Raw genomic sequence first — 144,179 nt, 5'->3', positions numbered from 1 at the left:
GATCCCGCTGGCTTTCTCTGGGCCTATTGGAGAAGTGACCTCGTGAACTGGAATCCATCAAGCACTGGCTCCTTGGCCAAAAGCAGTCCACATGCTCTGAAGGCCTAGCTGATGTAATAATGGTAGTACGGACACTGCTGTAACTTGGTATTGTTAAACAAAATCTTGCAACTCTCATGATATTGGTCCTCAAGGTTTCCTCTATCCCAGTTCCATCATCGAGTCTTGCTGGGTCAAGCTTGATTGGTAGCTCAATGACTGAATGAAAGCGAGGAATATTCCTTCCTAAGAGGCTGTACCCATCAGCTACCCGTTTGGTGGGATTAGAACAGGGTGAAGTAAGGCGCTCCTTCTTATCCATTTGACAGAGGCAACACTTAGCCCAGTCAGTGTGCCAAGATTTTCTATTTGAAGCCATTGTCATGTGCAGTGTCGAGGGTTGATCCTTTTACCACCCTGTAATATAGTATGGGCACTTTCTTCTATGGGATACGACTAGGTTCATGTATTCATGCCCTACACCTAGCCCAATCGTTCGTCCAGTGTCATTCAAGTCCCGTGTGATCTGTACACCATCCGGATAAGAAACCCCATTATCCTTGGCTCAGCTCTCCCGCGCTGGCACATCCTGTCAATTCAGATGCGGCTGCTTAATAACTGTTCTGGGGTTGGTTAAGCAGCATTTGGGACACTAAGTATGATGATAATCCTCCTCCTTAGCTGACACTGAACCCCATGCTGGGTATCACAGAAGTAACTGTCACCAGTGTGCCCTGGTAGTGCCCGACAATCACTCCTTTCAGACAATGGCTCTGTACATCAGGTAGGTCTGGTTTGTTGACTTCGTGCACTTCGAAAGTTGGAGCTAGACTTACTCCATCACACACAGAGACTCTCTGTGTGCTACCCTCACCTAGTTTAGCCCTTGAGCCAACACGGGGTACCGGGGTGTGGCCATCACAGCCATAGGTGAGAGTTAGGACAGCAGTGAGGACCAGTGTCAGTAGTCCATCGACTGCTAAAACAAAGGTGCTACCTCTACTACTTGACCCTACACCCCATGCATTAGTAGCTACGTGTACTATACTAGTGTTAAGCCATGCGGCTAGCAGAAACTCAAGAAAGGTTTGTCAATAAATCAGTTTGAAAACTTAATGAAATTCTAATCAATTAGCCCAAAACTGAATCAAACATTTATTTGAGATTGTTTAGAATCGAAAAATTTAATTTGTCAGCCCAGAAAACATAGAAATCGACACCAAGATCATCCAAATTGAGCAAGTACAAGTATTTCTATGAGAAAAAACATTTTCGGTGAGGCAATATGGCGGCAATCTTGAAAAATGGCCACCATCTTGGATTTTCAAGTGGGCAATCGGGCAGATTTGTTAAGTGTGCCCATGGGAATCAGCACACCAAATTTGGTGCTTGTATCACAATTTGCACAATTCCACTACAAAATTGATGTTATCTTCCTCCACTAAAAGCACGAGGATGTTATATATCTCATCTGGCCTCAGAATGCACTGGGCTCCCAAGGAGTAGCTGGAGAATGTGGGTGGGAAGAGTTAAGTCTGGACCACTTTACTTATCCTGCTGTCACCACGCCCCCACCCTCGATACAGTGGAAAATTGATGGATGGATGCATGGAAGGATGAATGGATGGATGGATTACCCATTTATTACTCTTTTTCTTTCTCTGGCTTTCCAAACCAACATTGGGGCATAATATACTCAAATGACAAATAATCATAAAATAATCATTTTAGCATGGTTTCCATATTTCCACAATGTTAGCAGCATGCTCAGTTTGACGTGCAGTTTTGCGTAACACTTCATTTTTTAAGCATTGCGAAATATTGTGTACTTTAACGCATATTTTATTTGAGGGGAAAAGGATGTTTGCGAAAGTAATTAAAGTCTCTATGTGGGTGCTACCTGAAAGCAACATGTGCTTTTACTATTTATGCAGTGAAACTTCCTTCTTCCTGACATGTCCCTCTGATACTCTGACTTCTTACTCTTGCTTGCCTCTACTGGTGGTTGGCTCTCACTGCGGTATTGTATCACTTCCTGTTCCGGAGCACAGCGGTGTTTTTCTGTATCTGTTAGCTGTTTAATCTGCGCAGTTAGATTGATCTAGTTATCTAGATTACGATTTGTTTCCCAGTGTAATCTTTACGTGCCTTAACTAAAGCACTCCCTCTGCTGAATCACCTCTAAATCATTTACACATTATTCACTTTGCGTGTTTTTAGGAATCTGCTAGCTTAGCGTAGCTACTAGCTCTTAGCCGATTTAGCATGGCGGCTTCTCCTGTCTCTCCTGCACTTTTCTGCTCTGGGTGTGAAATGTTTAGTTATTCCTCGGCCTCCTTTAGCAGTAACGGTACTTGTAATAAGTGTAGCTTATTCGTAGCTTTGGAGGCCAGGCTGGGCGAATTGGAGACTCGGCTCCGCACCGTGGAAAATTCTACAGTTAGCCAGGCCCCTGTAGTTGGTGCGGACCAAGGTAGCTTAGCCGCCGTTAGTTCCCCCCTGGCAGATCCCGAGCAGCCGGGAAAGCAGGCTGACTGGGTGACTGTGAGGAGGAAGCGTAGCCCTAAACAGAAGCCCCGTGTACACCGCCAACCCGTTCACATCTCTAACCATTTTTCCCCACTCGACGACACACCCGCCGAGGATCAAACTCTGGTTATTGGCGACTCTGTTTCGAGAAATGTGAAGTTAGCGACACCAGCAACCATAGTCAATTGTCTTCCGGGGGCCAGAGCAGGTGACATTGAAGGAAATTTGAAACTGCTGGCTAAGGCTAAGCGTAAATTTGGTAAGATTGTAATTCACGTCGGCAGTAATGACACCCGGTTACGCCAATCGGAGGTCACTAAAATTAACATTAAATCGGTGTGTAACTTTGCAAAAACAATGTCGGACTCTGTAGTTTTCTCTGGGCCCCTCCCCAATCGGACCGGGAGTGACATGTTTAGCCGCATGTTCTCCTTGAATTGCTGGCTGTCTGAGTGGTGTCCAAAAAATGAGGTGGGCTTCATAGATAATTGTCAAAGCTTCTGGGGAAAACCTGGTCTTGTTAGGAGAGACGGCATCCATCCCACTTTGGATGGAGCAGCTCTCATTTCTAGAAATCTGGCCAATTTTCTTAAATCCTCCAAACCGTGACTATCCAGGGTTGGGACCAGGAAGCAGAGTTGTAGTCTTACACACCTCTCTGCAGCTTCTCTCCCCCTGCCATCCCCTCATTACCCCATCCCCGTAGAGACGGTGCCTGCTCCCAGACTACCAATAACCAGCAAAAATCTATTTAAGCATAAAAATTCAAAAAGAAAAAATAATATAGCACCTTCAACTGCACCACAGACTAAAACAGTTAAATGTGGTCTATTAAACATTAGGTCTCTCTCTTCTAAGTCCCTGTTGGTAAATGATATAATAATCGATCAACATATTGATTTATTCTGCCTAACAGAAACCTGGTTACAGCAGGATGAATATGTTAGTTTAAATGAGTCAACACCCCCGAGTCACACTAACTGTCAGAATGCTCGTAGCACGGGCCGGGGCGGAGGATTAGCAGCAATCTTCCATTCCAGCTTATTAATTAATCAAAAACCCAGACAGAGCTTTAATTCATTTGAAAGCTTGTCTCTTAGTCTTGTCCATCCAAATTGGAAGTCCCAAAAACCAGTTTTATTTGTTATTATCTATCGTCCACCTGGTCGTTACTGTGAGTTTCTCTGTGAATTTTCAGACCTTTTGTCTGACTTAGTGCTTAGCTCAGATAAGATAATTATAGTGGGCGATTTTAACATCCACGCAGATGCTGAGAATGACAGCCTCAACACTGCATTTAATCTATTATTAGACTCTATTGGCTTTGCTCAAAAAGTAAATGAGTCCACCCACCACTTTAATCATATCTTAGATCTTGTTCTGACTTATGGTATGGAAATAGAAGACTTAACAGTATTCCCTGAAAACTCCCTTCTGTCTGATCATTTCTTAATAACATTTACATTTACTCTGATGGACTACCCAGCAGTAGGGAATAAGTTTCATTACACTAGAAGTCTTTCAGAAAGCGCTGTAACTAGGTTTAAGGATATGATTCCTTCTTTATGTTCTCTAATGCCATATAACAACACAGTGCAGAGTAGCTACCTAAACTCTGTAAGGGAGATAGAGTATCTCGTCAATAGTTTTACATCCTCATTGAAGACAACTTTGGATGCTGTAGCTCCTCTGAAAAAGAGAGCTTTAAATCAGAAGTGTCTGACTCCGTGGTATAACTCACAAACTCGTAGCTTAAAGCAGATAACCCGTAAGTTGGAGAGGAAATGGCGTCTCACTAATTTAGAAGATCTTCACTTAGCCTGGAAAAAGAGTCTGTTGCTCTATAAAAAAAAAGCCCTCCGTAAAGCTAGGACATCTTTCTACTCATCACTAATTGAAGAAAATAAGAACAACCCCAGGTTTCTTTTCAGCACTGTAGCCAGGCTGACAAAGAGTCAGAGCTCTATTGAGCTGAGTATTCCATTAACTTTAACTAGTAATGACTTCATGACTTTCTTTGCTAACAAAATTTTAACTATTAGAGAAAAAATTACTCATAACCATCCCAAAGACGTATCGTTATCTTTGGCTGCTTTCAGTGATGCCGGTATTTGGTTAGACTCTTTCTCTCCGATTGTTCTGTCTGAGTTATTTTCATTAGTTACTTCATCCAAACCATCAACATGTTTATTAGACCCCATTCCTACCAGGCTGCTCAAGGAAGCCCTACCATTATTTAATGCTTCGATCTTAAATATGATCAATCTATCTTTGTTAGTTGGCTATGTACCACAGGCTTTTAAGGTGGCAGTAATTAAACCATTACTTAAAAAGCCATCACTTGACCCAGCTATCTTAGCTAATTATAGGCCAATCTCCAACCTTCCTTTTCTCTCAAAAATTCTTGAAAGGGTAGTTGTAAAACAGCTAACTGATCATCTGCAGAGGAATGGTCTATTTGAAGAGTTTCAGTCAGGTTTTAGAATTCATCATAGTACAGAAACAGCATTAGTGAAGGTTACAAATGATCTTCTTATGGCCTCGGACAGTGGACTCATCTCTGTGCTTGTTCTGTTAGACCTCAGTGCTGCTTTTGATACTGTTGACCATAAAATTTTATTACAGAGATTAGAGCATGCCATAGGTATTAAAGGCACTGCGCTGCGGTGGTTTGAATCATATTTGTCTAATAGATTACAATTTGTTCATGTAAATGGGGAATCTTCTTCACAGACTAAAGTTAATTATGGAGTTCCACAAGGTTCTGTGCTAGGACCAATTTTATTCACTTTATATATGCTTCCCTTAGGCAGTATTATTAGACGGTATTGCTTAAATTTTCATTGTTACGCAGATGATACCCAGCTTTATCTATCCATGAAGCCAGAGGACACACACCAATTAGCTAAACTGCAGGATTGTCTTACAGACATAAAGACATGGATGACCTCTAATTTCCTGCTTTTAAACTCAGATAAAACTGAAGTTATTGTACTTGGCCCCACAAATCTTAGAAACATGGTGTCTAACCAGATCCTTACTCTGGATGGCATTACCCTGACCTCTAGTAATACTGTGAGAAATCTTGGAGTCATTTTTGATCAGGATATGTCATTCAAAGCGCATATTAAACAAATATGTAGGACTGCTTTTTTGCATTTACGCAATATCTCTAAAATTAGAAAGGTCTTGTCTCAGAGTGATGCTGAAAAACTAATTCATGCATTTATTTCCTCTAGGCTGGACTATTGTAATTCATTATTATCAGGTTGTCCTAAAAGTTCCCTAAAAAGCCTTCAGTTAATTCAAAATGCTGCAGCTAGAGTACTGACGGGGACTGGAAGGAGAGAGCATATCTCACCCATATTGGCCTCTCTTCATTGGCTTCCTGTTAATTCTAGAATAGAATTTAAAATTCTTCTTCTTACTTATAAGGTTTTGAATAATCAGGTCCCATCTTATCTTAGGGACCTCGTAGTACCATATCACCCCAATAGAGCGCTTCGCTCTCAGACTGCAGGCTTACTTGTAGTTCCTAGGGTTTGTAAGAGTAGAATGGGAGGCAGAGCCTTCAGCTTTCAGGCTCCTCTCCTGTGGAACCAGCTCCCAATTCAGATCAGGGAGACAGACACCCTCTCTACTTTTAAGATTAGGCTTAAAACTTTCCTTTTTGCTAAAGCTTATAGTTAGGGCTGGATCAGGTGACCCTGAACCATCCCTTAGTTATGCTGCTATAGACGTAGACTGCTGGGGGGTTCCCATGATGCACTGTTTCTTTCTCTTTTTGCTCTGTATGCACCACTCTGCATTTAATCATTAGTGATCGATCTCTGCTCCCCTCCACAGCATGTCTTTTTCCTGGTTCTCTCCCTCAGCCCCAACCAGTCCCAGCAGAGGACTGCCCCTCCCTGAGCCTGGTTCTGCTGGAGGTTTCTTCCTGTTAAAAGGGAGTTTTTCCTTCCCACTGTAGCCAAGTGCTTGCTCACAGGGGGTCGGTTTGACCGTTGGGGTTTTACATAATTATTGTATGGCCTTGCCTTACAATATAAAGCGCCTTGGGGCAACTGTTTGTTGTGATTTGGCGCTATATAAAAAAAATTGATTGATTGATTGATTGACAGTACAGATATAAGTTCTTAAAACTGTATTAACTCAGTCTTGTGTATTTTGATTTATATGGAGGCCTTTTTATTTTTAGCTTTAATTTATTTAGGGTGTTCTGAAATCATCACAGGGTTGAAATTATGCATACACAGACAAAAATCTTTATTTAATACAGCTAATAGTAAGTCCCTTTGGTTGCTCCCTTGTTTTTACGTGGGGTCACCACAGCAGATCCGAGGTGGATATGCATATTGATTTGGCACAAATTTTACACCGGATACTCTTCTTGATGCAACTTCACAATCCATGGAGAAATGTGGCAGGGGTGGGGTTTGAACAGGGAACCTTCCACACTGACACCAAGCACACTAACTACTTGTCCACCAGCCCTGCTTGTTTAGCTGAATTTCCCTTATCAAGCTTCACCTTGACCAGCTGCTTGTGGTAACCATCATCACGTTTCTGTCAGAATTCTAGGTGGATATTGATCACTTTTATTGTCAAAATTGATAGAGTTCAGTTAAATTTGTTGCTTTCCTGGTGCAGAACATACTTTTAGGTATAGTCCAGATATTCTCAAAATGCTTGAGGTCTAGCCTTTTGAAGGGTTATTCCAAATGCTTAATGCTATCCTACTTAATCCATTTCACAACCAGCTTTGGTCCAGATTGAACACTCAACTGTGTCCAAGTTTTAGTCATCAAGCTGATGGTTTGAGGTTTTGCTGAAGAAGTCTGAAGTAGTCCCACTTTTTGAATATTCCATCGACTTTGTCCAATGCACCGGTTCCACTAGGAAGAAAATAGAGCAAGATGCTAACACCACCATGCTTAACATTGGGTACAGTAATGTTGGGGTTGAATGCATCACTTTTACTCCTTCAGACAAACCTCTGGTCATTGTGGTTGCTCAATTTTTGTCTTGTGATCATGAAATGTTATTACAGAAGGTTTTTATTTTGTTCAAATACAAACTATAGTTGAGCTTGAATGTCTCAATTTTAGAACGGGGGCTTCTATCTTGGGCAGCAGTGTCTTTCTCCATGATGATGTAAAACTTGTTTGACTGTAGCTTGTGACAATGGCGTTCCAGCAGTTTCTATTTCATTGCATTCTTGACCTTCTAAATTAAATGTGGATGACAGTTTTGGTTTTCTTCCAGACACTGGAAAAGTTGCTTTACCTCCCAATAAGTTATGAACAGTTGTTTGAATACATAATCTTGGAATGTGCGGTAATTTAGAAATGGCTCCAGGAGAGCCTTGTGCCTTGTATAACTGTAATCCCTTTTCTCAGATCTGTTCCTTGGATTTTCATAATGCACTGTGTTGGGCAATTAAGCAAGTGCTGTCAAAGAAACACTGTTTTATGTTGGCACACAGGAGCTACAGCTATCGTCAGTCATGATCAATAAAAAGAAGTTAAAGGTAAACTCAGGACATAAACAGTTTTAACTGGTACAGTACTGACTTAGAATGCAAAGATCATCACAGGCTAAACAGCCATACAATGTAAGGCTATGGAGGCAAGCTAAAAACCTGATGGTAATCTGCATCTTGTCACCATTGATTAGGTGAAAATGTCATTAGAAATGTCTGGTAGCTTGTGTCTTACCTTAGCCCTATACCTTAGCCTATTTCTCTTTTTGAGACGCCAATCTGCAATAAGTAATCGCAAGTCAATTTACGAACAACAATTTGCCCCTTATTGAGAATCAATCCTTGTCTCTATGGACCTGGTGCTCGGGAACTGTTCTTGTATTGCAATGATCAGACCCTTTGTGGTCTTTTTCAGTCTTGTCTTTTCTAGCCATTGGTTGGACTAAGCTACCCACTTTGCTGATGGTATGTACCATGGAAGGATTAGGTCTTCCATGATGTCTCTTCTTCTTCTAACCCACACTCAGTCTTCTGTTGTCTGAGGCACCTGCTCCCCATCCCCCAAAAAAACCCTCAAAATAATCTGTGTCTTTTCACCACTGAATTGACGGAAAACACCAGAACACTAAAAACTTGGACCATTGTTCTCTTGCAAAGACACCAGCATCGACAAACACCTCTGTCCAGCAACTTCATGACTCCATAAACCCATGCCAGTCATTTTCAAATCTCAGAGGCTAATGACTCAAAGACATGAACGTCACTTCGGAGGTAAGTGGATGATTCCACAAAGATGACAGCATCATCCGTGAAGTCAAGGTCAGTAAAACTTTCCTCACCAATAAAGGCATCTCAGCCCCTGGTTTCCACAACCCTACCCAACATCCAGTTCATGCAAGCCTTGGACAGTGTAGCAGCCAGAACATATCCATGAGGAACACTAGCATTCACCGGGAAAAATTCAGAGAGTATGCCCCTACTTCTCACAGCACTAACCTGTACCTGTGTGTAGGCCGGCTCTGATTTTTATACCATGGGTGTGAAATCAGGTTTAGCCAAGAGGTTTGCATAATTGTTTGCGAGCAAGTGATTAAGCTTCACTGTAGATTAGTAACACAACAGTGTAGCGTTTGAATGTATGGTTTCTGAATTCCTCTTGGTTCAATAATTAGAAATGTGCTAAAACTTTTCAAGGTCATCAGGTTTTGCTTTAGTCCCAGCTCCTGTTATGTGCCCAGAATTAAAATTATAACAGTTGCAGTCTGCAGTTAAATCTGAATATAGTCAAATCAACACTATTTTTTTATACACAAGATTAATGTAATTTTGACAACCACGACAATGCCATAAAATACGGCCTCAAAAATTTACAATCTATTTTAATCGTTTCACTTCTGGCATTTTGGCAACAAAAACTTCACAGTGCTGGATTACTGAAGCCACAAAAGCTGTATTCATAAATGAACAGTACGATTGTACACAGAGAGCACGAAACAGCACACAAATTAGTTACAGTCATGCTGTGTGCTTTTGAATAGACTCTTTTGAAGGAGTGCACCCACGATGGACTCCAATATGGGCTTCATTTATCAACAGTGGAGAAGTAGGACAGTTCTCAAACAGCCAATGAAATTCATCACAGTGATGTACGTCCTGAACACTTTGCTCATTTTATAATCGTTCTTTATGGGTAACATGGACATGTTTGGCGCAGGGGACCAGGGTTCAAATTCGGGTCAGTGAAACTATTTCAACTTAAACTACTTACGCTCCAGTACTCTAGGGGGGAGACTCGGGATAATATTTGACAATCTATGACACACTGTTTAAATTGCACAGCACAAATTCATTTGAGGAGTGTCCAAGTCCACTGTGCTATTTACTTATAATCTAAGCCCATCATTTTGTGAGCTTGTCAATTTTTTAAAATGTGACTGTGAGGTCGGACCTTGAGTATCAAGTTTCTCTGAGCCTGAAACTGAACCCTAAACATGCCTAAATTGAGGGGCATTGACTCCAAAGAAGAAACAAGATTATCACCTCATATATGCACTCTACATATAAGCTCTGACAAAAAACAACCACAGTAAATGTGATCATGAGCATTGGTCTGTACGGACAGTAGAGCTGTCAGGCAGTTCCATAGTTATTAGTCATATTAATAAATGAGTCATTATTAATATCATCATTAATAGAAACAGTAATGTATATGGTTTATATGGTTGCTTTGAGTGACAATTAGTATGTGCTGGGTTCAAGTGGCCACACGCTAGCAGTGACCAGTGTTGTGACAGTAACTTTCAAAAGTTACTTTATTAGTTACTTTATACAGTTACTTCATTAGCAGCTAAGGACAACTTGTCAGCAGCCAAGGGCGCAATTTAGAACTAGAAATTGGAGGGGACAAAGCCAACGGTTTCTAGATAAGCTCAGATATATTCTGAGCATCCAAAACAGTAATTTTAATGTTTTGAGAAAACAAAGTGAACACCATTTGACTTATGCAATTTGAAACTGTGGATATAAGTACTTTATTCTGAGAATAGCCAGCATTGATTTTATTAACATCCTGGTGTAAATAAGGTATCACCACATGTGTAGAACTCAAAAAGAATGATGGGTTGAGTTTTCATTTAAAAAACAACTGCAATGTGGTAAAATTATTCATAAATATGAAAGAACAGGCTCTTAATAATTATTAACTATCGTATACTGTATTTTTTTTCTCAAGATTTGTTTTTGCATAAGTTTGAAAAAACAACAGATCATAAGTTTAGGATAAATTACTTATCATGAATTTAATTTTCGAAATGGCACTGACAACACTCATACTGAACATATAGTAATTTTGCTTGCATAGACTGATTTTGGAGATCTAGCAATAATTGCAGATGGGCTTTCTGAGGTCCCAGATAGCTTTTCTGATTTCCTTTTCTAACTTTCAGAATTTAGTAAATTAGCATATGGTCCATTGATACTTATGTGTAGACACTAGTCCCTAGAGGCAACTATTTTTGGTTTCAAATCTGGGCAAATGCAGTCCCAGAAAATTCCGAAGGTGACAAACAAGAAACAGGTGCTGTAAACAAGTCAATGCTGCTAAAAATACAAACTTGCAGAAACAAAGATACTATTCTGACATGGTTTTGAACATAAGACTGACATGGTTTGCACATAAGACTGGCATAGCATGTTTCAAGTACACGCATATATGTCAGAAGGTGGGGGGGGGCATACCATATTCTATCCCTCATGGTTGAAAAGGTGGGGGAGACATGCTCCCCTATCCCCCACCAAATTGCACCCATGTCAGTAGCTGCTGAATGTAACTGACAAAGTAACTAGCAATCTTAAGCGTAACCAAGATTACCAGTTACCTTATTAGTTACATTACTTATTCGTTATAAGTTGTCAGCAGATGCTAATAAAGTAACTGCATAAAGCTGCTAATGAAGTAACTGTATAAAGTAACTAATAAAGTAACTTGTCAAAGTAACTGTGGCAACACTGGCAGTGACTGTGAACAAGCCAAACAGAACATGTTTCTGAGCATTTTACATAAATGCTGAGTGACACAACACAGCAACTGGCAATCAATCCAAGTGAAAACAGAGTGATGACAATGTGATGTACATTGGTTGGTTGCTCAAACAAAATAATCCAAGATGGTGCTATACGCTCCCTGTCAGCTGTATTTCTGTATAAATATAATATGTTTGGCATTTTTACTCTTATATTTTGTAAATGTCAGTGAGTAATAAATACTTTTGAATCTAAAAACCCTGTTTCTGTAACCAGATAAGACCTCTGAGGTGATTTGCAAGACATCTTAAAGAGACATTATCAAGCTAACTAGCTGCACAAGAGCTTCACGGTGACACACATTGTACTGAAACAAATCAGTCAATCTTTGGTTCTACCAAGCAGTCAAGCATGGAGGAAAACATAGTAACAGTTTCAGGTTTCCCCATCCTTTATAACCCATCATTAAATATTCTCTACAAGCGACAGCAACAAGCATTTGGCTTCATCGCTTGATGGGCGTTCCCAGGGCGTGCCCACTACATCTCCAAACGATGTCTTGTAAATCACTTCAGAGATGTTATCTGGTTACAAATACGTTTTTAGATTTAGAAGTGTTTATTTCTCACTAACTTTGATAAAACATATGAGAAATATATTGGATTTATATGGAAACACAGCTGTTTCAGAGCATTTTATTCCATTTTGGCTTATTTTGTTTGAGTGAACAACCAGTTGATGTTACGCTGTTGCCTGTTCACTCTGATTAGCTGTCACCGTGTCATGTCACTCCGTAATTGCATAAAATAGACTTCAGGTCTATTTTGGCCCCGCCTAGCTGACGCAGAGTGACCACTGTATCTTGCCACTGTAAACGCTCGTTCTGATTGAAAATAAAAGTCGTCACGTTGCCTCTGTCGCTTGCTGATCGCTTGTAGCTAATGTGACCGTGACTTAACACCCATCAAGTGACAAACGGCGACTGTAATCTGACCATAGGGTTAGAATAGCTATTTTTAAAATCTCTGCATTGGTTTTACTTGCTGACACTATACAAAATATATATATATATATAAAATAATGACAAAAGAGAAAAATATGGGGCAGCACAGTGGCTTAGTGGTTAGCACTGTTGCCTCACAGCAAAAAAGGTCATGGGTTCAATTCCCGCTTGTGGCCTTTCTGTGTGGAGTTTGCATGTTCTCCCGTGTTTGCGTGGGTTTCCTCCGGGTGCTCAGGTTTCCTCCCACATCCAAATACATGCGGGTTAGGTGGATTGGAATCTTTAAATTGTCCATAGGTGTGCGAGTGGGTGTGAATGTGTTTGTTTGTCTGTTTGTGGCCCTGTGACAGACTGGCTCAGATAGGCTCCAGACCCCCACGACCCTTGATTGGAAGTGGTTGAAGACCCTTGATTGGAAGTGGTTGAAGACCCTTGATTGGAAGTGGTTGAAGATGTGTATGTGAGAGAGAGAGAGAGAGAGAGAGAGAGAGAGAGAGAGAGAGAGAGAGAGAGAGAGAGAGAGAGAGAAATATATTGTTTCTTTGTTCTTTGAGTAGTAAACATCACACAAGTGTTAGATCAACATCATGAAAGATGTGGCTGAATCTGTTGATTTTTTTTTTTTTTTTTTTGGTATAAACACAGAAAATGTCGCAGTAAACTGGCATCCTACACACAGTTTAGTGCAAGAAACACTTGCTATTTATTTTGCTGTTGGAAGTCAAAAAAGATTCCTTTGGAATTGTTAGGAAATACTCCTAAATAAATATAATAATCATCAAGTCTGATTTTTGCACAGTAACCATTTGGACGGCTCAGTTTCTTTTGTTCTCCTCAGTCAAATGTGACATCATTCCCCTTTCACCCACTTCTCTGCAGTCTGCAGCACGAGGTTACTAGCGGTCAAACTGTGATGCGTTCAGCTTTTTCACAGACTCGTGCATATGAGTGTAAATGTGAAAGTTGTTGGATGCCTTGTGCTACTGTAGGTCAATGTTAATTAAAACCCCGACAATACGGATTTGTCATTGTTTGTTATTTTATAACAGATATAAAATGTCATACGGGGAGGCGTGTGAGATATGTCAGCTCGAAAATAATGTTTTCAAGCAACCTCCTTTAAATTTAAATAAAAAATACCTGCCACTCAAAGTCAAATCATTAAAACGCAGACTGTTCTTGGGCTCTTACGTCGATTTTGGTGTCATAAAATCTTAATGCGTCATTTAGTTAAATTCATTCGCACGAGGTGCGTTTCTGTATTCTGTTTTTTCCGACATGACTCGAAGGCAACATAGCTGCGTTTCGAAAAGGAAGACCAACTGAAAGCGGTGATTTGCTCACAAATCTGTTCATTTAAAACACCATCTTTACATTTGTGACAGAATACATTTGTTACGTTTTCATGAACTCAGTGAATGGCTTTAAAAAAATAAGAATTATTTTTTTAAGAAATCCTACTAGACGCATGCTAACGCTGCAAAAAAAAAAAAAAAAATTATGTATAAATAAGATATGATTTTTTTTTTCAAGATAATCGGTTATTTTTCGAAATCCATAATGATGTGACACATTTTTGCAGTACGGAGTTATTCTGCTCTCCATCCCGCTGCTTTCCTCTCGGGGTTACTATCGGACAAACGGCCCCGCCTCCTTCCCTCTGTGCGCAGGGGTTACTATCGGACAAACTGACATCCTTCTCCTCCTCCTCCTCCCCATCTTGTCCTGCTTGTCTGCTCTGTAATCACACACACGCGATTTAGCTTTAACACGGTATGCTTTTTTATGAGCAGTACAGTGGACATCACACGGTTGAAACATTTCAGTTTGTGTTGCTGATGGAGTGCGCACAGGCTGAGGTTACTGTCGGTCAACCAGGAAAAGGTCCTCCTTTTTATACAAAAAAGGAAACAGTAGCAGATCTGATCAGCAGAGTAAAAAGCTTCGACTATATGTGTCAATTTTCAGTGGCTCACCCATTTATAAAAACGTATAATAAATAACAGCATGAAAGATGACACAAGATTCCAGAAATTGATAGAATCACTTGATGGCTGGGTGTATAACCTCCTAAACCATTCTGAATGATTAACTGGAATAATTAGGGGTTACTAGGGAAACCTCTTAGGGAAAGGAGGGGTTTGGGGTTGGGAGTGGGGATGGGGATGGGAAGGGAAGGAGAAACAGCATACAAAGGGTGAACTGGGGTTAAGGTTGAAAAGGAGTTAGGGTGGGTTGGAGATGTGGAAGGGGGAAGTCAAATCTGGGAGCATATGCTGGTACCACGTGTCTCTTCATCCACCCCAGCATGGAACCACCCTCATTCCTCAGTGGCAATGACCCAGACACACAACCAATTCATTCTCACCTCAGAGACCACAATATACAGTGTATCTAAAAAGGGGAAGTATTAACCTTAAAGCAGCTTTTACATCTGGTGGTGTCATTCCAGACTGCCAAATTCCAGTTAGACAAATTAGTATTTTTACTGTTCCATTCCAGATCGATAAATTCCAGGTAACCATGAATTCCCTTGTACTGCTGGTCTCCCTTATACTGTTACTTTTGACTTACATTGTGTCTTACTTTTTCCTATACTTTCTTTCATACAGTCCAGTTTAAGACACAGAAATGGAAAAAAAAAAGCTTTTGTTCTAAAGGTTCAACAGAACCCCAGGATCATAACCAAGGAAGTTTATACGGCACACACATACTTAACAAAAAATCTCATAAAACAAAAAACCCCTAAAGAATTTTACAGTTTTGTGAGGCCAAAAGGTTGTAGGCAGAAGCTGAATTAAAGGCATCAGATAGCACTCCATCACCATGACCTAAAAGGCTGGCAATCACAGAAGAACCCATTAATCCAAACCTAACAGAAAAAAAAACGCTGAAACTACAGCAGAAGGCTAGAGACACATGACTGCGTCACTGTGCCTCACTTTTGCAGCCATTGTAGCTGCAATGTCCGTAGCTGCTGCAACAATCGGTCTGCAGAACCGAAGAATTTCTGCACAAACTGTCAGAAACAGTCTCAGGAAAGCTCATCTGCATGGTGGATTAGTGGTTACCACTGTTGCCTCACAGCAAGAAGGTTATGGGTTCGATTCCCACCTGTGACCTTTCTGTGAGGTTTGCATATTTTCCCCATGTTTGCGTGGGTGCTCCGGCTTCCTCCCACATCTGAAGACACGCAGGTTAGGTGGATTGGAAACTTTAAAATTGTCCGTGCATGTGGGTGTGAATGTGTTTGTTTTTTCTGTACGTGGCCCTGCGACAGACTGGCGCCCTGTCCAGGGTGTACCCCGCCTCACGCCCTATGACTGCTGGAATAGGCTCCAGCCCCCATGACCCTTAATTGGAGTAAGCGGTTGAAGATGAGCAAGTGAGAGGTTTTTTTTTTGTGTATATGGAAAATGTTTTAGGTCTTTGAATTCAGCTGATGAAAAATGGGAGCAAAAACAAAAGTGTTGTGTTTATATTTTTGTTCAGTGTATATGACTTCATATTAGTGTACAGAATAGCTGTTCTCCATGAGTTTGACCTTTCAAGGTTACCCAAGGTCATGTGATGAATAGAAAAGTGATGCAATAAGTGATAAAACTGTTTAAAGGTTACCACGTGTGGCTTTAATAGTTCATCGATCATAAATATTGTCTGTATATCAGCACTGTGCTAAAAAAATGTGACTTAGGCTTGTCTTGGTTGAATCAAAATCATTCTTCTACGTTTGATCCAAATCAGATCAAAACTCTTATTAATTATTTAATTTATTTATTTACACAGACAGACAGACAATCTACCTTGTAACTATTATTTTAAAACAACTATATAATGAAATATAGTCGACGCTATAATTGATTTAACACATGTATAACCACATGCATGTGATTAAGCGTTGGGCTTGAGACGAGAAGATCCTCGGTTCATATCCCAGCCTGACCGGAAAATCACTAAGGGCCCTTGGGCAAGGTCCTTAATCCCCTAGTTGCTCCCAGTGTGTATTGAGTACCTTGTGTGGAAGCACCCTCACATTGGGGTGAATGTGAGGCATTATTGTAAAGCACTTTGAATGTCTGATGCAGATGGAAAAGCGCTATATAAATGCAGTCCATCCATCCATCCATTTTCTTCAGCTAATCCTAGGTCGGGTCGCGGGGGCAGCAGCTCAAGCAAAGCCGCCCAGACCTCCCGATCCACACACACCTCCCCCAGCTCCTCCGGGGGAACCCCGAGGCGTTCCCAAGCCAGCTGAGAGACGTACTCCCTCCAGCGTGATCTGGGTCTTTCTCGGGGCCTCCTTCCGATGGGACGTGCCCGGAACACCTCTCCAGTGAGGCGTCCAGGGGGCATCCGGAAAAGATGCCCGAGCCACCTCAGCTGGCTCCTTTCGATGTGGAGGAGCAGCAGCTCGACTCCGAGCTCCTCCCGAGTGACAGAGCTCCTTACCCTATCTCTAAGGGAGTACCCAGCCACCCTGCAGCGGAAACTCATCTCGGCCGCTTGTATTCACAATCTTGTTCTTTCGGTCATGAGCCAAATCTCATGACCATAGGTGAGGGTCGGAACGTAGATCGATTGGTAAATCAAGAGCTTTGCCCCCCTGCTCAGCTCTCTCTTCACCATGACGGTCCGATACAGTGACCGCATCACTGCAGATGCTGCACCGATCCGTCTATCGATCTCACACTCCATCCACCCCTCACTCATGAACAAGACCCCGAGATACTTAAACTCCTCCACCTGAGGCAAAGACACTCCACCAACCTGAAGAGGGCAAGGCACCTTTTTCCGGTCGAGAACCATGGCCTCGGATTTGGAGGTGCTGATTTTCATCCCGGACGCTTCACACTCGGCTGCAAACTGCCCAGTGCACGTTGAAGGTCCTGGTTTGATGAAGCCAACAGGACCACATCATCCGCAAACAGCAGAGATGAGATTCTGTGGTTCCCAAACCGGACCCCCTCTACACCCTGGATGCGCCTAGAAATTCTGTCCATAAAGGTAATGAACAGAACTCGTGACAAAGGGCAGCCCTGGCAGAGGCCAACGTGCACTGGAAACAGGTTTGACTTACTACTGGCAATGCGAACCAAGCTCCTGCTGTGGTCGTACAGGGACCGGATAGACCTTAGCAACGGACCCCATACTCCCGGAGCACCCCCCACAGGGAGCCTCGAGGGACACAGTCAAACGCCTTCTTCAGATCCACAAAGCACATGTGGACTGGTTGGGCGAACTCCCATGAACCCTCGAGCACCCGATGGAGGGTGTAGAGCAGGTCCAGTGTGCTGCGACCAGGACGAAAACCACACTGCTCCTCCTGAATCTGAGGTTTGCCTATCAGTTGAATTCTCCTCTCCAGCACCCTGGAAAAGACCTTACCGGGGAGGCTGAGGAGTGTGATCCCCCTGTAGTTGGAACACACCCTCCGGGCCCCGTCCTTAAACAGGGACCACCACCCCGGTCTGCCAATCCAGGGGTACTGTCCCTGATCGCCATGCGATGTTGCAGAGACGTGTCAACCAGGACAGTCCCACAACAGCCAGAGACTTAAGGTACTCAGGACGGATTTCGTCCACCCCAGGAGCCTTGCCACCAAGGAGCTTTCTGACCACCTCGGTGACTTCGGCTTGGGTGATGGACAAGTCCGCCTCTGAGTCCCCAGTCTCTGCTTCCTCTTCAGAAGACGTGACAATGGGATTGAGGAGATCCTCGAAGTATTCCTTCCACCGCCCAACAACATCCCCAGTCAGGGTCAACAGCTCCCCACCCGCACTATAGACAGTGTTGGGGGAGAGCTGCTTCCTCCTCCTGAGGCGTCTGACGGTTGGCCAGAATTTCTTCAAAGCTGACCAATAATCCTCCTCCATGGCCTCTCCGAACTCCTCCCAGATCCGAGTTTTTGCTTCTGCGACCGCACAGGCTGCAGCACGATTGGCCTGCCGGTACCTGTCAGCTGCCTCCGGGGTCCCACCTACCAACAGAGACAAGTAGGACTCCTTCTTCAGCTTGACGGCATCCCTTACTTCTGGCGTCCACCACCGGTTTCGGGGATTGCCGCCACGACAGGCACCAGAGACCTTGCGACCACAGCTGCAGGGGGTTCGCATCGACAATGGAGGTGGAGAACATGGTGCACTCGGACTCCATGTCTCCAACCTCCCCCGGGATCTGGGAGAAGCTCTCCCGGAGGTGGGAGTTGAAGACCTCGCTGACAGAGGGTTGCTCCAGTCATTCCCAGCAGACCCTCACGATACATTTGGGCCTGCCAGGTCTGACCGGCTTCCTCCCCTCCCAGTGGATCCAATTCACCACCAGGTAGAGATCAGTCGACAGCTCAGCCCCTCTCTTTACCCGAGTGTCCAAGACACATGGCCGAAGGTCAGATGATGCAACTACAAAGTCAATCATCAACCTCCGGCTCAGGGTGTCCTGGTGCCACGTGCACTTATGGACACCCCTGTGCTCAAATATGGTGTTCATGATGGACAAACTGACTAGCACAGAAGTCCAACAACTGAACACCACTCAGGTTCAGATCGGGTAGGCCGTGCTTCCCAATCACGCCGCTCCAGGTCTCACTGTCACCACCCACGTAGGTGTTGAAGTCCCACAGGAGAACAATGGAGTCCCCGGTCGGAGCACTATCTAGTACCCCTCCAAGAGACTCCAAGAAGGTTGGGTACTCTGCACTGCTGCTCGGCCCATAGGCCAAGACAACAGTGAGAGACCTGTCCCCAACCCAAAGGCGTAGGGACACGACCCTCTGAGTCACCAGAGTGAACTCCAACACATGGCAACTGAGCTGGGGAGCAATAAGCAATGCTACCCCAGCTCACCGCTTCTCCCTGTGAGCAACACCAGAAAAGTGGAGCATCCAGCCCCTCTCCAGGAGTTGGGTACCAGAGCCCAAGCTGTGCATGGAGGTGAGCCCGACTATCTCTAGTCGGTACCTCTCAACCTCCCGCACAAGCTCAGGCTCCTTCCCCCCCAGCGAGGTGACGTTTCATGTCCCAAGAGCCAGAGGCTGTGAGCGCGGACCGTGCTGCCGGGCCACCCACCCTCGACTACCACCCAGTCCTCTCTGCACCTGACCCACCTGGCCCCCTCTGTAGGTGGTGAACCCACAGGAGGGCAGGCCCACATCGCTCTTTCGGGCTGAACCCAACCACCAGGCACTGGCGTGCGAGGTCCAACCCCAGGCCTGGCTCCAGGGTGGGGCCCCGGCTCTGCCATACCGGTCGATGTCTCGGTCCTTGATTTCATGTCGGTCATGGGAGCTTTTGAACTGCCCTTAGTCTGGCCCATCACCTAGGACCTGTTTGCCATGGGAGACCCTACCAGGGGCACAAAGCCCCCGACAACGTAGCTCCTAGGATCATCCGGGAACGCAAACTCCCCCACCACGATAAGGTGGCAGTTCGAGGGGGAGTAAATGCAGTCCATTTACCATTTTTACCATTTGCTGTGAGACAACAGTGCTAACCACTAAGTCACCTTGCTGCCCAACCACTCATACAGCAGAGAGTTATTTCAGGGCTTGTGCTCGGCTCAGAAGTTTCTCTCATTCCGGCTTCGACACATTAACTCTCGTTCTTGCATGTACACATAAGAACTCCAAGAACTCCCACACAGTACAGAAAACAGGAACAAGTGTTGCAAAAAGTGTCCTCATCTGACTTCATTCCTGGATAAATGCATGAGAACAGGATGCACAGGAAGTGACACATGACTGAAGTGATGATCAGTCACTGAATGCTGTGCTGCAGCCACCGTTTTAAGATGATTGCAGCTTAAAAGTCTGTGCACGGTTAAACTTTGTGCAGTATACAAGAAGAAAAGCCTCATTTTGTACTTTTTACATTTTATGCGGCACAAATTCTCAGCAGCTGAAAGTGAAAACACAGTGACAGACTGTTGTCACATCTTGTGAGGGTTACAGTCTGGTGGTGATTCCATCAGTCTGTAAGCTGCCTCACACTGTGCCAGCCATAACAAACTACTGTTCTGCAGCCATTAGAAATAACTGCACCGGACAGCTCATAGCAACATGTCCACAGTAAATGTGAAAGAATAAACCACCTGAAAAAAAAAATACAGGTGATTGGCATGGTGGTGGTGGGGGGGATGTACAGTAAAAGAGGTCCTTCCTTCATTCCTGAAGTGGGTCATCGTTGTCGATGAATCCCCACTACGGACGTGCTTTAATGTTACTGGATAAACTGCCACCCACAGATGGTGCATAATAGATGGTGGCATCCTCAGTGATGACAGAACACTTCCTGCAATAACTTTTCTCACTGGTGGTTTGAAGCCGCTTCTGCCCGAAGGTGCTGATGACTGTAAACATCAATGTTGAGTGCCAGAGAGGTCGGTTCATGGCTGAGGTCTCCAAGATCCCAACATCAATGTTATTGGTCTTGGGGTTGGCCTTGAGGATGTCCTTGTAGCACTTCTGCTGACTGGTTTGATGTCGAGTGTCAGCTTGCAGTTTCCCAGGATGGCCCAGGAAGGACTCAGTGCACCCAGTGCCACATCTCTCAAGTACAGTACCTCAATGTTGGGCACCCAGTCCTGCCAGCTGATATTAGCGAATTTGTGCAGCAGACACCATAGATGGAACTGATCAAGGAAATGTATGTGCCACTGATATGGTGTCCATGTTTCACAGCTATATAAGAGACTAGTGAGCACCATCGCCTTATAGACAAAGACTTTGGTATGGAACCTGCTGTCATGTTTGCTCCACAGTCTGTCCTGTAGGGACCTAAAAGCATGATTGGCCTTGCCAGTTCTGGCGGATACTTCCTGATCGATGGTAGCATTCTGAGCCAGTCTGCTGCCAAGATAGCAAAACTCATTGTGGAATGTGATGGGAGTGCCCAGGTCACAATTGGTGAAAGCAAAGAGACACAGTGGGGACTCCAGAAACCCCAAAAACAGTGATCAGCAGACAAGGCTCCAGCCTGACACCAAGAAACATGAGAGATAACATCAACATATTAAATCCAATATGACTGAAATTTGGGGCAAAGAAAAAACATTCTAACAGACACCAAGATGTATCAAGATCTTTTAACCTATAAATGTATTTTTGAATTTTAGCCGCTCAATAATAATACATCAGATTCAGCAAAGGCAGACCTCCACTGAGCCGACATTTTTGTAGTAATGATTTACAAATCCTGTGAGTTTTATCTCCCCATATAAATGAGGAAATGGTTTGATTGATGGATTTTAAAAAGGTTTTGGGTAAGAACAAAGGAATCCATTGAACAAGGTATAAAAGCTTGGGGAAAACATTCATTTTCACTATATTAATCCTACCTAAAAGAGATACTGGTAAATTAGCTCATCTTTGAAAAGCCTTATATTGGACAATAAAGGAGTAGAATTGGCAGCCCACAGAGCCTGAGGTGAACCTCAGGCTCATTCACTCTCAAATACTTAAGACCAGAATGAGTCAGATGGAATGGAAGAACAGTTTGTCTGAGTCGCGGTGCAGCTACATCTATAGGCAAGCATTCCCTTTTTTGTACGTTAAGCCTATATCCAGAAAAAGAGCCATACTTTTGGAGTACTGCCATAATAGTTGTTGAATGAATAGTTGAATTTGTGACATTTAAAAGTAAATTATGTTCATACAGGGAAACCCTATGTTCTGTACACCTACGAGTCGTGCCCTGGAACAAGGAAGAGGTTCTGAGATGGTGTTCTCTCTATTGCTCAAGCAAACAGCAAAAGGGAGAGGGGACAACTTTGATATGTACTACATGACAGAGTAAAATAGTCGGATTTTACATTATTAGTACAGACAGAAGCTACGGGGAGGTATACAAGAGATGAATCCAAGAAATAAATCTATCGGCAAAACCACATTTCTTCAGGACTACAAGGTGCGCTCATTCCACTCTATCAAATGCTTTTTCGGCATCCAATGAAATTACCACTTCAGGTTTGGAGTACAGTATACTGAAAAGGGTGCATATATGAAAAAAGGAATGCCTTCCTTTGATAAAAAAAACAATCTGCTCATTTGATACACTAGCAGGGAGGATTCCGTCTATACAGGATGCTAACACTTTTGGCCAAAATTTTCACATCACACATTTTCACAACAGTTAAATAGACTGCTGTAGAAGTTGTCTTTTGGCGAAAAGACGAGCTGAAACTTTTCACATTAAGACTCTTTGAGTCGCGTTTATTAACAGACTACAAACATGGTGCCGTGCGCCAACAGAAAGCCGGAAACAGAACACGTCACCCGAACTCTTAAAGGGACCGCTGCTATTACATGAATCACAACATAGCACATAACAGAACACTTATAAGAAAGTGAATTATGCCGTCAGTGTTGAGAGCACTACACATGCCCCCCCAGAATTCACTTTAACAGGACACCTGGAAAAAAAGAAAAAAAAATGTATCAACGGCGTGGGGGGCGAATCAAACGTCCAGTGCGGCTCCGCCGTATGGGAGAAGGCGGAACCGCCCCCTCAGTGGCTGTCTGCAGGGCTCCCCTGCGGCATGGTCAAGGGGCAGGAGGAACAGGAAAAGGGGGCCTAGTCAGAGGCCGTCCTCGTTTTGGGGGTTGCGCCAACTCAGCTGGAGTGGCCAGATCTAGGTGAGCTGGCTTAAGGTGGTCCACAGATATACACTCCGGTTTGCCCCCAATGTCTACCATAAAGTGCTTGTCCCCAGTTTCCACAACATGGAAAGGGCCCTCGTAAGGCGGACAGAGAGGTCCGTGGTGACCATCTGCTCGAATCAATCAATCAATCAATCAATTTTTTTATATAGCGCCAAATTACAACAAACAGTTGCCCCAAGGCGCTTTATATTGTAAGGCAAGGCCATACAATAATTATGTAAAACCCCAACGGTCAAAACGACCCCCTGTGAGCAAGCACTTGGCTACAGTGGGAAGGAAAAACTCCCTTTTAACAGGAAGAAACCTCCAGCAGAACCAGGCTCAGGGAGGGGCAGTCTTCTGCTGGGACTGGTTGGGGCTGAGGGAGAGAACCAGGAAAAAGACATGCTGTGGAGGGGAGCAGAGATCGATCACTAATGATTAAATGCAGAGTGGTGCATACAGAGCAAAAAGAGAAAGAAACAGTGCATCATGGGAACCCCCCAGCAGTCTACGTCTATAGCAGCATAACTAAGGGATGGTTCAGGGTCACCTGATCCAGCCCTAACTATAAGCTTTAGCAAAAAGGAAAGTTTTAAGCCTAATCTTAAAAGTAGAGAGGGTGTCTGTCTCCCTGATCTGAATTGGGAGCTGGTTCCACAGGAGAGGAGCCTGAAAGCTGAAGGCTCTGCCTCCCATTCTACTCTTACAAACCCTAGGAACTACAAGTAAGCCTGCAGTCTGAGAGCGAAGCGCTCTATTGGGGTGATATGGTACTACGAGGTCCCTAAGATAAGATGGGACCTGATTATTCAAAACCTTATAAGTAAGAAGAAGAATTTTAAATTCTATTCTAGAATTAACAGGTAGCCAATGAAGAGAGGCCAATATGGGTGAGATATGCTGTCTCCTTCTAGTCCCCGTCAGTACTCTAGCTGCAGCATTTTGAATTAACTGAAGGCTTTTTAGGGAACTTTTAGGACAACCTGATAATAATGAATTACAATAGTCCAGCCTAGAGGAAATAAATGCATGAATTAGTTTTTCAGCATCACTCTGAGACAAGACCTTTCTGATTTTAGAGATATTGCGTAAATGCAAAAAAGCAGTCCTACATATTTGTTTAATATGCGCTTTGAATGACATATCCTGATCAAAAATGACTCCAAGATTTCTCACAGTATTACTAGAGGTCAGGGTAATGCCATCCAGAGTAAGGATCTGGTTAGACACCATGTTTCTAAGATTTGTGGGGCAAAGTACAATAACTTCAGTTTTATCTGAGTTTAAAAGCAGGAAATTAGAGGTCATCCATGTCTTTATGTCTGTAAGACAATCCTGCAGTTTAGCTAATTGGTGTGTGTCCTCTGGCTTCATGGATAGATAAAGCTGGGTATCATCTGCGTAACAATGAAAATTTAAGCAATACCGTCTAATAATACTGCCTAAGGGAAGCATGTATAAAGTGAATAAAATTGGTCCTAGCACAGAACCTTGTGGAACTCCATAATTAACTTTAGTCTGTGAAGAAGATTCCCCATTTACATGAACAAATTGTAATCTATTAGACAAATATGATTCAAACCACCGCAGCGCAGTGCCTTTAATACCTATGGCATGCTCTAATCTCTGTAATAAAATTTTATGGTCAACAGTATCAAAAGCAGCACTGAGGTCCAACAGAACAAGCACAGAGACGAGTCCACTGTCCGAGGCCATAAGAAGATCATTTGTAACCTTCACTAATGCTGTTTCTGTACTATGATGAATTCTAAAACCTGACTGAAACTCTTCAAATAGACCATTCCTCTGCAGATGATCAGTTAGCTGTTTTACAACTACCCTTTCAAGAATTTTTGAGAGAAAAGGAAGGTTGGAGATTGGCCTATAATTAGCTAAGATAGCTGGGTCAAGTGATGGCTTTTTAAGTAATGGTTTAATTACTGCCACCTTAAAGCCTGTGGTACATAGCCAACTAACAAAGATAGATTGATCATATTTAAGATCGAAGCATTAAATAATGGTAGGGCTTCCTTGAGCAGCCTGGTAGGAATGGGGTCTAATAAACATGTTGATGGTTTGGATGAAGTAACTAATGAAAATAACTCAGACAGAACAATCAGAGAGAAAGAGTCTAACCAAATACCGGCATCACTGAAAGCAGACAAAGATAACGATACATCTTTGGGATGGTTATGAGTAATTTTTCTCTAATAGTTAAAATTTTGTTAGCAAAGAAAGTCATTAAGTCATTACTAGTTAAAGTTAATGGAATACTCAGCTCAATAGAGCTCTGACTCTTTGTCAGCCTGGCTACAGTGCTGAAAAGAAACCTGGGGTTGTTCTTATTTTCTTCAATTAGTGATGAGTAGAAAGATGTCCTAGCTTTACGGAGGGCTTTTTTATAGAGCAACAGACTCTTTTTCCAGGCTAAGTGAAGATCTTCTAAATTAGTGAGACGCCATTTCCTCTCCAACTTACGGGTTATCTGCTTTAAGCTGCGAGTTTGTGAGTTATACCACGGAGTCAGGCACTTCTGATTTAAAGCTCTCTTTTTCAGAGGAGCTACAGCATCCAAAGTTGTCTTCAATGAGGATGTAAAACTACTGACGAGATACTCTATCTCCCTTACAGAGTTTAGGTAGCTACTCTGCACTGTGTTGGTATATGGCATTAGAGAACATAAAGAAGGAATCATATCCTTAAACCTAGTTACAGCGCTTTCTGAAAGACTTCTAGTGTAATGAAACTTATTCCCCACTGCTGGGTAGTCCATCAGAGTAAATGTAAATGTTATTAAGAAATGATCAGACAGAAGGGAGTTTTCAGGGAATACTGTTAAGTCTTCTATTTCCATACCATAAGTCAGAACAAGATCTAAGATATGATTAAAGTGGTGGGTGGACTCATTTACTTTTTGAGCAAAGCCAATAGAGTCTAATAATAGATTAAATGCAGTGTTGAGGCTGTCATTCTCAGCATCTGTGTGGATGTTAAAATCGCCCACTATAATTATCTTATCTGAGCTAAGCACTAAGTCAGACAAAAGGTCTGAAAATTCACAGAGAAACTCACAGTAACGACCAGGTGGACGATAGATAATAACAAATAAAACTGGTTTTTGGGACTTCCAATTTGGATGGACAAGACTAAGAGACAAGCCTTCAAATGAATTAAAGCTCTGTCTGGGTTTTTGATTAATTAATAAGTTGGAATGGAAGATTGCTGCTAATCCTCCTCCTCGGCCCGTGCTACGAGCATTCTGACAGTTAGTGTGACTCGGGGGTGTTGACTCATTTAAACTAACATATTCATCCTGCTGTAACCAGGTTTCTGTTAGGCAGAATAAATCAATATGTTGATCAATTATTATATCATTTACCAACAGGGACTTAGAAGAGAGAGACCTAATGTTTAATAGACCACATTTAACTGTTTTAGTCTGTGGTGTAGTTGAAGGTGCTATATTATTTTTTCTTTTTGAATTTTTATGCTTAAATAGATTTTTGCTGGTTGTTGGTGGTCTGGGAGCAGGCACCGTCTCTACGGGGATGGGGTAATGAGGGGATGGCAGGGGGAGAGAAGCTGCAGAGAGGTGTGAGAGGACTGGGGACGTGAGAGTTCGGCAAACCGTGACAGGAAGTAGGAAGTGGAGCAAACAGCCTGGCATTATCCAACAGGCTGGAGCGCTGGAATGTGGCTGACCAAGGGGTCGTGGCGTTAGGGACGAAATCCCCGGGGACCCGTAGTGGCTGACCATAGACCAGCTCTGCGGAGGAGGCCTGAAGGTCTTCCTTCGGTGCTGTCCTGATGCCCAGCATGACCCATGGGAGCTTGTCAGCCCAGGAACTGTCCTTCAGGCGAGCACGCAGGGAGGCTTTCATTGACCTGTGAAAACATTCGCAGAGGCCATTACTCTGGGGGTGGTAGGCCGTGGTGCGGTGGAGTTTAACTCCCAAGCTTCCTGCGACAGCGTTCCAAAGTTCAGAGGTAAACTGAACGCCCCGGTCCGAGGAAATGTCTGATGGGGTGCCAAAACGGGACACCCAGGTGCCAATAAATGCCCGTGCCACATCAGCCGATGTTATAGATGACAGTGGAACAGCCTCTGCCCACCGTGTGGTCCTGTCGACCATAGTGAGCACATGAGTGTAACCCTGCGAGGGTGGAAGTGGGCCAACTAGGTCGATGTTGACGTGGTCGAAACGTCATTCTGGCACTTGAAACTGTTCCAGTGGCGCTTTGGTGTGGCGATGTACTTTGGCACGTTGGCACTCCACACAAGTGTTCACCCAGTCCCTCACGTCCTTTTTAAGACCGTGCCACACAGACTTGGCTGCCACCAGCCATTGTGAGGCCTTGGTTCCAGGGTGTGAGAGGCCATGGATGGTGTCAAAAACAGGTCGCCTCCACTTCACAGGCACAACAGGCCTAGGAGAGCCCATGGAGACGTCACAAAGCAGAGTGGTGCCAGCGTCGCCGAATGCCACATCCTGCAGCTACAGCCCAGTAACGGATGAATGGCAAGCCTGCACGTCCGGGTCTGTGGCCTGCTCTGCTGCCATGCTGTCGTAGTCCAGGCCGAGGTGGACCGCCCCCGCAACAGCGCTGGAGAGGCAATCTGCGACATGGTTGTGCTTTCCAGAAAGGTGTGCAATGTCCGTCATGAACTCCAAAATGTAAGTCAGCTGCCGCTGTTGCCTGCCAGACCATGGCTGAGTGACCTTGGACATGGCGAAAGTCAGAGGCTTGTGGTCCACAAAAACGGTGAACTGGCATCCCTCCAGCAGTGAACGAAAGTGTCGGATGGCGAGGTACACCCCAAGAAGGTGCTATACTTCCGTTCACTGGGACGCAACTGCCTGCTGAAAAAGGCGAGATGCTGCCAGGCATTACCCACCCACTGCTCGTAAACTGCACTGACCGCGTAGTCTGAGGTGTCCGTGGTAAGTGCGATTGGGACGGAGGAGGCAGGATGGGCCAACATGGCGGCCTTAGCCAGGGCTGTCTTAGCATCCGCAAAAGCCTTGTCTCTTTCCGGGCTCCAGCCCACAGTGTGCGTAGGCTTGCCGCCTTTCAGAGCCTCGTACAAGGGTCGCATGATTTGGGCGGCCCTGGGGAGAAAACGGTGGTAGAAGTTAACCATGCCTAGGAACTCCTGTAAGGCTTTGACAGTGACTGGGTGTGGGAAAGTGGTGATGGCCTCCACTTTTGACGGAAGAGGAACGACCCCGTCCTTTGTGACTCTGTGCCCCAGAAAGTCTATGGTGGACAGGCCGAACTCGCACTTGGCTGAATTGATGATGAGCCCGTGCTCGGTAAGTCGCTCGAACAGAGTGCGAAGGTGCGAAAGGTGCTCTGAAGGTGATGAACTGGCCACCAGGATGTCGTCAAGGTACACAAACACGAAAGGCAGATCCCGTAACACAGAGTCCATGAGCCGCTGGAAAGTTTGAGCAGCATTCTTGAGCCCAAACGGGGTGCGCAGGAACTCAAACAAACCAAACGGCGTGATTACAGCTGTTTTTGGGATGTCGAGAGGGTGTACGGGCACTTGATGGTATCCTCTGATCAGGTCCACCTTTGAAAAAATGACCTTACCAGCCAGGTGCGCTGAAAAATCCTGGATGTGCGGCACTGGGTAGCAGTCAGGTGTTGTTGCATCGTTGAGCCGTCGGTAGTCCCCTCAAGGATGCCAGCCCCCCGGGTCGGGGACGAGGTGTAGGGGGGAGGCCCAAGGACAGTTGGAGCGACGAACAATCCCCAGGCTCTCCATGGACTCAAACTCTGTCTTGGCCACGGCAAGCTTGTTCAGCTCGAGGCGTTGAGCGCGGGCGTATACAGGCAGGCCAGTGATGTCAATGTGATGCTCGACACCGTGCTTGGCTGTGGAAGAGGAGAAGGTGGGCTGCGTGAGTGCTGCAAACTCGGCGAGCAGACACTGGAAACTGTCCGTGACAGAGAGCAGGCTGGAGAGGTGCAGTGCATCAGAGTCGCTGAGGGCGCATGCATACGAACAGAAAGTGACGGCGTCGATCAAGCGCTGATTTTTAACGTCCACCAACAGTCCATATGCACACAAAAAATCTGACCCTAAGAGGGGAACGGCTACTTTGGCAGTCACAAAGTCCCAGCCAAAGTGTTGGCCCCCAAAACACAGTTCAACATGCCTTGTGCTGTACGTACGGATGGGGCTACCATTGGAGGCTTCCATGGGGGGGCCGTGGGTGTCAGCTACCACGTCCACCTGTGAAGCAGGCAGTAGACTCCGCTGTGTGCCTGTGTCGTAGAGGAAGCGTCGGCCGGAGACGGAGTCGTGGATGAAGAGCAGCCTGCCGGCATGGCCGACGCTCACGGCCACTGGTGAGCGCCGGCCTTGGCGTTTCCCACTCCACTGAAGCTGCATGGAGAGCGGCATCATTTGGCCTTGGGGCCAAACCTGGCATGGTAGAAGCACACACCTGAAGACTGCTGCTGACACGGGGCTGCTGCTGCGATGAGCATATGATCATCCGGTACCTCTGATACAGCACCAGCAGGGAGAAGGGCGGCTGCGCAGGGCTGCTGACTCGCCAGGAAACACTTGTCAGTCTCAGCAGCCAGTGCTCTGCAATCAGTGCTGGCAGTGTTGGCCAAAGCAGCTCTCACATGAGCAGGCAGTTGGTGTAGGAAAAGGTGGAGGAAAAGGAAATCTGGCTTGTTGTCGCCAAGCAGGTCGAGCATTCTGTCCATTAGCTCTGAGGGCTTGCTGTCACCGAGCCCTTGAAGAGAGAAAAGCCTATTGGCCCTCTCAGCGTCAGACAGTTCGAATGTTTGAAGTAAGTATTCCTTCAGAGTTTCATACTTTTCCGTCAGAGGAGGACATTTAAGAAGGCTCACCACTCTCGATGCCGTAGAACTTCCGAGGGCAGATACCACGTAGTAGTATTTAGTTTCGTCAGCGGTGATCTGACGCAAGGCAAACTGTGCCTCAGTCTGAGCGAACCAGGCTGAAGCAGAAGATTCCCAGAATTCGGGGAGCTTGAGAGACAGCGTTGGCGGTCATGGCGATCTGGATACGTCCAGTAAACAAACGTCGGGGTCACCAGTGTAGAAGTTGTCTTTTGGCGAAAAGACGAGCCGAAACTTTTCACATTAAGACTCTTTGAGTCGCGTTTATTAACAGACTACAAACATTGCGCCGCGCATTTTTTAACGGACTACAAACATGGCGCCGCGCGCAAACAGAAAAGCCGGAAACAGAACACGTCACCCGAACTCTTAAAGGGACCGCTACTATTACATGAATCACAGCATAGCACATAACAGAACACTTATAAGAAAGTGAATTATGCCGTCAGTGTTGAGAGCACTACACTGCATTTATATAGTGCTTTTCTATCTGAATCGGAACATCAAAGCACCTTACATTGATGCCTCACATATGCTTATAGCAATATCAGCGTGCTGCCATGCTAGGTACTCAACTGCACACCTGGAGCAACATGGGGATTAAGGACTTTGCCCAAGGCCCCTTAGTAAGTTTCTAGTCTGGCTGGGGTTTGAAGCAAAGGTCCTCTGGTCTCAAGCCCAACGCTTGACTACTAGACTCTCACCTCCTGATAATTTTAAGACACTTCATCTGCATTGCCTTGGTCCACCCAGTTGTAAATTGATGCTGGCCATGGCAGGGGAAGCAACCTGTGTCAGACTGGCATCATGTCCAGTTGTAGACTATCCGCTTCAAGCTGTGGAGTCTGGACATAAGCACCATTAGTAGCAATATCTATCTATCTATCTATCTATCTATCTATCTATCTATCTATCTATCTATCTATCTATCTATCTATCTATCTATCTATCTATCTATCTATCTATCTATCTATCTATCTATCTATCTATCTATCTATCTGTCTGTCTATCTGTCTATCTGTCTGTCTGTCTGTCTGTCTGTCTGTCTGTTTGTCCATTGCAGCTTGTGTCACTTTTGGATGATCTCTTAAGTGTTGTGCAATTTCAAGAAAGCTTAACTGTGCACCTATTAAAGCACAATGGGCCTCGTGTATCAACGTTGTGCACTTGTGTAAATTTACGGTGTAAATTTGAAGTACACCAAAGTTGCCGTGACATGTATCAAGCAGTGCGCACCTGCCCATTTCCGGCGTACGCCCGACGTGACCTTGATAAATGCGGCGGGTGAAAACAATCGTAATTATAATGAACACACCCATAAATATTCAGACTCTGCTTCAGACACACCCTCATTTTACGACATGGAAGCCAGGAAGACGGCAAAGAAAAAGAACTCCACCAATCACAACGTGTGCCAATAGAGCGTCAAAAGCGGCCGTCGTATTAATTGTTTTGTAGTATAATCAAAAAAGTTAAAGTTAAAGTGTTAAAGTAAAAAGTGTTAAAGTTTATCGCGGGAGTTACATTCTAAAAATAGCCTGCAATAAGCCAAGTCCGCGAAGTAGTCAGCATTATTTTTTACAATTATTATAGACGTTTTAAAGCTGTAAAACCCCTGTAAAACCACTTTATACACTTTTCTCAATCAGGCATGAACATTTTCTCACTTTTGTCTCATGTGTAAACACTCTCAAAGTTCAAACCTTAGTAGAAAAATAAGACCAACCTGTTTTCAGGCCCAAACATTTGTTTGAGAAATAAAAATAGAACGTTTTCCTATAAATAATTATGATGGCTTTTAGAACTAACGAATTTAATTTTAACGATCAACGTACGAGGTTGGACACATAAGAAATTATTAATAGTGACTGATCAGTATTTCACAGTTCCTCTGATTGCGCCTCTTCGTCCTGACGCCTCGCCTTTTTCCACTGAGTCAAACCTCGCTGCAGGTGTCTTTTTCCGAGTGACAAACACAGTTATGAGTAGTTGTTGGCGCTTTTTCTTCTGGGCGAGAAGATTCTTATAAACAGACACGCAGACCACAATGCACTGTAAAAAAAAAAAAAGCATGCAAAATTGGACTAAAAGAATCCGCGAAACTGCGAGGCCGTGAAAGGTGAACCGCGTTATAGCGAGGGACCACTGTATTCTCTTTTCACATGTCAATAATTCTTGACATGTGGATATTTGCTCGCTCAATTAATAAGACACGCCTAATTTTTCAGATTTCTTTATTTTTAAAATGTATTTCTTTATTTATTTTATTGTAACAAATGAATGGAGAAGACAAAATCTGATTGCAGCACAGGTGAAGGGAATGACAACACTACAGTTGTAATAATCAATTCCAATGTCTACAATGATCACACCACATAAAGTTAAGCTCAGCGCTGCTCTGGCTCCAGGCTCGAAGTCTGGAGAAAAAGGCGAGCAACGCTTTCTTTGCGGTCAGCGCTGTGGCCACGGATCGTGCTCGAGACCAACAATCCCGCAAAAGCGGGATTTGTATTCATTATTATGTAGTATAATCAAGAAAGTGTTATTTATTTAACATACGTATGCATTGATTTGTATGATGGCACTGTTTATCATGTTGAACATTTTCATTTTTATGTGGATTCCAGCGCTGGTTCATTTTGGTGTATAATTTACACCACCTCTCGACCTGGTGTATATTTTCAGCGCAGCGTACGTCAACGACCACATTGATAAATGCCAAGTAGCGCAGCCATTTTGGCGTACACCCCTTATATGCTCAAATATCGCCGTACGCAACGTTGATACATGAGGCCCAATGTGTTAAGAGTATGGAAAAAGTTGACATTATGTTGAATAGTCTGTTTTTAGTATCTTTTGTAGTCAAAATACTGCATATTTCAATCAACATTGATCTAAATTTTGTAGTTAACTGTTAACTGTAACAGAGTGTCTAAATATCTACAAAAGTAGCCGTCATACAGAATTTTGTTGGTGTCACATTAACAGAGAAGCTTTCATGATTTTTGGATGAAGTGGTGGCTGAATGAATTTTGTATCTAAGCAATGCAAAAAACCCACAGTTCAGTTCACATGCTGACACAGTGGATGCCTTTATATTATAGTCTTTTGAAAAAGTGGACAAAGCATTGAGACAAGTGTAAAAAAAAAAAAGTCGGCAAATCTACTTTCCTGAGTTACTTGTTCAGTTTAAAATGAAAGAACAAACTTTCTTTGTGTTGTTTTTAATAATTTCCTGAGGAAAAGAGAACAGAGTAAAGAAGAGTAGAGGCAGACCAGACCAGACCACGTAATCTCCTGATATGTATCACTCTACATTTTCTTTCATACGTGAACAGGAACTTTATTAAACACAATAAAAGTGACTGATTGCTAAAAACGTTACTGTTGCCCTATTTATGGTATGTTGTAAGAAAACCTGTGTGTGTGTGTGTGTGTGTGTGTGTGTGTGTGTGTGTGTGTGTGTGTGTGTGTGTGTGTGTGTGTGTGTGTGTGTGTGTGTGTGTGTGTGTGTGTGTGTAATCTATAATACAACTTAAAGCTAGAGTGTGTAGTATTTATGGGTATTTATTACCAGAAACAGAATATGGCATTCATAACCATCTATTCATTGACGTATAATTGCCTACAACAAGTCAATATGTTTTCATCAACTTAGAATGAGCACTTCATATCATGACAGTGGGCCCCCTCATGGAGGGTGCCATGTTCCACTGCCAAGGTGATACAGTAGCCCAAAACAAGCTGCGCGTGTGCGTGTGTGTGCATTTGGGCCCTGGCAAAGGCCCTGACGCCCTTTCTGAGACAATGACATAGTTGCATAATCAAGAAATCAAATCAACAATCATTTCAAAGAACTTTGCCAGAGAACAATATTAATGTTAATGTACCAGATCAATGTTAGATGCAAGATATATACATTGATATATATATAATATATATATTGATATTGATATATACAACATTTCTGACAGCTTCCGGGTTACAGCTGTTACCTAGCTGCTAACAGTTGATTGTGAGGTTTGTCAACAAATGTGTTTTTTATTGCTGTACGTGTCAAAATGCCATCAAAAAAAGGCCCGTCACCGGAGGAGTTTGAGGATATAAAAGTTTCCCTTGATTTCCTCACTGGGGAAATGACAACTGTCAGAGAACAGCAAACTCAGCTTCTGTCCCTACTGGAACAGATGAAAGTACTTCGCATCCGGTGTGCAGAAAAGGATCGGAGTATTGAGGATTTTGGATTTGCAGTGAGTGGACGAGTTGGAACAACATACTCACATGAATGATCTGATCGTCACTGGGATTAAAATCAAGCCACACTCATGCACGAGCAGTGGCTGCCGACACGGTCAGTGGGCTGCCCAGTCAGGAGGAGACGCGGTCGGTGGAGCTACAGGTAGTATCCTACCTCCAAGAGAAGGGGATAGAGATGGACCTGGAGCACATCACCCGCTGCCCTCTAGAAACAACGAAAAATCAGCTGTCATCCTGAGGTTTTACTTTTGGTGAGATTTTCAGATTATCATTGGCGGTGTGCCAATTGAAAATGTATCTGAGAATAAATTTTTAGGTATTATTATGGACAGTAAATTATCCTGGAAAGCCCACATCAGGCATACAAAAACTAAAATAGCTAAGAGCCTCTCAATTATAAATAAAGTGAAACAATATCTTGATTATAATGCACTTTGTACATATTGTGTTGAAGTATTGGGAAATAAATGTTCAACAAACCCATTATTTTTACTACAAAAAAAAGGGCAGTGCGGATCATTTACAAAGTTGGCCTGTTAAATCATACTCATGATCTTTTCATTCAGTCCAAATTCTAAAAATTTCATGACTTGGTAAAATATTATACAGTAATCATATATTCAAAGCGTTTAATAATCAATTACCTAAAAACATGCAATTTTTTTTTAATCATAAGGAAAACATTTATGATTTGTGAGGGTATGGAAATTTTATGTTACCTAATGTTCAAACTATTCATAAAAGTTTGTGTGTGACAATATATATGGGGTTAAAATGTGGAATGCTCTGGATTTACAGCAGAATTTATGCCAAAATATTCACAAATTTAAGTTCTTATATAAACATGCGGTTAGGTCTGAATATAGATGAGAAGAGTTTAAATATATTATTGTTTTGCCCCTTTTGGTATTAGTTTTGTGTTTGGTACTTGATGATTTTGGTACGTACATTTTGATACGTGTTATGTTTCACCATTGTGTGGTAATCTCTACAAGTGTCAGTGATTTATATTTTGAATGAGAATGGAATTGTTCCTTGTTTTTGCCTTTTGTTTTGCCTTTCAATTGAACTGATAAGGAAGTTGAAATAAGAATTTTGGTTATGTTATAGTGGAAGATGGGGTGGGATTTAATAAGTTTTCTTCTTCCCACTCCTTTTCAAGCTAAAAGAGTGTATTGACTGTACATATGTATTGGATACATGCATTTATTTTCCTCTTGTGAGGATTTGCTCGGAATTAATAAATAAAATGAAAAATGAAATGAATTGATACATTTTTACAGCGGAGCGGGTGAAATGACCCATAATGCATTTTTAATACTGTACATATGTATTGGATACATGTATCTGTTTTCCTGTTGTGATTATTTGCTCGGAAAGAATAAAGATATGAAATGAAAAATGAAATGAGTTGATACATTTTTACAGAGGGGAGGGTGAAATGACCCATATTATAATGCATTTTTAATACTCAGGAGCCATAGCTATAGACTTTTGCAACCCCACAACTGAAAGATAATTGTTTACTGTGTAGAAGGGTAGGAACTTTGCCATTGCACTATAGATAGCCCAAACAATGTTTAATGCAACATAAATACATACAATGATACATTTGTACAGAGCGAATGGTGGCAAGATGACCAATAGTGTAATGCTTAATACTCAGAAGCAATAATAGATACAGCCTTTTGCAACCCCTCATCTGAAAGATAATCATTTATGTGTGTGTGTGTGTGTATATATATATATACGTATATATATATATATATGAAGCAGCCGGACCTTCGTGGCCGGGACGACGGTGGGGGATCGAACCCACGCGGCTCGCACCAAAAGACCATTCCTCTACCAGGTCAGCCAAAGGGGAACTCCCTGTTAGCCAAGCTAGCAGGAACGTCTTTTCAATTCCGCTACACATCTCCCCACCATTGTGTAGCAGGATGAAAGCGATGAATGGTTTATGAAATAAATCCGCTTACTGTGACATATTAGTGATATCATTCCCTTCACTTGTCTACAAAAAGCACAATCTGCTTATTTGATCCTATACCAACAAAACTGTTAAAGGACCTGTGGCCCACTCTTGGGCCGACTGTGCTGGAAATTATTAATCTCTCATTAACTTCTGGATCTCTTCCTAAACGTTTCAAATCTGCAGTGATTAAACCATTACTTAAGAAATCTAATCTTAACCCAAGTGTATTGAAAAACTATAGGCTGATATCAAATCTATCATTCTGGAAAAGGTGGTTTCAACGCAGCTCGTGGACTAGCTTACTGAGAATAATGTTTTTGAGCCACTGCAGTCTGCTTTTAGAAAATATCATTCCACAGGGACAGGTCTCACTAAAGTAGTGAATGATCTTCTGCTTGCAATGGATTTGGACACCACTACGGTTCTGGTGCTGTTAGATCTTAGTGCTGCGTTTGATACCGTGGCTCACCATATTATATTCGATAGGCTGGAGAATCATTTTGGGATTACTGGAAGTGCCCTTGCATGGCTGACGTCATACCTGGCCAGTCGTTCTCACTGTGTTTGTACAATAACACTACCTCTAAACTTAGTGACATGAAATTTGGGTTCCACAGGGGTCCGTCATAGGCCCCCTGCTTTTCTCCCTTTATATAACACCCCTTGGGCACATATTGCAGCGTTTTGAGATTAACTTTCATTGGTATGCTGATGATACTCAGTTATACATGCTGATAACTGCTGTTAATCTCATCCACATAAAATCCTTAGAGGATTGCCTTGCATTAGTGAAAAGCTGGATGTCTGGCAACTTCCTACTTTTAAACTCTGAAAGACTGAAATGATGGTTCTTGGTCCATTGAGACATCTGCATCAATTTGACGAGCTAACGCTTTGCTTAGGTTTGTGTGTCATACATCACATTGACAAAGTGAGGAACCTTGGGGTAATTTTTGATCCTACATCGTCCTTTGACCTCCACATTAGAGAAATTACAAGGACTGCTTTCTTCCACCTGCGAAATATAGCGAAGAGCCGTCCCATCCTATCTATGGCTGATGCTGAGACCCTGATTCATGCATTTGTCTCTTCTAGATTGGACTACTGCAATGTTCTATTTTCTGTTTTACCGCAGTCCAGCATTAGGAGTCTCCAGTTGGTTCAACATGCTGCTGCCAGACTTTTGACATGAAGCAGAAAGTTTGACCATATTACACCCATTTTGGCATCTCTTGACTGGCTTCCTGTCCCAGTAAGATCAGATTTTAAGGTTCTGCTACTAGTCTATAAAATTGTTCACTGACTAACACCTCCTTACTTAGATGACCTAATTAAACCCTATGTACCGGCCCGAGCTTTGCGTTCTCAGGGTGCAGGACTACGTAGTGTCCCTTGGGTGAATAAAAAGTCTGCAGGTCACAGAGCTTTCTATTATCATGCCCCTGTTCTGTGGAATGACCTCCCTGCATCAATAAAACAGTCAGATTCTGTAGAGACTTTCAAGTTCAGACTTAAGACACACTTAGTTTCTCTTTCGTATGGCTAGCATACTGACATACTATGTTACTATGCTTTTTGCACTTTTAAATTCATTTTATTAGGAAACAGAACCGGTTGCGGCGATCACCTTAGTATTTCTTCTGTTTTTCTTGTTGCTTAATGCTGACAAATGATACTGTATTTGTTGTCTTTCCAGTGGATTCCGTTTGTTCTCTCTGTTTGAGGTGCGGCTCCATCCAGAGATGGGTGTGGTGTCTGTTTCTGCAACCCTCCTGCCCTGTGGACCAGCAAAGTTTCCTGTTTGTTATGTAAATTGTGTCTGTAGCATAGCCCAAGCAGAAGGTCGCCCCTTTGAATCTGGTCTGTTTGAGGTTTCTTCCTGAAATCATCAGAGGGAGTTTTTACTTGCCACTGTTGCCTGTGTGCTTGCTCTGGGGGATGGTAAGGTTAGACCTTAGTTGTGTGAAGTGCCTTGAGGCAACTTTATTGTGATTTGACGCCATATAAATGAAAATAAATTGAAATTGAACTGGTGACAGCGACACTCTTACAGCACATGACTTGGACATCAAAATGTAGATGAGTGAGTGAGTTACTCCATTCTATCCAGCTTTTGAAGACAATAACTTAAAAATTATTATCGCTATTATCTTGTAACTCATCAAATCAAAAGGATATAGCAGTATAATGATGATGAAGACGGTGCAGTGGCTTAGTTAGCATTGTTGCCTCACAGCAAGAAAGTCCTGGGATCGCATCCCATCTGGTTCTTTCTGTGTTGAGTTTGCTTTTTTAACCTTTATTTAAACAGGTTAGTCCCATTGAGATCAAGATCTCTTTTGCATGGGAGACCTGGACACTTGTAAAGGTTCCAATTCACTTAACCAGCATGGGAGGAAACCAGAGCACCTGGAGGAAACCCACGCAAACACTGGGAGAACATGCAAACTCGACACAGAAAGGCCACAGGTGGGAATCGAACCCATGACCTTCTTGCTGTAAGGAAACAGTGCTAACCACTAATCCACCGTGCTGCCACTGTGTTGCATGTTCTTCCTCTTTTTTGTGGGTTCCTTCTGGGTGGTCCGGTTTCCTCCAACTTTCAAAACATGCAGGTTAAGTGATTTGGTCAATCTTACTTGACCGTGTGTGAACGTGTACATCTGTCCTGTCCAGAGTGTATCCCGCTTCTCCTGCTGTAACTGCTGGGATAGGCTTTAGCTCCCATGTGACCCTTAATTGGAATAAGTGGCTACAGAAATTAATTAATGTTGTCAAAACCCACATGTAGACTGTCTGCCTTCTGAACACTGGGCATGTCATACGCTGATCACTGCAGTCTGACAAGATCACAACTGCAAGGAGAAACATGATGCATAGATGAGACAAAATATACAGCATAAAGCAAAACCAAAATTAAAGAATGGAGGGAATGGGTGGGTTATTCCTATTTTATTGCATGCTCTGTGCATTGTCATTTATACACCTTAAAATGGCAACCTCCTGTGTTTATGACCTACAGTCTGATTAACTCCTGCATGTCATCAGTGACGTCACTGTAGACAACCAACTCTGTGTATAGTCACACTGGGTGACTATGGCGGGTCAAAGCAAAGCTCGTAAAAAATAAAACGCAGGATAACGTAACAGTGATGGTAGTGGTCATTCAGCGACTCGGGTTACGATGAAGTGAAAAATAGATGGATGAATAGATCGATAGATCATGCAATGTGGTGTCGCGGCCCCTTTAAGATATGTTTTGACTCCGCACGTGCGTGCCATATATGGCGCCGCATCAAACCGTGACCGCGAGTTACCTCAGCTGCAGCTGCCCGAGCGGCGCTATAAAAGCTTTAAGCTGGGCAGAAAAAAAGCGCTTCACCGAGAGAACAGCTGAAAACCTTCGTCACCGTGAAGGAATAACATTTATTCATTTTCATTTCTTTTCTTCTAACACTTCAGTTAATGAGAAGAAAAACAGGTGGCACGCGCACTGATCTGGATCAAGGTCGGTAAATTTTGACATTTTTCATTTTTATTTTTTTTTGCCAGTTTTTTTAATTAACATTGGTGCCTTCATATAACAGATGAAAATTGTTATATGTCACTTTATTATAGACATGTTATCATCTTATTGCTGAACTAAAGTAAGCTCAATCAAGTTTGGATGTTTAGTTTAACGTGGCTCATGTGAGAATGACAACATATTGAATGTAAATGACGTGTTTAATGTGGTATTTTTGCCTTAGCAAAATGGCAAGTTTATGTTTTTTGCGGGTTTTTTTGTTTGTTTTTTGGTGCGCTTTGTTTTATTCGACCATCTGCTGTGCGCTGTGGTTATCCGTCAATTTACCTATAAGGTGGTGCAGCGCTTCCTGTCTGGCGTTTTGCAAAGCAAAAGTATTATGTTATGCCAGAGAGGAGAAAAATAAACAAATAGTATAAAATAGATGTACGGTACCTGTAGGCGTTTTGGTGTTGTTTCGTGCTCTTCAAATATGATTTTTAAAAGCCGCAGAAAGACAATTCAAGACATGTTTCCGGTTTTTGGTACGTGATGTTGGACGAGTTTTGGCTAGCTTGACAGGTCTGCGTGCGAAGCGAGAAACTGAATGACCGACAGTAACCCCAACCTGATGGAACAAAGAAACAGAAACGCACAACTCTTTTAGGCGATTAATTTCCTCAGCATGTCATATTATTGACAGTGGAAGTCCCTTAATGTGTTATGTAGCCAATTTTGACTGTTTTTTGCATTTCACTGTTTTTCCCTCGACACATGATGCTTTGCTTTGCTGTTTCGGAGGATATTATTTTTAGTTTATGTCTGTGTACGATGATGGTGTTTTTATTCGCTGTTTATATCAGGAAATGGTCTATTTGTGAATGGTTGTCAAATTACTGACGATCTTTCTTACTGATGAAAATAAAATGTTTTTGATGGATCTTCTGTCTGAGTAATCCGCAAAAATCGGTGCCACTCGGAATAAAAATGGAAAAAAGTAATTTGTTTAAATATATAACACGTGAGTAAGAATTGATGATAAACATGAAGGGAAAAGAGTTGTTTTGGATGTCTACCACTAGGGGCGCCGTCGCTCTGCACCAATTTGTGCTGCACTGCATCTCCAATTTGTACCTCAGTTTACCACAATCACACAGTAAATACTGGCTGTATACACACACACACACACACACACACACACACACACACACACACACACACACACACACACACACACACACACACACACACACAAAAGCCAGCACACTGATGACGCGCTTGTGATCATGTGAGCACAGTAAATATTAGTTAAATCAAACTGACATTCAAATCTGATTTTCTCATGGGGAATGTAACATGTAATCATACTTGACTTGAGTGAGGGGTTGAAAATAAAGACCAGAATTAAGAGAACAAAGAGAGAAATAAAACAGATTAATGACATTCTCCCCTGTCTCTTTCTTGAACAATGCTCTGTGTGGGCACATGAAACATGAAAGTTGAGCTCTTTGGGAATGCAGTGAGTCAGTTTGTTTGCAGGTGATGAAATGAAACCCGTAAGTAAATATCTTACCTAGGGTAAAATATGGTGCACATTATGTCACCCTGAGGCTGTTCTCTGCTTCTGGTACTTGACCTGTTAAATGTATCAAAGGCAAGATTAAATGTGAAGATTACGAGGCATTTATATTGTCCAGGGTTTGAACGGAAGGTCTTCAGGTCTTTCAGCAGGAAGACCTAAAGCAAATCTAACAACACAAAATAATGGTTGAAAAGGAAAAGCTGGGGTGTTTTAAATTGTCCAGCAATGACCCCTCACCCACATCCCACCAAAAACCTTTAGATAGAGCTGAACTCTGCTACTGCAAAAAGAGCTCTTCCAAATTTCTGACAGCAAAACAGGATGTCGTTGTTTGTATTATTTCTCAGGTCTTCTCTTCTTTCTCAAGATTTAATCACCTTTGCAATTTTATTAATTGTTCAAATTATGCAAAATTGTTTCATTTTGCAGACAGTCATCAGAGGGATTATTTTGATGCTTTTGTGTGCTTCTTACCCTGTGTGTTGCTATACAATGCTGCTGGAACCTCAGTTTCCCTGAGGGAGTCTTCCCAAGGGATTAATAAAATTCTGTCTAATCTAATCTATTTTCCCTCTGTGCAGTCACTAGTGTGCCCTATCTAGTCTGCATTTATTTTAGAAAGTTTGCAAGGATGATTGGACGTATATATTTATCAGCAAAATATTTGTGAATAAATATGAATGACTTCATTATCCAAAGTCACACAGAAGTCATATGATGAGGTCATACATTGTCAAAAACACCATGACAGAGATATGTATATTTACTTATTTATATTGTGACAATTGTGCAGTTGCATGGTGGTATAGTGGTTAGCATAGCTGCCTTCTAAGCAGCTGATCCGGTGTCGCTGACTGAACGGTCTGCCCCTAAAAATTGGTCCGCACTCTGCATGCATCATTTCGGAGCCCAGCCGCTTGTCTGAGATGAAGTCTCTTCACCCAAAGCGATAAAATGGGTTAATGGGATTATTAAGTATCAGGTGACAAGGTAAAACCTCTTAAATCATTCTAAAGTCAGTTTTAAGCAGAAAGGAGGTGATACTCTGTCACGCTTTGAAATGACTGACGCGCAGTGAATGCATCAGCTAGCACCTCGTGCTGCTGTGGTGCTCTGATCGCCTCCTCTGTCTTTTATGATTAAATAATATTGAATTTATGTGGAAATGATTGTTGTACAAAAGCTTCAGATTTCTGTCACTGAGACAGCTGATGAGTGGAGTGCAGTTTTAAACAGAAACAAGGTGATAATTGGTGAACTGCTGCTAACGACACGTGCAGTGAAGGCAGGGTGGACCGATTTTTAGGGGGGACCGTTCGGTCAGCGACATCGGCCATGTCACATGAATTTTGCCCATGCACCACCCCTTACGGTTTAGGTGGGAGTTAGGCAGAGTGAGGCACTGCCAATGTTGCAGCTGCTTTGCATTGTGTTGTGATTGACTTCTTCCACTCGCGCTCCTCGGGATACAAACTCATGATCTCCGCCATGGGAGGTGGACACCAGGTTCAATTCCCGGCCAATGCAAAGTGTTTTCTTGCAACATGGTAGCTTAGTGGTTAGCACTGTTGCCTCACAGCAAGAAGGTTATGGGTTCAGTTCCCACCTGTGGCCTTTCTGTGTGGAGTTTGCGTGTTCTCCCCATGTTTGAGTGGGTTTTTTTTCCCACATTTAAAGACATGCAGGTTAGGTGAATTGGAAACTTTATAATTGCCCAGGTGTCCCTTGCAAAATTTTTTTAACCTGGTTAAATGAAGATTAAGTTAAATTAAAATATCGCTAATTTCTCCAAAAACATTAGTCCTGTCAACTTTCCATTTTCACATTGTTCATCCTTGACCCAAAATACCAAGTGGCAAATGTCGACTCTCCCCAGTTTCTCCATGATTGAAGCCATGCATGCTCGCACACACACAGAGGCCACTTGGCTATTATAACATAGATGTGTAGAGTGTGCAGCATATGCATCAGCCCCCAATGCCTTTCATTTTAAGTGTGTCATATCATTGTATATGCATCAACATTTTTGTTATTTCACCTGAAATGCTCAAATTTGTTCCGTGAGTCATGCCATTAAACTGAGTGATTCACTCTGCTCTAGAAAACTGCTGTACTAGCACAACCGATATACAGTAAATGGTTAATTTTGTTATTTGTACATCAGAACTTGCGGTTTGATTTTACTGGAACATGAAATGTGTTCCGTTGGTATTACTTAATATGCTCTTAACTTTTTAATATGATGCAACTATGGAAAATGTGTGGACTAAGAATGTGATGTTACAAAGATGAGAAGAAAGGAGCAGTCTGGAAGAAAGTCTGGTGTAAATAATTATCCTGTCTATAATTTGCATTTTAGCACTGTTAGTTTGCCAAATCTCAACATCATCTTCTGTTATTGTATTGCCTGTCACTATTTACTGCCCTGTTAATTACACCACTGTCAAACATCTTAATTACTGATGTTTGCTTGATATACTGGTCTTTTGTACAAATATAATGATTAATATGCGGTCATAAACAGCACTGTGCAAAAATATTGAGCACCATAAAATTTTGATTAAAATATGCTCTGTCATGTTTTGTCTTCACCACAGATTTGACAGAAACTCAAATTTGTAACATCCAAAATTCACATTCCTTTTTATATGCAGATTTTCTTTTCTTTTTTTAAGTTTCAGCCACATTCAAACTTTCAGATGGTAACGTACACTGACATCACCATATGTGTCAAGTAAATGATTTTAATGTCGAAGGAAACATTGGTGTACAAAAATCCACTGCAATATTTCTTAAATTGGCTCACTACTCTGAAAGTTCAAATTCTTCTGAGAAAATGAAACTGATTGCAGTTTTTGAAATCCTAATGAATTGTTTCAGAGACACTCAGACTGACAGATCATAAATATATAAATACACACATATATATATATATCAAATCAAATCAATTTTATTTATATAGCGCCAAATCACAACAAACAGTTGCCCCAAGGCGCTTTATATTGTAAGGCAAGGCCATACAATAATTACGGAAAAACCCCAACGGTCAAAACAACCCCCTGTGAGCAAGCACTTGGCAACAGTGGGAAGGAAAAACTCCCTTTTAACAGGAAGAAACCTCCATCAGAACCAGGCTCAGGGAGGGGCAGTCTTCTGCTGGGACATGCTGGACTCCAAAAAATGATGCCCACCTCTTCCACCATTCGGAAAATTCAGATGGCTTTCAGTGGCTTTTCAGTTGTGTGACTGAAAAATTGTGGAAGAGGTGAGCATGTCACAACATGTCCTGTAAGGCTTCAACACGAAGGCGCTTTTGCTCCACCATCAGCTTCATGCCGAAGCCATCGGCATGAATTTCACTGCAACTCTTTTCATGGCCAAATCTTCTGTCACAGTGGAATGTGCCGAAAAAGTGCTGATGTCCACCTCTTCCGCAATTTCTCGGTTAGTCACACGACGGTCCCGCATCACCACAGCGTTCACTTTGGAAATGATCTGGTCATTTCAGCATGTTGATGGCCGACCGGAGCGTGGCTCGCTCTCTACCGTTGTGCGGCTGTCTTTAAACCGGTTGTACCGCTCCTTAATCTGTGTGATGCCGAAAGGATCGTCACCGAAAGCCGTCTGAATAATCCGAATGGTTTCCACCTGGCTGTCGCCCAGTTTCTGGCAAAATTTGATGCAGTCGCGCTGCTCCAGTTGTTCCGTCTTTTTCCTTGGAATGAAAAAACGTCGAGAGCATGACACACACCTCACACAAAGGCTGCTTACCAGGAAATGACTCAATCGACAGGCGTGAAAAAATTCACACATGCGCACGAAGGTTCAAGGTTTGCTCATTCAAGCACACGTGATTCAAATCCATCAGGTTTTTGAAAAAATAAAAAGGTCGGATACTTTTCTAACAGACCTCGTATGTATGTGTGTGTATGTATGTATGTGTATGTATATATATATATATATATATATATATATATATATATATGTGTGTGTGTGTATGCATACATACATATACACATATATATATATATGTGTGTGTGTGTGTATGCATACATACATATACACATATATATATATATGTGTGTGTGTGTGTATGTATGCATACATACATATATATATACATACATATATATATATATATATATATATATATATATATGTATGTATGCATACATACATACATACATATACACACATATATATATACTCGTATATGTATGTATGCATACAAGATCACTGAGAGTGAAACAAACATCAGCCCCCCATTTTTTGGAGAAAGTTGGTTAAACGCCCACCTGAAATTAAATTTAATTATATGGAATACATTTGATGAATCAGAAAAGGTAAAAATGGACACAGGTGAGTTATTTGACATTCCACTGTATATGATATTTGCCACGCTTGTGCATTGGCCCACCCCCTCTTCAGGCAGAATTTCCCATGGAGAGCCTTGGGCCCTCTGATTCTTGTGGCTATAAAGACACAGAAAACTGAAAATCACACATCTACGTATAAGAGCATTTTGGTTATTTCGGTCATGTTCCAGGTAAGGCAGTCTGATGAATGCCTGCTACATCAGACCGATCTGGGCACAAACCCAAAGACTGTTGATCTCCAAACTTAGACATTTTTACATGATAACTGAAGCAGAACAGAAAAACTGTCAAAGTTACCACATTTTTCTCAGGGTGATCCCACTAACACTTTTAAATTACTGGATCTTTCATTCCAACAAAGATGTTTGATGTTTTCTTTTAATAAAACATTTGCATCGAATATAGTCTTTGTTTATTGCAGAAGAGATTCAAAATGCTTAATATCAACTTTCACCACAGTCTGATACCCCCTACGTGATGTCTCGTTTTGTGACTTGACCTTTGTACTGCCAAATCCACGTGGTCTTCAGTGTAGTCTGTAAAGTTTGTCTGTATTAAACTTGATCCACAGTGTCATGTTGTGCTCGCTTTGGTTGCATTTTATAGGAGAACAGTTATATTCAGGTGAAACTGTAGTGACTCTGCTTTTTGTTCTGCTGATATATTTTACTGCTGATTTGTTGGTTGTTTTTAAGTTTCCTCTTTTTATAATTAAATTAACTTCTGCGCTTGCTATGTTTGTGTGTTTGCAATAATCTTCAAGAGTATAGCTCTTAGCCTGTTGAGACACAATGAAACTACACTTTGGTACAATTAATTACAGTTTGGTGACTTGTTTTGTTTCCACACCATTGAGATGCTTTAACGTATTTGAGTTAGATGTTGTTGAAAATCTGAGTGGTTTCTACAGGGATAAATCTGGAGTTACAGGGTTACATCAAGGTTTCTGTTGATGCTCACAGTGATGCAAGTGTTAATTCGGGAGGTTTGGCTTCATATCATGGGCCGTGACCCTGTCTGTGTCACTTTACAGTGAGGAGCAGCGGTGTGCTCAGTGTCACTGGGAAGACAGGAACATGGCAGTCTTCACTCAGCTGGGTCTGCTACTTTGGAAGAACTTCACCTATCGACGGAGACAAACCGTAAGTCTTTACAGTTACTGACCTATTGGTAAAATTAATAGGATGACATGTTGAGTTTGCATTTTAGCATAGATACAACTGTTTATTATTGTTGTTTGTTTGTTTTTTGCATGTACTGCACAATGCAAAAACTTTAGCCACATTTATTATATCTACATTGAATGAAATGCCATAATGAAAAGCTGCCAAATGCGTGATATTTAAAAATAAATGTAAATAACTAAATCCTATAAACATTTTCACTTCCTTATGCAGCTTATCAAACAATCAGGTTTCATGCTGTCATTTTTTTTTTTTTTTAGGAATTTGTCATTGACAACTAATAACTTTGTCAGTTTAGTACAACAGGTAGTGATTTGATAATTGTTTAGTTACATTGATAAATGGAGGGAATAGATATATTAAGACATTTGAAATTTTGTTGCTGTTGTTGATATACTGATAAAGAAAAAACACACTTAACATTTTATATTAAAATAACAGAATTAGGAGTTGCATAAATGTTTTGCATAGTACTGTATCTATCTGTCTGTCCATCTGTCTGACTATCTGCCTGAATAAAATGCTGGAATAAAGACAATTTGGATTTCAAGTAAACTCTTGATATGACCCCAAAAGTCAGTTACTGTAAGTTTGGAATTAATATATAGTATAGTGTACTTTGTCAGCATACAAAGCACACATTAGAAGCAAATACAGGGTGACCCAAACAACAAACAAACAAACAAACAAAAAACAGAACTGGACTTAAACTTCAGCCTGTGTACGATCATTCCCAAAAGTTTCAGTTGTCTTGGTCGCTTTGCTAAAAATCGTTTATTTTTGTTGTTGTTTTTTTTTTTCAAAATTATGCTCCAAATGGTATGATTTGTTGGTGAAATAGGCCTCAAGGCAAAATGTATTTTCCTTTGACCAAGACATTTTTGCAAAGACTATTGTTCCAATCATCTCCCCCAATTTCAAGAAATTTCCTGGACCTTTGTAAGATTTATTACAATTTTTATGGGTTCATGGTTTTTGTTGGGTCACCCTGTATTTGCTAAGCAGAGGGGATTCATGTGGCTGTGCTGACCATTTTTATCTTCTTGTTTCTAACTTTTGTGTGGTATTTTTTATTGATGTGGATCAGTTCTTTGTGTACTAACAAAAAGTAATTAAGAATAAACAGGGGTCAAATATGCTGTTCCATGATTTTCCATTTGGTTTCTCTCAGCACATCTGTGTGTTCCTCTGTGACTCAGAAATGAGTTTCTCACAACCACAGTGAAGAGTCATAAGTTTGTTACAAAGGCTTGTACTTATTTATGTTTATTACTTATTAATATGCAAAGGCTATGCAGCTCACAACAATACAAATCGTTTTTTCTTCTCCTCCAGGCCAAATGAATTGAAAGGCATTCTACTTTAGCGAGTGCCACGAGTCACTGAAACACATATCAGATGCATTTTCATTACCATCACATGGTATCTTATCATGGTTCTTTATGTTTCAAGAGTCACATCTGCATACAGTTGGACCATTTGGTCTGGCGTCTTGTCATAGTCATGCCTGTGGATTGATTTGACTTTCAGGTGTATTTTTACAGTCTGTTGAGTGTTACCTACCTGCTATGATCTTAACAGCTGAAACAGTGGAGACATAAATGGATGAACAGTCTCTAAAACCTACAAAGCTCTCACACCCTGTTGTAATGATGTTACCAAGACTCACCATGTGCTAAATGAAACCAAAGACAAGACAGTTTTTATTTCACAGCTAGTTCAACTGAATATATACACAAAAATAATTAAATAAAAGTCACAGTTTAAAACTTCAGTCATTTTACAACCCCAATTCCAATGAAGTTGGGACGTTGTGTAAAATGTAAATAAAAACAGAATACAATGATTTGCAAATCCTCTTCAACCTATATTCAATTGAATACACCACAAAGACAAGATATTTAATGTTCAAACTAATAAACTTTATTATTTTTGTGCAAATATTTGCTCATTTTGAAATGGATGCCTGCATCACATTTCAAAAAAATTGGGATGGAGCAACAAAACATTGGGAAAGTTGATGAATGCTCAAAGAAAACCTAATTGGAAACAGGTGAGTGTCATGATTGGGTATAAAAGGAGCATCCCCAAAAGCCTCAGCCATTCACAAGCAAAGATGGGGCGAGGATCACCACTTTGTGAACAACTGCATGAAAAAATAGCCCAACAGTTTCAGAACAATGTTTCTCAACGTTCAATTCAAGGAATTTAGGAATTCCATCATCTACAATCCATAATATAATAAGAAGATTCAGAGAACCTGGAGAACCTTCTACACGTAAGCGGCAAGGCTGAAAGCTAACACTGAATGCCCGTGACCTTCGATCCCTCAGGCGGCACTGCATTAAAAACCAACATCATTGTGTAAAGGATCTTACCGCGTGGACTCAGGAACACTTCAGAAAACCATTGTCAGTTAACACAGTTTGTTGCTACATCTGCAAGTGCAAGTTAAAACTCTGCCATGCAAAGCGAAAGCCATACATCAACAACATCCAGAAACAGTGCCGCCTTCTCTAGGCCTGAGCTCATTTGAAATGGACAGACACAGAGTGGAAAAGTGTGCTGTGGTCTGATGAGTCCACATTTCAAATTGTTTTTGGAAATCATGGGCAACACATGCTGCCATTCAAGCAACGTCTTTTTCAGGGACATCCCTGCTTATTTCAGCAAGACAATGCCAAGCCACATTCTGCACGTGTTACAACAGCGTGGCTTCATAGTAAAAGAATTCCACCTACAAAGCTTCAACAATTAGTGTCCTCAGTTCCCAAACACTTAATTGAGTGTTGTTAGAAGGAAAGGTGATGTAACACAGTGGTAAACATACCACTGTCCCAGCTTTTTTGAAAGGTGTTGCAGGCATCCATTTCAAAATGAGCAAATATTTGCACAAAAACAAAGTTTTTGGATAGGTGCATTCAGAGTTCAACTTACACTTTCAATAGTGAGAAACATTAATTCTTCAACAATGTTAACATTCTCACAAAGTGTACTTTCATTATTAGAGTACTTTAACCTTGTTCAAACATGTAATTGTTTGGGAATTTGCCTGTCTGCCTCCAGTTGAGTTTAAACCCACAACCTTCTGGTTGTGAGGTAATACTACTGTTAAAGCACTGCTGCATGGATCACAAGAACTTTTCTCATTTCTCTCTCATGGAGTTTCATTGTACGGGTACTTGTAATGAGTTGAATCATCTCAGAGAAACATCTCCATCACTATGCAGGATTTTAACAAAAAGACTGTTAAAATAATACTTTGGGAATTAAAATCAACTCTGAAATATTTAAATCTGAACTGTTAACACTTTACAGTTTTTACTGTGCCTTTAACCTTCTTGCAGTAGCTTGATTATCTTTATTTATTTGTTCTCTTTCCTGTTTTAGATCCAGTTGCTGATCGAGATTGTCTGGCCCTTGTTTATCTTCTTCATCCTGATTTCAGTCCGAATGTACTACCCACCCTTCGAGCAACATGAATGTAAGACAAAAACAGTGGGAGGACAGGCGGGTATTTCACTAAACTAGTTAAGTGATTTATCCTGAAAATTACTTAAATGATTAATTAATTGTAGTGCTTCATTGTTCACTGTGTAATCTGTGCTGCCTTGAAATGGTCTTGCAGAAGCTTACATTTGTCAATGCGCTTCACTCAGAATTTAACAACCTCTAGTTTGTCTACTCTAGTTATTACAACTCAAATCAGCTGTTCTGGAACCAGTAACTCAAGTTAATTGATCGGAGGGTATTTTAACTGTTCAAGTTAGACTGGAATCAGTTCAGCTTTGTGAAATACCCCTCAGGTGGTTGAATATCAAAATCTGTTACTTTTACTTAATTTACATCTAGCAAAAGAAATAATTGAATTACTTGTGGTCCTTTCAGATATTCATCATCAAGGCATTTTATCAAGGTTTAGAGGAAATAATTTTACACATTTAAGATTTTGCTAATTTTATTTAATGGCAACATTTACCATATTTCCTTGATTAAATGCCTGGTCTTGAATAGGGGCCTGTCTCATTTAATGCCAGGTCAAAACTTTGTCTGAAAAAAATTAAACACCTGCCTTAAATAAGAGCCGGGCCTGATTTATACTTGTACATCTCCGTAGCTCTGTGGCCACGTAATGACAGTGGCTTGGGCGTGACCCTTTCGAAGTTCTCTGTTGCGTTGGTGGGTGTCTGTAACGCAATTTACCACTGGAATAGAATAGAACAAGGCAGGACTTTCTTTCCTCCTGCAACACCACTGTTCCTGGTATGCATGCAGGTTATGCTTTCTGGTCATTTTTTTTTTTTTTCTGGATCATTTTGTCCCTTAATGAGCTCCACTTCTTATACAATCTTCAGCCTCCAAACCAACATTATGTGCAATTTCCCTCCATGAATTGCGGGTCATTTGAGCATCTTTGGTCATGTTTGCAGACTTTTCTGCCAAACATTCTTTTATTTGATCCATTTGTGTGCACTGCAAAACCTTTTAAAATGTGATGGGAAAGGAAGGAGTGAAAATGGAAAATTAACTAATCACAGCCCTTGCAGTTTCTGTTGTTACCTGTAGTTTAAATTTTTTGGAGGTGCACGTCAGGCTACGGAGAGGGGCTCAGAGAGGATACACAGCAGCGTAGAGGGCTCTGACCTAAAGTGGTTATCTTTCGTTTGCTGGATCCAGGGATATGTGTGAAACTTAACATCATATTGCAGTGCAGGCAGTAAACAGCATTTTGTTAATATTCACCAGCCTTGAATAAAGGCCTGCCTCATTTTAGGCACCAGGTCTGAGCACGGTCTGAAAAAAAATAAACACTCGGGCGTTTAATGAAGGAAATACAGTAATACATTTAGCCTGTGTTTTTGTTTGTTTGTTTTGTTGTTTTATGAACACATCTGCATTGATGCATCAAATTGTCCACTGTGAACAAATGAACCATAAAACAGTTTGTACTCACTCAAGCAAAGTCATCTATTATTTTATGACCATCAGCACCATCCTATCAGGATAAGAACTTAAAAGTAAGCCACATATTCTATCTGCCGACCAGACATACTGTGGCCTCAGGCCCTATCATAACAGAATCACTGAATATAATCCAGAACAACAAAGAAGCTATTTTGGGAGGAAAAATTATCTGTTTTATAAGACTGCTGAGATATGAGTGATGATAAAGTATAAGTAAATAAAGTACCAATGAAGAAATCTTAGTGTGCAAAGACAAAAATGCATCTGAATAAAGATATTTAGGCCATTTATACTGTTGAGATTGCAATTTTTAATTAGTTTTTTAAAAACATTTATTACCAAATATTGAAATTCTTATTAAGCATGTAAAAAGATGCTCTGAATTGGTACAAATGGTTATATGTAATATTTCAGTGGGTTATAAAAATGGTGCAAAATTAATACAGTGATGAAAGTGTTGACAGACGCAAGTCTGAGGGTATGGTCTGAAAATGTAGGTGGAAAAACAAAAGTTTCCATTAATAAGAGAAGATGTACATGTCATTGAAGCTGAAATGTATTCCCAACTGTATTTCTCGTTTCTTGAATGTCACAGGGGTTTGTTGTTTTATATTGTGTAGTCTTACACACCTCTCTGCAGCTTCTCTCCCCCTGCCATCCCCTCATTACCCCATCCCCGTAGAGACGGTGCCTGCTCCCAGACTACCAATAACCAGCAAAAATCTATTTAAGCATAAAAATTCAAAAAGAAAAAATAATATAGCACCTTCAACTGCACCACAGACTAAAACAGTTAAATGTGGTCTATTAAACATTAGGTCTCTCTCTTCTAAGTCCCTGTTGGTAAATGATATAATAATTGATCAACATATTGATTTATTCTGCCTAACAGAAACCTGGTTACAGCAGGATGAATATGTTAGTTTAAATGAGTCAACACCCCCGAGTCACACTAACTGTCAGAATGCTCGTAGCACGGGCCGGGGTGGAGGATTAGCAGCAATCTTCCATTCCAGCTTATTAATTAATCCAAAACCCAGACAGAGCTTTAATTCATTTGAAAGCTTGTCTCTTAGTCTTGTCCATCCAAATTGGAAGTCCCAAAAACCAGTTTTATTTGTTATTATCTATCGTCCACCTGGTCGTTACTGTGAGTTTCTCTGTGAATTTTCAGACCTTTTGTCTGACTTAGTGCTTAGCTCAGATAAGATAATTATAGTGGGCGATTTTAACATCCACACAGATGCTGAGAATGACAGCCTCAACACTGCATTTAATCTATTATTAGACTCTATTGGCTTTGCTCAAAAAGTAAATGAGTCCACCCACCACTTTAATCATATCTTAGATCTTGTTCTGACTTATGGTATGGAAATAGAAGACTTAACAGTATTCCCTGATAACTCCCTTCTGTCTGATCATTTCTTAATAACATTTACATTTACTCTGATGGACTACCCAGCAGTGGGGAATAAGTTTCATTACACTAGAAGTCTTTCAGAAAGCGCTGTAACTAGGTTTAAGGATATGATTCCTTCTTTATGTTCTCTAATGCCATATACCAACACAGTGCAGAGTAGCTACCTAAACTCTGTAAGGGAGATAGAGTATCTCGTCAATAGTTTTACATCCTCATTGAAGACAACTTTGGATGCTGTAGCTCCTCTGAAAAAGAGAGCTTTAAATCAGAAGTGTCTGACTCCGTGGTATAACTCACAAACTCGTAGCTTAAAGCAGATAACCCGTAAGTTGGAGAGGAAATGGCGTCTCACTAATTTAGAAGATCTTCACTTAGCCTGGAAAAAGAGTCTGTTGCTCTATAAAAAAGCCCTTCGTAAAGCTAGGACATCTTTCTACTCATCACTAATTGAAGAAAATAAGAACAACCCCAGGTTTCTTTTCAGCACTGTAGCCAGGCTGACAAAGAGTCAGAGCTCTATTGAGCTGAGTATTCCATTAACTTTAACTAGTAATGACTTCATGACTTTCTTTGCTAACAAAATTTTAACTATTAGAGAAAAAATTACTCATAACCATCCCAAAGACGTATCGTTATCTTTGGCTGCTTTCAGTGATGCCGGTATTTGGTTAGACTCTTTCTCTCCGATTGTTCTGTCTGAGTTATTCTCATTAGTTACTTCATCCAAACCATCAACATGTTTATTAGACCCCATTCCTACCAGGCTGCTCAAGGAAGCCCTACCATTATTTAATGCTTCGATCTTAAATATGATCAATCTATCTTTGTTAGTTGGCTATGTACCACAGGCTTTTAAGGTGGCAGTAATTAAACCATTACTTAAAAAGCCATCACTTGACCCAGCTATCTTAGCTAATTATAGGCCAATCTCCAACCTTCCTTTTCTCTCAAAAATTCTTGAAAGGGTAGTTGTAAAACAGCTAACTGATCATCTGCAGAGGAATGGTCTATTTGAAGAGTTTCAGTCAGGTTTTAGAATTCATCATAGTACAGAAACAGCATTAGTGAAGGTTACAAATGATCTTCTTATGGCCTCGGACAGTGGACTCATCTCTGTGCTTGTTCTGTTAGATCTCAGTGCTGCTTTTGATACTGTTGACCATAAAATTTTATTACAGAGATTAGAGCATGCCATAGGTATTAAAGGCACTGCGCTGCGGTGGTTTGAATCATATTTGTCTAATAGATTACAATTTGTTCATGTAAATGGGGAATCTTCTTCACAGACTAAAGTTAATTATGGAGTTCCACAAGGTTCTGTGCTAGGACCAATTTTATTCACTTTATACATGCTTCCCTTAGGCAGTATTATTAGACGGTATTGCTTAAATTTTCATTGTTACGCAGATGATACCCAGCTTTATCTATCCATGAAGCCAGAGGACACACACCAATTAGCTAAACTGCAGGATTGTCTTACAGACATAAAGACATGGATGACCTCTAATTTCCTGCTTTTAAACTCAGATAAAACTGAAGTTATTGTACTTGGCCCCACAAATCTTAGAAACATGGTGTCTAACCAGATCCTTACTCTGGATGGCATTACCCTGACCTCTAGTAATACTGTGAGAAATCTTGGAGTCATTTTGATCAGGATATGTCATTCAAAGTGCATATTAAACAAATATGTAGGACTGCTTTTTTGCATTTACGCAATATCTCTAAAATCAGAAAGGTCTTGTCTCAGAGTGATGCTGAAAAACTAATTCATGCATTTATTTCCTCTAGGCTGGACTATTGTAATTCATTATTATCAGGTTGTCCTAAAAGTTCCCTAAAAAGCCTTCAGTTAATTCAAAATGCTGCAGCTAGAGTACTGACGGGGACTAGAAGGAGAGAGCATATCTCACCCATATTGGCCTCTCTTCATTGGCTTCCTGTTAATTCTAGAATAGAATTTAAAATTCTTCTTCTTACTTATAAGGTTTTGAATAATCAGGTCCCATCTTATCTTAGGGACCTCGTAGTACCATATTACCCCAATAGAGCGCTTCGCTCTCAGACTGCAGGCTTACTTGTAGTTCCTAGGGTTTGTAAGAGTAGAATGGGAGGCAGAGCCTTCAGCTTTCAGGCTCCTCTCCTGTGGAACCAGCTCCCAATTCAGATCAGGGAGACAGACACCCTCTCTACTTTTAAGATTAGGCTTAAAACTTTCCTTTTTGCTAAAGCTTATAGTTAGGGCTGGATCAGGTGACCCTGAACCATCCCTTAGTTATGCTGCTATAGACGTAGACTGCTGGGGGGTTCCCATGATGCACTGTTTCTTTTTCTTTTTGCTCTGTATGCACCACTCTGCATTTAATCATTAGTGATCGATCTCTGCTCCCCTCCACAGCATGTCTTTTTCCTGGTTCTCTCCCTCAGCCCCAACCAGTCCCAGCAGAAGACTGCCCCTCCCTGAGCCTGGTTCTGCTGGAGGTTTCTTCCTGTTAAAAGGGAGTTTTTCCTTCCCACTGTAGCCAAGTGCTTGCTCACAGGGGGTCGTTTTGACCGTTGGGGTTTTACATAATTATTGTATGGCCTTGCCTTACAATATAAAGCGCCTTGGGGCAACTGTTTGTTGTGATTTGGCGCTATATAAAAAAAAATTGATTGATTGATTGATATTGCCTTACATTTGCCTCGAGCTGCGTCTTGATGAGATCACCTTGCGTGTTTCAATGTATTCACATATGTGTGTCACAGAAGGATGTGTTGGATTTGTCAATATTTGTTGGCACTGTGTGAACAAATACAACAGGATGTTCAGCTCCAGGTAAAGGTAATTATTGTATTATCAACAAGGTGAGCTAGTTTCACAAGCTGAAAGCTCAAACAATGCAATTAGTTGTGGTATTGGGGTCTAACTGCATCAAACCTGTAATACTTAGGGTTGTGATGACTGATCATTTTTAATTATGGTGATTGAAGATTGTGCAGTGTATCTTGATCTGAAATAGATTTCACCAGGTGGCTTTAACTGCATATCTTCAAACTAAATTAGGAAATGCTGGTATTGGTTAGTTATGGTCACATACACATAGCAAGCGCTGCAGGCGTGAGTAAGGGGGACCGGGGCATTCTTCCCCAGAAGATTTTTTAATTTATAATCCTCTGAAACACTATTGCCTGCATTTTGAGGACCTGATTTTGTGACATAAAGCCATAGTTTTTTAAATCTTAGTTACAGCCTTGTTTTAAAGCTAAAAGAAACGAGGCATCAGGCGAAAAACACAGGAGTGTAGAAATAGCCATCAATATTAACCACCATTACTTCATTAATTTGCTGTCAAATGTCAGTATAATACTAGTATTAATATGTTGCATAACTAGACAATCATGTAACAGCTCAAAAAACGGTTTTAATAACACTAACCCAAATCGATATTGGATGGGATGAAATCGAATAAAATCAAAATAATCCATTCTGAATCTTAAGAATCGGAATCAAATTGATTCTTGAAATTTGAATGGATACACAGCCCTAGGACTTTATTTAACATTATGTGATCAGGCCCAAAGTGGAGGTGCTAATTCAAATTTTCTGGATTATAAGTTTGAGAGGTCCTGCAACTTATACTTCAGAAAATACGGTACTATTGCTTTATTATTGGTTGTGTGTGCATGTGCACATGGGTGCATGTGAGTACCATCTACCATTTCCTGGAATATGGAATTGACCAAATGCAATTTAAAAAAATAGATTATTTTAAAACAGTTCAGTCTCGGTAACCCTGTGAACTCTGAAGAAGTGGCCCAAACTCCTGACCTCCCAATCGTCCTCAGTACTTATTGCTTCAGTGCAGTAACGTTAGCTAATATCAATAACTTCACTAGCAGTAACATTGGCTGATAAGAGAGAAAACAATTGTACTGATAAGAATAGATACGTTTTGTTACAGAAAGAACACAGATCTTGCTTGTGTCTAACCAGAAACACATTGAGGTCTCTGAAACCAGCTATTATAATTCTGCATGAGTGAAATACTTTAGATAGGTCAGAAGGGAAGCATAGTGGCGAACATTACACAAATGCCACAGGGAATACACTTGCATTGAAAATATTTACATTTCTGATGATGAAGAATGAGGAATTTGATTGTCCCGTTTACACAGTATGGACCGTGTTTTCTCTCTCTTTCCAGGCCACTTTCCTAACAAGGCCATGCCCTCAGCAGGTACCCTGCCCTGGGTACAAGGTATCATTTGTAACGCCAACAACCCCTGCTTCCGCTACCCCACCCACGGAGAGAGTCCCGGGGCTGTGGAAAACTTCAACGATTCCATGTGAGTAACCTGGACATATGGACAATTTCGTAGACTGAACATTTTTAGTTCAGACAAACAATGTCGGACTCTGTAGTTTTCTCTGGGCCCAGGAGTGACATGTTTAGCCGCATGTTCTCCCTGAATTGCTGGCTGTCTGAGTGGTGTCCAAAAAATGAGGTGGGCTTCATAGATAATTGGCAAAGCTTCTGGGGAAAACCTGGTCTTGTTAGGAGAGACGGCATCCATCCCACTTTGGATGGAGCAGCTCTCATTTCTAGAAATCTGGCCAATTTTCTTAAATCCTCCAAACCGTGACTATCCAGGGTTGGGACCAGGAAGCAGAGTTGTAGTCTTACACACCTCTCTGCAGCTTCTCTCCCCCTGCCATCCCCTCATTACCCCATCCCCGTGGAGACGGTGCCTGCTCCTAGACCACCAATAACCAGCAAAAATCTATTTAAGCATAAAAATTCAAAAAGAAAAAATAATATAGCACCTTCAACTGCACCACAGACTAAAACAGTTAAATGTGGTCTATTAAACATTAGGTCTCTCTCTTCTAAGTCCCTGTTAGTAAATGATATAATAATTGATCAACATATTGATTTATTCTGCCTTACAGAAACCTGGTTATAGCAGGATGTTAGTTTAAATGAGTCAACACCCCCGAGTCACACTAACTGCCAGAACGCTCGTAGCACGGGCCAAGGCGGAGGATTAGCAGCAATCTTCCACTCCAGCTTATTAATTAATCAAAAACCCAGACAGAGCTTTAATTCATTTGAAAGCTTGTCTCTTAGTCTTGTCCATCCAAATTGGAAGTCCCAAAAACCAGTTTTATTTGTTGTTATCTATCGTCCACCTGGTTGTTACTGTGAGTTTCTCTGTGAATTTTCGGACCTTTTGTCTGACTTAGTGCTTAGCTCAGATAAGATAATTATAGTGGGCGATTTTAACATCCACACAGATGCTGAGAATGACAGCCTCAACACTGCATTTAATCTATTGTTAGACTCGACTGGCTTTGCTCAAAACGTAAATGTGTCCACCCACCACTTTAATCATACCTTAGATCTTGTTCTGACTTATGGTATGGAAATTGAAGATTTAACAATATTCTCTGAAAACCCCCTTCTGTCTGATCATTTCTTAATAACATTTACATTTACTCTGATGGACTATCCAGCAGTGGGGAATAAGTTTCATTACAGTAGAAGTCTTTCAGAAAGCGCTGTAACTAGGTTTAAGGATATGATTCCTTCTTTATGTTCTCCAATGCCATATACCAACACAGGGCAGAGTAGCTACCTAAACTCTGTGAGTGAGATAGATTATCTCGTCAGTAGTTTTATATCCTCATTGAGGACAACTTTGGATGCTGTAGCTCCTCTCAAAAAGAGAGCCTTAAATCAGAAGTGCCTGACTCCGTGGTATAACTCATAAACTCGCAGCTTAAAGCAGATAACCCGTAAGTTGGAGAGGAAATGGCGTCTCACTAATTTAGAAGATCTTCACTTAGCCTGGAAAAAGAGTCTGTTGCTCTATAAAAAAGCCCTCCGTAAAGCTAGGACATCTTACTACTCATCACTAATTGAAGAAAATAAGAACAACCCCAGGTTTCTTTTCAGCACTGTAGCCAGGCTGACAGAGTCAGGGCTCTATTGAGCCGAGTATTCCTTTAACTTTAACTAGTAATGACTTCATGACTTTCTTTGCTAATAAAATTTTAACTATTAGAGAAAAAATTACTCATAACCATCCCAAAGACATATCGTTCTCTTTGGCTGCTTTCAGTGATGCCGGTATTTGGTTAGACTCTTTCGCTCCGATTGTTCTGTCTGAGTTATTTTCGTTAGTTACTTCCTCCAAACCATCAACATGTCTATTAGACCCCATTCCTACCAGGCTGCTCAAGGAAGCCCTACCATTAATTAATGCTTCGATCTTAAATATGATCAATCTGTCTTTATTAGTTGGCTATGTACCACAGGCTTTTAAGGTGGCAGTAATTAAACCATTACTTAAAAAGCCATCACTTGACCCAGCTATCTTAGCTAATTATAGGCCAATCTCCAACCTTCCTTTTCTCTCAAAAATTCTTGAAAGGGTAGTTGTAAAACAGCTAACTGATCATCTGCAGAGGAATGGTCTATTTGAAGAGTTTCAGTCAGGGTTTAGAATTCATCATAGTACAGAAACAGCATTAGTGAAGGTTACAAATGATCTTCTTATGGCCTCAGACAATTTGTTCATGTAAATGGGGAATCTTCTTCACAGACTAAGGTTAATTATGGAGTTCCACAAGGTTCTGTGCTAGGACCAATTTTATTCACTTTATACATGCTTCCCTTAGGCAGTATTATTAGACAGCATTGCTTAAATTTTCATTGTTACGCAGATGATACCCAGCTTTATCTATCCATGAAGCCAGAGGACACACACTAATTAGCTAAACTGCAGGATTGTCTTACAGACATAAAGACATGGATGACCTCTAATTTCCTGCTTTTAAACTCAGATAAAACCAAAGTTATTGTACTTGGCCCCACAAATCTTAGAAACATGGTGTCTAACCAGATCCTTACTCTGGATGGCATTACCCTGACCTCTAGTAATACTGTGAGAAATCTTGGAGTCACTTTTGATCAGGATATGTCATTCAGTGCGCATATTAAACAAATATGTAGGACTGCTTTTTTGCATTTGCGCAATATCTCTAAAATTAGAAAGGTCTTGTCTCAGAGTGATGCTGAAAAACTAATTCATGCATTTATTTCCTCTAGGCTGGACTATTGTAATTCATTATTATCAGGTTGTCCTAAAAGTTCCCTGAAAAGCCTTCAGTTAATTCAAAATGCTGCAGCTAGAGTACTGACGGGGACTAGAAGGAGAGAGCATATCTCACCCATATTGGCCTCTCTTCATTGGCTTCCTGTTAATTCTAGAATAGAATTTAAAATTCTTCTTCTTACTTATAAGGTTTTGAATAATCAGGTCCCATCTTATCTTAGGGACCTCATAGTACCATATCACCCCAATAGAGCGCTTCGCTCTCAGACTGCAGGCTTGCTTGTAGTTCCTAGGGTTTGTAAGAGTAGAATGGGAGGCAGAGCCTTCAGCTTTCAGGCTCCTCTCCTCTGGAACCAGCTCCCAATTCGGATCAGGGAGACAGACACCCTCTCTACTTTTAAGATTAGGCTTAAAACTTTCCTTTTTGCTAAAGCTTATAGTTAGGGCTGGATCAGGTGACCCTGAACCATCCCTTAGTTATGCTGCTATAGACTTAGACTGCGGGGGGTTCCCATGATGCACTGAGTGTTTCCTTCTCTTTTTGCTCTGTATGCACCACTCTGCATTTAATCATTGGTGATTGATCTCTGCTCCCCTCCACAGCATATCTTTTTCCTGGTTCTCTCCTTCAGCCCCAGCCAGTCCCAGCAGAAGACTGCCCCTCCCTGAGCCTGGTTCTGCTGGAGGTTTCTTCCTGTTAAAAGGGAGTTTTTCCTTCCCACTGTCGCCAAGTGCTTGCTCACAGGGGGTCGTTTTGACCGTTGGGGTTTTTCCGTAATTATTGTATGGCCTTGCCTTACAATATAAAGCGCCTTGGGGCAACTGTTTGTTGTGATTTGGCGCTATATAAATAAAATTGATTTGATTTGATTTTTAGTGGAAAAAACCTACTTTAGATTATGATTTAGTCTTATTCATATTTTATTATTTCATCATTTTGCTGATGTTTTTGTTGGCTTCAGTGATGAATCTTATAATTGGCAAAATATTTATTATTCAGCCCAAAAAAACATGTTTTCTTAATAAAACTGTGACTAGCAGTGCTGCCAGTGTGCGAGCTGTCCACACACTGTAAACAGGATGTCTAATGTGTGTCTGTGGTGTCTTCATCAGAATCTCCCGACTGTTCACTGATGCTAAGAAGATCCTGTTGTACAGTCAGAATGATAAGAGCTACGAGGGCTACAATGGACTGCTGAGGGCCCTCAGGGAGCTGCAGACGAACACACCCCGTAAGTACACACCTTTGATTGCTTGTTTTTAGGCCGCAGATCATACATTTGTTACTGAAGGACCCATTCAGTGCGTCACCCATGGAATTGCGTGATGGGTTGCATATGCACAGACATGGTAGACATGTGTCAGCATTGAACTGTACCGTGTGTAGTACTGTATATTCACACACACACACACACACAGAGTAAATATTACTACTTCACGTAAATGCATGAGCCACTGAGAAAGAAGGGACCAGTAAAATCTAATGGATATAAAAAAAAATGAATAATATAACTAATTCATTTTATTTGTCAATCTTTGAACTCCGTGAATGTCAGGAGACCAATATTAAACTACAGCTGTGCAGGGGATGACTGTGCAGACAAATAATGTGATATAGGTTTCAGTGTGGTTGGAGCATTTTTAAATTTTGACCTCTGTGTAATTCTTCATTGACCCCTACCTGGCTACAGCTACCACCCTGGGATGGCTATCATACATTTTTGTGTAGATTGTGGTACACTGAGGCTGGATTCTCAGTGTCGTTTAGTCACCTTAAGTGGTACCGAAAACCTGCTTGGCCCATGAACTAAAGTATTCCGTGGTTTTATTTGTAATTATTTTCAAGCAAACATTAGTATAGCAATTAACAGAAACTTTAGCAAATTTTACAGTTAATTGTACTTATTGCATCTGCGCTTTTGTTACCATTAGGATTCGAACTGACAAGTCAGAGGGAGGCTTTAATCATGCAGCATTTGCAGGAGATGTTGATTTCTACGTCTTCGGTGTTCAGGGTGTAACCCGTGTCTTTCTTATCACTGACTGCCACTGCTGGTGGCCTATCTCCCAGAATCCAGTGGGTGCAGCTCCTCTCTGTCTGTAAAGTAGTGTTTTATCACACTCAGCACTCGAAGGCCCAGAAAAGCTTCTTCCATGTTCGTCTGTCATGATGCATCACAACCACTGGCTTCCTGTCCGTTTTAGGATTGATTTTAAACTCTTAATATTTGTTTTTAAAGCTATACACGGACTTGCACCTTCTTATCTTTGTGAACTGTTAACTGCATATACACCCACCAGAACTTTGCAATCTGCTGGTCAGCATCAGCTGGAGGTCCCTAGGACCAAAAGCAGGCAGTGGGGTGACCGCTCTTTTGTTGTGGCTGGGTCTAGACTTTGGAATTCTTTGCCCCCTGAGTTGCGCTTGTTCTGTACCTTGTCTCTGTTCAAAGTTAAGCTAAAAACGTATTTTTTCAGAATTGCTTTTCGCATATAAAGTCTTATTATGATGGTTGTTTTGTTGTTTTATTGTTTTTGATTTTATGTATTCATGTAAAGCACTTTGGTTCAGTGGTTACTGTTGTAAAGTGCTATACAAATAAAGTTTGTTTTGATTTGATCACAACACAGATCTAGTAGTAAATTCAGAAATGTTGGGACAATTAAATTCAGACATGTACATTGCATATTTTCAGACAACTGACTAAAATGTTGATTTTTTTTTTCTTTAATCTGTCACCCAGCTGTATGTTTTAGTCTGCAGTCCCATCCCTCAGTTTGTTGTGCATATTTATTATTATTTTTTTTACAATCATTTTCACACTTGTCTCAATACCACCCCTTACCAAAAAGTAGTATATGCAAGTATGTTTCAAGTATACTTCTAGTTTACTTTTTATATACTTATCAGTACTATTTTTTGGTAAGGGACATCTATTTTCAAAACACTTCTGACATTCACCAAAACATTGGACAGTGTAAATTAAACTGTGGATATTTTTGCAATTGTTGATACAAGACTTCATGCTAAACTCATGAAAATTTATCTCAGCTCATTTTTCACCAGCAGCGAAATTTTGTTCACATCCAGCTAATTTTGTAGGCAGTTTGATCCTCTGTTCAAAACAGTTAACTTTTTGGTCAAAACCTACAAAATGCAATCACTAAAGAATGAAATACTCTGTATTTTGACAGACAAATTAAACAAAAAAAAAGAAAAACAGAAAGTTGAGACTGTTTTTGTTTTGTTTGCCATCTTGTTACCATCTCTACAAAAGTGGTCTCATTAGCAGTGAAATGTTGATTGATTTCGGTAAAATATAGATGTAGCTGTTGTTGATGATTGATGATTTTTACATTACAGATGTGTTGTACTTGTAAGTCATGCTAACCTACCTCTGTGTTGTACTTGTAAGTCATGCCAACCTACCATTTGTGTTGTACTTGTAAGTAAGTCAACCTACCATCCCTGGTTCTCAAGATCAGGCACCTAAGTGGCTCTACTCTACTCTTTTCTACTCTTCTATTTTACCCTTCCTTTTTAGATATTTAGATATACCTTAGTATACTAGCATAGTTCCACCTTAGAATTGGAATATAATATATAAGATATACCTCACTGAATTTTCATGGTCTATCTGTGGTTAAAACTGACAAAGGAATGCAACTACAGTGGAACCTCAGTTTGAGAACAGCTCTCTTTACGAACAAATCGGTTCACAAACATATTTTTTGAACGAAAAATTCCTCACTTTTTGAACAAAATCTTGGTGCACGGACACCTCCGCCGCAGTAGGTGGCAGTAATGCACCATGTTGGGTTGAAATCCGCCAATAAACTTGAAAGTAGAAAGGTTATTTTTGCTTTGTGTTTAATAAATCATATTTTGGGGGACTGCGTGGTGGTTCTCCTATCGGGTTGCTTTATGTGGACATTAAAAGTTATGAGCTGCGTATTTTTTTTCAGTAATCGTACATTAAGTGGAGCTAGTAGCAGGTAAAGCTGCTGACAACTGCTAAAAGCATACAACAGTAAATCCGACAGGAGTTTCACTGCAACAGAGGCATCTGATTGGTTAGGAAGCTTGTGCTCTACAAGTATTTTATGACAAACGCTTGGAATAATCTACCTTGTTGTGTGGTGAAACGTCCTAACAGACACACTCTAAAACATTGCAGCCTTGTTTAGTTATATCCACTTGAATTCAACTTTACAATTCAACTCAACTTGTAAAGTTGAGTTCAACATCCAAAACTTGGAAGAGCTCTTTATTTTAAAGAGTAGCAAGTGGACATAACTAAATGAGGCTGCAATGTTTTAGAGTGCTGTAACATTCAGCCCCTTCACCATCCCTGTACGCCATCGAGTCTCTTCTGTACAGGTAAGGTGAAATTAAATTGTCTATTTTATCATAATTACTGTCCATTATTTTGAATAAGTTACTATGCATATTCTTTGTATTTTGTCTGCCTTTTATGCATGAAATGCTGTTTTAAAAAGTAAAAACACAGTGTTCTTTTTGGGGCCAGGAACAGATTAATCCATTTTACATTGTTTCTTAAGGGAAAATTTATTTAAGAACAACATTTAGGAACCAATTAAGTTCTAAAACCAATGTTCCACTGTACATGAAATTTACCAAATGCAGTTGCAGTATCTACAATATTGTAACAGAGAAAATGAAGAGGACCCCATGGTTCAGCATTACTTAGGGCTCCAACAGCTTTGCATGTGTTTTTGTTCAGTTTTGTTTTTTCATTCTTCATATTTGAATGTGCCATTGTAGTATAAAGTCATGTGGAAACCTATCAGTGATTTGGTATGAATGGCCCTTGACTGCAACACAAAGTCATCTATGTAAAAACAGATGACATGGCAACACAAAGTGCCGGAATATACACTTCTCTTTAAGCTCAAAAGGCAGCATACAGTGAAATCCATCAAATTACATGACGAGTCAAAGTTGGGGCACTCTTTCTCATTCAACTGAAAAGAATACATATTTGTTAATTCATCATATATTCTTTTTTTGATTTCTGATACAGTAAAACATTCATTTATTTTCACTCCACAGAACTAGATATTTGCTATATTTATTTGACATATTAACTTTGATTGTGAGAGGCAAACCAACTGCTCAAACTATACTTCAGCTGCATAGCATGAAATATTTTTGGAAATACTTAAATCTGCATTCTTTGTAGACTCTAAACAGCTTTTTGAAATGCAACACTACAGTTATCGCCATCAAAGTGGAGGATGCAGGATCACATTACATATACATGTACATATGAAATTTGTAATGCTTTTAAGTTGTTTGTATTTTTTCGTACACTGAATGCCACAGTAGTCCTGGTGGATGTGTTCAGGGTTTGTAAAAAAAGTGGGCACGGTATTGACACTAGTGTGAAATTTATAGTAAAATACCGTAATGTATGTAAATGTTTCCAATTTAATTCACCTGTTCTATGGAAGTGTTGTTTTACTGTTCAAGTTTGTGGAACAAAATTTTGAAAAGGATAGAGTGCAAGAGAAGCTGAGAGAGCAGCACCATCGTGACCTTGGCTGGTGTGGCCGTGAGAAAGGTTATCTTTCTAAAATAGGACCCTGTTGATTACTGCACCGTGCTGACTAGGCCAAAGCAACGTGAAAATAATGAGTCGTGTTTGCTGTTATGCTGCTTCACTTGGAATCAAGTAGAAATCACACAAACACTTCAATTTTGCAGAAAACAAAATTGCATGCATACATACATACATACATACATACATACCTTAATACCCGCATGGTCTTGGGCGTTTCCTTTCCACTTCAGTATCATATCAGTTTTATTTATTTATTTATTTTTTGTCATAGCAGCAACCTCATCATGATTCTTACAACCAAAATCAAAAGAAAAATGTGGGATGTGAGAAAATTTTTATTTCTTTTTTGTTATTTTTTAATAGAGCCATAATCTAACAAAAAAGAGCAGACTGCCCCACCAGGGAGAAACATGATTACTGACTTTATTGCTGTAGGAAAAAATTCTGAGTACAGTATGATCCAGTTTCCAGAGTCTAGTACCAGAATCATGAATAGATCCTGTTTGTTTTTACAAGGCAAAAAAGACCCTGATGTTTCCATAAATATATGTAGGCGTGACACTGATGCTTTAGCTTTGTTTTGTTCTCTCCTGTTGTGGATTATCACATTTAATGTCAGTGCAATTGAGCTGACAGATTTTTAATCATTCAATCTTCACTTTGCACAATATTTTAATGTTAAAGTTGTTAAAAAGCATCTCTCAGTCAAATGACACAGACACCTTCTAACTGTCACACACTAGTGTGTAGGGCACCGTAATAAAATGTATGGCAGCCACTTATGAATACTACTTAAATCATCTATCACATATGCAGAAAATACTGGAGTAACCAAACATTCACAACAAACATAACCCACTGGTTGGACCTGTGATGAGACTAGTTGGTCACTAAGGTGTTAACCTGCTCCACCAGCAGCATGTTCAGACGTGTACCAAGAATTGTTGGGCTTGTCCATGTAGCCAGGAGGCTGCATGACAAACATACAAGAGAGCGCACATACCGCTGACAAACCGCCGTCAACCAAATTAACCGAACACATATACCAACCCCTCTTTCCTATAAACTACCCATAATCATTTGCTTTTATCTCATTTTCGCTGGATCTGCAGTGTTGTAGATGTATGTAGACCTGCATGAAACTGCATGTTTATATTATCTAAAAATGTGTTCTAAATCTGCACAGAAAGGTTTCTTATTTTCTAAAAACTATATGTTGAGTAGTTTTGCTGACAGAAATGAAAACACAACCTCCATGGTGGCGGTTAGAAATGGTGAAACTTCAAATAACACTCTGTTCCTGATTGCTAGGGAGATCTGAACTACAAACAGAGGCACACAGTACACAAATAACATACAAACATGTGACAAAGTACATGTTACCAGACTGTCTAATATGTCTATATTTAAGGGGTTTTAGCAGCAAAGAATCGTGGAAGCTGCCATTTTCAGAAGCAGCACTGATTATACTTTATTAAATTAAAGCTCCCGTGTTTTTCACCCCCGTGAGAGCTCATGTCCCACATCTTACATATTACTTTACACGAGAGAGAGCGAGTGCACATGTACTACTCACACACAGACAAACACTTCCTCCCAAAGGATGTCGACTTTAACTGCAGCAAGATTTCCCATTTATGTGTCTTATCAGTTAGTGAGGACAGAGAAAAGATAACTGTTTCCTGTTAAAGCAGGGGAAAGAAGTCAGAGAGCATAAATATGAAAATATCTGAATATAAAGCCCCTTTCACGCCATCCATTAAAATGCACATCAGAAAACATGGTTGCATTCTTTCAATTCATAAAATGGATTTCTTTCGAAATCCAGAGAACACAAACAGCAGGTCTCAAAAAAAAAAAAAGAGCAGACAGAGAGACAACATGCTCTCTCTCTCTTGATAAGCAGGACAAACACTAATTACTAGGGTTGAGCCGGATATTCCGGTATGGATAAAGCATTTTGGACAAGCACGAGCATGATCCGAATAAAACTCAATATCTGTGCTCGTGCTGAAGAAAAATTCTCATTGGCTAACTGACTGTCTTCACGCTCTGTGACTGGCCAGTCACACACAGCGCCCGCCCCTCCCTACACAGACATGTCTCACTGCGGCTTCTCACACACACACAGACAGGATCTCTCTCTGTGCTTGTCTGGATTCTGCCTCATGTTGCTCTGTCAGTACTCTTGCCCAGCTTAAGTTTTCTTCAGCTCGCCTCTTTTTCAGTTTGTCTGATAGTAAGTCCCTTCGGCTGCTCCCTTGTTTGCACTCGGGGTCGCCACAGCAAATCCAAGGTGGATCTGCATGTTGAATTGGCGCAAGTTGAATACGCCGGATGCCCTTCCTGACGCAACTCCACATTACATGGAGAAATGTGGCAGGGGTGGGATTTGAACCCGGAACCTTCTGAACTGAAACCAAGCGCATTAACCACTTGGTCACCACCCCTGCTACTAAAGTTATTTGGTGAACTTGTTTTGTGTCATACGCAGTGCTTTTAACAAGACAGAGCTAAAAACGGCTCCTGCCGTGGCGGTCATAGCCTCCAGTCAGGTTTTTATTAATTTATTTCTTTATTTTTTAACCGTTTGTTTGCTCTTCCTCTTGTTGGTGATATAAAGTCAGTTGGAAAACTTTGCTCCTACTCAACACGGGGCTTTTGAGAAGAGTACAGTGAACAAGGCTGACATATTTCCCTGTTTGCATGAATCACCAAGTTCACACAGATCATTAAAAAATAAACAGTCTTACAGACCACTTACACACATACACACATATAGCTGAACACACAAAGTAGTCTGTATTAATATTTTTATTGAACATGGCTGCATGCAGTATCTGACACTTTCTCAATGCAATTCATAAAAATAAATTGGTCAGTCAAACAACCTCTCTCTCCCTCAGTCACACACACACATGCACACACAGACAGACAGTCATACACACACACACTTTAATCAGTATTGTTTAACTTTGTGTGGAAAAAAATGCCAAGAACGTTAGGTAGTAAAAATAAATAAATAATTGGAAAAAAATCACAGTTTGATCATAAAATTTAAAAACGAAAGTAGTGTTAAGTATGACAACTCTTGTTTATGCATACTTAGTAGTTCATAGTTTCCTACTACATTGAATGTCAATTCTGAGGCTGTTCTGTTATTCATTCATACACTTAAGAATATTCATGGTCTGAGTTTATTTAAAAAAAGCTTGTTCTATAAATAGTTCCTTTACTATTGTGATCAAAAACATTGAATCTCGATTCTGAGGCTGTTCTGTACATATGCATTCATACACTTAAGAATATTCATGTTCAAAAACATTGATTTGAATCTCGATTCTGAGGCTGTTCTGTACATATACATTCATACACTTAAGAATATTCATGTTCAAAAACATTGATTTGAATCTCGATTCTGAGGCTGTTCTGTACATATACATTCATACACTTAAGAATATTCATGTTCAAAAACATTGATTTGAATCTCGATTCTGAGGCTGTTCTGTACATATACATTCATACACTTAAGAATATTCATGTTCAAAAACATTGATTTGAATCTCGATTCTGAGGCTGTTCTGTACATATACATTCATACACTTAAGAATATTCATGTTCAAAAACATTGATTTGAATCTCGATTCTGAGGCTGTTCTGTACATATACATTCATACACTTAAGAATATTCATGTTCAAAAACATTGATTTGAATCTCGATTCTGAGGCTGTTCTGTACATATACATTCATACACTTAAGAATATTCATGTTCAAAAACATTGATTTGAATCTCGATTCTGAGGCTGTTCTGTAAATAGTTTTCAAACAAACAATAAATATAGCAACTTCTGATCAATCCATATCAGTTTCAGATTTAAAATGATGTACTGATTTAAGCCCCAGCCATTTCTGGTTAAACCACGCCCACTTTCTGTTTAGGCCCCACCCACTACAAGTACAGATACAGATAATTTAGTTGGTTCAACAGATACAGATAGTGGTGTACTCGCTCATCCCTACTGAGTATGCGCGCATTTCAGGCATATTCTAAATGCTACAAAATGCTACTCTACATTTGTGCCGGTGTGAATGGGGCTTCAAGCCCCTTCTACAGTGTACAACTGTGTAGATTTGCATGCAGTAACTCAGTGTAGTGCAGACTTGCATGCAGAAGCACAGACTTGCTTAAAACGGCATGCTTTAATTGTCCAGTGCTCTATGCAGAAAAAATTAAACATTAATTTTTTGCTTTTACTGCTGCATTGGGCTACGCTGAGCTGCGCAGAGCTGCGTAACTCAATGTAGTAGATGTGCCACAATGCGCAACTCTACGTACATTTGTGCCAGTGTGAAATAGGCTAAATAAGCAATCTAAATTCAATTTGACAACAGCAAAAAAACAAACAAAAAACAACAACAAAAACACAATGTTCGTTAAAAACAAAATAAATGAATGTAAAATATCACAAACCACGAACAAAGTCTTGGAAAATTGGAAAAATCCCTATCCTTTAACATTGAACAAAGTTTCAAGAATTCATAACTCTGATAAAAAAAAAGATTGTATCCTTTATTGACTGACATAGTTTGATCTGGATCTGATCTGGATTACAGATTTTGTGGCCATTCAAATTTAACTTTGAAAACCCCTTTTAATGTATATTTTACATTATATCTTAATCCAGTCACTCTCAAATTTGAAAGTGAGGTGCAGACTATCACTCACTGTCACCTGACAAAGGTTGATCCGGATCTGATCAGGACTGTGGATTTTGTGGAGATTTGAATTTAATGTTGAAAAGCCCATCTGGTGTACATTTTGCATTATATCTCAATCAAAAGTGCCTCAATCACTCTCATTTGTGACAATGAGGTGCAAAATGGCACTCTGAATGAATATACTAAGTTTGATCTGCATCTGATCCATATTGCAGATTTAGCGGATATTTGATTTTAACATTGAAAAGCCCTTTTGAACTATATTTTGTATGATATTTTAACTTATGAAAAGCCACTTCTAACACCTACAAAGCTTCAACAATTGGTGTCCTCAGTTCCCAGACACTTATTGAGTGTTGTTAGAAGGAAAGGTGATGTAACACAGTGGTAAACATACCACTGTCCCAGCTTTTTTGAAACGTGTTGCAGGCATCCATTTCAAAATAAGCAAATATTTGCACAAAAACAATAAAGTTTATCAGTTTGAACATTAAATATCTTGTCTTCATGGTGTATTCAGTTGAATATAGGTTGAAGAGGATTTGCAAATTATTGTTTTCTGTTTTTATTTACATTTTACACAACGTCACAACTTCATTGGAATTGGGGTTGTAATTGAACAGGATAAACTGCAGTGGTTTGAACACTCGCCTCTGTGCTGGGCTCCAGCAGCTCTTTCTGTTCTCTCTTCGTGATTCCTCTCAAATTGTTTCACTGCCACAAACTGTGAGGACACGATGTTCACTAGTGTGTCGACAGAGAACAGAAAAGCACAGAAAAGTGGCTCAGGGGTGAAGGATGGAACAGATTCATACTCAAAGAGGACAACCGGCTGTGCAGTATCTGGGTTAAAGTGGAATAACCTGTAGTAACCCGTTAGCATGTGCGTGTTGGTGCACACTGCTCACAAAGCTGACTCAGACTGGTTTCAGGAACAAGTTGACATCTGCGGAATGCAGCAAAAGTACAATAAGTTCTAAGAGAGCCGAGTGGATGTTATGGTTTCTGGGAACATAACAGGACATCATTTGCAGTTTATGTCATGTGACCACTGCTTCAGCGATTTTCAGTCCAAAGTTGCGGAATTTGTTATTGTGTTGGGCCGACTGCATGACTGTTTCTGTTTCCAAAAAACTGGTCCCAGCCTCCTTATTTGCGTCAAAGAGCATTTTGTCCGTCTGTGTTCCTTGACTTGTTGTTTGTGTGTTTGTGTTGTAGGTTTCAAACTGAAGGACTTTTTGAGAGACAATGAGACACTTTCCCACTTCCTGCACCACAATGCCTCACTTCCTCGTCACGCTCTGCGGCAGATTGTGGAGGCTGATGTCAACCTTGAGAAGGTAAAATCAGTTACCAAGAAGTTCTCACGAAACAGTTCAGTTTTTAATTTTTTTTTTTTTCCCGCTGTAGTGTTTTGGTTTTTTGGCAGTGTGACATGCTGTTGTTGAACCCATATATCACTTCTTCCACATTATCCTGTCATCTTGTCTTATTTCTCAGTGTGAACTGTCACTAAAACACATCTCCACAGGAGAGTCGTTTACAAGCCTCCAGGAGAACCACGTGATCAGTGTGATTCATTTCACCTATGAGATGGTGATTTGTTTTTTTCCCTGACAGCAGTGCGTGTGCATAAATACAGTGACCTTGGCTTGATGGTGTCCGCTGGCCCACGGGATTCTGCACAGTTAAGCCTTTAATACCCTCCATGTGGGTGGGCTTGTGTTTTCTGTTGTGCATCCAAAAAGCTCCCCATCTCTCTAAATGTTTTTGTTTATCCCACAGACAAAAGAAAAAAAAAAGCTTGTCATTTTAATTTCATTTTTGTGTTCTGTCATCAGTTCTTATTTTCATCCCTGTGTTTCAAAGCACAGACATACAAACAGCTTCTTTTCCTTAATTTAAAGTAGATTTATTATTAAAACCAAAACCGTGTCATCATCTTGGTTTGGTGTTTGTAGGCCCACCTCAGGCCCAGACCACATCTCACCCTGCAGTCACATGACCATGCCTCATCCGTTCTTCCTTTTCTCACACTTCTGCTCACGTGCAAACTGAGGCTCAATGATGAGTTCACGTTCCAGCTTCTGACTCTGTTCTGTTCTTTTTTTTTTTTCTCCCAAATGTATTAACCCTCAAGCGACCAAGCTATTTTAGCGACTAATATGGCATCATGGGGTTATTTATGACCCCATTGACTTTATATTGGAAGACTTCTATATAAACGATTGTTTTAGAGTTCTTCATATTTATTTAACTCTCCAGTATATTTGTCCATCATCCTTTTCACCCTCACTCTGGGCATCAAGAATCTAGGTCTGTTACCTTCTAGGTCTGTTTGGCCATGCTTCCCTGCAAAACAGTACAATATATAGATTAGAGTTGGAAAATTACAATACCATCTGAAGCTATAATGTCGAAAATCTCATAGATCTTCTTGGGGTCATAAATTACCCCGCAGAAGTTTGGATTATAGTTGCCACATGGAAATTATTATTTTGGGATCATTCGTGGAAAATAAATCTTTCAAAGCACAAATCCGTTTTCCATTTTTTTCATCAGATGATTAGAGTGGCTCCAAATCCCAAAACGTCACTGCCATGAGAGCTGATGTTTTTCCCAGTGGAAAGATTACCAGATGTGGCTGCCAGTCATGCCAGGGCTGTATAAGATTTGTACCAGTTCAAAGATCTGCTTTTATGTAATTTTAGAGGACATGTCCAAAACATGGGAGGAAAAAGGTTCAGTCAGTAGGATGAATTTTCCTGTTGAAATGTCAAATCTGTGGTGTTGTTGTGTAAATGATCAGGAAATCTAACCAGCTTCATGTGAAAAGTAGATTGATTGGCGTTATGTGCATGGACTGTCTCACCTCAGCTAATGAGGTGGTTACCATGGTAACCCTCATACTGGGCACAGTTTATCTGCTATGTGGTGTACGTGCACTTATCCCGGGTTGAGATGAGACTACTTAAAGTCAGCGCTAATGTCGTGCTGTGAGCATTGTTGTGTGCGCTGTAACTCCCCTTCTAAAGTCAGGTACCCTTCCTGACACAACTCCACATTACATGGAGAAATGTGGCAGGGGTGGGATTTGAACCAGAACCTTCGGCACTGAAACCAAGTACATTAACCACTTGGCCACCACCCCTTTGCACGACGCAAAGTACTTAGCTCAAAGAAATGATCGCATTACCCGATGGGTCTGTTGGATGTTATTTGGACTGAGCTGCCAAGTATTTGGAGTTTTAACATTTTGTCACCTTGTGGGAGTCCAGACGTGTTCTTCAGTAAACATCGGTGTTCTTTATGTCCAGGCTTTAAGAATGTGCGGCTCGCACTGTTTTTGTTGCGTCCTGATGAGTTATATTGTTATTGTACAGCTCCAACACTAACAATAGAATTTATATTTTATTAATCCAGTTTTATTACATTCAAATGTACATCAGTTCTATTTACCATTTGAAAAAAGTACTCTTCTCGCACAGTTTTTCTTTCCTTTTTCTGTCCTCATATAAAACAGAAACATGAAATTCTCTGTCATTTTACATCTGTTTCTGAGGCCTTGTTCCACTTTGGTCTGTCTGTCCAGGTCCTGACCAAAGGTTTTGGTTTCCATCTCAGAGACCTCTGTAACACCACACCCCTGGAGGAGTTTGTTCACATTTCTGACCACAGTGTTTCTCATCTGACACAAGAAATCATCTGTAATTCCTCCACTGACTGGTTGAACCAAGCCCAGAGCCACTTCCTCTCCAACCTCGACTTCCTCAAACCCATTCGAGTGAGTCGATATGAGACACATTCACGACTGTTGAATGGTCTGACAGCAGGATGTATATAGACTTGGTGTGATTTCTATCTCTGTGTATGAGGTGAAGTTATCAATGTATTTTGTAGCTGCAAACAAAAACTCTGGTGGCTAAATCAAAGTTAATTATTTTTTTCCTCGCACGTCATTCAGAGAATGCTCTTCCTTGTACGATCCTCATGAACTCATGCGCTTGCATGAATAAATACAACACACACACTATCGAAATTTGAGACATTGAACGCAACATGAAATCAATGTTTGACTGATATTTCTGTTAGTACCAACAAGATCTGATCTGTTCTGATCTGATTTTTGATCAACACAAAAGATCACATAACCCACTCCTTATCAAACTCCATTGGCTACCCAATGCCACCCACATTCAGGTCATTAATGCCTGCCTATGTAATAACTACTGGGTTTGAACTCATCTACTAAATGTTCTCCTAAAGGCTTATGCTCTCCTTCACCTGCCGTGCTCCTCCAATGAGCTGCGTCTGGCACTGCCATCCCCACATACAAGGCAAAACCTACGTATTCTCATTTGTGATGGAATGAGATACCAATGCTGTCAGGGCAAGGACATTGATGGCCTACTTCCAAGAAGCTCTTGAAAACCCAACTTATTCAATGGCACTTCCTCTTCTAACATCCGTAACATGACTAACCAGTACTTACCATGAACTTCTTTCATCGCTCTACCTTTCATTGCCTTCTCAGATTTCACTATGTGGTATCAAGTTACATTTTGGCAGTATTATTCAGTGGTTTGTGTGTGTATGTAAAGATGGTATTTATCATGATGATGTTGAATCTACAGTACCAGGCAGGTATTGTAGAATCTACAGTACCAGGCAGGTATTGTAGTTTTTCTTCTCATGAGAAAAGACGGTTAGAAACAGAAGTCACTGTCAAGTCATTCTCAAGTCACCAATCTGCAAGTCTCAAGTAAAGTCTCAAGTCAGCTTGCAAACAATTGGTGGTCATTATGACTTGAGACTTGACTTGAGACTTGCTGATTCATGACTTGAGAGTGACTTGATGGTGACTTAGTCACACCTCTGATTAGAAAAAAAAAGTCACTGGCCAATTTTGTTTTTGTGTTGCTCATTTCTTTCTCTGTTCATCACACAATATAAAGCGCCTTGGGGCAACTGTTTGTTGTGATTTGGCACTATATAAATAAAATTGATTGATTGATTGACAATAGAATATACAGAGATTCTATACAGAGTAAAACCACAGGAAAAAAAAAATGATGGAAGTAGGTACGCCTGCTGGCTGATGACGAAAGACACTAATATTTACTTTTTTCTGCTTTGCTTATGTTTTCATGCTGTTGAGGATGGTAGCATCAGATAAGAGGAGAAACAGGAGGCCATAGAGGACCTTTCCAGATGTGTTGAGGGAGGACATGTCGGTTAGTGTGACAGAAGAAGATGCAGAGGACAGGGGGAGATGGAGACATATTATCTGCTGTGGTGACCTCTAACATTAACAGCTGAAAGACGAAGGAGAAGAAGAAGCATCTGCAGGAAAATTTTACTCATTGGAGTGCCTGTGTGAAATGGGCAAACTTTTACCAATCCTCAGCTCTTTTCTTTTCGAATTCTGTCTCTCTCCAGTACCGCGATTTCCTGCAGCACCTCTCCACCGCTATTCATCCACCCTCCAAGCCCCCCCCCCCACACCATCACCCCTCCCCTGCCTGTTCCTCCCTGCTTCCCTTTAAACATGTGACCTGAATTAGACACAATGGTGAAGGATGTTGAGAGGTGAGCACTGTTCTGCTCTACTGATCTTCAGGAAGAAAAACAGACAAGGGGAAGGGCGAGCAGTCAAAGTGCACCAATAGAGAATAACAAATAAGTAACAGGCAAAAACTAACAGACTGTCTTCAGAAGAAAGTTGTTTGCTTTTCAGGTGCTCTTGTTTTGTTCAGGGTCACCACAGTAGATTCAGCACAACTTGGAATTGGGATTTGGCACAAATTGCACAAGATGCACTTCCTGACCACAGAGCTCTGTGTTTCTGATGCAGCTCCTGTTTTACCTGGAGAAATACACACAGCCCCCAAAAAAATCCCCATTCCAAGTACTAACCAGGACCCATTCTGCTTAGATTCTGAGATCTGACAGGGTCAGACTCACACAAGCTGACTGCTCTCTGTTGAGAAGAAAGGAATTATTGGAAAATACCAAGGGAATGGATGAATGCATGTGTATGGTTTTATGTCACAGTCGGTTAGGACTTGGATTTAATGAGAGTAAAGAATAACCACCAAATGAAATCATAATACAGCTGTTATGTTCATATTACAACAATATTCCTTTATGATCAATAATTGGAACTCCAAAATCAGAAAAGAGAAATAATTTAAAATTACATAAAATTGAATAAAACAAAAATCTCAAACCTGAAAATGTGAAAAAAATGAACTCAGAACTCAAGTCTAAAGGCACCCAGTTTTATTCCTACATTCCAGTACTAGTCCCTTTGGGTTAGGCTTTCCTTATCCCTTTTTTTTTCTTCCCTTCCTGCAGATAAAGTCTGTTTCTGACTTTTATGGCTCTGATCCATCCTGCAGCACATTTTGTTCTTTATCAATGTCTGCTGTCACATTCTTACTCAAGAAGGAAAATTCCTTTGTAAAATAAATAACTGTAAAAACAGTAGAGCAAAAACTCTTGCATAACTCTTTTGGCCTTTGGTTTGTGTGTGCATATGAGGAAATAAAATGGTTTGGAAAAGAGAACAGAAGAAAACCAAAGATTAGGAGAACATTGAGAAGATACTTAAGAAAGATAGTGCAGTGTCTCTGTTCTTTATTTGAAGACACAAGTTTAGCAAATGTGAGACCTTCCTGCAGCTGACGGCTTTCGTGTGACAGAGGAGACCATAGACAGGAACACAGGCGGTCAAAGATACACTGACCTCTTCTTCCTCTCCGTCTCCCTTCTATCCTCACATTGGCCTAATTTGTGCTCCTCCCTTTCTCCCATTTCTCCCTTCTCAACTCTTGTTGTGATTCAAAATGCACCACAATGCTGTGTAGTAATCTGAGTCAAACCCTGGGCTATAACTAAAGTTTATCATCATCTTCAAACAACATTTTCATTATTTTAAGGAGTAATTGATAAAGTGTTTAGTCTATGAATTGATAGTATACAAATGATGAATGTTTATAAGTTCAATGGTACGAATATTTCAATTTGCCTCGTTGAATGGTATGATCCAGCTTTCATTGAATTAAATATTCTTTCCATTGAATGTAAAAATATGCATTATTTGTTTTATATAACGGCTAAAATAGATCCTTGTCATTTGATATTATATTAATTTATAAACAACAGAAAAGGGACTTATATTTTGGTGTTCCACTGCTGCTAAAGTCCAACACGAACTTTAAATAGGAGTCCAAATTGTGATGGTGATGCTGTGCACTGAGTTCATACTTCCAACAAAAAAAAAAGACTTTGTGTAATTCCGCAGTCCAGCGAAGAGTCACGTCAGCTTTTCATCCGAACAGCTCTTCATGCCTCCAGACGGCTTATGCTGCGTTTACACATAACGACGACAAGTCACGAATGCCACGAAGTGCACATTCTTGGCCGCTGATCACGAATGTGATGATTTAGGGCAGAGGCGTCAGGTGTCCTCAGGAACTGCTGCAACCTGTTACCACACGTTACGATTAATGGCACGTGTTGCTGGAGAATTATCAGGAACCATTACGCACGTCAAGAATAGTGTTCCGTGTTGTTGCGTGCTATTGCGCATAGCAGCGCATCGTTACGTTCTGTCACGTTGTGAACGAGGTGAATTGTCTCCACACACACACCCATATTCATCCAACCGAATTCAGATCGCTCCAGTTTTTCAGAAGAACTTTGTGACTGCATCCGTAGCTGGGCTCTGTGCCATGGAGTGGTGCAGAGAGGAGGAGGAGGAGACGGACAGAGCCAGATGTGTGGCTTCATGCGGCTCTCGTCTCGTGCATTTTCCCAAACATCAGGCACATGCAGCAGGTGGGACACCTGCAGGAGCGCGCTAAAGAGCACTGAAATTAGACTTTTAGCCGACTTGGTGTCAGCAGTCAAACTGAATGCGATGCAGCAGGGTTTAATTGTGCGCACACTTCTTCCTCCACCGGACTGGAGGAGGTGCAGAGATGTCTGGCTGCACGTGAGTCTCCTCTCGCTCCTCTGGTTGCTCAGACTCATTCTCCCGCTCATCAGTTACAACAACAGGTGGAACACCTGCAGGAGCATCCTGAGGAGCTTCAACAGGAACTGTGGAATGACATTTGGGGCCAAGTTTAATTGTGCGCATGTGACAGAAAACCGATTTGTCATGGCGCGCAGTGAAATGTGATGCCGCGTTACAAGTTGTGTCAAAACTTGACAGTTTCTGTGGCACTTCGTAATAACACGTGACAGTTTGGGCTCCAAGAACCATCACAAGAACCACTACGAACGTTGTCACGTTCTATTAAGGATCAATACTCATCAAGACGGATTAATACGCTCAGTTGTGACCTCCACAACATGAGACGAAATGAGGGTGGTGTGTGACATTCGTGGAAGATTTTTTGACCGGCAAAAACATGCTCCACGAATATCAAGAATATCACTCACCAACACGCACTATTAAGAAACATATTCAGATGCTTTAAGTCACATTAAGAATGTCAGGAATGTGTCACGAATGACAGAAAAATGACATTCGTAATGCGTCTTGGTTATGTGTAAACGCACCTTTACAGTGGAGTGAATTTTGTGTGTGTGTGTGTGTGTGTGTGTGTGTGTGTGTGTGTGTGTGTGTGTGTGTGTGTGTGTGTGTGTGTGTGTGTCAGAAGAACTAGCACAGTCAATTAGCTTTTTCAAATAGCAGGACAGCGCTGGCGGTGGTGGAAGCGTGCTCTTCTTTTCTTCTTTTTTTTTCAGCTGTTCCCGTTCGGAACCACCATAGCATCCAATGGTACCAAATGTATGGAACCAAATTGTACTCTAAATGCAACAATGGGAAGAATAATCCATGTCGCGTGACATGCAAAGCACCAATCAAATGACAAGGATTCACCCAGCCGTTAAATAATAAAGAATATTTAATCTCCAGTAATAAAATGGAAGAGAGAAGTAAGTCCAGTCAAGACCCTGAGGCCTGTTGGCCCTTATCCACAGAGTCTGTCCCCCTGAATGGGACACCAGTTAGATGCAGGTTACACCAGGCAAGGCTGGTACCCACCTAGCTGGGTGGACTACAATGGAGATTCAAGTGTCTTGGACAGTCAGGCAATATGACCAGAAATTGAATCCACTGTTTCTCCCACTTTTGTTTTTGTTTTGTTTTTTAAACATAAAACACAGGTTTTATTGTAGGTAATGTTGTATATATGAAGTGTAATATTTAACAACATAATAATGATCCTCTGTCTTTCAACAGCGAGATGTGAAGTCGTCTCCAAAAGCTGTTCAGGAAGTCTCGGCTGCAACTGACAGTCTTCTGCAAAGCCTGGGAAACCTGGCTGTGGAGGTAGATACACCACACAGAGTTAACAACTTTACATGGAATAACAAACACACAACACTCAGTACATGTTTCTGAAGATCACACTGTACATCTATTCCTTTCTTTCTAACAATCATCCTGTAATGGAATGATTGCACAAATGCACACATGCGGTGTTGTAGACATGTGCAGGAGTCAACAAGCTACAAGTCCAAATTTGAGTCTTACACTCCCATCACACTTAGTACAAATGAGCATCAGCAAAGCCAAATCAGGCAGAATGTCAAAAAAAAAACAGGATTTGTGTCACATCTGGAGGGGAATAGGAATTCCAGAGGACAGTCATTCGAATACCCAGACTACGTTCCGACCCGCCCCGACTAATTCATGCATGTGCCGTGTGCATGAGCCTCTGAACGCGGTACAAATGTAAGTGCAACACAGTAATAGTACCTGGAAAGCTGCCAGATTGCAGTAAGAACAATAAGAATGCACTTACAAGCCGTACAATTGCGGTTTGGCAGGATATAATCCAGCAACACTCAAGGTGCTCTTGTGGTGCGTTCAGGCACATTCGGGACATTCAGCCATGGCAGAAACATGACGAATGTTCCCCCAAACGCGATCAGAATGTCATGAATGCCGTTTTTACGCCGTCTGATTGTTTAGAATGCAGTCAGACTGCGGCCAGGCAGCACCTCGATTGCCGTTCAGTAGTTTTTCGACTTCCACAATTCGGCCATGAATGTTTTGAACATGTGCAAAACATTCAAAGCGCCCGCACGACTGTGCCCGCCTGTTTAGACTGTGCTCAGAATGCTGTCTGACGGTCACGCCTCAACAGCTCCCGAATGTGGGTTTCATTCGGGTGGGAATCGGATGTGATGTGGTATTAGACTTCAAGACACTCAGGACTCTTTAGATTCTATGGCACTATACAAGAGCATAAGCTGACACGTTCTCATCATTGTGATCCATTTTTCATTGTTGTTGTCTCATGTGCATCTGTAGAAGAAAAACTCGTGTCTGGCTGCAGCCGCACACCTGGCCAGTGTCAGGCTGTCATGGACAGACAAGTTCAAATTTTGTCAAGCCTTCCCCCGTCCCTTTCCATCATTACCTCAGTTTTATACAATTGATAATTTACCCATGCTCCAAGTATGGTTTGGTGTAAAAATGTCTACTGTAAATAAGCTGATTGAGGTTAAAATTTGTCGCTGTGCTTTATCAGATCACAGTGGTAACTAGCCTGCTGTCTTTGCACACTGTGCATGTGCAAAGTTTTGACTGTTCACCTCTGAAATGTATTAGAGAAGCATTTTTTTAAAGCACTTACTGACATGGATAGTTCCTCTGTCATCTCAGTGTGGTCACTACTGAGTTTTATTTTGTTTGTTTGTTTGTGTAATAATCTACCACACTGACACAGATGTTTGAGGTTTGATTTTCTGGGGAACCGACTGTACTTGTTGTCTTGGCACAGTGTCACTCACATAAAACCACATTCTGCTGAAATTGTTTTCTTAATATGGTTTATTAAAAACTCTGAAATCATCAAAAAATTTTACAACATATTTTCTTATCTGTTGTGGTCCAAAAACAACAAACATACTGTGTGAAATGTTGACGTTCGTTTAGCTGACACATGGTGAGTGAGACTAACATGACCCAGTCGGAGCTATGGGAATGTAGTGAAAGGAGAGATGTACCAGCCAGTAGCACGAGTACACAAATGTACACAACATGACGCAGGTGTCTGCAGAGCTGCCAACATGAAGACCTTCAGCTGTATGTGTGCGTGACGGCACGTCCTGTCTAAACAGCTGTACCATCAGCCGCATACACTTACAAACTTGTATTCTCACTTGATACTGTGTGAAAGACACATGGCCCACAAAAACACTCATGAAAACATAAAAAGTACCTGGAATTATTGTTGCAAACTTATTTTTAACTTATAAACATATGTACATGCGAGTCCATGTGCAGACCCAGTGCTGTTTGTAGCCTTTAAATAAAAAATAAGAGATAAAAAAAAAATAAAAATAAGAATAAACATTGACATTAAGGCCCATTAGTACCGTTGTTTCTGCTGAGTGAAGCAAATACGAGTGTACGACTGCCCCTTTTATTGCTTCTCTGATTCTGTAATTTCTTATTCTGTTTATCTTTATAACTCTACACATCCATCTCAGCATTCTCATGGTCAATTGGGCACCATGGTCTTGTTTGAGGGTGGGCGATAAAACGGTTAAATGAAAGAGTATATGACACAAGAATTGTACTTCCAGGGACAACCCCATTATCATTATTCATATTAAACCTCGCTAAAACCTATCGACACGACCTCTCCCATTTTTTCTCATCTTCCCTTCTCCACTGGGACCCAAAAACGGCAGTTTTCCTGATTGCTTCTGTGATTGCAGCTGAAAACAAAACAGTGTGAAGTGATGCTGTGTTTGTGTTGTACACTGGCAGGCTGCCCCCGGACGTGGTCAAATCCCACGATATCATGCAGGGGGTCAAAGGAGACTGTGCTTCCCCATAGGAAGCCGTTTCTGAATGGTTACCTACTTTAATTCCTTGCAGTATTTCCTTGAACCTTTCTGTCTCTTCATAAGCAGATTATGTTGTTTTGTGTTTGCGGCTGGCAGTGGGGAGACTTGAACTTTAATAATCTGGATTTCTGATTATTCACATGGTATTACAACATTACATTATGCAAATGCCTTTATTGTGTTTTACGGTAAAAAGAAGAAAACGAAAATAAATGCCCTACTCTACCAAACCTGACAAGTAGGTATGTCTTGAATACAGGAGCAATTCTAATTTTGTTTGATATCTTCCTTAAAAACATTAGTCACAATGTTTCTGTCTTATTGTTTGCCTCAGGCTTGAGACACAGTTGCTTAGCAAAATCTGAGGGTGTGAACTCTTTAAAAAACAGATAACTGTTATCATCTGTATATCTCTAATCTGTTTATCTTGAACACGTTTGTAAATTGTTTTTGTCATAAGGGAAAGATTTGTCAGTTTTAATGTATTCAGATTTTAAGGTTGCTCACAAATGTAAGTCTTTAAAAAAAAAAAAAGCAGGTATTGGTTAAATAGAGAGCTTAAGGGCTGGTATAACAGAAAGTGAAATGACAGCCTGGTGAACATGTTCTTAAATATAACATGTTATAAAGTCTTTTTATTTGGCACTGTGCTGCTGCAACTGCTGCTGCCGCGCTTTAACACTTTAACACTCTTTCACACGCTGCGAGGAGGTTACTCCAGGACGTTCCTGTGCTGCCACCCGTCTGCATGCGTGTGTTTGTTTTACTCACTTGGTCAGTAACGTTAATATGAACATCTTCCCTTGAGGGATATGACAATTATTTCCACTCACGCAGCGTGATGAAAATGAGTCCTTTCACACGCACGCACACACACACCCACCCACACATACACATACATACATCTACTTTGACATTTCCAGCACACATAAATGGCAAGCAGAAAAGCAAAAGAAGATAGCGACTTGTAACATACACCCGCTATCTTCTTCTTTTGCTTTTGCACATTTAAGATCAGAAAATAGTTTTTTTTTTGTGTCTCATATTTGCATAAATTCTGAAACCTCTTTGATGCATAACTGCACTTGGCAGCAAAACATCAACATAAAGACTGAAATATGCAGCCGCTTTAACTTCACAATTTTTAATGCGAAGCATGTTACACTTGTAGCTGCAGGCTGAGAGCACGCAGAATGAGCTCATGGAGTTTGTGTGTTTGTGTGTTTCTGTGATCTGAGATGCTCCAGTTCCCTCAGTGTCACTTTCACTTGGTTGGAAAACAGCACTAACTATCTTGATGTTCTGAGTGAGGCTGTCAGAAAATATCAATTCATGCCATATATTATTTGTTGTAAAAGATGTGTGCACTTGTGGCAGATTTTCATATACGCTTGCTGTTTTGTATTTGTGTGCTTTCAGGCAGGTTTTGTGCTTGCTGGCGGTTTTTGTGCTCTCTGCTTGTGGAGTCTGCAGCAGTTTGCCTGTTAGGAAATGACCGAGAGTAACCTCTCTTTGTTCTCTTCGCCCGGTGCCTCCTGCTCTCCTCTTTTCCTGCCACCTCACATTCAGATGAGCAACATACGTGTTCTAGATTTTCCCCTTTTTTTCATGATTTCCACAGATCCTGAGCTCAGTATCGGCAAAGTAACCGATCTGATTCATGACGAAGAAACAAAAGAGCCCTCTTCCTACACAGTTCCATTCATTTATTTGAAAGAAAAGAGGAAGCCTTCTTACCATTCCTTGTCTATTACAAGTCGGTGATAGGTCTGCGTGTCAGCTTGACCAGCTGAGAGATAATAATGTGGAGCTGGTGGTGAGTTGTCTGTTAACCTGCAGTAACCCCTGTGTTAGTCAGAATGAACCGCCTGCTCCTTCAGCCTGATGTAACATTTGACGTGGCTCTTGATGGCTAGTTATGGACAATGTCTCCAGAGACGCAAACAATAGCTGATTTGTTTTTGGAGTTATGACAAAGAACAATGTTGTTTAATGTTTGCATTTCAACATGAAAGGCAAGTTTAACACATGACAACCTTTTCCATAATTGTCACTTTTATCAATATTAAACATGCTCTTGAATTAAAGGAGACCTGCATTGAAAAAAATGCAGTCAGATTTTTTGAACAAAAAATGACTTACATTTACACATAAGATCCTTCTGAATGTAGTAAAGTAAATCTGCAAGCCCAGATCTGTCATTCAACGGAGAAATCTTCATTTGAAAATGACAAATTTACAGCTAACATTTAGCCCTCCGCAAATTGTCTCTCTCATCATGGACGCTGCCGAGACGTCACGGACAAGACCCTCTCCCAGCATGCATTGCGCCAATTGTAATTTATGGATTTACGTCAGTTTGCATCTGCACCTTTTTCTTGTCTTATACGGAAGGATCTACTTTTTTTAAAACTTCATATTGTCTTGCGGCACGTTTGGTGAGTACACATTTCTTTTATTTGTGCTTGAAAATTATTTTGAGGGACTTTTTCATACGCCCGTTTGATTGAGTGGTGTCACAATGAAAATCTACTGTCTTTCGCCTCCGGTACCATCGCGGGATATGGAGGCAAGACCCGCAAAGAATCCCAGTCATTAAAAATATATAAACCTCTCTCAGCGTCCATGGAGCTCTGGGGCTCCGATTGCCGAGACGTGCAGTGCTGTGGATTTTGCCGCAAGAAGTCTGTCCTTGCAGCAACAGGTGTACCGGCGGCTTCACATTAAAACAGCGAGCGTAATCTCAGGACTTGTGCCAAGTGTGCTGCAGCTCCATTCAGTAGACAGAGAGGTGATGCCGGTGTTGTGCGCTGAATCTGGTTCAACACCGGCTGCAAAGCAGACACGGGCGGTGTGAGTGGCCCGCATCAGCGGTTAACGAGCTCGTTAACGAGCCCGCAGACTTAATAAGCGCAGCGGAGGCAGAGAGTGGGAGAGGAAGAACGGCGCACACTGTCGATGTCGTTGCTGATCTGAGCACACAGATCTGTATCTCACATTCATTGCAGCTTACTTTTGGATGTTGAAACCAGGACGTGTATAAATAACATTACTAACAGATAAAATCAATTTCAATGCGGGATCGGACTGAAGGCGGGAGCGCGTTGTCTTGTCCCTGACGTCATGGAAATGATACGGCTGTACAAACTGTTTTCACAGAGGGCTAAATTTTAGCTGCAAATTTGTCATTTTTAAACGAAGATTTCTCCACTGAATTACAAATTTGGGCTTACAGATTTACTTTACTGCATTCACAAGGGTCTTATAAATACATATCAGCTATTTCTTTATGAAATCTGACCACATTTATTTCAATGCAGGTCTACTTTAAAGGTTACGAATTTCTTAGGTTTCATATATATATATATATAGAGAGAGAGAGAGAGAGAGAGAGAGAGAGAGAGAAATGGGTGTGTGAAAGAGTGACAGGAAACAAGAGAAAGATCAGGGTCACATTTCAGCCTACAGTGTAGTTTGTTCAGTCTCAAAAATTAACAAACTACACCGCAGAATTACTGTTTTTTTGTTTGTTTACAATCTGCATTTCATGTTTTCCATAAATTTGTTTAGGAAGGAATGAATGATCATGAAAAGGACTGATCTTAGAGCTACAAACAAATTCATGCCATGTTTTTCTGAACCTCTTAATTGCTTAGTGTTTTTACTATGTTTGAACATTTTATGACATTTTATGATGTGCCACATCAGCAGTGAAGAAACTACCTCAGCTAACATGATGAATGATGCAGGATCATTAAAAACCAGTATAATAGAAAAAAAAAACACTTCCCACGATTACAAAGCAGGTTGCTTGCATTATTCCATTGCTAAAATGAGGATATAGTGGATTTGAATAACCCCATAGATGGCTTTCTCATTCACTCACATTTTTCAACAAATCAACAATTTTTTTGAAAACAAGATTTGTCACATACAAAGAAATCGTCAAATGTGACTAAAGCACTCAGAGACTTGATTGCACACTATTTTAAGGTGATTAAGTTTGCAACAAGCAAACTTGTCAGTTCAGATTATGCACATACGTATATCTTTGGGATTTGGGGAGGTGTCCAGCTGGTTACATAGTTGTGATATGTTCTGACCTTCAGCAGTCAAGTGACATTCTGTGAACTGCTAAACTTCAGCATTGACTGTTTTTGTACAAAGAACCCATTGGAGAAAGGGCCACAGGTCCACCAGTGAATAAGCAATTAAATTATACAGGGAAAACAATGATTTTAACTATGTGAAGAATGCAGTCAGGTTATTTTAGTGGAAAGTACACTGATAGCACGTATCACGCCAACGTGTGACCACGGCTCTCCTGCAGAAGGACAGAGGGTGGCGGGAACAGCTGTTAGCTTTATCTTTGTCAGGCAGACGGCGAGGTGCAAAGTATCTTCACCTTCACTGCTCAGAGTGCACATGACGGTGTGCAGATAAAAAGTAACAGGAAAAAATGAAACCATTTTTGCTAGGAAAGAGTGAATATTGCTAAAATTTAAATGATTGGATGAATGTTAGGGTTTTACAGCTCTGGTTAGCCTGAGACATTTTAGGTGGGGTTTGTCTACTACGTTCTTTCCTACAATCATAATTTTCAATTTCAATTTTAGTTTTATATAGCTCCAAATCACAACAAAGCTGCCTCAAGGCACCTCACATCAGTAAGGTTTAACCTTAACAACCCCTAGAGCAAGCACACAGGTGACAGTGGTACGGAAAAACTCCCTCTGATATTCAGGAAGAAACCTCAAGCAGACCAGACTCAAAGGGGTGACCCACTGCTTAGGCCATTCTAACCGTTCACAACTGTTAGAATGGCCTAGACTATTTGTCTAGAATGGCACAGACTATCAGTATCATAACTGGCAGTCTATATTATCTTCTAAGCTATACCTTCACAAACTCATACATGGGCCATATAATGGTGCCATTAAAAATTGGCATCATTACCACACAGATAGATTTTCATCAAGTCTTTCAGTTATATGACAAGAAGGACACAGCATATGAATATGTATGAGGAAAAAAATGTGGGTACCCTGAGCAAACTGTATCATTTATTAATTTTTAAGTCAATAGTTAAGTTAAGTCAATAGTTAAAAAAAAAATCTGTTCAAAAAATTAATTATACTCTATAGTTTCAAAAGTATATCCTTACAGCATGATTTCAGTCAAATAGATGTAAAACTCAAAATAATGATCTTAATTTTCTAAGTGAAATTTGACTTAAAGGATTACCATCTTTAAATTTTTATTTCTCTTGTTTGTCTTTGTGTTTCTGCAGCTCATCAGTATGAAGAGCTGGCAGGACATGCGTAAGGAGATTCTGTATCTAACGACCAATCCCGCAGGCTCTCCTAAACAGATGTACCAGGCCGTGTCGCGTATTGTCTGTGGGCACCCCGAGGGAGGTGGCCTCAAAATCAAGTCTCTCAACTGGTACGAAGACCACAACTACAAGGCCCTGTTTGGAAACCATGGCAACGACAGTGACAGCGAGCCTCTCTCTGTTTACGACAACTCATCCAGTAAGTGTCCAAAAGTCCTGGAGCAAGAAGTATGTTTTTTAGTGTTTAAGTTTTTTATGCTCAGCCTTGTGGGAAATACAACAGCAGGCTTTTACATTAGTTTGATTAAAATGAAGCTCATACACATTGAAGTGTGGTAAAAATCCACTTTTTTTTTTTTTTTAGGCCATCAAATATGGCCATCGGATATTGCAAAGGCTTTTCGTCCGTCCGTCTGTCTGTGCTCAGCATAAGTCCAGTCCTATTACTGCCAGAGACTTGAAATTCACAGCGAACATTCTTGGGACACAGACCTTGGACAAGTTCTAACATTGATGTATTTAAAGAGGTTAAAAAGTCACATTCTGTTTCAGTCTGATCCGTTTTGTTTTTAAGTGATGCGGGTGACAGCCAACCAGAGCAGAGCTGCACCATGACGTCAGTCGCTGTTCTCTTGAAGACTGCTTTATTTTGTGTGTTTATATACATGTTTTATGTAAAAGCTAGTGAGAAATAAATATTTCTAAAACTGAAAACTCTGTTTTTGGAACCTAATAACACCTCTGAACTTATTTACACGACATTTCGCTGAGGTTAGCATGATGATGTCACTTCCTGGTGTAGCTACCTGGTAACAGCTTCATTTCTGGTATATTATATAAAAGCTAGCGAGACAAACACTTCTAAAACTGGAAATGCTTTTCGTAACCTGATAACACCTCTGGAGTCATTTACAAGACATTTTACGGACGTTATCTTGCATGCTAACTCAAAGCTAACTTCCTATTGAGTTAAATATGTGTCATTAGTAACTGCAAATGCACTGAGGGTGATCTACAAATATTCCTTGATTTACACAACATAAACAAATGATGATTTGATTTGAACATGTACAAATTGTACGTAAGCCAATAGGATTGTAATAATTAATTAAACAACTGCAAATTATAAAGAACACAATGCTTATACGGCTGAGGGTATTTTAGCATTGCGTTATATTTCAGATTGTGGTTATATTCATCAAATTGCACAGCTCATTACTTTTTGTAAATCTTTTCAAGCGCCCTATTGCAACAACCTGATGCGCAGCTTGGAGTCCAGCCCCATTTCCAGGATGATCTGGAGAGCTCTGAAGCCACTGCTGATGGGGAAGATCCTGTACACCCCAGATACTCCAGCTACACAGAGGATCATCCACGAGGTACGTCATCCTGCTCTCGTGTCTCACTCGTCTTCCGGATCACAAAAGAAGCTCCATTAAATGGGACTGACCTTCTGCTTTTCAGGTGAATAAGACCTTCCAGGAGCTGGGTGTATTGAGGGACTTAGGAGGCATGTGGGAGGAGATGAGGATCAAAATTTGGAACTTCTTGGAGAATAGTAAAGAAATGGACCTTGTCAGGGTGAGTGGAGCACAAGTTCATCTGGTAAATGTGGACACGTGTTCTGTTAGTGAAGGGTCTGTAGATGGGAGAGTAAAAAAGCTACACAAGATGACTTTTTTTATTTAAAACATTACAGTTTTTAAGGAATTAATTTTTTTTAAGAAGTTGATCTTGCTCAGTTTACATTAAGTCAAGCACCATGGAATGACAGAAAACCCAACATCACAACTGTTAATTAACTGCTTTCCCTGTTTATCTAGTAGTTTAAAACTAATAATCTGTACGTCCCTCTTTTTAAATGATAATGTATCTGATGTGATTTCCAACAGAAAAACTCTTGTCTGTCCAGCAATATAACATCTTACTACCACTAGGAGGCACTTCAGAAAAGTAGCCTGCCACAGCCGTTTGCAAAGCAAATTTATTTGCATAGTATATGGGTCAGGTTTACCAGGCTATCACAAAACGTTAATCGTGCTGAATAAGTGAGAAGAAAGAGGAGAAAGGTGAAGAAATATCAGTTTCTTATACTGATGTGTTTTTCAGCGTAGAAATGCAAAGAGAAACAAAATGTGCTGGTAAGCAAATTCCATTGAAAAGGTCAAACATTTGTAGTGATAAACTTTAGTTGATTAAAACCAGGAATATGAATCTTGGCATTGTTGGCACTAAAAATACTTCGCCTCTCTTAAACCTTTTTTTCCCCTAACTATGGTCTCAGTCAATGTTTGAAAGTGTCATCATACACACAGTTTTTGTTTTTTGTTTGTTTCATTTTGTTAAACTGTCTCCTCAATACTGGTGGTTCTGTGTAGATTAGTGGTTACTATGTTGCCACCATCATTATTCTGTCTGTCAAGCTTGTCGAAATCATATAACCAACACCTCCCCCTAGTGGACGATGGTGACATCACCATTAATCAGTCCCTGGTAACCAGACAATCTCTGAACAAAGGAAATATCTCAGCCTTGGCAGTTGTAAAACATGATATCAACTAAACGTGCCAAATAATAAATACAATTATTCACAAAACCTTCTCATTTTAATTTTCTGCACTTTCAGTTAAACTCATTATAGAAACTTTGCATATTTTATTACCACCCTTAAAAAATGTCAGCTACCTATTTTAATAAACCCTACCCAATCTAGAACCCATGGATCCCCACGGGCAACACGCTAGTTATAAAGTATAATTTCAATGTCAGCTCTATTGGATATAAACTGAGATCGGGTTTTTCATAGTAATTAAATTCATTTTTATAAACTTCAGTCGTTGATTTCGTAGTTTAAAGTTTTTTTGTTTTGTTTTTTTATTGTCTTTTTGTAGATCCTGCTGCAAAATAATGCCAGCGCTGCTTTCCTTAATGCTCAGCTCAGTGAGACTGAGTGGCGTGTGTCAAACGTGTCAGACTTCTTATCCAAGGCCTCAGAGGACCGTAGGCCCGCAGGATCCTCCTTCACCTGGAGAGACGTCTTTAACGAGACTGACCAGGCCATACAGCTCATCTCACGCTTTATGGAGGTGAGTGTGAGATGTTTTACCAAAAAGGCAACACCCCATGTAGTTACAATTGTGTCTGGTATGCAGCTGTTATCATGTAACTGTAAAATGTGATAACACAGTTCAACCCAAACATAAAGATAAATATGCTAAACTCCAAAATTCTCAACTTCAAATCCCATTAAACATCAATGTCACTTTTACCATTTTATGTTAGACTATTAACATGCATGCACATAACTGATACTCAGTGTGCTTGTGCGTGCTAAAAATAAATGATGCGCAGCAGAAAACACAAGGGAAGAAATAGGAGGAAAGCAATGACAGACTGTAGGAAAAGTGTTTCCCTCTGTGTGCGGCCTGCTGTGCATCAATGATTTTTAGCACACACAAGCACAATGGGTACCAGTTATGTGCATCCCTGACTATTAAGAATGTCCTCACTGTATACACAGGGTGCAGGAAGTCATATTGTCATAGTTCAGGGTTTAATGTAGTAAGAGCTGAAGTAAAAAGAACGTAACGTCTTTATTTGAGTGCCATAATCTCTTTGTTTGTTTGTTTATTTTCTTGGTAACTCTCAGTGTGTGGACCTGAACAAGCTGGAGCCGGTAGCTAATGAAGAGCGACTAGTTAATAAGTCCATGGGTCTTCTTGACAGCCAGAGGTTTTGGGCAGGAATAGTCTTCCCCGATATCACACGCAGCAGCAGCACTGATCTTCCTCCCAATATCAATTATAAGATCCGTATGGACATCGACAATGTGGAGAGGACCAATAAGATTAAAGACGGGTGAGTGACTGTTCCTGCTGAGCATATTTTATTTAACAGATAATTAATATCATAGTGTTTGGAGGGTTATTGATTTTACTTTGCTGTGTAGGTACTGGGATCCAGGTCCAAGGGCAGACCCCTTTGAGGACCTGCGGTACATTTGGGGAGGCTTCTCCTACCTTCAGGATATTATCGAGCATGGAATCGTCAGAGCCATCACCGGCTCTAAGGAGCGGACCGGCATCTACATCCAGCAGATGCCTTACCCGTGCTACGTTGATGACATGTAAGTAACATCAACAAGCAAACAGGTTATCGTTTGTGTTTTAGCTTCCAGATGATCATGTTTTTTGTTTTCTCTCATTCTCCATCATCTTGCCTTTTCACAGTTTTTTGCGGGTGATGAGCCGGTCGATGCCTCTGTTCATGACGTTGGCGTGGATGTACTCTGTCGCAATCATCATCAAGGGCGTTGTATATGAGAAAGAGGCACGGCTGAAGGAGACCATGAGGATCATGGGACTGAACAACGGTATTCTGTGGCTCAGCTGGTTCATCAGCAGTTTAATTCCGCTGCTGATCAGCGCTGGGTTGTTAGTGATGTTGTTGAAGGTTAGTGTGAAATACCCATGCATGAAGATCAGTAAACAGCTGAAAATGTAGACAGTGGTCGAGGAGGTTCATGGTGTTCGTGAAAATAAGTGATGTCATTGTGCTGTCCTCCTGCTTTCTTCTCAGGTGGGCAACCTGTTGCCTTACAGTGACTCTGGTGTGGTGTTTCTGTTCTTGGGATCCTTCGGCGTCGTGACCATCATGCAGTGTTTCCTCATTAGCACCCTGTTTTCTCGTGCCAACTTGGCAGCAGCCTGTGGTGGAATCATCTACTTTACCCTCTACCTGCCCTACGTGCTGTGTGTTGCCTGGCAAGACTATGTGGGCTTTGGGGCAAAAATTGTTGTGGTATGTGAAATTAATGTGCTGACATATTGTACTGAGTCAAAAATCTTAAGCAAAAATATCCTGCAAATATCACAAAAATTTGAAGATAGTAAATCTTTGACAGTAAAGAGTTCTAAACGTTAAATTAAATTCTGTCTCCTGTCACTTCACCTTTTAAAACTGAATTTTGGGTAAACTATCCCACGCATTAAGGAAAACATCATGTTGATGAGTTCAGTATTCAGTGATTATGACCATCCTTTTGTCTTTCTCTGTTTGTTGTCTTTTTGAGATCAGACATTGTGTTGGAAGCTTACAAAATAATCATGTTTTAGGCATATGATAAGATCTGTTAGTTTGCCTGATGTGCTGCTTCCTTACATATCATAAACAGAACTCTCTGTTACATTGTTGTTGTTTGCTTTCTTGTTAGACTGTTTGTTGAAAACTAACATTTGGAACTTTCAGATTTGGTCTTTTATTGACATTCTTATGAAGGAAAACTGTCCAAAGGCCTGTGAGCCGGAGATACAGCTTTATTCATGTGAATACAGAAACACACCCTTTGTTCTGATTTGTTACCGCAAAACACTTGAAATTACTGCAAGACTATTAGAGAGAATGGCTGATAAAAAAAACATTTTTATAATGATTTTAAAATTGTCTTTACTACTTTATAAATTGTTAGTGGAGACAGATTCACCTTCTGAGCCAAAAGCCCCTTGCATTTTTTTTTTTTTTTTTTGCTGTATGCATTATGCAAAGTATCTGGCTTATTTTTACTGCTCTTACTAAATGCTGGTGTGTTTGTTCTTGTCCTCCCAGAGTCTGCTGTCTCCTGTAGCTTTTGGCTTTGGCTGTGAGTACTTTTCCCTGTTTGAGGAACAAGGTGTTGGAATCCAGTGGTCCAACTTGCTGGCCAGCCCTCTGGAGGATGACAGCTACAACCTGACAACGTCTATCTGTCTCATGCTGTTTGACGCCGTGCTCTACGGAATAATGACCTGGTACATCGAAGCCGTGTTCCCTGGTGAGTTCTCAACCACGTTTACTGCCTGTAGCACCTTTTCCAAGACAGTAATATGAACACAAATCTCTTAAATTGCTAAACCAGGTAAAGTGCAACTAAATAAGTTAGTTAAATTAATGGAAGTTATATTAAATTATTCATTGCAGGATATGTTAATTCCAAGTGTTCTGCATACACATTTCAACCTGTCAGAGGACATTTACTTGGACCATTACGGGGCTGGCAAGGATGTTAGATTTTGACATGTTAATGTCAAAATAAAGGTTTGGAAAATTAATCCCCAAAATTTTCATAATAAAGGATGCATATCATTGCGCCACGTGGAAGCCATATGCATAGCTGAGGTCAATCTAACAAACAGAGAGATATTCGAGCCACATACACATAGACATCTAACCCTAACCCTAAGGGCCCTTGGGCAAGGCCCTTAATCCCCGAGTTGCTCCTGGTGTGTAGTGAGCGCTTTGCATGGCAGCACCCTGACATCGGTGTGTGATTGTGTTTGGGTGAATGTGAGGCATAATTGTAAAGCGCTTTAAGCGTCTGATGCAGATGGAAAAGCGCTATTTAAATGCAGTCCATTTACCATTTTATTATCCACATTTATAGAATGGGAGATTATATTTGACTACATTTATCGCTGTCAAACTACAGTTTGAGGATTGCCGCAACTCACCAACAAAACTATGCATCAGACTCATGACTAAATATCCACATATCATCAGAGAGAATGGTTAACGTGATAAATGTGTATCCAGTAGCAGGTAATGAAAGATCTGTGATCGCCATCACAGCAAGGTGCCACAGACTGGAAGCTACGTTCACACCATCAGCTACCTTTGTTAGTTGTGTAATGTAACAGAGCATTCGTGACACTTGGATGAGTGGGAAAACATCATCAAGATGAAACAAGAACTCCAGTTGCTTTCGGGTTGCTTCTAAAAGTTTGCTATGCCAAAACAGACTTCACATAGTCTGTCCATCCATTTACTGCATGTCATTTTAGTGCTTGTGAATTAAAAACTAAAGAGTCACACTCCTCCAGGTCAGTATGGGATCCCCAGACCGTGGTATTTCCCTTTCACTAAGACCTACTGGTGTGGCGAGAATGAGGGCAAGAACATGTCCGCCTCCCTGTTAAAGAAAGACAATGCTGAAGGTACAACTAGTAATCAATATTTTTACTTATTTTCTATTTTAAAATGGGAAGATGTGTAAAATAAATGTTAAATATGTTTGTGTTCTTTAACTGAAGCGGTGTGTATTGAAGAGGAGCCGAGTCACATCGAGCCAGGTGTTTACATTGAGAATCTGGTGAAAGTGTACAGCCACGGCAATAAACTGGCTGTAGATGGACTCTCTCTGCGCTTCTATGAAGGACAAATCACCTCCTTCCTGGGTCACAACGGTGCTGGCAAGACCACAACTATGTAAGATAACACATACGCACATCTGCACTACTCAAACAGACCTTATACTTATAGCGAATGGTGTTATTATTGAGATTGTTTGGCTGATTTGACAATGAGGCTGACATTAAATCGCCTTTAACTGAGATAATGAAGGGTTGCTGTGGTGTTTAATAGGTCAATCTTGACGGGATTGTTCCCACCCACGTCTGGTACGGCCTACATCCTTGGCAAAGACATCCGCAGTGAGCTGAGCACCATCCGGCAGAACCTGGGTGTTTGTCCCCAGCACAACGTACTTTTCAGCATGTACGTGGACAATATTAAGAATTATATTTATTTATTACATTCATTTCATAAGAGAAAAATACACTTTCATTTTTGTCACTGTTTAGTTGGAATGTTTGGCAATACTGTTTTCTGTGTAATTATGGGGTTTTACTGTCATTCAGGCTGACCGTGGAGGAACACATTTGGTTTTATGCTCGTTTGAAAGGACTGCCGGAGGAAAAGGTTAAAGCTGAGATGGAGCAGATTGTGAGTGATGTCGGCCTGCCGCACAAACGAAAGTCACGCACCAGTACTCTGTCCGGTCAGTATTATTGCTTTCAGTTCTTATCTACTTAAATGTTTGTGTATTTTTGGGGACTTTTTGTTAAAATATGTTCTGGGTGTTTATTTTAGGAGGGATGCAGAGGAAGCTGTCAGTGGCACTTGCTTTTGTTGGAGGGTCAAAGGTTGCGATCCTGGACGAACCTACTGCTGGGGTTGATCCCTACGCACGCAGAGGCATCTGGGACCTGCTGCTGAAATACAGACAAGGTAAATATAAATATCAATGGTTTTCAAATACAGTGCCTTTTATTTAATTGTGCCGTGTTGTTAGTGTATCTGTCATCAGAAGATCTTTAAATGTAAAAGTTGAATAGTTTACAAGAACATTTACCTTCATTAACTTTTCAAATAATTTGCCCTTTGACCTGTACTTCCAGGCCGAACCATCATTCTGTCCACGCACCACATGGACGAGGCTGACATCCTGGGTGACCGCATTGCCATTATTTCTCACGGTAAACTGTGCTGTGTTGGCTCCTCGCTCTTCCTGAAGACTCAGCTGGGGACAGGCTACTACCTGACCCTTGTGAAAAGAGACTACGATGTATCGCTCCAGTCATGCAGAAATTCTGCCAGTACCGTCTCCTACACCAAGAAAACTGAGAAGGTAAGTGATGATAAGTGGTATTATTTTTACTGTTGTTGCTCTTAAGAGCAGATTTTTTTTTTCCCTACCTGTCGTTCATCAGGATGAAGGAGTAAATGTACAATTTTTTTTCTTGACTAACCTTCTAGTTTGCACGTACTTTGTTACATTTTCTCGTAATGTTCATGTTTCTGTGGTTTAGGATGACACTGTATCTGAGAGTAGTTCAGATGCAGGTCTTGGCAGTGAACCGGAGAGTGAAACTACCACCATTGGTAAGAACGGACACAAAATTAGCTGCCTTAAGAATGGCCAGATGTTTTTGCTGTAATTTAAATCAGTCTTTTCAGACTGAAATTGATGCCTAAAAGAAGCACAGCCAGTGACTGTGAGGATGTTTTATTCCATCTCTAACATCTCTTTGGTTCTTCTTCCCTACAGACGTGTCCCTCATTTCCAATGTAATCTTCAAACATGTTCCTGAGGCACGTCTAGTGGAAGATCTTGGCCATGAACTCACCTACGTCCTACCCTACCAGTCCGCTAAAGATGGCGCCTTTGTAGAGCTCTTCCATGAACTTGACGACCGACTCTCTGACCTAGGAATATCCAGCTACGGAATAGCTGACACCACTCTGGAAGAGGTAATAGCAAATACTTTGATCATGTATGTATCATTTTGGACAAAAGTTTTTGTTGGGGTGATTAAGGCCTGTATTTCATCCTTTATTTATTTTGGTGGGTGCGGTTAGGTTGATTTAGTGCATGTCCAAGAGGGTGCGTAACCTGGTCATGGCCGTGTTATGCTCATAACATAATATTAGTCAATCAGATTGTCTTCTGTCATTCCCTTTAACTGTTGCTGAGAAATTTCACTGTCAGGAAGTGTTTAAACAATGTCTCTGTAACACTGCGATGCTGATCTATTAATAGAAATATGACAAAAAGTTGACCAGGATACAGGGCTCGTCCTTAGTGCTCTAATTGTACAACCAGGATGCACTGGAATCTGGTCCATTGCTATTCAAGGATGAACACATTGTGGGTGCAAATGGTGCCCTCGTCACTTCCAGCATTACGTCCCTTCTGACATAATGCTGGAAGTGTAGTGACAGTTTAATTAAGTGCTGTGTATGGAGCCTATTCACTGAGTAGGGGAGTGTCAGCTGGCCTTTAACAGGGACCTAAATGAATTAAATTGCATGTTCTGCAGGTCCATATGGAGACCTGTCACCTGCATCACTTTTTAAGGCAAGTTAAAATCTGTGCACTCTCTCGCTAACTGGAAATTTGCTGTTGTGCACTCTGTCATGTGCTTTCTCGTGCATGCTGTTGTGCACTTTGACACAGATGGACTGAGTGAGCCTTTGTCCCCATTGAGGTTGGAGTGTGTGATTAGTGTTTTTAAAGTGTTTTTTTATTACAGCCATCAATCATGGCACCAGTTTGTTGTACATATTAAACATGTTTTATCAGCAGGATACATTTTCTTTCAACTCGCCATGTGTGATTTTTTTTTTTTTTTTTTTTGAATAATGCACTCTTTAAATACTACAAATACACAACATTGGACCAGGTTTTTGCTGGTCTGTGGTCTAAATGCTTTCTGGTACTCGGTGATACAAATTGTTCAGATCCATGTTTGACCACACCTCATATTTAGACCAACACACCCAAGACAGCACAAGAGGCCTTTAGAGGACATGGGTGATTGGCATAAAAACTGTTTCGCTTCAGGAGACAATAACACTTGCGTTGAGTTGTGCGCAACTTTGTGCCAGGTGGAAGGTAGGGCCCTAAAAGCTTATATGCATCTTTTGGCTGTAACGATTTGTTTTCAGTGCCCCATCACTACTTCTGTGAATAAATCATTAAGCAGAATTTCTGTTTTATCTTGTCTGTTGCACTTGCAGATTTTCCTTAAAGTGGCTGAGGACAGTGGAGTGGATGCTGTTGAGCTTTCAGGTGATTGAGATGATGATGTTCAAAGCCTTTTGTCATTTCAACCCAAAAAAGTTTTGAATCACCTATAGACTAGACAGAAAATGTAAACGTTACATTGTGTTAACTAATTGTCTGTTCCGCTGCAGATGGAGTGGTGCCAACTAGGACCCGTCGGAGGCACGCATTTGGAAACCACCAGAGTTGCCTGAAACCATTCACTGAGGATGACAACTTTGATTCCAACGACTCTGAAGGTGACCCAGGTACAAATCTACTGTCTTTTAACTTGAATTGTCAGATTTTATATCCATATTGTTGTATTATATTTTCATGGTGTTTCTACTCAGATGTATATAAAAACTAAACAACAACAAAAAAAGGAAATGTAAGGTACAGTTCAGTTGTCCAAATGTACTAATGTGAGAAAGAAAAAATCATGCTGTTCTTGTTTCAAGAGTCATCAGAAAACCACATTTGTGTTGTCAAACATAAAAATGTGGTAGTGTCTGATGTCATTTAGATCCTTTAACAATATTTTTTTTACAGATGTTGTGATGTTTGCTCATGTGTCTGCTTGCATCTGTGTCTAGAATCGCGGGACACAGACTGGCTTGGAGGAACTGATGGTAAAGGGTCATACAAGGTCAAAGGGTGGAGACTGAAGAGACAGCAGTTTGCTGCTTTGCTGTGGAAACGGTTCCTCTACGCTCGGCGCTCCAGAAAAGGCTTCTTTGCTCAGGTATTTGAATATTCACACATATAGCAAACATAAGATTTTTCTTCTTTTGTCGAGTGTTACTTCTCCTGTGAGCTTGTGGTAAATCTTGTGGTTTACCACACTGTTACAAGTAATGTGATGTTACTTTTTCCAGATTGTTCTTCCGGCGGTGTTTGTGTGTATTGCCCTAGTGTTCAGCCTGATCGTTCCTCCATTTGGAAAATATCCCAGTCTGGCTTTACATCCCAGCATGTACGGAGAACAGTTTACTTTCATCAGGTGAGATAGTTCTCTCTGTCTGTTTAGAACATGTTTACATTTATCTTTCTTTCTGCTAAACATACAGTGTTGTTCAAAAGGTTTGTGTACGGGGCAGATCAAGGAAGTAACACACACTCACTCATTTTCCTGGATAACACTTAATAAACTAATATTTTTCTATGTTATATTTTACAATTCAGCACAAATTAAGCAGTTGGTTGCAAATCTGCTTATTTTGGGGAACCTATTGTTTTGCTTATCATATAAACTTTCATGTCTTCCTTCATCATTCAGTAAACAGAAAATGTAATTTGAAACATCCAAATATTCAAATTACAACAAAAATTAAACACTGGAGGGGGTGGGGATTGTATCTTAAGAAAAATAAATAAATAAACATATAGATTTTAAAAATTATTTATTTTTGAAAAGTTAAACATCATCCCATATTGTCCTTGTTTTTAAATAAAAAAATATTAAACAACATTAGGTACAATTCATGCACTTGAAACATTTGCACAGTGCAGTAGTTTTGATTTTTTTACAAATTAATTATTATGACTTTTGTGACACTCCACTTCCTCTTTAACATTCACCACACCTTTACACCTTCAAAGCACAAGCACACATGCACATGATGAAATAAAAGTTGAGTTACTGCGAAACTGAAGCTGTCAGTTTCAAACTAACATTTTGTTCCGTATCCAGAGTTGTCTGAGTATAAATAAAGCTCATGTTAATGCTGATTAAAGTGTACGATCATCACTGGAATTTAATCTGATCAGTGCATACGCTGATTGTAAAAATCTAAATAAAATTCAAATGACTGTATGTATTCATGCATTTACACTTCAAATTATAAAAGTGATCTTATATGTGAGGTTATGTGATTCTTTTATTTTCAGCAACGATTTGCCCAATGACCACCACACCAACAAATTACTAGGAGCTCTGACAGAAAAACCAGGATTTGGAACACGCTGCATGGAAGGAGATCCCATACCGTGAGTGTTTTCAATCTCTCTGGGAAAGATAAGAAAACTAACTCACATTCAGGAAAAACAAAGACTATTTTAATTTATACAGTAAATCTACAACTCACAGTTTTACACTTGAGCTCACCGCAGCAAATCCGATATGGATCTGCATGTTGGTTTGGCACATTTTATGCCAGATGCCCTTCTGACATCACTCCACATTACATGGAGAACAAGCACTGGAACCTTCTGCTTTGGATGCAAGCGCACAATCCGCTTGGCCACTACACTGCTGTAGATGTATAATTGTTACAATCTCAGCAAAATACAAAAATTGCACAAAATACAAAAAAACATATGCACACAAAATTCAAATATTTTATAAACGTACATCGTGAGACAACGTCTCTGTCTGTGTGTCTCTAGTGACACTCCCTGTACAGCTGTTAAGGACAAATGGACAACCCCAGCAGTCTCTGAGAGTGTGACGGAAATGTTTGGCAAAGGTAACTGGAGCATGAAGAATCCTTCTCCTATGTGCAAGTGCAGCAGTGAAGGACGTAAACGGATGCTGCCTGAATGTCCCGCTGGTGCAGGAGGGCTTCCTCCACCCCAGGTTTGTGATACAGAAACAAAAAACTCAGGTTTAATTCAATTACAAAGACAAAAGTTAAAAAAAAAAATTAAAGGCACAATAACCTCATAACCAAGACGACTGACTCCAGTTTTTCATGTGGTCACAAATGTACATAAATGAAGAAAATGATGCATGCATTCATAAATAAACACACAGCACTTATTCAAAGCTCATTTTGTGTGTGTGTGTGTTTATCCAGGTGAAGATCACTGAGGAAGACACCCTTCAGAACTTAACTGGCAGGAATGTTTCAGACTATTTGGTTAAAACGTACGCTCAGATCATCGGCAAGAGGTAATAATCATCTCTCATTTTAACTGGGATTGTTTGTGTTGTGCAGATGGAACTCAGTAAGCGCTAACTATTTTTCTTCTGCTTCCTTTTGTAGTCTGAAGAACAAGATTTGGGTCAATGAGTTCAGGTATGATATCAGACATGATCTATATAAAGCTTATTTGTGCAACATTAATATTGACCAGGGAGCCACATAAGTAATGGTGTCATGCTTTAAAGGGGTCATGTTATACACATTTTCACAGATCATAAGTAAAGATATTAAGGTTTGGAGGCAAAAAAAAAATGCACAAAAAACATTGAGGCAAATGAAATGGCCTATTTCTGTGTCTGTCTCTTTTAAATAGAGTTTTTGCTCAAACTGCCCCCCACCCACTTTTCAGACAATGCAGAAATGTCAGAGCAAACACGGGCTCATTAGATACATCTCACAGAGCAAACAGACATACATATGTCTGTGACATATGTCACAAAACATTTCAGTCCAGAATTTTGCTTAAAGCAGAAGAGCTTCTCTGCAGAGTTGTAGAAGTATGGAACTTTCAGCACGTTTTACATTAAATTCCATTTATTTAACAGCAAGAGATAATTAATAGCTGCTTTTGCACAATATAACCACTTTGAAGTTTCTGCTGATTAGTTCATGGCTAATATTTTATGCTGTGGAGTTTACTGACAGTGAAAGAATTTCTTCAGGTATGGTGGTTTCTCATTGGGCGCCAGGCGTTCTCAGATCCTCTCCCACAGAGACAACATCGATGACGCAATCGCTCAGCTGCGGACACGCTTCCAGCTGGAGAGAGTAAGATTTTATCTTCATCACATTACATCACACAAGGAACCCTCAATAATGTGATAAAGGTACTGTGGCACATCTGATACAGGTACACATGCTGCATATTGTAGACACAACACTCTTTATTTGTGAGGTGTTTTAATGGAACTCTGCCTTCGGACAAGTAAGAAAGAACTTATCACCTGTCAGACAGAATGTTTTACCTCTGAATGGGGCTTTTGGACAAGTGTTAATGTTGAGACCAGGAATATGAGTGTTCTAAGTCCAGCTGTAGTAAAACAACACCTTAAAAACACTTGCCTGTATCTGGGACTTATACCGGGTGAAATTATTAAAAAGAAAGACACATACCTTTTCAAAATTCTGTCAACTGCTACTAAAAAGGTCTTGACAAGGAACTGGCTGAAAAATGACCCTCCAACGACAAGACAAACGCTGGATATTGTCAAGGAAATATATACTATGGAAAGATTAACTTTTTGCTTGAGAATCATAGAAGACGACTTCAAAAAAAAAATATGGCAGAAATGGACTGCCTTCAAGACTAAATTCCAGCCACAGTGAATTTGACTCTGAAATTCTCCCATAGTTTGTGTTCGTTTTTGTTTTTGTTACTTCCTGTGTTCAGATTATGTGTTAGTATTGTTTTTGAAAATTTGGTTAAATAAAAAGTATAAAAAAAGCCACTTGCCTGCATCTCTATAGGTTTATCAGTATGTGTTTAAAGCTCTGCTCTCTCTCTCTCTCTTTCTCTCTCTTTCGCTCTCGCCCTCCAGGGGACTGCAGCGGATCGTTTCTTACGCAGTCTGTCCAGTTTTATCCAGACTTTGGACACAAAGCATAATGTCAAGGTGAGGCCAAACAACAGCACTCGGTTGTCTGTTATTCTTGCTTTTCTTGCTCATTCTTTCAACAGTTTCACTGTTTCTGTTCATGGGGTTTCATTCATTTTTTGTGCCTTGTCTTGCATTTTTTTTCTGTGTCCTTTCTGAGTGGCTAGGCACGTGGGTGTGCGCGTTCTCAGTCTATGGCTACGTGTGTGTCTGCCTCCCTGCTGTGTGTCCGAGTTTCGTGTGTGTTACGTCTTATGCACCTGTCTGCCCATGTGCTGCGTGTGTGTTTCCACGTTTGTTGATCTTGGGTTTTGTGTTTATAGTCTACCGGCATCTTTGCACACAGCTAAATTCGTTCTTCATTGTTCCTCTATGATTCTGGATTTTTTTATTGTGTTTGCAACTCTGTGTTGATTGTTTGTATATTTATTTCTGTGATATATTGTCCTAATGTTGTATGTATTTACCTCCGGTGTTGTCGATTATCTCAGTGTCTCTGCAGTTTTGGTTATCGTTTGTTATTTGTTAATACTCACCTCTTGTTATCAGAGTTATTTTCCATCTTCGATTGTGGTCTGTATAGTCATCATTTCTGATTAGGTTCTGTTTATTCACATGCAGTGGTTCCCGCCTCCTTGTTTCTCACACCTGTTGTTCATCAGTTTAGTTATTTTAAGTGTCTTAGGTGTCTTCCTTCTCTGCCTGGTTCCAGTATTTTTGTTAATCGTTGACTTCGGGTTCCCTCACCTTTTGTCTTCCACTTCATGGTATATTGTATTTTTGTGTCACGTTGGAGCATTAAAACACTTTGGTTTTTGTACCCTTACTACTGAGTCCTGGCTGCCTGCATGTTGGGGTTCAAACTGACTCAGTTCCAGGTGCTACTCGAAACAGTTTAATTAATTTAAGTTTAAGTAATTTCATTGCACAGGAAATGATTTCTGCTTTACTTTGGACTAAAAGCTGCACAGCTTTAAAACTCCACTGCAAACTATTTATATCTGACTCTGACTTCACCTCCAGTTTTGTCCACTATTTTCACAAAAACCGAATGCTCATGTTTTTGTGTGTGTGTGTGTTATTTATTTGTTTGTTCTTATTTTAGATTTGGTTTAACAACAAAGGCTGGCACAGCATCAGTTCTTTCCTCAACGTGATGAACAATGGCATCCTGCGAGCGAGTCTACCAGCCGGCAAAGACCCTTCAAAGTTTGGCATCACTGCCTTCAATCACCCGCTAAACCTCACCAAGGAGCAGCTGTCACAGGTGGCACTGTGAGTGCGACAGGAACAGCGTGCACACAGTGACAGACTGTAGGTGATTTACCGCCTCCAGCTCACATCAGGTTTTCTGTGCTCCTCTCAGGATGACGACGTCAGTGGACGTGCTGGTGTCCATCTGCGTCATCTTCGCCATGTCCTTTGTCCCAGCCAGCTTTGTGGTCTTCCTCATTCAGGAGAGAGTGAACAAGGCCAAACACATGCAGTTCATCAGCGGAGTGCAGCCCTTTCTTTACTGGCTCGCTAACTTCGTCTGGGACATGGTAAGACCTCGTCCTGTCAGTTCAGCGGGACTCGGATCCTGCTGGTCTGTGCTGATGAAGTCGTCCTTCTTAAACCTCATGCTCCACCTCTCTGTCTCCTTCCTGTACAGTGTAACTACATTGTCCCGGCCACGCTGGTGATCATCATCTTTGTGTGTTTCCAACAAGAAGCCTACGTCTCTTCCACCAACCTGCCTGTGCTCGCCCTGCTGCTCTTGCTGTACGGGTGAGTTTCAGGCTTCTTTTCATTATTAATATAAAATATTAGTACACACATCATTCCTGGATCCATAATTTTGACAGGGTCTGAGTAAGATGGGGAGCTGTTTGGCTTTTATGGTGGAGGTTATAAAATCAGATGACTGGTTCTTTGTTTTATTTTTGTCTGACATGTCCTCAAGCCCACTTTGTTTTGGTCTTTCTTTACATCTCCTTCCAGGTGGTCAATAACTCCTCTGATGTATCCTGCCTCCTTCTTCTTTAAAATCCCGAGCACGGCTTATGTGGTTTTGACGAGTGTCAACATACTCATTGGAATCAACGGAAGTGTGTCCACGTTTGTCCTGGAGCTGTTTGGAAGCAACGTGAGCGATGGATCAGATATTATAGAGTTTTGTAAATAAGCAGTAAATTGTCTTTGTGATTGGCAATTTTAAAATCGTTTTAAATGTTTTGGATGCAAAACTGTACCCATTTTTATTGAAATTCTATTAAATATGTTATTGCTCATTTTAGCGAGTCAAATTATACTTGAATTTATATTTTGAATGAAAAAGCATAACTTCTCTTTCAGGAGGTTGGCGGTCTCAACGACATCCTGAAAAATCTGTTTCTCATCTTCCCTCACTTCTGTCTGGGCCGGGGACTCATTGACATGGTCAAGAACCAGGCGATGGCTGACGCTTTGGAGAGATTTGGTAACTACAGCAGAAGCACAGCTCAGTAAAACCGCTTCACAAGTTTACATAAAAGCACTTAACAGATACGATGTGTTGCAAAGTAAAACGTGTAAATGTGTTTATTGTTGGATTCTGATTGCATGTGCAGGTGAAAACCGGTTCCGTTCTCCTTTGGCATGGGACATGGTGGGAAAGAATCTGTTTGCGATGGCCATAGAGGGCGTGATCTTCTTCAGTATCACAGTCCTCATTCAGTATCGCTTCTGCATCAAGACTAGGTGAGTGGAAGCAATACTGTCCACAGGTGAGAAATTAATATTGAGCAGTAAAGAAAAAAAAAAAAGGGCAGCATGGGTTCTCTCCAGGTGCTCCAGCGTAGTCCCACATCCAAAGACATGCAGATTAGGTGGAGTGGAAACATTAAATTGTGTGAATGTGTTTGTTTGTCTATATGTCGCCCTGCGACTGCCTGGCGTCCTGTCTGGGGTGTACCCCGCCTCACACCCTTTTACTGTTGGGATAAGCTCCAGTGCCCCGTGACCCAATCTTGGGGTTGAAGATGAGTGTGTGTGAGCAAAAAAATAAAAGCGTGAGCTGGAGGAGCTAGAGTGCCTTGATTGGAGAGTGGCGTCAACTCAGAACATGGTGCCATTTTGGAACTTTAATTTGTACCTCTGTTACTCTGCATGTCCAGACTGCTCGGAGTTTTTAATGGAAATACATTGTGATCGGACAGGACATTTTATCTGATGTGAACGAAAAATCTGCTGTACAAAATCCGTTATATACGGTGTTTATTACAAGGAAAACAATACAAAATCTTTGGGACTTTTTTGTCCGGGGACTGTGAATATCTGGTTTATACGACTATGGTTTAGTTGAGTTTTACTCTACATGGGACTGAACAATAAATTTACCTACCTCGCAAAGCTTTGACGATGATGTCGGCTTCCATCCCACATGACTGACTTTATTTTCCCAAATTTTTCTTCTGTTCAGATCTGCTGTACATCTTGAAGCCCTTGCTGTGACTATTTGTGCATCCAAATGCACAGCAACCCAGCATTTTCAGCGAATAAATAAATAAAATAGCTGGATTTACATGCAGACACATTAACAGCCAACGCTATTTTTGCCCCAAGATGGCACCATGAGTCACATGACCGATTTTTTTCGACTTGTCATGTTGCCACTCTTTCTAATAAATTTTGCTTGTGTATCTGCTGTCTAAAATTTGGACATATTAAAATGACTTAGACTTACAATGATAAGTGAAAGTGGTCACTTAAAACATTTCTTTTGAAAATGGTGCAGTTTTATGATTTTATTTTGGTGACAAATATCACAAAAGCTCCTTCTGAGAATGGCCACATATGGGAGTTTACATTTTCTTACTTTTATATGGTGCCGCTATACACTGGAAAAAAGTTGAGAAAACTTAAAAACTCAAGTTGACCAGATGCGATAATATTTTGAGTTTAGTCGACTTAAAAATGAGTTAGACATTGTGTTTCTAAATGGCGTATACTGTAAAACATCTGTGTAGCCAGTTGCTTTTACGTTTTCTCAACTTTATTTTTACAGTGTCATGAAAAGAGACTGAAAATCAACAAGCATCAACATCATTAAATGTGAGCTGGTCAGCTCTTTTGTTGAAGGTGGGCGGGGGGGTCAACTGAAAAAAATGGTGCAGTATTTTCACACAGCTGAGATCAGCTATCACATCAAAACCTCCCTTTGTAAAATGCCACTCAGTAAGACACAGACGTCATGTGACCCGGCTGTAACTCGCAACACTAAGAGGACATTTAGGAAGGTGAAGGTTGTCCCAGCTTTAAACGTGACCCCAGTGTCAACTTCCAGGTCATCCACCAGTCACTTGAAGCCCATTGGAGAAGAGGACGAAGATGTAGCAAGAGAGCGTCAGAGGATCCTGAGCAGAGGAGGACAATCAGATATCCTGGAGCTCAGACAGCTCACCAAGATTTACAAACGCAAACAGAAGCCGGCTGTGGACCGTCTGTGTGTCGGCATCCCTCCTGGAGAGGTACGACACAAACGTCTTCCACCACTGGCGTGACTACACCACTAAAACAAGATACAGCTGTCTTTTAATGCAGATGAACAGATGGTTGATTCTGTTATTCTCTATTTGCAGTGTTTTGGTTTGTTAGGAGTGAATGGAGCAGGAAAAACCAGCACCTTTAAAATGCTAACTGGAGACTCTGTGGTCACCAGTGGAGAGGCCTACCTGGCTGGAAAGAGGTAAGACACTTCATACCGTCAAACACATTTCATATAATTCCAAGTCAGTGTTGGACACAACTAACCTAAATGTTAGCTTTGATAACTGCTAATTCACTGAGATAACTGCAATAACGTCAAACTACTAAAACATTTAGCTGACTATGAATTGTACTTTGACTTGTTTTTGTTGTTATTGGTTTTGTTTTGGCTCTAAAGCTTTGAAAAATGTAGCTTTTCCTATTTTTTTGCACAATTATTTGTGAATTGTTGTGATTTCTTTGTGTTTCTCCCACTCCAGTGTTACAAAGGAAATAGATGAGGTGCACCAGAACATGGGCTACTGTCCTCAGTTTGATGCCATAAACGACCTGTTAACGGGCAGAGAGCATCTGGAGTTTTATGCCATCCTGAGAGGCGTTCCTGAGAAGGAAGTCTGTGAGGTCAGGAAAACACGTACATGTGCACTCTTTCAGTTCATGACCTACTTGAAGAGCCATAACTCACAAAAACAACCTTTAACATCACCACTAGGTGGCAGACTGGGGCATACGGAAGCTTGGGTTGGTCAAATATGTGGACAAGGCAGCTGGAAGCTACAGTGGAGGAAACATGAGGAAACTGTCCACAGCCATAGCTCTCATAGGAGGACCGCCGGTTGTTTTTCTGGTCAGTAACACACTTTCAAACCGGAAAAACAGTCTTGATTATTCAGTGTGACTGAGATGTCTGAGCCTGTGTTGTTTCATGTGGACAGGATGAACCGACCACGGGCATGGACCCGAAGGCTCGTCGATTCTTGTGGAACACCATCCTGAGTATCATCAAAGAGGGACGATCTGTAGTCCTCACCTCTCACAGGTTAGACCAAATACCAAAGTCATGTCAGCTTATGTGGTTAGGATTCACTTACATGCACTTTTTTTTTGATGGAAGGTGTAAAATTAGTCCAAGAATTTGTGCCTGTAGGATCCTTGTGTCACAGTGTTGTTGTTTCTAACCTCGTATTTTTGTGTGCTTTTCTTAGCATGGAGGAGTGTGAAGCGCTCTGCACCAGAATGGCCATCATGGTCAACGGCAGGTTCCGTTGTCTAGGCAGCGTGCAGCATCTCAAGAACAGGTGGGAAATACAAACAGTGCACCAAAATTATAAATAAAAAAAAAAATTCCGGCCGCTGGTTACTACATAACACACGATGTCCTCATCAGGTTTGGGGACGGCTACACCATCATCCTGCGGGTAGCGGGGCCCGACCCCGACCTTCACCAGGTGATGGAGTTCATTGAGCAGCAGCTGCCCAGCAGCACGCTGAAGGAGAAACACCGTAATATGCTACAGTACCAGCTGCCTTCCTCCCTCACCTCCCTCGCCCGCATTTTCGCCCTGCTTTCCAAGAACAAGGAGGTGCTCAGTATAGAGGACTACTCAGTCTCCCAAACCACTCTAGACCAAGTAAGCAGATGAGGCAAAGATCCAACTGTGAGCGTTTGCTACTTTGGTCAAACACTTCTTTACTCTGCTTTTCTCCCATCAGGTGTTTGTTAATTTCGCCAAGGACCAAAGTGACGAGGACCATTTGAAAGACGTCCACCTGAGCAAAAGGGACGCTGTCATGGTGGACATTTCCGAGATAAATAACTTCCTCTTGGACAGCACAGTCAAGGAAGACTGTGTGTGATTCCACAACATGCCACCAGGGGTGCCGATACGCATGAGCCACCTGCCCTATCGCAGCTAAACGGACCAGTAACACAGAGAGGAGAGGAACTGTTGATTTTTATTATTATTAGTATTTGTAGTATTTTTAAATGCTCATTTCTCAGTGGGCCTGCACTTCAGCGCACAGCCTCTTGAAAAGAGACGAGGCAGAGAGTGATGGACACTGAACAAATGAAAACTCAATGCAAATCAATGCAAGAAAACATATATTTAAGATAAGCAGATATTCCTGTGGCGGCTGGAGACTGGTACTTCTCCTTCACCAGATGGACAGAAAGAAAGAAAGAAAAGACTTGTGAACACTTGAAGTGACGGCAGGATGACGGCGGCGTGTCGGACTGGACAGCACGCTGACCTTCACAGTGGATGAAGCAGAGGAGAGCGACAGCAAGAGCTCGACTTTTAAATTCCGTTCTCATAGTCGGCGGTCATCAGTGGGACTGTGTGCCTGTTCCTCTGTGTTGTGACGTAATGACAACATAAAACAAAGTTCCAATCATTCACTGCCTGCTGGTTTAAAAAAAAAACACTGACTGACTTTTTTTTACTATTGTTATTATTATTCAGGGTCAAATCGCTCTATCTTTGTTACCACGTGCAGTTGTTTGACAATGCAAATGATCATCAAAGCATTTACACTCTAGTTAAGTTCACACTTTCAGACTCTACATTTTTGCAAATTAGATTTTATTTTTAAGATAAAATAAGGTTTTATTTTGGAGGACTTTTTTTTTTTTTGGTCCAGTACAGTTTCTCTTGTGTCGTGTTAGATAGAAACCAGAACACTCCGTTATTAGCGCTGTGGAATATGAAGAAAAGAAACCAGCATGTGGAAAAGGAGCTCTTTGTGGAAATGCTTCATGAAACTTGGCTGTTTGTTAAAATTGTGTCCTTCAATGTCAAAAAAAGAAGAAAAACATGTGCAGTCTGCTATAAGGATGTTTGCACTGTACGTGGACAGTCACCGCAAACTGATTAGTTATTTGGTCTTTGAAAGCACCGGTTATTTTTGACTTCATGCTTTCAGCCGGGACACGTGTGGACTGTTTTTGTGCATGTCGAATTGGGCGGTCAGATGGAGTTCTGTTCTACGCGCTGGGTTCCTGAGCTACTCATCACTAGATATTGTACATCTAAAACATTAATCTGTTGAAACTCTTCTGGCAGACGGACTGTTTCCTGCAGGTTCAACATCATCTCTCGTAATTGAGGATTTCTGTATAAATTTGAGTATTTGTTTTTTATACAAATGCTTGAATGAAGTCACAATGCCAGCATTCTCCACTTATTCAAGCACTGGTGTGGATATTATGTAGAGTAATGATTATTTGGGATGCTGTTTAAAGCTACAGTTGGTTAGATTTTTGGGCATTTATTAGCAGAAATGGAATATCGCATTTAGAGCCATCTGTTCTAAATCTAAATCTGTTCAGTCGTGTGCAGGTTACCTATAACAGTCTTGTGCCAAATGGAGCTCAACACACAGCATCTAATCTGATCAACCAGCAAAATGTTGTAAAATTCAGTATGTATTTGTTCCATCAGCACAGCTCAGCAGCTCAGACTTTTCTTTTTGTAGCAAAGTAGGACATAAAAGCACAGCTAACACTTCCAGTATCTTCTAATGATGTTGCCAAATTCTAATATCTGGTGTCATCCAGGTTGAACTGTCAGAAAATTTTTATTTTAATGGTTGAGATGATATGGTTGAAATATTATTTTTGCGCCTGTATTTAGAGGTTAAAATGTACATTTCAATCAGCCAAACACACAGAAAACTACAACAGGGACCACTTTCAAATTCGTGACACGTCGTCATAGCGGGTGCTCCACCATCATACTTCTTGAGTTCTTTTGGGGCTTTAAATCACTTTGGGCTTCGGGCTTCCAAACGCTTGAGGGTTTATCTACCACAATTCTCTCTGCTAAATTTGAGCACTTTAATGGTTTGGCAGCCTTTTGTTTCACGTGTAGAAATAACTCAATTAATGAGTAACATTTAAAACATCTCACACTGGAACTGGGACGTGGTAAGATGAAGCCACGCCACTGCGAAAATAAAACTTTGAAACTTGAACAAAGACTTACAGGTGATGGAGGTACATGAGTAGAAAAAAAAGCAGTTAGTAGTGAGATTTTTTTAAGTGTAGTATTTTGGTGATTATTTCCTTTTCTCGTTATTTGTTTACATTTTGAAGTATTAAAAATGGTTGAGTCTGTTACTCATTGTGTATTGTTCCAATTTACATTAATAAAGTTCATACGTTTTGAAGGAAAACCACTTCTACGTTCTTGATTCTAAATTTCAGGAATTAAGCAATTTTGAGTCTTATGTGTCCAAATTTATATCACGAAGCTAAGCGTGCTGTGTGATTTTTGCCTCAATACACTCACACCATCTGCACCAAATGTGCTTAATATACAGTTTTGTGTGGCTTCCATATCTGATCAGGGCCTCGTCACATTTAGCATGAATGAGCAGGAATCAAGCCAAATCAGCAAGAATGGGGGAAAAAAGTCAAACTTTGAGACGCAGTCGGGAGGGACGGATATTCCGACAGCTGTGCACAAATGCCTTCCGAATACCCAGAATGTGTGCCGAAGCCACCTCGAATGATTCACGAACATTCCGTGTGGAGCAGTGCCCAAATGCAGATTGAATGCACACGGAATACAGTACAAATTTGTGCAGGATGAATGCGGCCAGAACACAACACAAAACCCCACAATGTGGACAGAATGCAGCAGGAATATGTAAAATACATCCCGAATACCGTACGATAGAGCCCCGAATGCTGTCTGAGTAACACCTGAGGGCCGCTTGGAACGCTTCCTGAATGCTGTACAAATGGACCTCAAAGGTGGCCAGAATGCCACGGAATGTGCGCTGACTGTGTGTTGAACATGTAACGACCCAAAGGGAATGCATCCTGAATAACAGGAATGTAGCCAGAATGTGACACGCATGTTCCGAATGTACAATGAATGGCAGTGGAAACCCATCCACTGCAACTGAGTTATTGCAGACTACTGAGAATATTGACCCCATGGAGCATGGAGCACTGCTGCTGCAAATAGCTGTACTTGTGGAGGAGGAGACACAGAAGATATCAGACTTGACCATGCCTGGTAGAGGAGAGGAGGAGGCTCTACAGCCATTACACCAGGCCAATGGAGGAGCTACGATTGGAGGACACGCAGGCCTTCACAACTACCCACGGATGGAGCCTGCCATGATCGATGAGCTGGTACCGAAGTTAGGGTCCAGAATACAGAGGCAAGACACCCGTTTGAGGAAGGCGCTGCCTGCAGGACTGAAGCTGGCCATCACCATCAGGTGCCTTATGTCAGATGACAATTACCCCAGCCTGATGTACAGCTTCTGCATGGCACGCAACACCATCAGCCTCATCATCCCAGAGGTCTGTCAGGCCATTATGAATGAGTACAAGAATGAGGTCATCACCTGTCCCACCACACCAGAGAAATGGACACCCATCGAGGTCTTTTGAAGCAGGTGACAGATCCCCCATGCGATGGATGGGAAGCAAGTGGTCATCAGGAAATCAGCCAGGAGCGGCTCCTTGTACCACAGTTACAAGCAGTCCTTCTCGGTGGTCCTGATGGCCCTTGTAGATGGAGACTACAACTTCCTCTGCCAATTAATGTGCCATACTGCCAATAAATATAAAGTAGACCTCAGGCACCTCCAGAAGGACAGCTGAATTACATGTGCTAAGTATGTGAGCACACATACATTGCATATACAGCTAGGTGCAGCCAATTGATATAGAGGGTGTCTCAAAAAAATGTACCAAAAAGTATTTTGACAGCACAGAAAAGCCAATCAATATTATCAGACATTTTCTACATGACCATGTGGCCAAAGCAGGAAATTTTTCTCCCCAATGCACAGATTTTAGTTCAGTCTTTCCTTTTTGATGTTTTAACCCTTTATCTTTTACACCACATGATCAATGTAAGTTCCTCATCTTCCGATCACAGCCTGCATCCTTACTGCTACATTGTTCATTACTTTTGGGAATGTTTCTGGTGGAATGTTCTGGATTTCTTTTCTAGGTCTCTTGGCTTGGGATTTGCATAAATACAGTCCTTCAAATAGCCCCAGAGAAAGACGTCTGGGGCGTCAAAACAGGTGAATAGGGAGGCCACTCAGGCCTCTTCATACAGAGAGATAAGACACTGAGGAATCTGCGTTCATAGGAATTCTCGTGTGGCCCTTGCTGTGTATGGTGGAGATCAATCTATATACCGCTCTATAACGTGCTCTATATACTGCCAATGTAGGCGAACCTGACACATACAGTGCGGAAAATAAGTATTTGAACACCCTGCTATTTTGCAAGTTCTCCCACTTAGAAATCATGTAGTGGTCTGAAATTTTCATCTTAGGTGCATGTCCACTGTGAGAGACATAATCTAAAAAAAAAATCTGGAAATCACAATGTATGATTTTTAATAATGAAATTAAATTAATGATTTTAATAATTTATTTATATGTTACTGCTGCAAATAAGTATTTGAACACCTGTGAAAATCAATGTTAATATTTGGTACAGTAGCCTTTGTTTGCAATTACAGAGGTCAAACGTTTCCTGTAGTTTTTCAGCAGGTTTGCACACACTGCAGCAGGGATTTTGGTCCACTCCTCCATACAGATCTTCTCTAGATCTTTCAGGTTTGGAGTTTCAGCTCCCTCCAAAGATTTTCTATAGAGTTCAGGTCTGGAGACTGGCCAAGCCACTCCAGGACCTTGAAATGCTTCTTACGGAGCCCCTCCTTAGTTGCCCTGGCTGTGTGTTTGGGGTCATTGTCATGCTGGAAGACCCAGCCATGACCCATCTTCAATGCTCTTACCGAGGGAAGGAGGTTGTTTGCCAGAATCTCACAATACATGACCCCATCCATCCTCCCTTCAATACGGTGCAGTTGTCCTGTCCCCTTTGCAGAAGAGCACCCCCAGAGTATGATGTTTCCACTCCCATTCTTCACGGTTGGCAACCGTGCCAAAAGGGGTTGTTCTCATCCTCTAAACATGGTAAGTGGAGTTGATTCCAAAAAGCTCTATTCTGGTCTCATCTGACCACATGACCTTCTCCCATGCCTCCTCTGGATCATCCAGATAGTCACTGGTGAACTTCAAATGGGCCTGGACATCTGCTGGCTTGAGCAGGGGGACCTTGCTGCCCTGCAGGATTTTAAACAGGAGATTGACAGTCATCTTGTGTTTCTTCCACTTTCTAATAAATAATCATAACAGTTGTCTTCTACCAAGCTGCTTGCCTGTTGTCCTGTAGTCCATCCCAGCCTTGTGCAGGTCTACAGTTTTGTCCCTGGTGTCCTTAGACAGCTCTTTGGTCTTGGCTATGGTGGACAGGTTGGAGTGTGATTGATTGAGTGTGTGAACAGGTGTCTTTTATACTGGTAACAAGTTCAGAAACATGCAATTAATACAGGAAAAGAGTACAGAATAAGAGGGCTTCTTAAAGAAAAATTAACAGGTCTCTGTGAGCCAGAATTATTGCTGGTTGGTAGGGGTTCAAATACTTATTTGCAGCAGTAACATACAAATAAATTATTAAAAAATCATACATTGTGATTTCCGTATTTTTTTTTTTTTTTTAGATTATGTCTCTCACAGTGGACATGCACCTAAGATGAAAATTTCAGACCCCTCCATGATTTCTAAGTGGGAGAACTTGCAAAATCACAGGGTGTTAAATACTTATTTTCCTCACTGTAAGTAACATGATATGGGTGAGATAGATCCACAATTACTCAATAACCAGGTAACAATGGCATACATGTACTAAATATCAGCACAGTGGGGTGGAAGAGGTCAGTAACATATATTATCCACACATATGAGGTCTGTTAGAAAAGTATCTGACCTTTTTATTTTTTTCAAAAACCTGATGGATTTGAATCACGTTTGCTTGCATGAGCCAACCTTGAACCTTCATGCTCATGCATGAATTTTTGTCGCACCTGTCGATTGTGTCATTTGCTTGTAAGCAGCCTTTGTGTGAGGATGGGTGGAGTCTCTCGTCGGATTTTCTTTGCAAGGAAAATGGCGGAAAGACTGGAGCAGCGCCACTGCATCAAATTTTGCAGGCAAAGTAGGCTTGGTGTGAGGTGTGTGTCGTGCGCTCTGCGTTTTTTCATTCCAAGGAAAAAGACGGAATGACTGGAGCAGCACTGCATCAAATTTTGCCAGAAACTGGGCGACAGCCAGGTGGAAACCATTCGGACTATTCAGACGGTTTTCGGTGACGATCCTATGGGCATCACACAGATTAAGGAGCGGCACAACCGGTTTAAAGACAGCCGCACAATGGTGGAGAGCGAGCCACGCTCCGGTCGGCCATCAACATGCTGAAATGACCAGATCATTACCAAAGTGAACGCTGTGGTGATGCGGGACCGTCGTGTGACTATCCGAGAAATTGCGGAAGAGGTGGACATCAGCACTTTTTCGGCACATTCCACTGTGACAGAAGATTTGGCCATGAAAAGAGTTGCAGCAAAATTCATGCCGATGGCTTCGGCACGAAGCTGATGGCGGAGCAAAAGCGCCTTTGTGTTGAAGTCTCACAGGACATGTTGTGACATGCCCACCTCTTCCACCATTTCTCGGATAGTCACACGACTGAAAAGCCACCGAAAGCCGTCTGAATGTTCAGAATGGTGGAAGAGGTGGGCGTCATTTTTCGGAGTCCAGCATGTCCTGTGAGACTTCAACATGAAGGCGCTTTTGCTCCACCATCAGCTTTGTGCCGAAGCCATCGGCATGAATTTCACTGCAACTCTTTTCATGGCCAAATCTTCTGCCACAGTGGAATGTGCCGAAAAAGTGCTGATGTCCACCTCTTCCGCAATTTCTCACATAGTCACACGACGGCCCCACGTCACCACAGCGTTCACTTTGGAAATGATCTGGTCATTTCAAGTTCAAGTTCAAGTTTAAGTAGTTTTTATTGTTATTTCAACCATATTGTGAAACGAAACAACATTCCTCCAGGACCAAAGGTGCTACAAAGAATATTATTATGATTTATCACGATAAACAATAAGAAATACAGGTAAGCAGTGCGGTTGTGACCATTTTTTATAAAGTGAAAAGTATAGCAGCAGTTATTGACCATAAACATTGCACTCTTAAAAGATGAGATTGTGTGTGTGTGTGTGTGTGTGTGTGTGTGTGTGTGTGTGTGTGTGTGTGTGTGTGTGTGTGTGTGTGTGTGTGTGTGTGTGTGTGTGTGTGTGTGTGTGTGTGTGTGTGTGTTCAGTCCAGTCACTGAAATATGTGTGACTGTTCAGACCAGACTCTGGTTGTTAAGGAGTCTGATTATTTGGGGGAAGAAGCTGTTGCACAGTCTGGATGTGAGGGCCCGGATGCTTGGTACCTTTTTCCAGACGGTAGGAGGGTGAAGAGTGAGTGTGAGGGGTGTGTGTGATCATCCACAATACTGGTTGCTTTGCGGATGCAGCGTGTGGTGTAAATGTCTGTGATGGTGGGAAGAGAGACACCAATGATCTTCTCAGCCGTCCTCACTACTCGCTGCAGGGACTTGTGATCCGATACGGTGCAGTTCCCAAACCAGGCAGTGATACAGCTGCTCAGGATGCTCTTGATGGTTCCTCTGTAGAATGTGGAGAGGACGGGAGGTGGGAGATGTGCCTTCTTCAGCCTTCGCAGGAAGTAGAGATGCTGCTGGGCTTTCTTGGTTATGGTGCTGGTGTTGAGGGATCAGGTGAGATCCTCTGCCAGGTGAACTCCAAGAAACTTGGTGTTCTTGAGGAACTCCACAGCAGAGCCGTCGATGTGCAATGGAGAGTGATCATGCCTTGTCCTTCTGAGGTCAACAACCGTCTCTTTGGTCTTGTCTATATTCAGAGACAGGTTCTTGGTTCTGCACCAGTCCATTATCCGTAGCACTTCCCCTCTGTATGCTGACTCGTCATTCTTGCTGATGAGACCCACCACAGCCGTATCATCTGCACACTTGATGATGTGGTTCAAGCTGTGCATTGCTGCACAGTCGTGAGTCAGCAAAGTGGACAGCAGTGGGCTGAGCACACAGCCCTGGGGGGGCCCAGTACTCAGCATGGTGGTGCTGGAGATGTTATGTCCGATCCGCACTGACTGAGGTCTCCCAGTCAGGAAGTCCAGGATCCAGTTACAGAGGGAAGTGTTCAGGCCCAGTAGGTTCAGCTTCCTGATCAGGTGCTGGGGAATGATTGTGTTGAATGCTGATCTAAAGTCAATGAACAGCATTCGAACATAAGTGTCTCTGTTGTCCAGATGGGTGAGCACCAGGTGAAGGGTAGTGGATATGGCGTCGTCCGTTGAGCGGTTGGGATGGTACACAAACTGCAGAGGGTCTAGTGAAGGAGGCAGCAGGGTCTTGATGTGCCTCATGACAAGCCTCTCGAAGCACTTCATGATGATGGGTGTGAGTGCGACGGGACGGTAGTCATTGAGGCAGGACACTGAAGACTTCTTTGGCACAAGTATGATGGTGGTTGCCTTGAGACACGTTGGGATGGTGGCACTGCTCAGGGAAATGTTGAAGATGTCAGTGCAGACATCTGTTAGCTGGTCTGCACATTCCCTGAGCACTCTACCAGGAATGTTGTCAGGTCTAGCAGCTTTCCATGGGTCACCTCTGCGTAGAGTTTTCCTCACGTCAGCTGCTGTAAGGCACAACACCTGGTCGTCAGGAGGAGGGGTGGTCTTCCGTGCTGCCACACTGTTCTGTGTCTCGAACCGAGCGTAGAAGTCATTCAGCGCATCTGGAAGGGAGGCATCACTGTCACAGGCAGGTGGTGTTTCTCTGTAGTTGGTGATGGCCTGGATGCCCTGCCACATGCGCCGTGTGTCCCCGCTGTCTCTGAAGTGGCTGTGGATGCTCTGACCGTGTGCGCGCTTTGCCTCTCTGATGGCCCGGGACAGTTTGGCCCTTGCTTTTTTTAGAGCTGCCTTGTCTCCTGCTTTGAAGGCAGAGTCTCTAGTCTTCAGCAGAGCACGCACCTCTGCAGTCATCCACGACTTCTGATTGGGACGTACGATGATGGTCTTGGAGACAGTCACATCATCTATGCACTTGCTGATGTAGTCGGTCACAGATGGTGTACTCCTCCAAGTCTATGGTATTACTGTAGGTTGCAGCCTCCCTAAACATTTGCCAGTCAGTGTGCTCAAAGCAGTCCTGGAGAGCAGAGATGGCTCCTGATGGCCAGGTTCTTACCTGCTTCAAAACCAGTTTTGAGCGTCTCACGAGTGGTCTGTATGCGGGAATCAGCATAACAGAGATGTGATCTGAGTATCTGAGGTGAGGGTGGGGCTCTGCCCGGTACGCGCTGGGAACATTCGTGTAAATGAGGTCCAGTGCGTTCGCTCCTCTCATTGCAAAGTTCACATGTTGGTGGAATTTAGGGAGAACTGACTTGAGATTCACATGGTTGAAATCTCCAGCAACAATAACCAGTCCGTCGGGGTGTGTGTTTTGCAGTCCACTGATAGCACTGTACAGCTCACAGAGCGCGTCTTTAGCGTTGGCGGCGGGTGGGATGTAAACGCTGATGATCAGCACTGTGGTAAATTCCCTCAGGAGATAAAAAGGTCTGCATCTGACGACCATGAACTCCACCAGAGATGAACAGTGACTGGAGACTAGTACAGAGTTCTTGCACCATTCTGTGTTAATGTAGACACACAGTCCTCCACCGCGAGTCTTACCGCACAGGGCTAAATTTCTGTTGGCTCGAAATGCGGCTAGTCCGTCTAGCTGAATGGCGGCGGTGAGAACTCTGTCGCTCAGCCACGTCTCTGTGAAGACAAAGACGCAACAGTCTCCAGATTCTCGTCTTGTGGTTCTCTGAAGTCGGATGCAGTCTAGTTTATTCTCCAGGGAGCAGACATTGGAGAGCAGGATGGACGGGACAGCTGGTCGAGTTGGCTTTGTTGTTAGCCTAGCACGAACTCCAGCCCGCTTGCCACACTTCCGTAGTCGCGCGCATCACTTGCGGTGCCCCCTCTGTCGGCCGCCGGCTTCATTTGAGGCCGCAGTCTGGGGGGGTTGGGGGACTGGTTGCCATAGTAGTCCGAAACCATGCAGCTTCTCTCGCAGCTCATGATTTACGGTGTTGCTTGTTTGTTTTCGGTGGTACAGCAGTGTCTGTCGGTCATACACATGGACACAGGTGGTTCTTATGTCCATGTACCAAAGAATTTGAGGAAAAACACACGTAAATAACAAAAAGCACCATTTTTGTATCCGGAGCAGCTGCTGCGAGCTACTGCCGTGCCGCCATCTTTGAGATCATCAGCATGTTGATGGCTGACCGGAGCGCGGCTCGCTCTCCACCGTTGTGCGGACATCTTTAAACCGGTTGTACCGCTCCTTAATCTGTGTGATGCCCATAGGATCGTCACCGAAAGCTGTCTGAATAATCCGAATGGTTTCCACCTGGCTGTCGCCCAGTTTCTGGCAAAATTTGATGCAGTCGCGCTGCTCCAGTCGTTCTGCCATTTCCTTGCAAAGAAAATCCGACGAGAGACTACACCCATCCTCACACAAAGGCTGCTTACAAGCAAATGATGCAATCGATAGGCGTGAAAAAATTCACACATGCGCACAAAGGTTCAAGGTTGGCTCATGTAAGCACACGTGATTCAAATCCATCTGGTTTTTGAAAAAAATAAAAAGGTCAGATACTTTTCTAACGGACCTAGTATTATAGCAAAAACATGGGTACGTGCCTCAGCTGTCCCCTTGTGTGCACTCAGGGACACAGCAGCTCCAAGGGTGACCTGCATGTTGATCCTGCCACAATATAGCTGTTGGGTGAGATCCCTGACACAACTCCACATAAAATGGTGAAGCGTGGAAGAAGTCGGGTTTGAGCTGGCAAATTCACATCCCAGACTCCCTAGCTACAGCCCACTTAAACCCTGTCATTTTAAGCATTTTTATTTATTTGCATCTCACATGCCTGGAAAGTCCTCACCATCTCGTATACATCCTTCAGACTTTATTTTCAGCAAATGCTTCTGGGCAGCATTACCATGGCTAAAAATATTCAGCTTCTTGGGAGCTTCACCACCCCCAAACCCACCAACTACGGCCCTTTTAACCCCCCGCCATTTTAAGCATCTATATTATAACAGCAAGTGGCCTCTGTGTGTGTGTGTGTGTGTGTCAAAAAATTGTATTGATTTGTATTGATTTTACTTGATATTACTTTCCAAGTTAACCACTGAACCACTCACACGGTAAAATGACCGCTTGCTGCCTTGAGGAATGTGTGAAAGTGTAAATCTTGCTTACTGAGCACAGTAGTACATTTTAATTAGTAGATCAGCCTTGAGTAGGAACGTTGCGCCCCGTTCACACTAGCTCAAGCTGGTCCTGTTTTGGCTCTGTTTTGGAAGTTCATAATAATGCCATATCTATGTGAGAACAGACTGTGTGACTCCAAAAAGTTTTGTGTTGTTTTTCTGCATCTGCCTGTATTCATTTTTGCTTCAATAAAACGCAGGAGAGGGGTGGGTGGGCCCTTCAGAGCTGACTGGTGAGTGACGGAGTGAGGGCTCGTCATCCACTCTCTCCTGCACAGGAAAGAAATTCAGTGTTCCTGTTTGGTCATTTTCTGTGATAAATTTGAGTTGCCTCTTCCAGCAGGTTCAACTCTGACATTTTAATGGTCCTTTGAGCTGGATTGGCGATTGGGTGCTGGTAAAGGCCATTAAGAGAAAGAACTGGTCATCCCTAAAGTGGGAGGGTCCATTCCAAGTGCTGCTAACCACCCTCACTGCAGTAAAAATTGCAGAGAGGTGCATCTATCCCACTGCAAAAGACAAAGATATCTGAAAGACACTGAACTGGGTGAAGGAGACAACGTGTAAAGGTGTCGGCTGACAGCCTGTATAGGTTCAGAAATGGCTGGAAGCACGTCTGTCCCTCCGTAGAGTCAAGGCAACAGCCCAAGAGAGGGTGACCAGAGTGTGATCAAAGAATGAAGACAAAGATAAAGTTGAACCATACAAGACACCCAAGCCCATCCAGGGTCCTGAAGCAGATGAAAAACCAGCTAAATCTGAGGAGAATCCTAACAACACAAGCCAGGATGAGAAGCAGATGGACTACAAGCTTGAAAGAGAGCAAAAGAAGTAGACAAGACCAGACCAGGAAGAGAAGCAGATGCATCTAATTCCTCGTGAACAGAGCACAAGGAAATCCTGTTCCATTCCTGTGTACTGGTGTGTGTGAAACATTAAGAACAGGACACAGGACAAAGCACATAACATATTATTGTACTTCTAACTGCAGCATGCTTTACATATACTGATATAGTACAGATTCGTGCATCACATCTGAAACAAAAACAGCATAAAAAGAGTTCCTGATTCCTTCAGTCCCCAAGCCCAGTGGGAAGGAAAAACTCCCTTTTAACAGGAAGATAACAGGAAGAAACCTCCAGCAGAACCAGGCTCAGGGAGGGGCTGTCTTCTGCTGGGACTGGTTGGGGCTGAGGGGAGAGAATCAGGAAAAGGACATGCTGTGGAAGAGAGCGGAGATCAAGCCCAGAACTACTGCCCAGAACTGCTGATCTGAAATCCTGAACTGTCACCAAAGAAAGAAGACATCTACTCTCCAAACATAGAACTATAAAAAAATAAAAAACAGATATATTACTTAAACTGTTCCAGCTATGGAAAGATTTGCTGCCAGAGCGGGATGTAAGGTTCACACCCTGCTACTAATACTGATGTTTATTGCTATTATTGTGACATCCACCTTTTGGTGGTATGAGAAAATTTTTAAGCAAGGTGATAACCTAGACCAGAAGCAAGTAAGCCTGCGATAGAGTTTTGAGTGGATGTTTGATTCGCCACGTAACCCATATCAGATGAACATGTGGTATAGATATGCTAAGTTTTTGGCTAATGAGGTAAATTTGAACAACTGCTATGTAAGGTTCTCTGATGCCTGTTTCTGCGGCACACCCACGCATAAGACCGCTGCCGCTTCTAAATGTCAGCCTTTTTTTTCCCACGTGTTAGCATCAGCAATCGATCCCATGGAACTGATTGATTGATCCCATGGTACTTAATCAGTCAGTTCACTGACATACGGGCTCCGATATAACCAACAAGGCACCAAAAAACATATTTAAAATTTTTTTACCTGCAGAAGGATCACTCGATACACCTGTACACACTAATCTTTTCCTTGATCCTAGAGCTCGACTCACCTGTTATGCAAACTACCAGCCTTTGTGGTCTGGTCCATTTACCAATTTGGGAAAGATAGCTAAGCCGCTGTGTGCGATCATTTTGGGGCCGTGTACTCGCCTGTCAGATGGAAGCCTTAATCATACCCAGGCTCCCTATGGTGGTAAATGTATAGATTACTTCCAAGCGCCGGACCCGATGGGAATCTATGCTCAGGTAAGCATGTATTGGCCGTGTGGCCATAATGCCTTCACAGCCCTCCCAGCGGGATGGACAGGCAGATGTGCCCCGATAACCACGGCTCAGCACTCTTATGTCGTAGCTGCTCACCTCTCAACCAGTCATTGCTTCAAGCGTGACTTGGCTCCCCACGACTCTATATGGGGAACAGATGTGCCTCTGGATGTGAAGTTGTGGTCTACAGACCAGAAAGTCCTGCTGTCACTCTTCCCCTGGTTGGGCATGGGCAAAGTGATGTTATGCGTGGAGACTCTAAATTATAGATTCAGTTACTTTGTTAACTCCACTGTTGAGGCTCTTAGAGGCATAAGGGCAGAGTTGACAGCTCTGAGGATCATGGAAATGCAAGATCGAATGGTTTTGGATCAATTAACTGCGGCCTTGGGTGGTGTGTGTGCCATGGTGGGAGAAAGTTGCTGTACATTCATCCCTGACAACAATGATGATGGAGGTTCAATAGGTCTGGCCATCCAGAATTTAACAATGTTAAGAAACACAGTGAGTAAGGATTTCATTACAGATAATAGCTGGTCCTCATGGTTCTTTTCTGGATCGTGGTACCATATCCTGTTAAACTGCTTACCCCAATTATTGTATTGTTGGACTTGCTGAGTGTTATGATTTGCTGTATAATTCCACTCATATGATCACTGATCCAACAAGTGATTTCGGGTACAGTCAATGGTTTACTGCTAGATCATGATTACATAGCTCTGCTGCAGTCTGATCCCGATTCTTGTCACCCCATTCCGGTGGGAAAATATGATGGTTGAAAACATTGCTTCCTCCGAGTGTAAAATTTTGATGTTTCTATGATGGTGAGAACATAGACATTAACATTGATAAACACGGGGAAAATGTCAAAAAAATTGTAAATATACTTATCAATTTATAATGTCTTTGATTCATACATATATATTGTGTTTCTGTGTTGTGTGGGCCGCCAGAAGAGGAGGTACTGCTGGCCCACCACCAGAGGGCGCCCTGCCTGAAGTGCGGGCTTCAGGCACGAGAGGGCGCTGCCGCCATGGACACAGCCGGGGGTGACAGCTGTCACTCATTATCTCCTGACAGCTGTCACTCATTCATGCTTCATCATCTCACTCCATAAAACCCGGACGTCATCTCCACCTCATCGCCGAGATATCGTCAAACCGTTCAGGTAGTATTCTCAGCCTTGAAAGTGAACTGTGTATCAGTCTGAACTCTTTTTTGCAGCCGTTTTCCTGTGGTGTTCCTTGTCTATGAGACCGGCGTTCGGTGTGACCAGCGACGGCTTCGCTGCACACCTCTACCAGATAAGTGGGTAGACAGGAGCTGCACAAGTGTGTGTTAGAGGTGGAGGTGGAATTCCCACCGTTGTTGCTACTGGGTGTGCACACACCCATATCTTATTGTCTCTGCTACCTGCCAGCAATACCAGATCCGACCTTCGAAGACGGTGGCCACCTGGGGACTCGGGACTTGGTGGCTCCAGTATTCTCCGGGTTCAGTGGCGGAGGAAATCGTGTGGTTCCGGTTCATCTCAGGACAGACATCTTCTATCCTCGAGCCTGCCCACACGTCACCCTTGTGATTGACTGTCTGTAAAATTTCACATTCCTCTGTGTTGTGCTCATTCACAACAGTAAAGTGTTCATATTTGACTCTTTCATTGTCCATTCATTTACGCCCCTGTTGTGGGTCCGTGTCACTACACTTTCACAACAGGATATCTCGGCCAGCGTCATGGATCCCGAGGGGCGTCACCCATCTGTTGGACAGCCAATGGAAGAGCAGGGTGCACAGGCGTCTGCAGGAGGCGTGCTCGGTGAGTTGCAGCAAATCCTCACCGCCTTTACCGCTCGGCTGGATTTGATGACCGAGCAAAACGTCATCCTTAATCGCAGGATGGAGGCTCTCACTGCACAGGTGGAAGCGCGCGATCAGAGCGCTGCTGCGGCTCCTCCTCCTGCCGACCCTGTGCCCGATATTAACGTTCCACTGGTCGTTCAACAAACCCCCCCACCATCCCCTGAAGCATACATAAGTCCCCCAGAGCCGTACAGGGGTTATGTGGAGACGTGCGCGGACTTTCTGATGCAGTGTTCGCTCATCTTTGCACAACGACCCGTGATGTATGCGTCTGACGCCAGCAAGGTGGCTTATGTTATTAACTTGCTTCGTGGTGACGCATGCGCTTGGGCTACAGCGCTTTGGGAGCAAAACTCACGGCTCCTTACCTCTTATACTGGGTTTGTGAGGGAGTTCAGAACAGTGTTTGATCACCCTAACAGAGGAGAGACCGCTTCAACAGTGCTGCTGTCAATGCGACAGGGGCGCCGGAGCGCAGCCGAATATGCAGTCGACTTCCGCATCGCGGCTGCGAGGTCCGGCTGGAATAACGTTGCGCTCCGCGCCGCCTTCATAAACGGACTGTCGTCGGTCCTGAAGGAGCACCTGGTAGCTAAGGAAGAACAGCGGGATTTAGATGGACTTATCGATCTCGTTATACGGTTAGACAATCGGTTGGAGGAACGCCGTCGGGAGCGAGACGAAGGATGTGGCCGGGCACGCGCCGTCCCTCTCCCTTCCGGGTTCGAAAAGGTTCGCCCTCCCCACGCTCCACAGCCTCAACGCTCCGTGTGGCTACAGCTCCCCCTGCTGACGAAGCTATAGACATGAGCAGGGCCACATTTAGACCACCTATCAGACAGTGGAGGCTGGCCCGCGGGTGTGTTTTGTCTGCGGTTCTAATGAGCACCTGCAGAGAGACTGCGCCAAGCGGTTAAACACCAACGCCCGCCCCTAGAAACTGGGCTAAGGGTGGGCCAAGACATTCACGTGGGACATACACATATTTCCACACGACTCCCAGTTACAATCCTAAGCGGGGATTTAACCCTTCAAGCCCCAGCACTGGTGGACACAGGGTCAGAAGGGAATCTGCTGGACAGTAGATGGGCAAGGGAGGTAGGGCTCCCTCTGGTGGCGCTTCCTTCACCATTGCAGGTGCGGGCACTAGATGGCACCCTTCTCCCTTTAATCACGCACAAGACACAACCTGTAACTCTGGTGGTGTCTGGAAATCATCGGGAGGAGATTGAGTTTTTTGTGACTCCTTCTACCTCCTGCGTGATTTTGGGCTTCCCATGGATGTTGAAGCACAGTCCCCGGATTGATTGGCCGTCTGGGGTGGTGGTTCAGTGGAGCGAAACCTGCCATCGGGTGTGTTTAGGATCCTCGGTTCCTCCCGGTTTACATGCTAAGGAGGAGGTCAAAGTCCCTCCCAATCTGACGGCGGTGCCGGTTGAGTACCACGATCTTGCTGATGTCTTCAGCAAGGATCTGGCACTCGCCCTTCCCCCGCACCGTCCGTATGATTGTGCCATTGATCTGATTCCAGGCGTTGAGTTCCCGTCCAGCAGGCTGTACAACCTCTCATGACCTAAGCGCGAATCAATGGAGACCTACATCCGGGACTCATTAGCTGCCGGGCTGATCCGGAACTCCACCTCCCCGATGGGTGCAGGTTTCTTTTTTGTGGGCAAGAAGGATGGCGGACTCCATCCATGCATTGATTACAGGGGGCTGAATGAGATTACGGTTCGCAACCGATACCCGTTGCTGTTGTTGGATTCCGTGTTCACCCCCCTGCATGGAGCCAAAATCTTTACTAAGCTGGCTCTTAGGAATGCGTATCACCTGGTTCGGATCCGGAAGGGAGACGAATGGAAGATGGCATTTAACACCCCGTTAGGTCACTTTGAGTACCTGGTCATGCCATTCGGCCTCACCAACGCCCCCGCGACGTTCCAAGCCTTGGTTAACGACGTCTTGCGGGACTTCCTGCACCGATTCATCTTTGTATATCTGGACAATATTCTCATCTTTTCTCCGGATCCTGAGACCCATGTCCAGCATGTACGTCAGGTCCTGCAGCGGTTGTTAGAGAACCAACTGTTTGTGAAGGGCGAGAAGTGCGAGTTTCACCACACTTCTTTGTCCTTCCTGGGGTTTATCATCTCCTCTAACTCCGTCGCCCCTGATCCGGCCAAGGTTGCGGCGGAGAGAGATTGGCCCCAACCCACAAGCCGTAGGAAGCTGCAACAGTTCCTCAGCTTTGCTAATTTCTATAGGAGGTTCATTAAGGGCTACAGTCAGGTAGTTAGCCCCCTGACAGCCCTGACCTCTCCAAAAGTCCCCTTCACCTGGTCAGATCGGTGCGAAGCCGCGTTCAAGGAGTTGAAACGACGGTTCTCTACTGCGCCAGTTTTGGTGCCGCCCGACCCTAGCCGCCAGTTTGTGGTTGAAGTGGACGCCTCTGACTCAGGGATAGGAGCCGTGCTATCCCAGAGCGGAGAGACCGATAAGGTTCTTCACCCGTGTGCCTACTTTTCTCGCAGGTTGACCCCGGCTGAACGGAACTATGACGTCGGCAATCGAGAACTCCTTGCGGTGAAAGAGGCTCTTGAGGAGTGGAGACACCTGTTGGAGGGAGCGTCTGTGCCATTCACGGTTTTCACTGACCATCGGAACCTGGAGTATATCAGGACCGCCAAGCGGCTGAACCCCAGGCAAGCCCGCTGGTCACTGTTCTTCGGGCATTTTGACTTCCGAATCACCTATCGCCCCGGGACCAAGAACCAGAGATCGGATGCCTTGTCCCAGGTACACGAAGAGGAGGTCAAAACTGTGCTGTCGGATCCACCAGAGCCCATCCTGCCTGAGTCCACTATCGTGGCCACCCTCACCTGGGACGTGGAGAAGATTTCTAGATTTCTGTCACGGTTCCAAGCTCTCCTGTCATCCGGGGGTGCGAAGGACCGTGGCAGTTGTCCGGCAGCGCTTCTGGTGGGCGTCTATGGAGGCCAACGTCCGGGAGTACATCCAGGCCTGCACCACCTGTGCCAGGGGCAAGGCTGACCACAGGAAGTCCCAAGGACTGCTCCAACCGCTTCCTGTGCCTCATCGCCCCTGGTCCCACATCGGCCTGGATTTTGTCACGGGCCTCCCACCGTCCCAGGATAACACCACCATCCTCACGATAGTGGACCGATTCTCCAAGGTGGCCCACTTCGTGGCCCTCCCGAAGCTCCCTACGGCCCAGGAGACAGCGGACCTCCTGGTCCACCACGTCGTCGGTCTGCATGGGATCCCTACTGACATTGTCTCGGATCGTGGTCCCCAGTTTTCCTCTCACATCTGGAGGAGTTTCTGCAGGGAACTGGGGGCCACCGTGAGCCTCTCGTCCGGGTACCATCCACAGACGAACGGACAGGCAGAACGGGCCAACCAGGAGTTGGAACAGACCCTCCACAGTGTGACATCCGCGCACCCGACGGCCTGGAGCAACCACCTGGCCTGGATCGAGTATGCGCATAACAGCCAGGTGTCTTCTGCCACCGGCCTCTCCCCATTTGAGGTGCGTTTGGGGTACCAGCCCCCATTATTTCCTGTGGTTGAGGGAGAGGTCAGTGTGCCCTCGGTCCGGGCCCACCTTCGGAGGTGCCGTCGGGTGTGGCGCACCGCCCGATCTGCCTTGTTGAAGGCCCGGACGAGGGCCAAGACCCATGCAGACCGCCGGCGGTCCCCGGCCCCTGCATACCAGCCCGGGCAGGAGGTGTGGTTGTCGACAAAGGACATCCCGCTTCAGGTGCAGTCACCGAAACTGATGGACAGGTTCATCGGACCCTTCCGCATCCTCAAGGTCCTCAGCCCTGCCGCAGTGAAGCTCCAGCTCCCAGCTTCACTGCGGATCCACCCGGGGTTTCACATCTCCAAGATCAAACCACACCACACCTCACCCCTCTGTGCTCCCGGTCCGGCGCCGCCTCCTGCCCGGATCACTGACGGGGGGCCGGCCTGGACAGTGCGCCGGCTCCTGGACGTCCGTCGAATGGGCCGGGGGTTCCAGTATCTGGTGGACTGGGAGGGGTATGGACCCGAAGAATGCTCCTGGGTGAAGAGGAGCTTCATCCTGGATCCAGCCCTCCTGGCCGATTTCTACTGTCAACACCCCGATAAGCCTGGTCAGGCTTGGGGGGGGCCGCCAGAAGAGGAGGTACTGCTGGCCCACCACCAGAGGGCGCCCTGCCTGAAGTGCGGGCTTCAGGCATGAGAGGGCGCTGCCGCCATGGACACAGCCGGGGGTGACAGCTGTCACTCATTATCTCCTGACAGCTGTCACTCATTCATGCTTCATCATCTCACTCCATAAAACCCGGACGTCATCTCCACCTCATCGCCGAGATATCGTCAAACCGTTCAGGTAGTATTGTCAGCCTTGAAAGTGAACTGTGTATCAGTCTGAACTCTTTTTTGCAGCCGTTTTCCTGTGGTGTTCCTTGTCTGTGAGACCGGCGTTCGGTGTGACCAGCGACGGCTTCACTGCACACCTCTACCAGATAAGTGGGTAGACAGGAGCTGCACGAGTGTGTGTTAGAGGTGGAGGTGGAATTCCCACCGTTGTTGCTACTGGGTGTGCACACACCCATATCTTATTGTCTCTACTCCCTGCCAGCAGTACCAGATCTGACCTTCGAAGACGGTGGCCACCTGGGGACTCGGGACTTGGCGGCTCCAGTATTCTCCGGGTTCGGTGGCGGAGGAAATCGTGTGGTTCCGGTTCATCTCAGGACAGACGTCTTCTATCCTCGAGCCTGCTGACGTGGTTCGTCTTTAGTCTTCTCGGGATGTCGTCTTTTAGATAACACAAACTAATTGCAAGTGATATGCTAGAAAAGGACACAACACTTTTGAATAATTCAGCCTTAAGCAAGATAAAATGCACAGAGTTTTTAAGTTTATTTAAGCCTTTGACACAGAGCTTAGACAAACTGAGTCCTCTAGAGAGACTGAATATGTGACAACCGCGCTCATCTATTTATTGGAGACCCGCGGGCATCGCTCCTCCTTCGACTTTTTTATTTATTTCATTCCCAAGACATGGTTTTCTATTGGAAGCGTCCTCTAGTGAACCCTAAGCAGGTGTTAGGCCATTATTTCAATGTGACAAACGCTCCCATTAAAACGTGAAGGATTTACAACTGATTTTTTTAAAAGACCTTCAGCCACAGGTGCAGCTGGCCTGAGGCCCCCCCTGCACATGGCCTCAGCCACAGGTGCAGCTGGCCTGAGGCCCCCCCTGCACATGGCCTCAGCCACAGGTGCAGCTGGCCTGAGGCCCCTGCACGTGGCCTGCGGGAAAGCACCTAAAAGGCCTTGGAAAGCCCCTGACAGACTGAATGACTAATAGAGCCCTTTTTTTTTTGGGTTGAACACCTGCTAGTTCAACCAGAGGACATACAGTTCGGATCAGGACACTTGATAGTTCATCACAGTTCAAATATGGACCTAAAAATTCTTCTACAGTCCCTCCTCTGGGACTCGAAAGAGTCCCATTACTTCAACTATACTCTTGGGTTGTTTACTGACAAGACATCTTCATTTGTGCATTGCAATAATAAAAAAGAAAAACACATCACTCGACTTACTGATAACTCTGGTGCGGATATGAATATCAGTGATACTTCACACGGTAAATATATTGAAGTGCAGGTGAACCTACATACTAAGGCACAAGGCGATCAATTAGCTGGATTATATCAACGCAAGGTGACATTCAAACATTGAGTTTTGGTGTAATTCAAGGCACTTAAAATGGCCACATAAAACAAGTTACAGCAACCTCTTAATCATGGCAAAGTAAAGGCTTTACATTGACATTAGTGCAACCAATCATCTTCTGGCATCTATTGTCTCACTCAACCAGAGGCTCCTACCCATTATACTTGGTTCTACATATTATTTTGTTAAAGAGTCACACATTTATTACTTAAATGCATCAAATAACCCCTACGTTACCACTATTTAGTCAACCAATCAAGAAACTATTCTAAGGTTAGCGCAGCTATGTCTAGTTAAATGATAAACACAATAAATGGTTTCCCTTCATGTCCGTCCTTAAGTCATTTGCCTTAGTCAATCATATAATGGTTTTCATTATAGGCCATTTCTCAACATTTTCCACTTTGTTTTTCTTCTTTTTCAGCTTGTTTTCTAATGCCCTTTTTGGCCAGATGCCAAATTTAGGCGATGCATGTCTCTTGAGGCATGCTATAATTTAAGAAAAAGGGGTCCCTATGGTGCATCTTTACTACTAAATCTACAAACACGCCGTGTAAGGGTCCCCTTTTTATAACTTTGCAATGTGATATCTATGTGTACGCATTTAGCTTTATCTGTGTTACGCAGATGATGGTAAGGACAGACATTTACCCGACCTTCGTTACTAACATATATCCTTCTTTGTTTTTATTTACACTCGGATTTCTGGAACCAGTCCGCAATTCAAACTCAAGAACCAAGATCATAGTCCGTTTTCAGTGCCATTACGTCAGTCCGCACTCCTCAGCGTTTACTCAGCGTCTGAAGTTTTGGGAGAAGTTGGGGAATATGGGGAGGTTGGCCCATGGGGAATGTGATTTGTGAGGGGCAGGAGCTGCTCCAAGGTTTTTGGAACAGACTCTTGTGGAAGACGAAGCTCTCGAACCAAGATTGCCATGTCCAGTGGGGTGACCATGACCAGATTAAGGTTGTGCAGTCCAGGGGACAGGAAGTACAAGGGGGAAGGCATTTCGTGTGTGGGGGGAGTATTGTTGATGTCGCACAGGCAAGTGGTTGGGACACTCTGGGCATTTAGCAGCCTGTACAAAGCTCCCCTCTGTCCTGGTGGGTGAGTTTGGCTAAGGTCCACCCCTGCTGATCCTCCTCCAGAGGCACTGGGCTGATCAGAATATCTCTCCTGCCTTGGGGGTGGAAAGCTGGGGACAGGTCCTAGCAGTGAATTGGGTCTAGGATGCACTCGGGCGGTTGCTGCATATGGCCGACCTTGGCTGCCTCCCCTGGAGGGTATCGTTGCCACTGGCACATGTGACTGTCTCCATGGCATCTGCGGAAGGGGTGTGTTCCTGAGTCCAAAGGGTCCTTCAGGTGATGGTGGAGTCCTCGGGCCGACTCTTGCTGCAGGCAGATTCTGTGAAGCTGTCATCGCCAGGTGCTGGAACGATGAAGATCCTTCTGTTGCCAACTGGTTTAGCTGCTGGATGGATGGCGGCTGTGGCGACCAATCATGGCTCGACCATCCCTCCTGTATATCCTCTTCTCCAAACAGTTCTGAGAGTCCAATCAGACTTGATAGAGGCAGATCAGGCATAGGTCCCTGATCAGGGGAGTCTGGTCTCTCAGCCATACTCCTGTGTCCTAGTAATATACATATACGTTCATTATTACAGCTCCATGTCATTCTTTCAGATATTGTCTATCCTATCCCTCATTTTTGTGGGTGCATGTGTGTGAATGTAAATGTGCGTGCATGTCTTCTTCCTCGTCTACAATATCACCAAGCATGGTCCGTCCCAGTCCTCCCTATCTGGGGTATACGCCACAATATTAGGGAGCTGGGGGCTGTCGGGGAGGATAATTGGTATTTCATCCATTTCCATATATTCTGGTTCTCTGTCTATTTCGTTTGTGCTTTCTTCCAGGGCTCGGATGGCTAACAGTGGGAGCTGTCCTACTGTGGATGAAATCAATTTATTGACCAGAAATTTTATCAAGGGAATACCACAACATATTACCAGCAAGACCGCCACCCCTGTTAGTGCCAAGACTACACCTATCTGGTATAACCAGTCTTTCCATGATATCCACCCTCTCCTTAGAGCCCCAAACAGTGAAAACAGTGGGCCAATATTCATTCCATTCCCTACAATGTATCCAGAATCGTCAGTTTCATTTCTCCCTCCTATGGAGTTACTTAACAGTTCCTGTTGCATCTCTTCAAGTGTGATTAAGAGCTCTGTCAAATTTCCGTCTTCCCCTGTACGCATGGGAATAGCTGTGCAACATTCGGTGGCTTTGATCATAATACAAACTCCTTGTTCATCAGCCATCATCATCTCGATAGCTAATCTATTTTGCATTGTCATTAGCGAGGTGGCGTGCAGTTGTTCGGTTAAGGCTCCTACTGCTGCCAATGTCCAATTCAAATATCTTTGTTGATTATACCACAAGTCATTAATCCACTGCACCTCCTGGAACCTAGAACGGATTTTTGGAGTAACCCCAAACAGCGCCAATGCCCATCCCCATTTATCCGCGTCTTCATCTGCTTTAACTCTGCTACTGTCTATGGCTTCTAACTGTCAGGGTATCCCTTCTGGTATCCCGTTTCTTACTGTAACGTTGTAGTCTGTTTTAAGTGTCATTATTCCTCTTTTCTTACGAAGTTTCTGTGGCATGGGTTGTATTGAATTTGGCATTTCAATTACTGTTATAGCTCCTGTGAGCATCACAGGAGCACAAAGGCCTTTCCAATTAGGGGACAGCGATGACAGGAGTTTCCTTCTTTGTCCGCATATCCAAAAGATGTCAGCTAAGGGTACCGTTCCCTTAGCTAAATTTGGAGTAGATACCCATGAAGCATGGGTGAGATTCAGTCCAATTACAGACCCCCCTGTGGCCGGTACTATTTGTTCACACTGTATGCCTGCTGCTGGCAGGGTGTGACAGACGGTAATGTTCCATGCTGTTTTGGCCGGTTTGTATTCTTGCTGCTTTTGCATACACTGTATGTGGTGTTTTGGCTAGGTCGTCCCTACCTGCCAATCGCTTATGTATTGTGCTACTAAGCCTTTAGCTATACAGAATGGGTGTATCATCCCTTTCTCTATTTTAATCATAGGTGGAGCGGTTCCTTCTGTACTTAGAGGCACTGGACAAAGTTTACTGTCGGCAGCATATTTTTCATCACCTACTGCCATTTTCATAACACATTGTGTATAGCATTCTGCTTGGTCTGAGTTATGTTGGGGACTCCTATAACAGTTGTTGATATCAGGTAGGGGTTTAGCCTGAGGTATCACACCTTTCCGGTGACAGGCTATGCAAGGCTTTTCTGCCTAGCCGAAAATTTCAACCATTGGTAAAATAAATTGGTCTTCAACCCTTGTGTGCGGGCTAGGTCTGTACTGGGATCCCATCTCCCTAAGTGACTGCTTGTTTCTAGGCTTCTAATTGTCCTCTTTTTCCTTGGTTTGATTTTTACCCATTTTGTGGCTTCATGTACTGTAACAGTTATGTCTTGCTTGGTTTCGCTGCATCCTCTTTTATCACAAATTACCTCTATGTTGAGTGTTCCCTCCTCTTCACATTTGATGCTAATGGCTTCGCCTAATATGTAATCCCCCAGCTTTCCCTGTATTCCTATGTTCTTGTAGGCTTTTGATTTAATGTATACCAAATTATATGTTTTTTCCTGTGTTTAGAATGCCTTGTTTAGCTGCTATTGCGGCCATGGCCATGGCACAGTCCGTTGTATGTTTTGGATGTCTATTTTCTCCCATACTGACCACCAGTAGTATTGTCAATCCCTTGAATAATTCCTTAATCATTGTTCTGGTGACTGTTGAGATGTACTACTAGATGTGCTACTGAGTGAGCCGTCACTAGATGAGCTGTCACTAGGGATGTGTGGTGTATCTGTGCTTTGTCTGGGTTGTACTTCCTGTGGTTCTTCTGTCGGTAAATCTACTAAGTTGCTGTCCGAGTCTGATGTCTCCTGTGGCCTGTCTATCTGTCGGTCTGTATTTCTGTCTGTCTGTTGGCCTGCGTCTCCAGTTGTTTCTGAGTCTGCATCTGAGTCTGTCGCTGCTCTATCTGGCAGGGATCCACTACTCTCTGAAGCTGTGCGTCGTCTTTGTTCAATCAGTCTCTGTGAGCGCCTTGGCCGGTGTTCGCCTGGCTGCAGGGAGGCGTGGCCTTCCCTTGGTGCTTCTTCTGGCTGCAGGGAGGCGTGGCCGTCCCTCGGTGCTGCTGTAGGGTCTCTGGCTTCTCTTGCTTCCCCCCTTGGCCCGGCGGCTCTGCCAAGACGAGCTTGCCGAGGCCGCAGGGGCGCTGGGCCACCAACCCTACAGCAGTGGTTTAAATGAAACCAAGTGTCCTTACCGTCTACTTTGACTGCTGTACGTGAGGCAAGAATAACTTTAAAAGGACCTTCTCGGCGGGGCCTGTCCCACTTCTTTTTGAACACTTTGACGTAAACCAGATCACCAGGCTGGATGCTCTGATTTTCAAGTGGAATCTCTGCTTCTCTGTCTTCTGTAGCACCTTTGACCTGCAAAAAGATAGTTTTGTGTATTTGGGTTAACTGTCTCAGATAATTATGCCATTCGTCTTGTAGCTGCTCCAGCGATGGTCCTTCGTAGGGTCCTCTCAGGTATGGAATAGGCATCGGCCGACCTGTAAGAGCTTCAAATGGTGTCAAATGGGTTAGTCGGTTAGTTTGTGAGCGCATTGACAATAAAGCAAGCGGCAACGCATCCAGCCAGGTTAGTTTGCCATTGCTGTCTACTATGATTTTTGCTAGTTTGTTCTTTAAAATGCCATTAGCCCGTTCCACCGCCCCATTTGATTGGGGGTGATAAACACACCCAAACTTCTGTTTGATACCCAATTGTTTGAATGTTTCTTGTGTAACCTTGGCTACAAAAGCCCTACCGTTGTCAGATGAGATAGTATCTGGAATGCCAAATCTTGGAAAGACATCTCGGCACAAGAATTTGGCTACCGTTTTATGGTCTTGATTTGCAGAGGCTACTGCCTCAATCCATCGGCTGAATCTGCATATCACTACCAAAACATATCTCATTCGTTTAACTCGGTTTTCAGCTCCCATGTCTATGAAATCCATCATAAGATGTCTGAATGGCCCATCAGGGACCGGAATGTGGGCTAAAGGGGCTGTGAATGATTTCCGGACATTGTACTGTGCACATACCTCACACTCATTCAACAAACGGTCCACTGTAGCTGCCATATATGGTGACCACCAGACAGCTTTTAGTTTGGTCATAATTTGGACTCGCGAACAATGATCGGGTCCGTGGGCCCAAATGATTGCATGTCGTAATAAATTGGTGGGTAACACAAAATGTCCATGACTACTGCGCCACAGCTTGTCCGCTGGCCCCTGACTGCGTGTCTCAATAGCGCCTCGTTTAACCCACATTCGTTTTTCTTCTCCACTGGCCCTACTTTGAGCCACTATCAGTGCGTCAAGTGAAACCAGTGGGGCACAATCTTGGATGGTTAGCAGGGGAAACATATTTTCTCCTTGTGCTCCTTTGCGAGCTGCGTCATCTGCTAGGTTGTTACCTTGAGCTATGATGTTATTATTCTTTTGATGACCTGCACATTTAATGATGGCTACCTCAGACGGTAATTGGAGAGCTTGTAACAGTTGGGAAATCGCTTCTCCATGAGTGACAGAGGTGCCACCTGCTCTCAGGAATCCCCTTTGTTTCCAAATGTTCGCATGTACATGACATACGCCATAAGCGTAGGCTGAGTCTGTGTAGATATTAACACGTTGATCTTTAGCTATCTGGCAAGCCATAGTTAAGGCTTTGATTTCTGCCAGTTGGGCTGAACAAGGCTGATCAATTCCTTGGGACTCCAGTAATTCAAAGGTCTCGCCATCTGTGTTTAGTTTAACAATCCCCATACCTGCATGCAATCCCGCGGCATCCCGAAAGCATGAGCCATCCACGAACAGGGTTAGATCTGCATCTATGGCGTGATTATACAAATGTTCTCTGGCTCTCAAAAATTTCTCTGTCTCTGCCACACAGTTATGTGGAGTACCATCTAACGGTGTGGTCAATTTGGTGGTGGGATTCACCGTGTGACAACGTTGTATTGTTATTTCTGGAGCGGACAACACAACTTCATATCCAGTGCGTCTAGCTTGTGTTAAGACAAAACGTTGACTGGTTAGCAGGGCATGTAACTGATGCGACGTGTACAACGTTACTGCATGTCCCATGATTATGGATGATGCTTTTTGAAATGCAAAGGCAGCTGCTGCTAGACCCTGATAGCATGGTGGCAATCCTGTTTCAGTGTTGTCAAGCTTTGTACTATAATAGGCCAATGGTTGTTTTCCTTCATTTGTTTCCTGCATTAGTACAGCACATGCATATCCAGCTTTTTCAGTAACATACAAATGGAAAGGTTTCCCATAATCTGGGTTACCTAACGTGGGAGCAGATTGCATGTCTGTTTTTAGGGCCTCAAAAGCTCCCGTTGCCTCATCTGTCCAGACGAGGAGAGCTGCATTGCTTGTTTGCCCCACTGCTCTAATCATGGCACGCAAAGGTGCAGTTTTTATAGCATAATCACAAATCCACGGCCGACTGTATCCTGCCATCCCAAGGAATGAAAGCATCTGTCCCACTGTTTGGGGTTTGGGAGCCTTGATTATAGCCTCCACTTGGCTTGGGGCTATACATCGCGTGGTCCCACACAACTGTCTTCCCAAGTATTCTACTTGTTGTTTGCAGAACTGCAATTTGTCCTTACTTACTTTATGACCTCCATCTGCCAATGCATGCAATACAATTAATGAATCTTTTTCACACTGTTCTTGAGTCTCTGATGCAATAAGGAGATCATCCATATATTGCACCAATGTACTGGGTATGTCAAGGTGTTGTAAATCTTCAGCCAGGACTTTGTTAAAGATGGCTGGGGACAGGTTCAGTCCCTGAGGTAGCCGTGTATACGTTAGCTGTTGTCCCAGAAATGTGAATGCAAACAAATGTTGTGAATCTGGGTGCACAGGCACACTGAAATAGGCTGAACACAGATCGATTACCGTGTACCATTTTGCTCCAGCAGGGATGCTTGATAGTATAGTATGCGGATCAGGTACTATAGGTGCATCCATTTCTATTATTGCATTGATAGGACGCAGATCATGTACCAGCCGATACTCTTTGGTATTGTTTTTAGGGATAGGGTAGATAGGAGTATTGCATGGGCTTGCAGTTTTTATTAAAACTCCAGCTGCCATTAGTCCCTTAATTACTGGTTTTATGCATTCAATAGCCTGAGGTTTTAATGGATACTGCCTTTGGTGAGGCAGTTTTGCTCCCGGTTTTACTTTTATTTTTACTGGTAAGGCTGTTTTTACTAGTCCTACATCTGTTTTGCTTTTGGACCACACCACTTGTGGTATTTGCTCTAACAATTTCTCTTGTTGGGCCGATAACACCATCTGTCCCTCTGGTCTAGGATTGAGCTCCACTTTTTGAGCTATAGCCTCATCATTTACTTTTAAATTAATTCGTATAAACTGCTGGTCTTTTGACAGATGTACTTGTGGACTTTCCATGTTTTGCCATTCTTCAACTTCTGAGGCTGTCTTTACCATTGGACCTAGGTCATGGGATTCGTACTTTTCTGAGACTAAAAGGGTCACATGAGGCGTGGCATTCGGCACTTGATACCATTGTTGTTCAGCTGAAGTTAGCTTGACAGAAGCTGCGGCCCCTTGGGGGCCTAAATAAATTTCTGTGGTGGTTATGTGAAACAGCCGTTGATTCATCAATGCATCCCAGCAGCATGCATAGTCAGCCTGTTCTTGTTTGGCATCGAACATCAGGGTGACATGTAAAGGTAAACTAGGTGTATATACTGCTGCATAGTGTTGTTCTGCCCAGGGCTTCCATTTTTCCAATTCCAGTTGGAGATTTGAATTTTCTGGTTGTAACTTCAGCCAGTATACCATGGGTTGCACAGGTCGGACCTTGTTTTCCATGTCCATAAGCACCATAATGTTGGTGAGTGCTTCGTCAGGAAAGTGTATTTGCAGTCCTTGATGGGTACACACTATCTGGGTTTGTAGCTTACATAAAATGTCTCTTCCCAGCAAATTCACAGGTGTATTTTGTGAGTATAACAGGGGTGCTTCAATTGTTTTTCCTGCAATCGTTACAGGAAGTGGGCGTGTAAAAGGTATTATTTGAGTCTTCCCAGAGAAGCCGATGGTCTTAATTACAGACCCAGAGAGGGGGAGATGAGCGCCCATTTTCCCTATGCAAGAGTATGTTGCCCCTGTATCCACCATGAAAGGGAAATCTCTGTTTTGTATATTAACGGTGACGGTTGGCTCTTCCTTAGGTATCATCGAAATAGCCAATGCCACCGTTTCCCCCTCTGTCTTCTCTAGGCCCCCCTATTGCCAATAGGCAGAGGGTCCAACCCAAGGTCGGGCCGGACAATTTCTCATTCGATGTCCAGGTTGTCCACAGCTCCAACACTCATTAGAGGGTTGATCCCCTATTGGGGGTGTTGATCCCATAGGCGGTCCCGCTTGACTGTTCCTGGGAGCTGAGTTCTGGAATCTGCTTCCAAATGAAGGTTGGCGAGATCCTCTTCGCCACCCTCCTCTTTGACCTTGAAAGTTCCGTGACTCTCCTCTCCATCCATGACTGTAGGTGGGTCCATTCCTGGGTGTGCCAGTGCTATGGTAGTGATAGTGATGCTCCACTGGTGCTGAGACTTCTCCTGCAGCAGTGCTCCCTGCTGCTCCCTGGGGGCTCTGTGTGGCTGTTACCACAGGTGCCTGTATGGTGGCAGCAGTGTTTGCCGTAAGGCCTGTGCTTGCCGGCTCAGAAGGAACAGGGGTCATCATTGGTGCCTGGGTCTTTGTTTTTTCTTTCTTGACTTTGGTTAGCTCTCCCAACTGCATCTGCACCAATTTTTTCATCAGGGATTTTGCTGCATCTTCTTCTTTTTGTTTTTCTTTCTTGTAGATTTCAAGATGGTGACAAATATGCTCAGAGTATAAAGCCCAATTCATTTTTGATAGTCCCACGATTCCATCTAGGGCTTTCTGAACCTCATCTGGTAGAGCCTTTTTTACAGTTATTTTAAACAGGATTTCAGTTGCTGGAGAATGGTTCCATGCATTTCCTGTTTCCTCCGCCCATCTCTTCTGGAATCGGTGCAGGAACTTCTTTGGGCACTCTTCAGGTGTCCACTCCTCATCATCCAATTTAGAGGGATCCAAGACCTCAGGGTACTTTCTTCTCAGTCCTTCCCACATGGAGTTTCTATAGCGATTAAAGGGGACTTCATCATGTTGATTAGTGCCCATCATTTGTGTTAGTCCAACCTTTCCTGCTAATTCTTCAGTGTCATGTTTTCCCATGACATGCATTAGCAAGGCTTTTATGTCACCTAAAGACAAGGTTACCCCTGCAGTGCCTTCTTCTAAGGCAGTTATCCATCTCCCAGCTCCTTGGGTGATGTCTGGCAGCCTGTTGGCCAGCCCCACCATGTCTGTCCAGCTCCATGGGGTATACACATGATGACCATTCCTGACCACCAGTGGGCATATGAGGTCTTCGTCCTCCTCTTCTTCTGTGGGGGCTCCATACTGTCTTCCAGATCGAGTGCGACTGACTGGTTCCAGGCAGTCTATCCAGTTGGTTATATCCTGTTCTAAAGCCGCTATGTCTTTGGCTACACATTGTTGTCTTTGCCTGAGTCGGGCCTCTTTTGCACTCTCAATGACGATCTCACCAGAAATTTTTCGGGTGGGTGGCTCTATAATGTGATTCCCTTGATTGGGCGTCGATTGTTGTAATATTCTTCTTTCCTCGGCGTCCCTATGTCTTTGTATTCTTTCCTTTGCTAGCCGAAGCTGCTCAGCTAGTTCTTCATTATCTCTTCTGGCCAGATCCAGTGTGTCACAGAAGCTCTTGTGCCACTCTTCGGAGCCTCTATAGCCTGTGAAGGTCCAGTCGGCTGACTTATGGTGGGAGGGGACGGTTTTCAGTGGACCTCGATGTGCAGGCGGAGCCTTCAGGTCTCTCTCTTTATCCTCGTCTGCCTCCGTGTCACTGTTATTTGTGGCCCTCCCTGCTGGTCGTGGTGAGCGACCACTTACTTTCGGACTTGGAGACCTTGTATGATCCATTTGACAGACTGAGGACCTGTCTCCTTGTGGCTCTCGAGCTTTTAGTGTGAGTGTGAATTTGCCCTCCACATCCATGCCTTGGTCCTCTTCACGAGTTCCTAATACAAATTGTCCAGCTGTCTTTCCCATATCATGACGTTTATATGGGGGTGGCTCTGCTTCCCAGCTCGGTGCACTGGCTTTAGTCTCTTTGGATCTTTCCTCTGTCATTTTTTCTCTTTTCTGCTGTAGCCTCTGTGCTTCCTGCTTGAACAAGGCCACAACTTCTTTTTCGTCAGTGCCTTTTTTGTTGTTATTCACGTTCTTCTGCTGATCTTTAATTTCTTTTTTCTGTATTTCTACCGCAACTGCTTCACACATCACCGGATCAAATGATCCCACCAAAGGCCATTGCCTGCCCCCATGTGACCTTTTGTGCCACTTTCTCATACATTGGTTGGCCTTAATGCGTTTTCCTGGATATTTTCTTAGTACTAAGTCTAGCGGGGTACTTTCCCGACCTTGACCTTGAGAGTTACCCATGTAACCCTGACAAACGCTATGTGAGGTGTTTCTATGGTGTTCTGGTAGTCCCTCAGGGGCTGTCCTGATCCAGAACAATAACTTGCCGGCTGTAACACCTGTTTTGTATTTTAAACCCTTAAAAGGATTAAATTTCCAACTGTTATGCCCGTCTTCTTTTTCTTTAACTAAATACGAAAATTTACCTGTTTCCCACCGAACCTTCCTTGGGACCACAGTCAGAGTCAACCTAGGAAACAGTTCTTCACCTGGATCGGTTGGCAGTGTTATTAAATGATTTAATGGTATGCTAATTTCTTTATTAGGATCAGCACAAAGCAGCTCCAGCCACGGGGTTAAACCCTGATGCCACAGACGTCTTATCAGCAGCTCCCAATTAATTAGAGGGAATTGTTCTTTCTTTTGCTTCAGATTGATTACCTTAGTAATCTGCCATAATTTCTGATTGATCTCTTGTTCGTCCTGCCAATGTTCTGCTCCTACCCTGTCAAAATAGGTCCTTTTCCGCCAAAAATGTGTCCTGATTCCCTGGGTTTCGATGTCTCCGTCAGTGAAGTAATGTTCTGGGAGTATTATTTCATCATCACTTAAGTCTCCCATCAAAGACTGTCCCAAGCATTGATCAGTCTGTCAGCTTTTTCACTATAATCTAAGCTTTAACTCTTTTGATTTATAACCAATTTTATTTCTTTACTCCTCTTACAACCCTAACACTTCCTAATGTCTTTGCTCCCGACTTTCTATTTTCCTTCTAATTTTTTAACTTTCTGCTTCTCGTCTTTTTCTGCTATGTTTGTTTATTAGTTTTCTTTCTTTGAAATAATATCTACCTTCTCTGTATTTACATAGCAGTCTCTTCTCCTGTCTTTTTCTTCACTGTCTCTGTTTCACACTTTCCTCTCTGCCTGTCATGCACCTCCCAAGTCCTTCTGTTGGGTCTAAACACCTCCTCCTCGTACCTACTCTTCACATTAATCTTGTATGTCAGCCAGCCTGCAAGCCCTCACAGCTTTGCCTGCAACTCCCCGCTTACTTTCCGCTCTCCCACACACCAATCTTCAAAAGCTTTATACACAAAAATTATTAAAAACAACTTTCTATATATCTCTATCTAGACCTCTGCCACCCTTTACTCCGCGGCTTTAAACAACCTTTTTATTCACTTAACACCAATGTGTTCTGTTTAAGCATGTATCTCTTCTTCACGTTAGACAGCTTCTCCGGCGCTGCCAGCAACTTCATATATTATTTTTTTTACAAGCCCTCTTTGAGCGTACAATATTTCATTTACTTCTATGCCTTACCGCGCCTCGCGTGCGTATCCTGTGCTTAATATATTATTTTTCACCAGCTCCTCTCTGAGCATACAATATTTCATTTATTTCTACGCCTTACCGCGCCTCGCGTGCGTATCCTGTGCCTTTCTGCACTTTCTTCTACTTTTTTTTTTCACTTACTGAGCTCCTCGTGAGCTTAATGTGCCTTTGCACTGAAAATATTCTCTTTTTCTTTTCTTATAAAAAACTCATATTACTGTGTACTTAATTACTTATTCTTCTCCCACGCCCCACAAGCGTGTATTTGGTGCCTTACTGCACTATTTTCTGCTTCATTAATTCTCATGTATTCTGCACTAACTCTCTATTTATTTTATTTTTTTTTATAGTTTTTCTCTTTTCTTAAAAAATGACGTCCTTTATTGAGCTCTTTTACTTACTGTCAGCTGTGCTACTTTGCACTTTTCTCTTTAAATCTCTTTATCACGTACGGTATTTCTACTGCGCCCCCTCAGGCGCTTATCTTGTGCTTCCTCTGCACGTATTCTCTGTTAAACTCTTTTTCTCACTTATTTCACTTCAGTCTCTGTTAAACTCTTTAAATAACCTTGTATTACCTTGTATCTATTTGTCAGTATACTCCCCTAAATTAACCCCTACAGCGCATGCTATCAGCCGGCACGTTAGTAACGAATTTCAACACCAATTATTCCCCAAGCATCCAGGTTAGTTCTCCACGCACTCTTTTCCGCACCAGAGTTCATGAACATTCCTGACCTTTCACTCACACAGACATTCTTTTTCCTGGGAACACACACACCTTCTGAGCATTTTATCTACAAGGCCTGATAATTTTCAATCTTATCTTTTTTTAGTCTCTTATCAATTTTCTTAGTCCAGGTTCTTTTGGGTAAGAGGCAATTAAAAAATATCACCTGTCAACTTGGGCGGAAATCCCGACTCACTCCTCCAGATCGTGCAGAAGTTATAAAAGGTTTCTGCTTACCTTTTAGTCGTGATCATTGTTATTTACGGTCTGGAGGGATGAGCTGGACTGCCCCAGGCTGCCGGAATGCCCCTGGACCCTCCTGAAGCTGGCTCGCCAAGTTCTGACGTGGTTCGTCTTTAGTCTTCTCGGGATGTCGTCCTTTAGATAACACAAACTAATTGCAAGTGATATGCTAGAAAAGGACACAACACTTTAGAATAATTCAGCCTTAAGCAAGATAAAATGCACAGAGTTTTTAAGTTTATTTAAGCCTTCGACACAGAGCTTAGACAAACTGAGTCCTCTAGAGAGACTGAATATGTGACAACCGCGCTCATCTATTTATTGGAGACCCGCGGGCATCGCTCCTCCTTCGACTTTTTTATTTATTTCATTCCCAAGACATGGTTTTCTATTGGAAGCGTCCTCTAGTGAACCCTAAGCAGGTGTTAGGCCATTATTTCAATGTGACAAACGCTCCCATTAAAACGTGAAGGATTTACAACTGATTTTTTTAAAAGACCTTCAGCCACAGGTGCAGCTGGCCTGAGGCCCCCCCGCACGTGGCCTCAGCCACAGGTGCAGCTGGCCTGAGGCCCCTGCACATGGCCTGCGGGAAAGCACCTAAAAGGCCTTGGAAAGCCCCTGACAGACTGAATGACTAATAGAGCCCTTTTTTTTGGGTTGAACACCTGCTAGTTCAGCCAGAGGACATACAGTTCAGATCAGGACATTTGATAGTTCATCATAGTTCAAATAAGGACCTAAAAATTCTTCTACACTGCCCACACGTCACCCTTGTGATTGAC

At 42.4% G+C, this 144,179-nt stretch overlaps 1 protein-coding gene across 2 annotated transcripts; it reads left to right on the top strand.

Moving 5' to 3' along the window:
- The first annotated feature begins 39,683 nt into the window (after nucleotides 1-39,683).
- LOC117525993 (phospholipid-transporting ATPase ABCA1-like) lies at nucleotides 39,684-111,545 on the top strand. 2 transcript variants are annotated; one of them, XM_034187979.1, is made up of 49 exons: nucleotides 39,684-39,839; nucleotides 46,828-46,936; nucleotides 50,369-50,462; nucleotides 57,551-57,692; nucleotides 61,578-61,696; nucleotides 71,988-72,109; nucleotides 74,362-74,553; nucleotides 80,029-80,118; nucleotides 87,943-88,186; nucleotides 89,227-89,366; nucleotides 89,452-89,568; nucleotides 90,879-91,073; nucleotides 91,637-91,845; nucleotides 91,937-92,113; nucleotides 92,217-92,439; nucleotides 92,566-92,787; nucleotides 93,592-93,796; nucleotides 94,842-94,955; nucleotides 95,052-95,226; nucleotides 95,383-95,514; nucleotides 95,658-95,797; nucleotides 95,890-96,027; nucleotides 96,198-96,427; nucleotides 96,609-96,681; nucleotides 96,848-97,050; nucleotides 98,320-98,371; nucleotides 98,497-98,613; nucleotides 98,941-99,089; nucleotides 99,223-99,347; nucleotides 100,235-100,333; nucleotides 100,733-100,922; nucleotides 101,143-101,237; nucleotides 101,332-101,364; nucleotides 101,934-102,039; nucleotides 102,810-102,884; nucleotides 103,972-104,141; nucleotides 104,233-104,410; nucleotides 104,521-104,636; nucleotides 104,850-104,994; nucleotides 105,204-105,327; nucleotides 105,458-105,587; nucleotides 107,173-107,356; nucleotides 107,468-107,574; nucleotides 107,855-107,996; nucleotides 108,088-108,222; nucleotides 108,311-108,414; nucleotides 108,581-108,673; nucleotides 108,763-109,006; nucleotides 109,089-111,545. In XM_034187979.1, exons 2-49 carry the CDS (start codon nucleotides 46,871-46,873, stop codon nucleotides 109,230-109,232), a joined length of 6,819 nt encoding a protein of 2,272 aa, XP_034043870.1. In that variant the 5' UTR covers nucleotides 39,684-39,839; nucleotides 46,828-46,870; the 3' UTR covers nucleotides 109,233-111,545. The 2 variants fall into 2 exon arrangements, with proteins under 2 accessions (XP_034043870.1, XP_034043869.1); XM_034187978.1 differs by having other exon boundaries at nucleotides 39,685-39,839; nucleotides 105,458-105,582; nucleotides 107,168-107,356.
- The last annotated feature ends 32,634 nt before the right edge of the window (nucleotides 111,546-144,179 follow it).

This window comes from Thalassophryne amazonica, chromosome 15, assembly GCF_902500255.1.
Source record: "Thalassophryne amazonica chromosome 15, fThaAma1.1, whole genome shotgun sequence".
Lineage (NCBI taxonomy): Eukaryota > Metazoa > Chordata > Actinopteri > Batrachoidiformes > Batrachoididae > Thalassophryne > Thalassophryne amazonica.
Note: the sequence above shows the minus strand (reverse complement) of the source record. Positions and strands in the feature narration are given on the sequence as shown.

Coding starts and splice junctions, on each gene's coding strand:
- LOC117525993 (XM_034187979.1), top strand. CDS start 46,871: ATGGCAGTCTTCACTCAGCTGGGTCTGCTACTTTGGAAGAACTTCACC. Junction 94,956..95,051: donor AAAGAAAGACAATGCTGAAG/GTACAACTAGTA, acceptor CTTTAACTGAAG/CGGTGTGTATTGAAGAGGAG. Junction 104,411..104,520: donor CTAACTTCGTCTGGGACATG/GTAAGACCTCGT, acceptor CTTCCTGTACAG/TGTAACTACATTGTCCCGGC.